Here is a 144,179-nt window from a genome sequence, read left to right as displayed (position 1 = left end):
CGGATGGATAGGCCTAGCTAGTCTGGGCGCTCGTGTCCTTTGCCAGCTATTTGTGAAAGGGTTGGGGTGGAGGAAAGAGGGGGCTGCCTTTGTCACTAAAGGATTTATGACGATGAGGTCAGGTGGGTAAAGTTGCTCAAGGCCTTGTTTATTTCTCTTGTGCCAGTCATCTCTGTCATTACTGGTGCTTTTAATTCCAAGTCGCTGGCTTTCAACATGTTGGGGTTTGGTATCGAGATAAGTGGGAAGTTCTGCTTCTAAAATGGAGGACGTGGACCTGGAATTTTAGTCCAGTCCGACCGAATGTACACAAAGCGAACCTGTAGTGAGCACTGCGAGTATTGCTCCTGCTTCATTACCTGTTAAGCAAATGGCTGATGGGGTGGAGCAGACCTTAGGCAGCAAATGGGCACATAATGTAAATTTACGATAAAAACCGAAAATGCTGGAAATACTCAGCAGGCCAGGCAGCATCTGTGGAGAGAGAAACAAAGTTAACGTTTCAGGTCGATGACCCTTCGTCGGAACTGTAACGTTAACTCTGTTTCTCTATCCACAGATGCTGCATGACATTCTAAGTATTTCCAGCATTTTCAGTTTTTATTTCAGATTTCCAACATTCGCAGTATTTTGCTTATACAAATTTATGACAAATTCTTAAAGTAAGGTGTAATAGCGCTATTAATAACTCATTTTTATACAGAAAAATACTTGTGATGTTTTACGGGGGGGGGGGGGGATATTTTTACAACACGGGAGTGGGGGGGCCTCAAGCAAAAAGGTTGAGAACCCGAGCAGCCGAGGAGTAAAGCGGGCCGGACCGGAGCAGAGGCAAGTAAATAAAGTGCGCGGTCGGAGAGGGGCATGAACTCGCTGCGAGCAGCCGAGGAGGAAAGTGGACCTAACTGGGAACGGAGCAGAGAGGGGAAAAAATCCACGAGTGACATCACAGGACAGCTGGGAACTGATTGGTTGGTAAATGTCACATTTTTTTTTTGCTCTTCAATTTAGGGGCTGGGGTTAAATAGCTTGTATGGGATAAAGCAGGAGCTTGAAGATTAGTAACTGTTAATATATTAACTTGAATTAGGTACATCTTGGTCTTAAGTTTCTGTAAAGTTAGTTAATAGTGGAATAAAGGAAGGCATGGCAGGTCAGCTCAGTCCCGCGGGATGCGCACCTTGTGTCATTTGAAACCTCCAGGACACTTCCCGTGTCCCGGACAACCACGTGTGCAGGAAGTGTCAGCTGGAGGGGCTCGAGCTCTGGGTTTCGGAGCTTGAGCAGCAGCTGGCGTCACTGCAGTGCATCCGCGAGGCTGAGAGCTACGTGGATAGCACGTTTCAGGAGGTGGTCACCGCACAGCTAAGGATGTGCAGACAGAGAGGGAATGGTGACCGCCAGACAGAAGAGGAGGACCAGGCAAGTAGTGCAAGAGTCCCCTGAGTGCATCTCGCTCTCCAACCAGTATTCTGTTCTGAGTACTGGTAAGGGCGATGGTTCCTCTGGGGAGTACAGCCAGAGCCAAGTTCACGGCACCACGGGGGTCTCGGCTCTACAGGGGTGGGGAGGAGGAAGATAGGGAAAGCAATAGTGGTAGGGGATTCAATAGTTAGGGGACCGGCCAGGTGTTTCTGCGGCCGCAGACGTGACTCCAGGATGGTATGTTGCCTCCCTGGTGCCAGGGTTAAAGATGTCACCGAGCGGCTGCAGAACATTCTGAGGGTGGGAGGGTGAACAGCCAGAGGTCGTGGTCCATATCGGTACCAACGACATAGGTAGAAAGAGGGATGAGAACCTGCAGGCAGATTTTAGGGAGCGAGGGAAGAGATTAAAAAGCAGGATCTCAAAAGTAGTAATCTCAGGATTACTCCCGGTGCCATGTGCAAGCGAGTATAGAAATAGGATAGAGCAGATGAATGTGTGGCTGGAGAGATGGTGCAGGAGGCCGGTTCTGGGGGAAGTGGGACCTGTACAGTCCGGACAGGTTGCACCTCAACAGAGCCGGTACCAATATCCTCGTGGGGAGGTTTGCTAGTGCTGTTGGGGAGGGTTTAAACTAAGTTGGTGGGGGATGGGCACCAGGATGTAGCATTAGAAAGGAGAAACAAAGGATTGGGAGAGACTGATGGCACTAAAGTAAGAAATAGCAAGGTATTGGGTGGGGTCAGACTAAGAGTGAACACAGGATGGTCTAAGATAGGTTTACAGTGTATGTCTGTAAACGCATGAAGCTTAGTAAATGAGGTTGGTGAGCTGCAGGCGCAAATAGACACATGGGAATATGATGTCATGGTGATAACTGAGACCTGGCTCAAAAAAGGGCAGGATTTGGTACCAAATATTCCTGGATATAAGGTGTTCAGGAAAGATAGGGAAGAAAAGAAAGGAGGTGGGGTGGTAGTATTGATTAAAGAGAATATTACAGTGCTGGAGAGAGAGGATGTCCTGGAGAGGTCAAGGGCAGAAAGCTAGAGTTAAGAAATAATAGAGGTGCTATTACACTACTAGCTGTATTCTATAGGCCACCAACTAGTGGGAAAAATATGGAGGAGCAACTTTGCATAGAAATTACAGAGAGGTGCAAGAACTATAGAGTAGTGATAATGGGGGACTTCAACTATCCTAATATAGACTGGGATAGTCATAGTGTAAAAGACAGAGAGGGGGAAGAATTTTTGAAGTGTGTTCACAAGAACTTTCTTGATCAGTACGTTTCCGTCCCAACGAGGGAGGAGGCACTGCTGGATCTGGTTCTGGGGAATGAGGGCAGTCAAGTGGAGCAAGTGTCAGTAGGTGAACATTTAGGGAACAGTGATCATAGTATCATAAGGTTTAGATTAGCTATGGAAAAGGACAGGGAGCAATCTAGAGTAAAAATACTTAATTGGAGGAAGAACAATTTCAGTGGGATGAGAACGGATCTGGCTCAGGTAAATTGGAATCACTGATTGGCAGACAAAACTGTAATGGAACAATGGGCTGCCTTTAAAGAGGAAATAGTTCGGGTATAGTCGAGGTACATTGACACTAGGGGGAAAGGCAGGGAAACTAAAATGAGAGCTCCTTGGATGACAAAAGAGATAGAGAGTAAGATAAAGCAGAAAAAGTGTGCGTATGACAGCTGTCAGGTCGAGACTACATCTGAGAATCAGGCTAAATATAGAAAGTTCAGAGGAGAAGTGAAAAAGAAAATGAGGGGCAAAGAGAGGATGTGAGAATAGAATGGCAGCTAACATAAAAGGTAACCCAAAAGTCTTCCATAGGCATATAACTAGTAAACGGGTAGTAAGAGGAGGGTTCGGCCGATTAGGGACCAAAAAGGAGACCTATGCATGGAGGCAGAGGTTATGGCTGAGGCGCTAAATGAGTACTTTGCATCTGTCTTCACCAAGGAAGAAGATGCTACCATAGACATAGTGAAGGAGGAGGTAGAAAAGATACTGGATGGGATAAAAATTGATAAAGAGGAGGTACTAGAAAGGCTGGCTGTACTTAAAGTAGATAAGTCACTAGGACCAGATGGGATGTAAAGGTGGAAATTGCAGAGATACTGGCCATAATCTTCCAATCCTCCTTATAAACGGGGGTGGTGCCAGAGGACTGGAGAATTACAAATGTTACACCCTTGTTCAAAAAAGGGTGTAAAGCTAAACCCAGCAACTACAGGCCAGTCAGTTTAATCTCGGTAGTGGGGAAGCTTTTAGAAACAATAATCAGGAACAAAATTAACAGTCACTTGGACAAGTGTGGATTAATTAAGGAAAGCCAGCACGGATTTGTTAAAGGCAAATCGTGTTTAACTAACTTGATCAAGTTTTTTGATGAGGTAACAGAGAGGGTTGATGAGGGCAATGCGGTTGATGTGGTGTACATGGATTTCCAAAAGGCGTTCGACAAAGTGCCACATAATACGCTTGCTAGCAAAGTTGAAGCCCATGGAATAAAAGGGACAGTGGCAGCATGGATACGAAATTGGCTAAGTGACGGAAACAGAGTGTAGTGGTGAACGGTTATTTTAATGACTGGTGGAAGGTATATAGTGGGGTTCCCCAGGGGGTCAGTCCTAGGACCACTGCTTTTCTTGATATATATTAATGACTTTGTGGGTGTACAGGGCACAATTTCAAAATTTGCGGATGGCACAAAACTTGGAAGTATCGCGAACAGTGAGGAGGCTAGTGATAGACTTCAAGAGGACATAGGTTGGTGGAATGGACGGACATGTGGAAGATGAAATTTAACGCAGAAAAGTGCAAAGTGATACATTTTGGTCGAAAGAATGAGGAGAGGAAATATAAACTAAAGGGTACAATCCTCAACAGGGTGCATGAACAGAGAGACCTAGGGGTATATGTGAACAAATCGTTGATGGTGGCAGGGCAGGTTGAGAAAGCAGTTAAAAAAGCATACGGGATCCTGGGCTTCATGAACAGAGGTATAGAGTACAAAAGCGTGGAAATTATGATGAACCTTTATAAAACACTGGTTCGGCCTCAACTGGAGTATTGTGTCCAATTCTGGGCACCGCACTTTAGGAAGGATGTGAAGGTCTTAGAGAGGGTGCAGAAATGATTTACGAGAATGATTCCAGGAATGAGGGACTTCAGTTACATGGATAGATTAGAGGTGCTGAGGTTGTTCTCCTTAGAACAGAGGAGATTTGATAGAAGTGTTCAAAATCATTATAGGTCTGGACAGAGTAGATAGAAAGAAACTGTTCCCATTGGCAGAAGGGTCGAGAACCAGAGGACACAGATTTAAGGTGATTGGCAGAAGAACCAAAGGCGACATGAGGAAAAACTTTTTTACTCAGCAAGTCGTTAGGACCTGGAATGCAATGCTGGAGGTTGGTGGAGGCAGACACAATTACGGATTTCAAAAGGGTGTTGGATAAGCACCTGAAGGAAAAAAAATTGCAGGGCTATGGGGAAAGGGCGGGGGAATGAGACTAGCTGAAGTGCTCTTGCAGAGAGCTGGCACGGGCTCGACGGGCCGAATGGCCTTCTGCCATGCTGTAACCATTCTATGATTCTAACCTGTCATCTAGATCACTCATCTTTCTAATAAAGCTGGAAGTGTGGACTGGACTTAGCGCTTGAATTTGACTTAACAACAGAAAATGCTGGAAAAACGCAGCAGGCCAGGCAACATCCGTGGAGAGAAATTAGAGTCGACGTTTCGGGTCAAAACTCTTTATCAAGACTAAAGAGGCACAGGGAATTAAATAGATTAAGAGGCTGGGCTGGGCTGGGAGAGAACAAAAGAGAAGAGACATTAAGAGGTATTCAAAACGAGACGAGATGGTGATAGGACTAGTGGAGACAAAAGACAGCTCTAGATTAGGTGTGAAATGCGCTGGCAGAATGGGAGACAGCTGCCATGTGGGAGAGAGGAAAAAAGGAAAGGGGGGGGGGAGGGTAAAACCAAAACAAAGGTGTGGATAAAAAATATAAGTAAAAATGTAATAGGGGCCGAGGTTTTGACCTGAAATTGTTGAACTCGATATTGAGTCCGGAAGGCTGTAAAGTGCCTAATCGGAAGATGAGGTGCTGTTCCTCGAGTTTACATTGAGCTTCCGTGGAACAATGCAAGAGGCCAAGGACGGTGAGGTCCGAGTGGGAATGGAGCGGTGAATTAAAATGACAGGCGACCGGAAGCTCGGGGTCCCCCTTACGGACTGAACGGAGGTGTTCCGCAAAGCGGTCACCCAATCTGCGTTTGGTCTCCCCAATGTAGAGGAGACCGCATCGTGAGCAGCGAATACAGTATTCTAGATTGCAAGAAGTACAAGTAAATCGCTGTTTCACCTGGAAGGGGTGTTTGGGGCCCTGGACAGTGGGAAGGGGGGAGGTATAAGGGCAGGTGTTACATCTCCTGCGCTTGCACGGGAAGGTGCCAGGCGAAGGGGCGCTGGGGGTGATAGAGGAGTGGACCAGGGTGTCTCGGAGGGAGCGGTCCCTACGGAATGCTGAAAGGGGAGGGGAGGGCAAGATGCGTTTGGTGGTGGGATCACTTTGGAGGTGGCGGAAATGGCGGAGGATGATCCGTTGAATGTGGAGGCTGGTGGGGTGAAAGGTAAGGACAAGGGGAACCCTATCGTGGTACCGGGAGGGAGGGGCAGGGGTGAGAGCAGAAGTGCGGGAGATAGAACGGACATGGTCATGGGCCGTGTCAACCACGGTAGAGGGGAATCCTTGGTTGAGGAAAAAGGAAGACATGTCGGAAGCACTGGTGTGGAAGGTGGCATCGTCGGAGCAGATGCGGCGGAGACGGAGAAACTGCGAGAATGGAATAGAGTCCTTACAGGAGGCGGGGTGGGAGGAAGTGTAGTCCAGGTAGCTGTGGGAGTCGGTGGGCTTGTCGTGAATATTGGTCAATAACCTATCCCCAGAGATGGAGACGGAGAAGTCGAGGAAGGGAAGGGAAGAGTCAGAGATGGACCATGTGAAGGTGAGGGAATGGTGGAAATTGGAGGCAAAGTGAATGAAATTGTCTAGTTCAGGACGAGAGCAGGAAACGTCACCGATACAGTCATCAATTTATCGGAAAAAGAGGTGAGGGAGGGGACCTGAGTAGGACTGGAACAAAGAGTGTTCCACATAGCCCACGAAAAGGCAGGCATAGCTAGGACCCATGCGGGTACCCATAGCAACACCTTTGATTTGGAGGAAATGAGTGGAGTTAAAGGAGAAGTTGTTCAATGTGAGACCAAGTTCAGCCAGGCGGAGGATGACTGGTGACCGGAGAATTTGACTGATGGTTCCTGTTTGCCATAATACAAACCATAAGATAGCTTGAAGTTGAATCACGAGAGTTATCGTAAAGTCCTCACCTGAAATTATTGTAAACCACACCTCAGCAAGCATCCCACCAAACATAATCGGTGTGTCATTACTGAATAGTATTCTCACCGTGAGTTAGATGGTGGTGGTGTAGATGTTTGTATGTACAGTGTTAGTGCCATATTGTTCATGTGTTCTAAAAATGCACAGAAAAATCTTAGAATTGAGATGTTGAATGTGTTGATACGGCCATGTTTTTTTCCATTTCCTCGGCGGTAATTTTCTACAACTTCGATTTTTGCCAAGCAAATATGGTATAATGTAATTTTACTGCAGGGTTCAGCTAAAAGTATAGCTGAAGGAAGCAAGAGGAGAAAGGTACCAGTGTCAAAAGTTACATTTCAGTGCGTGGCAATTCTATGTAAAATCAGTGCAGTATTTGTATAATTCATACTACTTAAGTGGAAATTACAAGATATTTACACGTTTTGGAAAGGCAGCTTCTCATTTTGGAAAGTTACACCATTCCCTACCCAAAATAAAGGAAAATTGAATGTCTCACCCAGAGTTTCACTTTCTGATTTGCAGGACACATGAAACGGTATCTCCCTGTGTGCTTCAACAATGTTACTGGAGAAAAACTAGTGAAGCCAAAACGTACAAGTTGTATTGCTGGAGTGTCCATACTGTGGTCTGTGAGCCATGTGCAGGCAACTCATCAAACCCTGGCAACTTGGTAGTTTTGCTCTGTTTGAATAATGTGAGCCTGGAGATTTGGAAAGGACTGTTCTAAGTGCTGTTGCCGCATTTGTGCATAAATCCTAAATTATAACACTTTAGGTTTGTTAGCACCAGCCACACGATACTTGCAAATTAATGGGAACATCCATGATCCGCACCGAAGTGGCTTACAAAGACAGAAAGCTTAAACACTTCTGTCACTGAAGGCAGGGAGTTACTACATGGAAAATATTGTATCTGAAGACTGCAGGGCTGCACCCTGTTTCTTTCTACTCTGACCTTTGCTTAAGTCTGATGTAAACTTCCAAATGACACTTGTAAAGACAATGCATTTATTATTGAAAATGTTAGGAGTGCCTAAGTACCATTATGGAGTTGCAAGCCTTCTCAAGTCTGCCTGTCAAATCTATCCCTTAGAAGTTTTGCCATCTTGGAGTGTGATATTCCCCATATTGTAGCATTTATTTCAAGTGCGCTGTTATGCTTTTTAAAATGTTCTTTGATTAAATTATGCAGCAGCAGGTTTTCAGTTTAAATTGCCATTTGTGCATGTTTTTATTTCAGAGCTTTCCCTGACTTTTTCCTCATTTGAAAATATACATTTGTACTCCTTTTCTATATAAAATAAAAATGAAAGCTGATGTAAAAGCAAAATTCTTTGTGACATAACCCATATACTACACAACAAAGTGTTCAGTATGCTTTTTAATGATCCTGTGAGCTAGGTGCTTAACTTACTACAGTAGCAGATTTTTAAAAAAGTAAAGACTTCAGTATGTAGCATCCTCTGCATTCTCGGTACTCTTAACAATATTTACCAGCTATAAATTGATTTTAGTATGTTCTCAGTCTTTCAAAGAATGATTGTGTAGCAAGCATTGAAGGTGATAAACTGTCTGATTCTTCTGGTTTTCTTTTATAGAACAGATGTACATGAAAAGTTAGTGCCTCTGAAAGAAACTATGATGGAAAAAACATGGAAGTCATGGACATATGCCAGGAGATGGCTGATTGCTTTGATCTCGTGGTCCTGGAGTTTATGCCGAATTTCTTTGCTAGCTTTGATTTTAACCTTTCACCTATATGGGGGCATCCTTTTGCTTCTCTTGATACTTGCATCAGTAGCAGGTATATTGTACAAATTCCAAGATGTACTCCTCTACTTTCCAGAGCAACCACCTTCGTCACGTTTGTACATTCCTGTGCCTACTGGGATCCCACATGAAAACCTCTTTGTTAAAACCAAAGATGGAATCCGACTTAATTTGATTCTGTTGAGGTACACTGGAGATAATGCGCCATATTCACCAACCATTATTTATTTTCATGGAAATGCAGGTAATATTGGTCACAGGATACAAAATGCTCTGTTGATGATGGTCAATCTGAAAGTTAATGTATTACTTGTAGATTATAGAGGTTACGGAAGGAGTGAAGGGGAACCGAGTGAAAATGGCCTTTACTTGGATTCGGAGGCTGTACTGGACTATGTCATGACTAGACCAGATCTTGATAAAACAAAAGTAATTTTATTTGGCCGCTCCTTGGGCGGAGCAGTGGCTATTCATCTGGCCTCGGAGAATCCGCACCGGATTTTTGCAATAGTTATTGAGAACACATTCCTCAGTATCCCACACATGGCCAGCACTTTGTTCTCCTTCTTTCCCATGAGGTATCTTCCACTCTGGTGCTACAAGAACAAATTTCTGTCCTACAACAAGATTGCACAGTGCAGAATGCCTTCTCTTTTCATTTCTGGATTGTCAGACCAGTTAATTCCACCAGTCATGATGAAGCAACTGTGCGAACTGTCTACATCACGGACTAAGAGACTGGTAATTTTTCCAGATGGAACTCACAATGACACTTGGCAATGCCAGGGCTATTTTGCTGCTCTTGAACAATTCATCAAAGAGTTATTAAAAAACAATTCACATGAAGAAATAAAAACCACATCTAATGTAACAATAATATAACTTTTTTTTCTTCTGTACATGATGTAACTTTTAAATGTGTAAGTACACAAAAGTGAACATTAACTTGGAAAGTCCTTATTTGCTACTTTATCCCCAATTGTAGAACATTTTTACCTGTTTCAATGCATGAGAAAAGTATACTGATGTTTCATAAAGAGCTTTGTTGATCTGATCAGCTGAGTTGTTCAAACTGTAACGTAAAATGGTTTCCTTTTGTGAGCACTATATGTAACTAACCATTAATTTAATTATTTCCCCATCCGAATTCATGTTTTTTAATTTTCTGTGTAAGCGATAAATTTTGAAACTGGAAGTCTCATTACATATGTCAGAATTGTCTATACAGCGCATGTATTGTAGCTTTCAGTTTTAGAAAATAATTGCACATGGACCATGAGCTGTTAAATTCAACAGGCCAGTTTATCCTGATTGTTAAAAGTTATTGCATTTCAGGACATTACTTTGCCGAAATAAAAAATTATGCACCATTAGAAAACTTAAAAATATTACAGAAATGATTATGCATTTTGAAATTTTGTTTCCTTAACTATTTCACTAACTTTTATCTTATGAATTAATCTATTGGTCCTGTGCTTTGCACCTCAATCAAAATCTTATCTGGAGTTGTCGTTAAATGTACCTAGCAGATATTAATAGTCTGAAAGTCAATTTCTCTTAAAATTTTGAATAGGCTAAATTGATGTGGATTCTTGTGGAACCAAATCAGGCCACTGTTCCAATTTAAAAAGCATGACCTGTGAGTAACAGTTTATGCGTAAATTCTAATTTTAGCACTAAATGCCATTTTCTGTAATAACTATTGTAAGGCTTATCCACTGTATTAGTGCTTAGAGACAGTTTAATATAGTTTTAATCTATGCATTTGTTTCAACTTTTGAACTTAATCTGACATTTACAGAGTATCACTTTTTTTCTTGTTCCTGATTCCACAAATTTGCTATCTTGAATCATCTAGTTTACTTGTGTAACTTGTCTAAAACCCTACAATGGCCAAAAAGGGCTTCATTACATAGAACCAAAATACTAAGTACTGTACTGTTTTTATTTTTTAAAAAGCTGCATTGAAACTCTCAAACCTCTTTAAAATATTAAATTCACAAACACAAGAGTTGAAAACTACTGCTCCACACACAGATTCCAAGACAGTATTACTTAACCAAATAGCATATTCTGAATGTATCACATCTGGGTCTTTTTTTTAGAAAAGGAAATCTGCCTTCTATTGTGTCTGCCAATTCCAGCAAAATGAAGGCCCCTTGCATGGAAATATTGTAACCTGTAGAGTTTCTCCTAAGAAAAACCAACTTTAGAGTGGGAATATCAGCCAGAGCTTTGATAATACTTGATAATTGTCAAATTTCTCCATTCTCCTCTTTTTCGGGTTGAGGTTCTTGATGTTGCTGTTATCAAGTAAATACTTTGAACCTTGTGTCTTACTCTGGGTAAAGTACTTTAAGTCAAGGTCATAATACAGAGACTCCACAAGCAGTGACGAACTTCCCTGATGAGGGAAGTGGTGATTTGGAATGTGCTTTTGGTGCTGGCTGATGACAGTGACAAACAAGGCACTGCTTCAAATTCATTTTTGTTGGAAAAAATGTGTTCAAAAAGTGCATCACATTTTTCTTGCATCTGCATTTTGTTGAATTAACTCCGTGCAATTGATTGTCATCAACCTTTAAATGATTGGAGATAGAAGCCTTATGAGATACAGCATTTTTAATGAGAGTTAGAAGTTTAACTTCCATTGTGCAATAATGTCCTTCAACTTCTGATCAGTTTAACAGCAGTATTGTGGTCATTGAGGAAAAGTGATTGAAGGCCACTTCACCTATTTATAATGGCTATTCCGATTGAAAATGAGTTGGTACCTTGTTATATGATCACATATTTAGTCACTTACTATACCAGGAGTATTGCTAAATTTAAATGTGATTTCTTATTAATATATACAGTGCTGGATGTAAAAGACAGATTTTGCTTTGAAAACTTCAGAAGCTGTTTTCTGTAGTTCTGCAAAATAGTTTTTTGTCCAGATAGTTGTCTCAACTAATGCTCATAAGCGTTCTGGAAGGCTTTAGGATGCCTGGTTGCAGACTTATCAGGCGTATTCCTCTTTGTCTCAGTTCTTCCAAAAGATTTAATTGAAACTACAATTCCCTAGTCTCTAAAGTGCACAGAAAATTGTTGGTCATGGCAATAACAGATGTTTAGTGTCATATGGAACGGAAACAATGGAATTATTTATGAAGATTAGCAAAGCCTGGTACTGTACTTCTGCTTTTACGTATCTAATTTTTGGTACAGTAAGGCTACATGTGTTCTACAATTTTCTGATCCTGTATATTCATAAAATAAACTTTCTTGCCTTTGCATTTTAGTCTTAAATGATTTTTTTTTTTGTAAAAGTCTTGTTTTATCACTACTGTGATCTTGATGACCAAAACAGCTTTGGTCATCAAGATGTAAAAAATACTCAAGTCTTGAAGGTAATGCAGAGAACAGCCACAAGACTGATTCTGACTGTCAAAGGATTGAATTACGAGGAAAGAGTGCAGAAACTTGGGCTCTTTAATCACATATCTATCTACCTATCTTCTTTATATATAAAAGCGGTCGATCTGTCTGTCTGTCCGGCTATACACTCTAAAGTTATAAAGCGTACCTACACGTGCGTTACATCAAAAGAAAGCTTACGATTCCAGAACGGTCATAAGCATATTTACGTTTCGGCGAGACAAAAATTGCGCCTGCGGCATCCAAAAAACGTTCAAAATTCCGCTCATTATCCGCTCATTAGCATCGAGTGACGTCGAGGTCGACCAATCGTACGGTCGAGCGACCCGACGGTCGACCAATAGCTGCGTCGCGGGGGCGGGTTTGTCGCGTGGGCCCTCCTATAGTCGAGTGACGGGACGATTGGCCAATCCTACGCTTCAGTGACATGACGGTTGACCAATCGGTGTGTGTGTGTGGGCGGGCCTTATCGTTCTGAAATGAGGTGAGTGGCCACCATCTTGATTCCAAACTCTTCATTTCTTTTTCCCGCTTTCTGCGTGTTTCTTTTCAAATATACATTTCCAGCAAAAAAAAAGTTGCTTTTAAAACACACATTGTTTTTTTAAAAAGTTAATTAATTTGTACATCTTTTCTCTAACCTCTATAATTTTCCTACCTTTCACCGTTTTTGTAGGCCTCGAAGCCTGGGCCTCTCCTCCGCACTCACGCCCGAGCTAGGCACCTCCCGTCCCGGTCAACAAGCGGCCCGCGATCGCCGCCATCTTTGTGAAGGCTGGAGGGGCGGGCCTGAGCCGAGCGTCGCCACCGCCGCCATCTTAGTAAAGGCTGGTGCGGCGGTGGCGGCACGGAGCAGGTGCACGGCGGCGTCTCACTCTCTTCACCCCGCCCCAGTCTCTTTCTCTTCCCCGCGCGGCCTGAATGCACGGGGGAAGAGGCCCGGGGCACCGTGGCCGCTTTTGGAGACTTCAACTCCGTGACAGGTGAGGAGGGTGTTTGTTCACGTTGGGCGGCGGGCGGGTTCCTCGGGTGCTGATCCCTGGCGGTGTGGGGCCAGAGCCCGGCTCTTACCTTGGCCCGGAGAGCGGGCGGACGGCGGGGCCTGGAGTAGCAAATCGGGCACCGGCGCCAAGATGATTTCGATACAGAGCCTGAGCGGCCGGCGAGCTCGGAGACAAAAAACGGCAGAAAAACTGAGAGGGGCAGAGGGGAACAGTCAACAGACAGACGGGAGGGAGAGGAGAGGGGGAGGGAGAGTGAGGAGAGGCAGGGAGGGAGGAGGGAGAGGGAAAGGGAGGGAGAGAGTAAAGCAGGGAGGGAGGGGGAGGGAGGGAGTAAAGCAGGGAGAGACGGGGGAGGGAGAGGGTGAGGGAGGGAAAGAGTGAGGGGGTGGGACAGGGAGGGAGAGCTTACCTACCTTCCTTCCTTCGCAGGGGTCCATTGGGCCACCTTCCCCCCCCCCGTCTCTCTCTTCCCCCCCGTCTCTTCCCCCGTCTCTCTCTTCCCCCCGTCTCTCTCTTCCCCCCGTCTCTCTCTTCCCCCCGTCTCTCTCTTCCCCCCCGTCTCTCTCTTCCCCCCCGTCTCTCTCTTCCCCCCGTCTCTCTCTTCCCCCCGTCTCTCTCTTCCCCCCGTCTCTCTCTTCCCCCCGTCTCTCTCTCCCCCCCGTCTCTCTCTTCCCCCCGTCTCTCTCTTCCCCCCGTCTCTCTCTTCCCCCCGTCTCTCTCTTCCCCCCGTCTCTCCCCCCCGTCTCTCTCTTCCCCCCGTCTCTCTCTTCCCCCCGTCTCTCTCTTCCCCCGTCTCTCTCTTCCCCCCGTCTCTCTCTTCCCCCCGTCTCTCTCTTCCCCCGTCTCTCTCTTCCCCCCGTCTCTCTCTTCCCCCCGTCTCTCTCTTCCCCCCCGTCTCTCTCTTCCCCCCGTCTCTCTCTTCCCCCCCGTCTCTCTCTTCCCCCCGTCTCTCTCTTTCCCCCCCCCCAGTCGCTCTCTCTCTTTTCCCCCCCCCCCAGTCGCTCTCTCTCTTTCCCCCCCCCAGTCGCGTTCTCTCTTTCCCCCCCAGTCGCGCTCTCGACGGACCACCCGCCATCAACCTCAGCACTGGCTACGGATAGGGCAACGCCACACCCAGCCCAGTCAATCCTGCAAAGTCCTCCTCACCAACATTTGGGGACTTGTGCCAAAATTGGGAGAGCTGTCCCACAGACTAGTCAAGCAACAGCCTGACATAGTCATACTCACAGAATCCTACCTTTCAGCCAATGTCCCAAGCTCCTCCATCACCATCCTTGGGTATGTCCTGTCCCACCAGCAGGACAGACCCACCAGGGGTGGCGGCACAGTGGTATAGTCGGGAAGGAGTGGCCCTGGGAGTTCTCAACATTGACTCTGGACCCCATGAAGTCTCATTGCTTCAGGTTAAGCATGGGCAAGGAAACCTCCTGCTGATTACCACCTACTGCCCTCCCGCAGCTGATGAATCAGTACTCCTCCATGTTGAACACCACTTGGAAGAAGCACTGAGAGTAGCAAGGGCTCAGAATGTACTCTGGGTGGGGGACTTCAATGTCCATCACCAAGAGTGGCTTGGTAGCACCACTACTGACCGAGCTGGCCAAGTCCTGAAGGACATAACTGCCAGTCTGGGCCTGCGACAGGTGGTGAGAGAACCAACACGAGGGAAAAACCTACTTGACCTCGTCCTCGCCAATCTACCTGTCGCAGATACATCTGTCCATGACAGTATTGGTAGCGGTGACCACCGTACAGTCATTGTGAAGATGAAGTCCGGTCTTCACACTGAGGACACCCTCCATCGTGTTGTGTGGCACTACCACCATGCTAAATGGGATAGATTCAGAACAGATCTAGCAGCTCAAAACTGGGCATCCATGAGGTGCTGTGGGCCATCAGCAGCACCACAATCTGTAACCTCATGGCCCGGCATATCCCTCCATTACCACCAACCCTGGTTCAATAAGGAGTGAAGAAGAGCAAACCGAGAGCAGCACCAGGCGTAACTAAAAATTAGGTGCCAACCTGGGGAAGCTGCAACACAGGACTACAGGCACTTACTCACCAATAACCTGCTCACGGATGCCCAGTTTAGGTTCCACCAAGACCACTCGGCTCCCGACCTCATTACAGCCTTGGTCCAAACATGCACAAAGGAGCTGAATTCCAGAGGTGAGGTGAGAGTGACTGCCCTTGACATCAAGGCAGCATTCGACCAAGTGTGGCATCAAGGAGCCTTAGTAAAACTGAAGTCAATGGGAATCGGGGGAAACGCTCCACTGGCTGGAGTCATACCTAGCACAAAGGAAGATGGTTGTGGTGATTGAAGGTCAAAGGATCAGGATAGTGAAACGGTTTGGGTGGAGATAAGGAATAATAAGGGGGAAAAGTCACTAGTGGGCGTAGTCTATAGGCCTCCTAACAGTTGCAACTCTATTGGTCGGAGTATAAATCAGGAAAGAGTTGGGGCTTGTAATAAGGGAACAGCTATAATCATGGGAGATTTTAACTTTCATATTGACTGGACAAATCAATTTGGGCAGGGCAACCTTGAGGAAGAGTTCATAGAGTGCATTAGGGATGGATTCCTTGAGCAGTATGTTACTGAACCAACCAGGGGGCAGGCAATCTTAGATCTGGTCCTGTGTAATGAGACAGGATTAATAAAAAATGTCTTAGTAAAGGATCCCCTTGGAATGAGTGACCATAACATGGTTGAATTCCAAATTCAGTTGGAGGGTGAGAGAGTTGGATCTCAAACCAGCCTACTAAGCTTAAATAAAGGAGACTATGAAGGTATGAGAGCAGAGTTGACTAAAGTGGACTGGGAAAATAGATTAAGGTGTAAGATGGTACATGAGCAGTGGTGTACATTCAAGGAGATATTTCACAACTTTCAAGAAAAATATATTCCACTGAGGAAAAAGGGACATAAAAGAAAAGACGGCCATCCGTGGCTAAGTAAAGTAATAAAGGATAGTATCTGACTGAAAACAAGGGCATATAAAGTAGCCAAATCTAGTGGGAGGATAGAAGATTGGGAAGCATTTAAAGCCAGCAAAGAATAACTAAAAGATTAATTAAGAAAGGGAAGATAGATTATGAAAGTAAACTAGCAAAAAATATAAAAACATAGCAAAAGTTTCTACAGTTATATAAAAAGAAAAAGGGTGGCTAAAGTGAATGTTGGTCCCTTAGAGGATGAGACCGGGAAATTAGTGGTGGGGAACATGGAGTTGGCAGAAACACTGAACAAATATTTTGTATCAGTCTTTACAGGGGGCTATGGGGGGGAGGAGCTAAACACGATTAAAATCACTAAGGAGATGGTACTCGGTAAGATAATGGGACTTAAGGCGGATAAATCCCCTGGACCTGATGGCTTACATCCTAGGGTCTTGAGAGAAGTAGCGGTAGGGATTGCGGATGCATTGGTGGTAATTTTTCAAAATTCCCTGGATTCAGGAAAGGTCCCAGCAGATTGGAAAACTGCTGATGTAACGCCCTTATTTAAAAAGAGAGGTAGGCAAAAGGCTGGAAACTATAGACCAGTTAGCCTAACATCTGTGGTTGGTAAAATGTTAGAGTCCATTATTAAAGAAGCAGTAACAGGACATTTGGATAAGCATAATTTAATCGGACAGAGTCAGCATGGTTTATGAAGGGGAAGTCATGTTTGACAAATTTGCTCGAATTCTTTGAGGATGTAACAAACAGGGTGGATAAAGGGAAACCAGTGGATGTGGTGTATTTGGACTTCCAAAAGGCATTTGACAAGGTGCCACACAAAAGATTACTGCACAAGATAAAAAATCACAGGATTGGGGGTAATATACTGGCATGGGTGGAAGATTGGCTATCTAACAGAAAACAGAGAGTTGGGATAAATGGTTCATTCTCGGGTTGGCAATCAGTGACTAGTGGTGTTTCGCAGGGGTCAGTGCTGGGACCCCAACTCTTTACAATCTATATTAATGATTTGGAGGAGGGGACCAAGTGCAACATGTCCAAGTTTGCCGACGATACAAAGATGGGAGGGAAAGCAGTGAGTGAGGAGGACATAAAAAACCTGCAAAAGGACATAGACAGGCTAAGTGAGTGGGCAGAAATTTGGCAGATGGAATATAATGTTGGAAAGTGTGAGGTTATGCACTTTGGCAGAAAAAATCAAAGAGCAAGTTATTATCTAAATGGAAAGAAACTGCAAAGTGCTACAGTACAAAGGGATCTGGGGTTCCTGGTACATGAAACACACAAGGTTAGTATGCAGGTACAGCAGGTGATCAGGAAGGCCAATGGAATCTTGGCTTTTATTGCAAAGGGGATGGAGTATAAAAGCAGGGAAATCTTGCTTCAGTTATACAGGGTACTGGTGAGGCCACAACTGGAATATTGCGTACAGTTTTGGTTTCCATATTTAAGAAAAGATATACTTGCTCTCGAGGCAGTTCAGAGAAGGTTCACTCTGTTGATTCCGGAGATGAGGGGGTTGACTTATGAGGAAAGGTTGAGTAGGTTGGGCCTCTATTCATTGGAATTCAGAAGAATGAGAGGCGATCTTATCGAAATATATAAGATTTTGAGGGGGCTTGATCAGGTGGATGCGGGTAGGATGTTTCCACTGATGGGTGAGACTAGAACTAGGGGGCATAATCTTAGAATAAGGGGCTGCCATTTCAAAACTGAGATGAGGAGAAACTTCTTCACTCAGAGGGTAGTAAATCTATGGAATTTGCTACCTCAGAGAGCTGTGGAAGCTGTGACATTAAATAAATTTAAAACGGAGATAGACAGTTTCCTAGCTGATAAGGGAATTAGGGGTTATGGGGAGCGGGCAGGGAAGTGGACGTGAGTCTAGGTTCAGATCATCCATGATCCTATTGAAGGGCGGAGCAGGCCCGAGGGGCCGTATGGCTTACTCCTGCTCCTACTTCTTATGTTCTTATGTAAGGTCAATCATCACAGCCCCAGGACATCGCTGTAGGTCATAGAGTAATACAGCACGGATAGAGGCCCATCGTGTCCGCGCCGGCCATCAAGCCCTGTCTAATCTAATCCCATATTCCAGCATTTGGCCCATAGCCTTGTATGCTATGGCATTTCAAGTGCACATCCAAATGCTTCTTAAATGTTGTGAGGGTTTCTGCCTCCACAACCCTTTCAGGCAGTGAGTTCCAGACTCCAACCACCCTCTGGGTGAAAAAGTTCTTTCTCAAATCCCCTCTAAACCTCCCGCCCTTTACCTTGAATCTATGCCCCCTAGTTATTGACCCCTCTACTAAGGGAAAAAGCTCCTCAGCATCCATCCTATCTATGCCCCTCATAATTTTGTACACCTCAATCATGTCCCCCCTCAGCCTCCTCTGCTCCAAGGAAAACAAACCCAATCTGCCCAGTCTCTCTTCATAGCTGAAGCGCTCCAGCCCTGGTAACATCCTGGTGAACCTCCTCTGCACCCTCTCTAACGCGATCACATCCTTCCTGTAGTGTGGCGACCAGAACTGCACACAGTATTCCAGCTGTGGCCTAACCAGTGTTTTATACAGCTCCATCATAACCTCCTTGCTCTTATATTCAATGCCTCGGCTAATGAAGGCAAGTATCCCATATGCCTTTTTTACCACCTTATCCACCTGTTCCGCCGCCTTCAGGGATCTGTGTACTTGCACACCCAGATCCCTCTGACCCTCCGTCTTGCCTAGGGTCTTTCCATTCATTGTGTATTCCTTTGCCTTGTTAGTCCCCCCAAAGTGCATCACCTCGCACTTTTCCGGGTTAAATTCCATTTGCCACTGTTCCGCCCATCTGACCAACCCATCTATATCGTCCTGCAGACTGAGGCTACCCTCCTCGCTATTTACCACCCTACCAATTTTTGTATCATCCGCGAACTTACTGATCATACCCTTTACATTCATATCCAAGTCATTAATGTAGACCACAAACAGCAAGGGACCCAGCACCGATCCCTGTGGTACCCCACTGGCCACAGGCTTCCAGTCACAAAAACAACCTTCGACCATCACCCTCTGCCTTCTGCCACTAAGCCAGTTTTGTATCCAATGTGCCAAGGCACCCTGGATTCCATGGGCTCTTACCTTCTTGACCAGTCTCCTGTGCGGGACTTTATCGAAGGCCTTACTGAAATCCATGTATACCACATCCACTGCGTTACCCACATCCACTGCGTTACCCTCATCCACACACCTAGTCACCCCCTCAAAAAGTTCAATCAAATTAGTCAGACATGATCTTCCCTTGACAAAGCCATGTTGACTATCCCTGATTAATCCTTGCCTCTCCAAGTGGAGACAAATTTTGTCCCTCAGGATTTTTCCAATAATTTTCCTACCACTGATGTTAGGCTCACTGGCCTGTAGTTCCCCGGTTTTTCCCTACTACCCTTCTTGAATAATGGTACTACATTAGCGGTTCTCCAGTCCTCTGGCACATCCCCTGTGGCCAGAGAGGTCCTGAATATATGTGTTAGAGCCCCCGCAATCTCCTCCTTTGCCTCACACAGCAGCCTGGGATACATTTCATCCGGGCCTGGGGGTTTATCCATTTTTAGGCCAGCTAAAACCGCCAATACCTCCTCCCTCTCGATGTTAATATGTTCGAGCATATCACAGTCCCCCCGCCCTATTTCTATGTCTACATCGTCCTTCTCCATAGTGAAAACAGATGCAAAAAATTCATTTAGAACCCCTCCTACATCTTCCGGCTCCACACACAGATTGCCACTTTTGTCCCTAATGGGCCCTATTTTTTCCCTAGTTATCCTCTTACCCTTAATATACTTATAAAACATCTTCGGATTTTCCTTTATTTTGCTCGCCAGTGTTATTTCATGGCCCCTCCTTGATCTCCTAATTTCTTTTTTAAGTATCCCCCTGCACTTTTTGTACTCCTCTAGGGCTTCCTCCGTCTTCAGCCTTTTGTATCTACCAAAAGCCCTCCTTTTTTTCCTAATCCATTCTCGTATATCCCCTGACATCCAAGGTTCCCTGTGGTTTTTGGAACCACCCTTGACCTTTACGGGAACATGTTGCCATTGTATGATCTCAATCTCCCTTCTGAAAGCCTCCCATTGCTCCGATGCGGATTTTCCTACAAGTAGCTGATCCCAGTCCATTTTGGCCAGATCCTGCCTTATCCTATTAAAATCGGCCTTCCCCAATTTAGAACCTTTATTTCCGGCCCATCCCTGTCCTTTTCCATGACCACCTTAAATCTTACCATATTATGGTCACTATCACCAAAGTGCTCACCTACTAGCACTTTTTCCACTTGGCCGGCCACATTCCCTAGAATTAGGTCCAGTACCGCCCCCTCTCTTGTAGGACTTTCGACATGCTGGCTCAAAAAGCTCTCCTGGATGCACTTTAAGAATTCTACACCCTCTGAGCCTTTCACACTCTGACTATCCCAGTTAATATTGGGGAAGTTGAAATCCCCCATTATTATTACCCTATTATTTGCACATTTCTCTGAGATTTGCCTACATATCTGTTCCTCTATCTCCCCCTGACTGTTTGGAGGCCTATAGTACACTCCCAGCAAAGTGCTTGCCCCCTTTTTGTTTTTAAGCTCCACCCATATGGCCTCATTAGAGGAACCTGCTAATATATCATCCCTCCTTTCTGCAGTAATTGACTCCTTAATTAATATTGCGACACCCCCTCCTCTTATACCTCCCCCTCTGTCTCGCCTGAAGATTCTGTACCCCGGAATATTGAGCTGCCAGTCTTGCCCTTCCCTCAACCATGTCTCTGTGATAGCAACAATATCATACTCCCATGTGTTTATCAACACCTTCAGTTCATCCACCTTATTTGCAAGACTCCTTGCATTAAAATAGATGCCATCCAGCCTTGCCCTTATATATTTGCCCTGTCTACCAAGCTGACTTGTTTTTTTCTCTATAATTGGCAGCACATCCCCCCCTATTTCAGCTCCCCTCTGTATCCCATCCCCCTGCCAAGTTAGTTTAAACCCCCCCCAACAGTGCTAGCAAACCTCCCCGCAAGGATATTTGTCCCGCTCTGGTTCAGGTGCAACCCGTCCGACTTGTACAAGTCCCACCTTTCCCAGAAGCAGGCCCAGTGATCCAGGAAAGTAAAACCCTCCCCCCTACACCAACTCTTTAGCCACGCATTCATCTGCTCTATCCTCCCATTCCTATACTTACTAGCATGTGGCACTGGGAGTAATCCAGAGATTACAACCTTTGAGGTCCTGCTCTTTAATCTGTTACCTAGCTCCCTAAATTCTTGATGCAGGACCTCATCCCTCTTTTTACCTATGTCGTTGGTACCAATGTGGACCACGACCACTGGCTGTTCACCCTCCCCCTCCAGAATGCCCTGCAGCCGCTCAGTGACATCCTTGACCCTGGCACCAGGGAGGCAACAAACCATCCTGGATTCACGCCTATGGCCACAGAAACGCCTATCTGTTCCCCTTACTATAGAACCCCCTACCACTATTGCTCTCCCACTCTTTTTCCCCCTTTCCTGGGCAGCAGGAGCACCCCCAGTGCCAGGAAGTTGGCTGCTGCTGCCTTCCCCTGGTGAGTCATCCCCCCCAACAGTATCCAAAGCGGTATACTTGTTTGAAAGGGGGATGTCCGCAGGGGTTCCTTGCACTACCTGCCTGCCTTTGTTGCTCCACCTGATGGTCACCCCCTGTGCTGCCCTACCCTGAGGCGTGAACAACTCGCTAAACGTGCTATCCACGAGCCTCTCAGCATCGCGCATGCTCCAAAATTCATCCACCCGCAGCTCGAGCGCCGCAATGCGGTCTGCAAGTAGCTGCAGCTGGATGCATTTCCCGCACACATGGTCGTCAGGGACACTGGCAGCGTCCCTGATTTCCCACATGGAGCAAGAGGAGCAGAACACGGGTCTGAGCTCTCCTGCCATGACTTACTCCTTTAATTAATTAAAACATTTATTCAATACCCCAGTTACAGGTATACTCTAGGGCGCTTTATTTACCAACTGTCCCCACTACACCAGAGACCCTAGAAATTTAACACCACAGAAGCCAAGCTTGTATTGAAGAGAGAGAAATACTCACCAACCAATCACTTACCTGCTCCCTGGTGACGTCACACACTGATTACTTTTTACCTCTCTCCTCTGCTGTTGATTTGGTGTGCCTCTGCCTTCGCGCCGGTTTTTAAGCCGGGCTCCTCCTCCGCTGCTGCTCTCCCCCGAACTGGTCGGGCCTCTGCCTTCGCGCCGGTTTTTAAGCCGGGCTCCTCCTCCGCTGCTGCTCTCCCCCGAACTGGTCGGGCCTCTGCCTTCGCGCCGGTTTTTAAGCCGGGCTCCTCCTCCGCTGCTGCTCTCCCCCGAACTGGTCGGGCCTCTGCCTTCGCGCCGGTTTTTAAGCCGGGCTCCTCCTCCGCTGCTGCTCTCCCCCGAACTGGTCGGGCCTCTGCCTTCGCGCCGGTTTTTAAGCCGGGCTCCTCCTCCGCTGCTGCTCTCCCCCGAACTGGTCGGGCCTCTGCCTTCGCGCCGGTTTTTAAGCCGGGCTCCTCCTCCGCTGCTGCTCTCCCCCGAACTGGTCGGGCCTCTGCCTTCGCGCCGGTTTTTAAGCCGGGCTCCTCCTCCGCTGCTGCTCTCCCCCAAACTGGTCGGGCCTCTGCCTTCGCGCCGGTTTTTAAGCCGGGCTCCTCCTCCGCTGCTGCTCTCCCCCGGTGCCCTAGGCCCAACCATCTTCGGCTGCTTCATCAATGACCTTCCCTCCAACATAAGGTCGGAAATGGGGATGTTCGCTGATGACTGCACAGTGTTCAGCGCCACTCACAACTCATCAGATAATGAAGCAGTCCATGCCAGCATGCAACAAGACCTGGACGACATTCAGGCTTGGGCTGATAAGTGGCAGGTAACATTTGCGCCACAGAAGTGCCAGGCAATGACTATCTCCAACAAGCGAGAATCTAACCACCTCCCCTTGACATTCAACGGCATTACCATCGCTGAAGCCCCCACCATCAACATCCTGGTGGGTCACCATTGACCAGAAACTTAACTGGACCAGCCACATAAATACTGTGGCCACAAGAGCAGGTCAGAGGCTAGGTATTCTGCGGCGAGTGTCTCACCGCCTGACTCCCCAAAGCCTTTCCACCATCTACAAGGTGTAGCAGCTCCCAAACCTGTGACCTCTTCCACCTAGAAGGACAAGGGCAGCAGGTGCATGGGAACACCGCCACCTCCAAATTCCCCTCCAAATCACACACCATCCTGACTTAGAAGTAGATCATTCATCGTTGCTGGGTCAAAATTCTGGAACTCCCTCCCTGACAGCACTGTGGGCGAACCTTCACCACAAGGACTGCAGTGGTTCAAGAAGGCGGCTCACCACCACCTTCTCAAGGGCAATTAGGGATGGGCAATAAATGCTGGCCTTGCCAGCGATGCCCAGATCCCATAAGCGAATAAAAAAGTGCTGGTGGTCTCCTAGCATCACTTCTGTTGTTGCTGGGCTGCTTACCTTGGTTGGGAGGGGTGTAAGTTGCCAATGTGGAATTTTAAAATTTTCTATAAAATGCCTGTCCTTGTGGTAGACAAAGCTGCCCTTTAAGGTTTAAATCCTGCCATATCAGCACACTGAACACGACGTGCACCGACATTCCTAGCACAAATGACAGGAAATGCTTCTTATGATGAATTTTCCGTCATTTGCGTCTTATATGTATGGTCGCTATCACTGCCAGCAAAAAAAAATCACAAAGGTGGCAGTGGAACAGCATCCGCACGATTTTCTTTCCCCATTCTACAGTTTTGCTGGGGAACTGGTGTAGTCTCAGAGGAAAATGTGCTCTCATTTTTAACCTCCATCTGCAGTCAACCAGCCCAATTCATCTTCGATAAGAGCACAAATGTGTTTTTGACACTACTATAGGGAAGTGCTAAAACTGTGGGAGGGTGGGGGAGACATAATTTTCTACATATCAGGTAAAACCACACAGCATTCCAAACAACCTGAAGTGCAGGTAGAGGAACGGGAGTTCTGGTCAGACAGTACCAAAAGATCTCTGAAATTAGGGAGTGCTGAATAACCTGTTCCCTTCAAACTTAGAAAGATACAGCAATATATCAAGGCAAAGTAGTATAAGGATGGAAACTAGCCTAGAAACCTCCTGTGCAAGCAAAAGTAAAATCAAGCTTTTGCAAAATCCAGTGGCAATCCTTCTGACATCAAAATAGAGCTTGCTAACTACTACACCTCGCCCCTTTACACCTCAGAGGTATGGGCCTCAGCTAGACACAAACCATTACCTAGCTGACTTCTCAGAGCAGATATCTTAGGCATTGCATGCACCTATCTCGGCCAGTGCAATTAAAATGACCAATAAAGACCTGCAATCTGGTAAAGCCGCTGGACCTCACAGATTGCCCACAAATTTTAACAGCTGTACTTCTGTGAACCAAACCCTGTACTGACTTTTTAATCACTTAGACTGGATGTAAGAGCTCTTCCAGATTTCAAGTCATCCACTCGCACTCATACACAATAAAAGTCAAAAACTCCAATCTCTTAGACAGTACTTTAACACTGAGACCCTCATCTACCAAAAGCAAATCGACTCCACAAAAGAAAGTTTCTTGGGGGCCCCTGTTGAACATGGTACATCACGATAACAGCACATATACACCTGTTGTGGCACAATCACTGGATGCAGGAAACATTTTAAACCGGGTAGAGTGGAATTTCCTACTTCCTGTGCTGAAACAAATGGGCTTTACTGATAGATTCAGTGAAAGGATCAAAATCCTCTACTCCTATCCCTCACTCTCGATAAGCACTAACTATATCTCTGCCTCACTTCTCCACGGAGGACCCAGACAGGGATGCCCCTTACGTTAACCCTGATGACTGAATATGTTGCAACAGTTAAAAGAGTAAACCCACTATGTGCAGGCTGGAGTAGTGGAGTACAGAATATCACCCAACACGGATGGTAATTCTTGTCACTAACATACCTCTCCAATATTTTCCTCTCAGGCTCAAGGTCACCAAAATGAAGGGCATAGCTCTTTTCCAGGGCACACTGAAGTAAAGACAAGAAAGGCTATCACTTGGCATGGATAAAGGCCGGTGTAAAATGGTCAAGAAAAAAAAGGATTTGAGAGGTGCATGAGTGAGAAGGACCCAGGGCAGCAGAGAATCTATGTCCTTTTGGTGTTAATATACTACAAGCCAAATGTATGTTGAATGTTTAAATGTCTTAATCCAAATGTACACTCTCGGGAGCCGCAAGCCTACATTTCGTTGTACTGCACTTGTGCACTAACAATGACAATAAAAGTTGATTTGATTTGATTTGATTTACATTATTTTAAATATATATATGTATATTTAGGGATGTGGTGTCTGAAGGGGAGGAGTACTTCAAAGGAGGTGGAGTCTACTCATTAAAGTTAGCATTTGGAAGTAGGTTTCTCTACACAAAGAGACCTATCATACAAACACAATGTTTAGTTTTAGTTTCAGAGTGTGAAGTGTTATATACTCCAAGTATGCCATAGTTGAAAAAAAATTCTGAGAAAGTACAGCTCATGCAAACAACAGCTGACAGGAAATAGTATGCACAATTGACAATCTTGTTCTGGATGGGTTATTGTACCAGCGTGGCTGAAAAGTGGAATTTGGGACGAAGATGAGAATGTTACAACAAAGGGAGAGTTTCAATACACAACACAAATGTTTGATCTACTCAGCCTTCATCCTCGCTTTAACAGCTCTTGTGTCGGCTTATGTAGCAGCAGTTGCTCTGCACCATGTTCTTGTACTGAAAGCAGAAATCTCATCCATGAAACAGGAGTTGGGGACATACAAATTCCAACTGGATCACTTGGAAGCATTGACCAAAGGCCTGTCAACCAACTGGAGCAGTTCAGTAAATCAGGTACTCTCCTGGCAATTAAATCCAATAGAATTGCAGTTGCTCAGATCAAATTACTTTCCAGCAAGTGCAGAGTGCTGAACTTGCTTTTTTTTTAAATTCCATATTTTTTTTCATCAGGTTAGTGACTTTCTCAAGAAAAGCCTCCACAGTGAGGAGAAACCGAGAAAAGAAAAAACAAAATTTAGAGGAGGCAGGTCACTTCCTGAACAAGGTTTGTGCATGTCTGTGTGAGATACAGCTTTTGATTTCTCTAGATTATGTATAGTTTGCATTATGTATAGTTTGTGTCGTAACGCATTACTGCCTGAAAATTTAGGGGATTAAATAAGTTTCTAAATGTTGCTTGTTTGCATATGTCTTTTTAGGCTATATTTATAACCTGACCCAACTCCAGACCCCAGCAGTATGAGACCACTTGAGGTGGTTTCTAACTCCTTGGGTTTGACACCACATGAAGTACAATATACACTGCCAAATTTTAGTTTAAAATGTCCTCAAGGTTCCCCTGAGCACTTTTTAAATTTAACTGAAGTTAGTTAAATGTTTGGAGAGTGTGAATGCTCCTGCCAGTGCTCTCAAAACATTTAAATTGTAATTGCATGGTAGACAGCAGAGTATCACAGAATCACAGAAACCCCACAGTGCAGGTAGAGGCCATTTCGGCCCATCGAGCCTGCACCGACACATATCCCACCCGATCCCCGTAACCCCACGTATTTAATCCCCCTAACACTAAGGGTCAATTTATCATAGCCAATCAACCTAACCCACACATCTTTATACAGTCCTGATCAGGCAGTATAAGCCGGGTACTGCTTATCTGGAATTGATAGTGCTGCCACTGTTGCCAGATTTGGCACCTGTAGGAGAAATGCACCATTAAACTGAAAAATATATGTAACTAGTAATCTGAAAATTTATACACAGTTTTAAAATGTTGGAAATTTTCTCTGCAGTATAATAAAATGAATTGGTTTATAGGTCTGAAGGTTATTCTTAATTTATATTTTAAAAAAGCTAGTAGATGCTCAGCTTGTTTCACTAGTGAGAAAGATTTTATAACTCAAACTATACTCAACAGAGTGGAATATTCTGTTTAGTGAGAATTTTAAAAAATTTGTTGGAATTTTTTTTTACAAGCACATGAAGTTTAATGCTCCCTATTGTGGGAGTTAAAGGCTTTTTCCCCTCAGTGTGACTCAACAAAAACTTAAAAATCCCCTTGGGGAGTGAGGTAGTTTTGGCTTGAAATACAACTGTACTTACTTTGTGAGTCATGGAATTACTCTCTAGCTACTGTGATGTAGCAATCCAAAAAAACATTAACCATTTGTTTTATTTGCAAAAGTGTGGGAAGAATTCATAGTAGTAATCAAAACACAGAAAAACAAGTTCCTGTCACCATCATGATAAAAGTTTAATTATTCCGGAATGTAGTTACTTTAAAAAAAATGTAACCTTATTTTTCAAAACCCCTGTTGATAAGATTGTTTTCCATATCAGATTAGCTCATTTATTTACTCTGAAAGAAACAAGACAAATTTCTGTTTGGATGAAACATTATAATCTGCAATAAATGTTCCAAAAGGGTTTGGTTTAATAGAAAATGAAACTTTTTTTCTTTAATAAAGCTAAGGTGATATTAGCAATTACAAAGGTTTTGGAGCTATAAGGCTCTCACTGCCATCTAAAATATGGTTTATCTATGGTGCCTTACATGTAGCACTCCTATTTACACAGATCGTAGAACTCATGGTGTTTGCCTGTTTCAGATTCTTAACACGTCAATATACAACCTACTCTTGATATTTTAAGTTTTTTGCAAATAAAGAAATTGAATTATCAAATGATTTAAATTAAGCAATGTAAATAACACAGTAATTAAAAAATTGAATGAACAAATAATTTGAATTGAGCAACTTTGAATTAAGAATCTCTGATTCAGTCATTTTTAGATCCATAATTAATGCACATCTACTTTAATACAAGCCTGATACAATAACTATTCAATGACTGGCAAATAGACTTGCAGTTAGCTTGAAGCAATGTTGCAACATGTTTCATTCATTGGGCCAGATCTTGCTGTCACGGGGCATCTCGCGGTGTTTGGCGTTAGTTAGACTTTTTCCTGTGCCCTTCAACTCAATTTTTTTGCACCGCAACTTGCTGGAAGTGCAAGCTGTTAATGGCATGATGAAGGCAACAGGGCATCTGGGACCTGGGTGAACAGTGTATATCCTTAACCAATGAGATTGAAGGATTGAGAACGAAACAGAGCAATGACAGAGAAGGATGATGAATTAGAGTCAAATCAGGTACAGAAGAAAAATAAAGAGATAGAAAGATTGGATTAAGAGAAAGAGGAAAAAAAGAGACCGAAAGAAAAAGTAAACAAAAATGTAAATTTACATTAAAAAAATGTCTAGCAGCAATTTACTGCATGCAGGAATGAGATTGAACAGTTTAAATTGTTCCCTTTCTGGATGAGAGAGGTTGATTGGCATTGCATTAACAATTATCACGTTAAAAATTACTTACCCTGTTAAGTTCCAGCCCTAACTTTCTGCGACATATTTATAAAAGGTAAGAAAGAAAGATTTGCATTTATATAGCGCCTTTCACGACCATCAGACGTCCCAAAGCGCTTTACAGCCAATGACGTGTAGTCACTGTTGTTACGTAGAAAACGCGGCAGCCAATTTGCACACAGCAAGCTCCTACAAACAGCAATGTGATAATGACTAGATAATCTGTTTTAGTGATGTTGGTTGAGGGATAAATATTGGCTAGGACATCGGGGATAACTCCCCTGCTCTTCAAAATAGTGCCATGAGATCTTTTACATCCCACTGAGAGCAGACAGGGCCTCGGTTTAATGTCTCATCCGAAAGACGGCATCTCCGACATTGCAGCACTCCCTCAGTACTGCACTGGAGTGTCAGCCTGGATTTTTCTGCTCAAGTCTCTGGAGTGGGAATTGAACCCACAATCTTCTGACTCAGAGGCGAGGGTGCTAACAACTGAGCCACAGCTGACACAATGGGAAATTAATGTGCAAAACCAAGAAGTTCTTAAAATTAATAACGGGAAGGCTAAGGGCAAGATGTTGTTTGTGCAAAACAAATGGTGGAGCGGCGTAAATCAACCAGCAAGTTCTGGAGATTCGCAACTCGCAGCGTATCTCTTAATTCCCTGAATTTGCTGCCCAATCTGCGCATTACTAATGGTGTGAGACATTAATAAGCCTTTATTTTTCCAGCAAGATTTGGCCCATTGTTTCTAGCTGTCTCAATTCATATTGCAGTTTCACTGCAGGTAACCCAATTCGAAACCCTACATGTATAGTACTTTTCAAACTAATTTTATTTAAATATCAAGTAAAACCAAAGATGAAGAATAACTGCCAAGTTGCATTTTTAAGGTAACGGCCTGGATTATGCAGTTAGCGGTGAAGAAACGGTGCTTGCCGCTGACCTCGAAAAAAGCTGCCCACAAAGATTTAGCGGGCTCTAGAGCATAGATTTCCTCTATTCCGACATCACTTTGAATTTGGCGCCAGCAACAGGCAGGCTGATCAGCTAATCAGGTTAAAGAATTCTCACAGACAACAAAGCAGGAAGTAAAAAGCATGGAATATAATTCATATTTACAGAAAGCAAAATAAAGATTGCGACATATACATGGGATTAAGAGAGAAGCTGAAATACCATTAAAAAAACTTTTTTTTAAATTTTATTATTTAAAAATAATGCAATTTTTAAATGTTCTTCTGAGTGAATGAGACTCCACACTTGTAAAATTGTTTTTCAGGACCAGAGAGGTTGTTCAGCAGTAATTGTGACTTAGTACGCCATTAAAAACTCAATTACTCCTGATTGAACAAGGCTTAACATTTTCATTGGTTTTTACAGCAAGAAAAGTGCGTAAAAAGTTGAATCTCACGTCAAATCAGTGGTTCTGTATTGATTGCATCTGCGAAGACTGCAACAGCACACGCTGTGGAGGAGCAGGGTATCACAGCAACTTCTGGATTTCCGCGTTTAACTGCGCATGTGCGGACTCCAGAAGTTGCTGTCAGTTTTACACAGTAATTTCAGTGAGCGCTGACAGTTTCACCGTCCTTACAACCACAAGTTCTGGACCTACATTTTTAGGTATTTCACTTGTGCCCAACACCAATGGCCACTTTCAAATGCAAATCCTCACTCCCTGCAAACCGCAGTGTTCGAGGATAGATGTTCTTACCTATACGTTACTCATCAAAATAATCGGGTTCATAGCATTACAGGTAGACATTCAGGTTTATTAAGCATAAAATTGCCTCAGAGGGGGTGAACAAAGGTTCACTAGATTGATTCCTGGGATGAGAGGGCTTTCCTTTGAGGAGAGATTGAGTAGATTGGTCCTATATTCTCTGGAGTTCAGAAGAATGAGAGGTGATCTCATTGAAATGTATAAAATTCTTAGAGGGCTTGACAGGGTAGATGCTGAGAGGCTGTTTCCCCTGGCTGGGGAGTCCAGATCTAGGAGTCATAGTCTCAGGATAAAGGGTCAGCCATTTAGGACTGAGATGAGGAGAAATTTCTTCACAATTTAATCTATGGAATCCCCTACCCCAAAGGGCTGTGGATGCTCAATCGATGAGTATATTGATTTTTGGGCACTAATGGAATCAAGGGATATGGGGATAGGGCGGGAAAGTGGTTGATGTAGAAGTTCAGTTATGATCTTATTGAATGGCAGAGCCGGCTCAATGGGCTGTATGGCTTACTCCTGCTCCTATTTCTTATGTTCTTATATAATAACTATTATTGACAATAATTAAACATACACTTAACAGCAGCGCTTATGGCAAAACCTTGCGAGTTTACCGGCGAATCCACACATGTTAACAGCAAAGTTGTAGGCGGATCACGCCTCATCGAATTCTGAGCTGTCTCTCCCAGCAATTACCCTTATATTGTAGGTATTGTCGTATACCTATCCAATAACGGAGGTCGACTCGGAAGAACAACAAACAGGTTTTTAATGTTGGATTAGATGAAATACAGCAGACAACGTGGATAGATGCAGGAGAGCTGTGGAACAGGTCTTTCCCCAGCGGGGACGCCACAAGGACTGACTCGGCAGTCCCGTGGATTGCGTGATGACGTCATCGCATTTTCCCGCGCTTGGGCAGTCACATGAATGGCGCGATGACATCATCACATTCTCCCGGCACCCGACGCTGCAGCAGGCCGTTGCGGCCGAAGTCGCGGGAGCGGGAGGCTGATCTGAGCTGGCGATTGCCACGGGAGCGGGAGGCCGAGCTAGGCCGGCGATTGTCGCGGGAGCGGGAGGTTGAGCTGGGCCGGCTCGCGTTTAGGTGAGCCACGTGATGCGCGATGTGACGTCATCGCATTAGCCTGCGTTTGGGTGAGTCACGTGATGCGCAACGTGACGTCATTGCGTTAGGTCGCGTTCTTAAAGGGGCAACGCCCCGTACATGCAAACTGTATATAAACATAGTTAAAGTTAAATGGAATTATGTATAATAAGTAAGGGACACTCGCCCCCCCAGAATTCGCTTTAATGAACGACAAAAGGTGAGGTAGTCTGACGAGCCTGTCCGAACGACTCCTGCAGTCTCGAGACGGAGACTGTTGGATGGCTGGTGGTCAGGCGGACGATCGTAACTGGTGTGCTGTAACGACGATGGGTGATCGGTGGTCTCGGCGGTCGTGCTGTCTGGACTTGGCGGGCAAGGTCGAAAGGTGCTGGTCGTGAGCGGATCCTTGCGTGAGTCGTGGCGAATAATATGTATCCAGCCGTGCGAAGGACCGTGGCATCATGGCGAATAAAACGTATTCAGCCATGCGAAGGACCGTGGAGACGCGTGACCTCTGCAGCCCGTGGTTCGAAGTGGGCGCCGGGGCGAAACAGCAGGCCGCGTCATAGTGACGGGCAGGTTGGGCAAACGTGGACCATGGCTCTGTTGATGTTGGAAAAAGTCCCCAGTCTGATGAAATCTGCAGGAACGCCGAACGGGCGATCCAGGAGGACTTGGCGGGCGAGATCGGTGAACTCGCCGACAGGTGAGCGAACTCTTCGGCAGCCTGGAATGCACGGAACAGTGCGTGCCGTAGTGCTATGACGGAAACACAAAAGAGAGTGAACCATTGCTGCGTTGATCAGTGATCGGTGAAGACAGCAACTTTCACGTGGCCGATCGCAGCCGCGGGATGCCTGTTGGACCCGTCGTCGATGTTTGCAGCGTCAGCAGACGCTCGCTTTTGTTGAGGGGAACACTGTAGAGAGGGCGGCAACGCTTCTAGTTATCGTTTTAGGGGGAAAACTGCCGGGAGGGCGGCAACGCTTCTCTTTCGCGCTGAAAAGCACGGTAGAAAACACAACCAGCAGGCTGACGGGCTGGTGCGTCGTCGGCGGGGAATGAGTCTTCGTGTTTCACGAGGGATGGGTCCTCGTGGTTCACGAGGGATGGGTCCTCGTTGTTCACGAGGGATGGGTCCTCGTGGTTCGTGAGGAGCGAGCCCTCGTGATTCGCGAGGAGTGCGCCCTCGTGATTCGCGAGGAGTGCGTCCTCATGGTTTGCGGGGGTGAGTCCTCGTGGTATCTCCGCGGGGGCGCGCTCCGACCTTGTGGGCCCGAACGTGCTGTACCCGCGCTGTAAGGGGTTTATACTTGCTGTTCCTTGAAGGGTGTCGAGGAGGCGGACGACCTGAGCGGTGGTAGAGGAGTCGAGTACGGAGACCTCGTTGGTCTGCGCCGCATCGATGTTCTTGGCGAACGGGGCTTCTACCAGTACTAAGCACGAGGGCGATTGTTGCTCCCAGTGTTGCGGTAGCTGAGCGAAACGGCTTCAGCTTCCATGCGTGCTTCTTTTGTGAAAATCGTTCACAAAACTCGGGGTCCGGCAGCGCTGCTTTCATGAAAAACGTGCATGAAAAACGGGGTCACCAATTGATGAGCTCCCGTCCTCACGTCGTCTGGTCACCAATGTAGGAATTGGTGGTCGTCGGTTGTTGTTCGCCGGTTGTTGTTCGTCGGATGTTGTTCGCCGTGCTCTTCTTCTGTGAAAGCGTTCACACGAATTCGGCTGTGCACGTCGGTCATCTTCTGTGAAGACAAGGTTCAGGCTGTGCGCTTATTCCGTGAAAAACGTTCACGGAGGCGGGGTCACCAATGTAGGTATTGTCGTATACCTATCCAATAACGGATGTCGACTCGGAAGAACAACAAACAGGTTTTTAATGTTGGATTAGATGAAATACAGCAGACAACGTGGATAGATGCAGGAGAGCTGTGGAACAGGTCTTTCCCCAGCGGGGACGCCACGAGGACTGACTCGGCAGTCCCGTGGATTGCGTGATGACGTCATCACGTTTTCCCGCGCTTGGGCAATCACGTGAATGGCGCAATGACGTCATCGTGTTCTCTCGACACCCGGCGCTGCAGCGCGCCGTTGCGGCCGAAGTCGCGGGAGCGGGAGGCCGATCTGAGCCAGCGATTGCCGCGGGAGCGGGAGGCTGAGCTAGGCCGGCGATTGTCACGGGAGCGGGAGGCCGAGCTGGGCCGGCTCGCATTTAGGTGAGTCACGTGATGCGTGACATGACGTCATTGCGTTAGCCCGTGTTTGGGTGAGTCACGTGATGCGCGACGTGACGTCATTGCATTAGGCTGTGTTCTTAAAGGGGCAACGCCCTGTACATGCAAACTGTATATAAACATAGTTAAAGTTAAATGGAATTATGTATAATAAGTAAGGGACACTCGGTGGTACCACTACAATATCAGGTTTTTTTCCCAATCCTGTTATGTTTCAGCATTACCTAATCTTCCTTTCATGTCCCCATCAATGATTTCAGTTTTACACATCCTGATTGACCTGTCAATCAAATCCTTAGGTTGAAGTCAGTTACAGAAATTCATGAACTATCAAAGGCCATCTAACACTCCTATGTGGGTGTTATTTTTCCATCACCCTAAGCCTTATGCCTTTTGACAGATGTCATCTTCCAAGGTGGCCTTCGCATACAGCCATTTATGTCTCATCAATACAACCACCATCAACTTTACAGACACCTAACCATCATAAAATTTTCACCCCTCTCCTACGTCCCTGTGAAGTTAAAAGGCAAATAATCTACAAAATGCCATTCCGTCTACACACCCACACAGGTCTTCACACTCACAGGGTCTTGTTACAGGATCTGTCCATATTAAAGGAATAATTTAACTGCAATTGAAATCAGTTCCAATTGAAAAGTTACTGGACAGAGTTAACATAAAGAAATTAAAGATTAAAAAAATCAACAGCAGTCCCTTTTGATTAGCCCTTCATTAAGAGCAGTGTGACTTTATACGCACAATGCCTACTAATGTGGGATTGCCCAGGATCCAGCAGAAACTCTTGTGTTTTTTTTTGTTTCAGTAATATACTTTATTCATAAAAGTTTGTTCAAATACATTACAATACAGTCCACATCTGGTACAATACAAATTAACTGCGGTACATGACAGTCAATTTACAGAGACGTGTTACAATACATTTTCATTACGCATTTTATAAGTCACACAGCCTGAGGGGTCAAGATACATTCCAATACTTGTCAAAATATATTCCACTACAGAAACTCTTGTTCTTGTAATTGGCTCACTGAATTGACACAAGCCCTCACGGGTACTGCTAGGTCGGAATTGTAATTTGTAGTCAGGTAGGGAGCGGGGGTCGGGTGGGGAGGCTGGAAAGCAGTCAGGAAACTTAGGAGAACGGGTTTCCCGCAGGCCCTGCCGAATTTAATTAGCATTTCAAAGCACTGACTCTCGCCCGCCTGGCTGGCTGGCTGTCGGGCAGGTAGGCCTGCAGCACCAGGCCACAGAGAGGAGGGAAGGAAGGCTGGAGTGGGGGCTGCTCGGAGGCCGAAGGAGGATCGGGGCCAGAGGAGGATCGAGACTGGAGGGGGCGGTCGGAGGAAGATCGGAGGCCCAGGGGAGGGGAGGGGTCTGGAGGGGGGATTGGAGGCTGAGGATCAAATGCCAGCGAGGGGATCAGAGGCCTTGTGGGTGGGGGGATTGGAGGTCGAGGGAGATTAGAAGGGTTGGGGGCAGGTCAGAGGCCTTGGGGGACAGATCAGAGGCGGGGGGTTGGGGGGAGTGTTGGCGAGGCAGGGACGCTGGATCCAGCAGGTAACTGGAAAGGCACTTATCTTAGATCCAGCAGTCCTTGTCTCCATTTAGCTGGCGGGTTCCCCGAGGCCTGGGAAACCCAACCAGCCACAGTTAAATTTGAAATGATGGATCACCATGAGGCACAGAGTCACATTATAATATTTAAATAGACGACCCACCTCCTTGGAGCGGGTTGGCTGCTGACACCTATTAAATATATAATAAATTATATGTTAAAGTAGTACGTATTACATTTTTTAGCAGCAATTGTGGAAATTCAAAATGCAGTAATAGTTGTACTGCTTGAAATGCAGGGAGAAAACTTGATTGCAGACAAATGACTGAAACCAATGCTTACAGAACTGATTCTTGAGTACAGCACCACCGATCGAATAGCCCACAAGGCTGCTGCTTGTAAGTGCCAAGAAGACTTCCTTCCCTTTTTTTCCCCAATTTTGAAGGAAGTGCTCCCAAAGAGCATACATGCCTATCTAGAAAACTAGCAAATGCTGACCATCAGCTTTAAAACAGTTGACAACTCAAGAGCAACCCTGCTTATAAGCCTGAAACATGTGAAAACAAGTAACTACTTAAGCTGTACGTATTTCCTTCATTTGTATTGGAAAAAAAAATACATGAAAGCTCAGAGGGAGAAATCCAAGACACAAAATTGATGGTGCATTTCTACCCTGGTTCAAAGAAATTGGCTGGGATCAACAAGTCTAGCTGGTCCTGTGATGCCACCCAGGGAACAAATACTTCTCAGAACATTTGGGCCTAGAAATTCAGTGGGCCTTGCGCCCACTTAGCGACTAAAGAGGTCTTTTGCGCCGGCGGGGTGGTAGCGCGGAAATTGAGTGCAGTGGTATTGGCGGCGGTAGCCGTTAGCGCTGCGCCAGGACCGATGACGTCATCGGTGTGCGCGGTGGCCCGTAACGCCCCGAAACCGCGCCGATCCCCATATTTATTTGCACCCGCCTCCTCCGAAGCGGGCGCAAACAGCGAACAGAAAACGGGGCCGTCCTGCTGCCATAGTGGGGCGCTTTAAAGCTGAAGGTGCGGCCGGCCGCTTTTTCGGCAGCCGCCTGCCCGCATCTCCTTCCCCGGCCTCCTCCACCCCCCCCCCGCGGCATTGCCGGCTGGTTTCCGTGGAGCCCGGCACTTCTCTGTTGTGCCGGGCTCTTTTGCCGGCACTCGCGATCGGGGCTCCGGCCGTTGCAGGCACCTCCCCCTTAAGAGAAGGAGGAGGCCTGCAGTACCGCAGCCTGCCGCACCGGATCGGGTGGCGCTGCGGCAACTAGCGCGCCGATATTCAGTTGCAGCGCCCCAAACGGAGGCGGGCACACCCTGGTATAGCGCCCGCTTCCGAATTGGGGCGCAGAAGACGAATATACGGCGTGCGCTAATGCCTCCCCGCCCAGCGCTAACTTTTGGGCGCGAGCGAGCTGCCCGCGCCCAAGTGAATTTCTAGGCCCAATCTTTATACTATCGTATTTGCATTATGATTTCTTGAGAATCATGCATGCTGGAAGCAAAAGTGTATTGCAATTGGAAAGCTTAAATTCTGAATACAGCTAACTTTAGGAACAGTGAATTTTTCAAATAGTTTTGTTGTGGTGCGTACACGTGACAATATAGGTTACATTCCACGCAGGATTTACGTGACCGTATGTGGCAATAAAGGCAGTGGATTACGCAGCATTGCACCTGTGCTTTGTGCCTCTCAGTGGTCAACCCCTCTCGGATGGGGAACAGGACAAACAAGAGCTGCGAGCATAAGCCAAAAGATAATAGAATCTCTATGAGGCAGAGGGCATTACAGGCCCAAATGTTTCTCATGGGTCTAACAAAGAGCAATGTATACAGAGATTGATGGTCTCTAGTGTAGATTGGGGGAAGGGATCATGTGTCTAATGTCACTGCTCTTCTCACTACAGTTTCCTCCACTGTAAATGCAATTTTGTGTTCTGCAAAACAAGGGTCCCTCTTTTTTTGGCACCATATTTTTCAAACAGCACGAAAGCTTTAGCGCCCACCTGCTGTGTTACAGAGGTGAAGTACCCCATTTCCTTCTTATGATCCTAAACCTTATGATCTGTGCATTGATGTGTGTCTCAACTAACCACAGGAAGTAAGATATTATTTGTCAGAAACTGCAGCCTTCCTGCTTAGGTAGTAAGGAAAGACATTTACTGCCTAACTAAAGAACTTTAGCACCAAGAATCTGAATTTTACAGCACAGAAAGAGACCATTCAGCCTATTGTGCATGTGGCAGGCTTCTGAAAAGCTGTCTGCTTAGTATCACCCCCTGCCCTTTCTCATATCCTTTAGTTTAAAAAAATATATTTATCCATTTTTTTTTTAAAGCTATTATGGATTCGGCTTTCATTGCTGTTTCTCGTAGGATATTCCTTATTCGGCTCACAAAGGGAACTCAAGTCTGAGAAATATTCTTTTCAACAATGTAATTGCGCCAATGTAAATTTTAAGAAATTGGAGGTCCCACAATGCCAGTAAAGAAGGGGAATTCTATTATTCTTACTGTTGGCTTTCTTGCAAGAACGGGGAGATTCCAGTCTGGTTTGGATCGAAGGCAGCTAAAGAAGTTTCTCTGAAAGTAGAAGTTCAGAATGTCATATAATTTAGGCAGTGCACCCAGGAAATTGGCTGAGTGCCATAGACCACAAAGATGTGTACTGTTATGTGGCTAAACACCCACATCATCAAAAATACTTGGTTCCGTGTAAAGGCAAAGAATTGTCATCAACAGATTTTTTTTCCCATTGGCTTCAAGTCTGCCCCTCATCATCACAATTCGCCTGTCCCAGTTGCAATTTCCTTAAGATGATAGCACTATTTAAAAATAGATTGTATTGTCATAGTTGCATTCCAAGAAGCTGCAAGACTACTGCCCAGTGAATTCTCAATGTTTTTAGATATCTGAATTTGTACATATCTAGGAATTATCTTTGATAGCTTGACTCAAACGGTAATGACAACTTGACTCAGTCATTACTAATCTCACTTCTGAGTGTGAAGCTGGCAGGTTCAAGTTCCACTCTGAGACCCAAACACATAATCTATGAAGAGGTATCAGTACAGTATTAAGAGTGTTCTGCATTGTTAAAAATGCAAACCTTCGAATTAGACGTCAAACTGAGACTCTGTTCCAATGGTTTTGGTAGATTCCAAGAAGCTTCTTGAAGAAGCACAGGGAATCTCCTGGGTGTCCTGGGCAACATGTATCCCTTAACTACAGCTACAAAAGCAGATTACCTTGCTGTGTGTGTAATGGTTGCCACTTTTGCCTATATAACAATAGTGACTACACTTCAAAGTAATTCATTATTATTTGAAGCACTTTGGGACATTTCTGAGAGATATGACAAAGTGCAATATATATATGCAAGTTCTTTTCTCCTTTCTGTTTACATACACTTTTGTAACCATCTAATAGTTGCCATTCCTGACTCAGGCCAGATAATTTCAGTAGAAAAAAACCCATCACTCAAGGATCATCCTGGAGAGCAAAGATAACCCCGAGCTTCTTTTCTCCATTACCAACTGTCTCCTTAAATCCTAACCCCCTGTACACTCCACCCTCAACTCCAACAAGTGCAAGGAGCTCATGGACTTCTTTGTCACTAAAGTTGAGACCACCCATTCAGCTGCCTCTGCTGCTTCCCCCTTCCTACCAAGCCAAACCTCCCCATAGCCTCCCCCTGTACTAGCCCTGAACTTGCATAGTTTCTCTCTCATCTCATCTCATCTCGTGCTCTCTCCAAACTCATTGCGTGCATGAGACCCACCTCCTGCTCCCTGGACTTCCTTCCTACTAAACTGCTAACCATCTAACTTCTCTTCCTGGCCCTCAAACTAGCTGACATTGTAAATGGTTTCCTCTTTTCAGGTACTATCCCCCTCCCTTTTCATAAGCCACCATTATCACTGCCCTCTTCAAAAAATCCCTCCACGACCCCTGTATCATTGCAAACTGTCACCCTACCTCCAATCTTCCTTTCCTCTCCAAAGCCCTTCAACATGCCGACACCTCCCAAATCCGTGCCTATTCTGCAACTCCATGTCTGACACACTTCAATTAGGTTTCCACCCCTGTCACAGTACCAAAATGGAAGTCACAAATGACATCCTCTGTGACTGTGGTGCATTTTCCCTTCCCGACTTCCTCAATCTCTTTGTAGCCTTTGACATGGTTAACCACGTCATCCTCTTCCAATGCTTCACCTTTGTTGTGCTGCCCTTGCTTTGTTCCACTCTTGCCTATCAAATCAAAAGAAAGCATCTTTTCCCACCCCTGCACCATTACCTCCAAAGTTGTCCAAGGATCTACATTTGGCCCTCTTCTCTTCCTCATCTACATGCTTCCCCTTGGCGACATCATCTGCAGACATGGGGTCAGCTTCCACATGTATGTTAAGATCTACCTCTCAACCACCTGTCTAGACCCTTCCATTGCCTCTGTGCCATCAGATTGCTTGTCTGACATCCAGTCTTGGATGAGGAACAATTTCCTCTGGATAAAAATTGGTAAAAACTGAAGTCATTCTCTTTGCCCCCGCCGCAAACTTTGTACCCTTGCCACCAATTCCATCCCTAAACCCAGCCACTGTCTCAGACCAAACTAGACTGTTTGCAAACTCATTGTCCTGTTCGACCCTGAGCTGAGCTTCCAACTCTTTAATTCACTCTGTCACAAAGACCACCTACTCTTGCCTCCATAACACCGCCCGCCTTCCATCCAACCTCAGCCCATCTGCCGCTGAAACACTCAGCCATGACTCTGTCACCGCCAGACTCTATTATTCCAATATTATCCTGGCTGACTTCCCACCCTGTAGACTCTGTAAACTTCAGCTCATCCAAAACTCTGCTGCCTGTATCTTATCCCACACCACCTCTCGTTCAACGATCAGCCCTGTCCTCGCTGACCTACATTGACTCCCGGCCGCCAACACCTGAAATTTAAAATTCTCATTCTTCGGTTTAAATTCCTTCATGGCCTAGCCCCTCCTTATCTCTGTAACCTCTTCCAATGATAGAGCCACCACCACCCCCCCCCCCCCCCCGCCCCCCACAACTCTCTGTTCCTCTGACTCCAGCCTTTTGAGCATCCTTCTCTCCCTTCGCCCCACCATGGGCAACCATATCTTCAGCTGCCTAGGGCCCATGCTCTGGAATTCCCCCCAAAACCTCTTTGCCTTTTTACCTCCCTCTCCTTCTTTAAGACCTTCCTTACAACCCATCTCTTTGATCAAGCTTTTTGTCACCTCTCCCAATATCATCTTCTTGGCTCAGCATCCACTTTTGTTTTACACCTCTGTGAAGCACCATGGGGCATTTTTCTATCTCAAAGGTGCTAAATAAAGTTATTGGCCGTGAAATTCAGCCCCTTAGCGCCAGCTATTAGAGTCGGTTTTGGTGAAAACATGGCGGCTGCCTCGCTTCCGCCAACTTCCGGTGGGTCCCGCAACGGACGCTATTTTGGGCAGGTCGGCAGTGCTGCCGTTGCTTGCGCTCGCTGCAGAAATAGTAATGAGGCAGATCGTGATGGCAATCAGTGTGCAACACTGATTTGATGCATGAATTTCCATTTCCGATGTTGCCGTTCCATTCAACCCCCTCTCCAAATCACAAACAGCTGAACATGTGTTCAGCAGCAGGAAGAACCCCCCACCAGTGCTCCTGAAATGCTCCTGCAAAGGCTACCACACACTTAAGGTGCAGTTGGTGTGCGACCACGTCCAGCACATGATGATGGCAAATGCCCGGTATCCTGACAGCAGTCATGAGGTCCTCAACCTGTGCCAGTCCGGCATGCTAGCAATCTTCCAGACACCATGTCAAACCCGAGGGTGGATGCTCGGAGACAAGGGCTATCGCCTCTATACCTGGCTGATGACTCCCCTCCGCAACCCCACCACTCGAAGCAAGCACTCATGTAATGAGAACCACGCTGCCATGAGGAACCTCATCGAGCAGACCATCATGGTGCTGAAGCAATGGTTCTGCTGCCTTGACCGCTCGGGAGAAGCCCTCCAGTACATGCCGGAGTGGGTGTCCCATTTCATGGTGGTCTGCTGCATCCTCCACAACTTGACCATCATGAGGGCACAGCCCTTGCCAACATGGGTTCCGAGACCACATCAGGGGGAGGATTAAGAGGAGGAGGAGGAGGAAGGAAGGAGGCAGGCAGCAGATCCCCGTTCTGGACGGGCTGTCCGTGAGCGCTTCATCAGACTCTGGTTCCAATGAATGAAACCCCAGATCTCCGTTGCTCACCACTTCCGCACCTTACCATCCCTCTGTCATGGAATAGTGTCCTCCTGGGCACAAAACAAACATTCCAAACATAATTTATAAATTTATCAACTCCAATTCAACGAAATGTCAACTAATCACTCTCATGTATTCTCTTAGTGTCTGTCTTTTGCGTTCCTTTTCCTACTCTAGTGTTCCAACGCAATGCTACCCCAGTGGCTGCAGCATGGCTGGTGGAAGGCTGCTGACTCTCAGTGGGGGAGACTGCAGATGGCCTTGCACGACGACCTCGACCAGCTGTGAACCTAGATTGCACCACCTCTGCATGGGCGGCAGCAGTCTGGGCTGGCTGGCTGGCTGACAGGCACCAGCAAGGGCATAGGCGGAATAGCACTGGTGAGAGTAGGAATGCTGTCATCCTGAGAGAGGACAATAATCAAGGAAAAAATTAACGGGCACTTGGAGAGGTTTAAGCTAATTAAGGAGCGCCAACATTGATTTTTAAAAGGCAGATCATGTTTGACTAATCTAATTGAATTTTTTGATGAAGTAACAGGGAGGATTGATGAAGGGAATGCAATTGGATGTTGCCTACATGCATTTTTGGAAGGCGTTTGACAAAGTACCACATAGAAGGCTGGTTAACAAAATTGAGACTCATGGAATAGGTGGGTCAGTGGCAGCTTGGATAAGGAATTGGCTTAAGGACAGAAAACAGCGAGTTGTGGTAAATGGCTGTTTTTCAGACTGGAGGATGGTAGACAATGGTGTTCCCCAAGGGTCAGTGCTGGGACCATTGTTTTTTTTGATATATAAATGACCTGGATATTGGAATACAGAGTAGAATTTCTAAATTTGCCGATGACACTAAACTTGGAGGTGTGGCAAACAGTGAGGAGGATACCAATCGACTGCAACAGGACATAGAAAGGCTAGCAGAATGGGCAGACAAGTGGCAGATGGAATTTAATACAGGGAAGTGTGAGGTGATGCATATTGGCAGAAGGAACAGGGAGAGGCAATATACACTTAATGGTACAGTTTAAAGAGTGTGCAGGGACAGAGGGACATGGGAATTAATGTGAATAGGTCCCTGAAGGTGGCAGGACATACTGAGAGAGTGGTTAGCAAAGTATATGGGATCTTGGGCTTCATACATAGCGGTATTGTGTACAAAAGTAGAGAAGCTATGCTGAACCTTTATAAAGTGCTGATTAGGCCACAACTGGAGTATTGCATCCAGTTCTGGTCACCACACTTTAGGAAGGATGTGAAGGCACTTGAGAGGGTGCAGAGGAGATTTACCAGAATGGTTCCGGGATGGGGGATCTTAGTTACAAGGACAGGTTGGAGAAGCTGGATTTATTTTCATTAGAGCAAAGGAGGCTGAGGGGTGATTTGATAGAGGTGTACAAGATTATGACGGGTTTGGGTAGGCTAGAGGGGAATGGCTGTTCCCACTAGTTGATGGTACAAGGACTAGGGGACACAGATTTAAGGTTTTGGGCAAGAGATACAGGGCGGATGTGAGGAAAAACTTTTTAACGCAGCGAGTGGTGAGGACCTGGAACTCGCTGCCGACGGAAGTGGACACACTCAATGTTTTCAAGGGGAGGCTGGACAGGCACTTGAGGGAAATAAACTTGCAGGGCTACGGGGATAGAGTGGGGGAATGGGACTGACTGGATTGCTCTACAGAGAGCCAGCATGGACTCGATGGGCTGAATGGCCTCCTTCTGTGCAGTTATGATTCTATGACTCTCTGGGCTCGATTTTGCCAGGCATGAGGAGATGGGATTGGAGGTGTGTGAGGCGGTTAAATCACAAAAAATGACGTGCGGACCCGATCCTGCCTCCATCCCACCTCCGAGCAATTTTCCCAGAATCGGGGTTTCAGACCCCGTTTCCATCCTGTCTCCAAGAGGCGGGATAGGCCCTTAAGGCCCTTAACAATCACTTAATTGCCTCTATAATCCAGTTTTGAGAGGCCTTTCTGATTTTTAGACATTTCCCCCATCCTTCACACCTCCTCTGGAACACGCTAGGTAATCCTGGTAGCCTCACAATTGGATTGCTTACTAACAGCTGCAGCTCCACCATTAAAAAGGAGTTTTCAGCAATCTTCATTTGCAGCTGGCAGAACTTTGTTGTCTCAGGTCTGGGGGAACTTTTAGCAGGCCTACTCATTGTTGTGGAAGTTTGGAGCCCGACACCCATCTCCAGTGTGACCTCCTTGGAAACCCCTCTCCCCACCTTGACTAAGCGCTTCTTCAACTGAGGCATATACCAGAAGCATGGCGACCATTTAATTCCTTTCCTCCTGGACATCAGTGCAATTTTCTTAGCTGGTGCCTGGGAGTGTCAGATCGAGTGACGGTGCCTCTTCTTCTCCTTCACTCACCTCCTCCATAACTTTGGGGACAGGCTGGGCTGATGGGACTTCTTGGGTATCTGAAAGGAGAAAGGCACAAGGATCGGGTTGTGGTGAGGGGAGTGGGGGAGGGAAGCAAGATATCCATGTATACACCATCAGCAACTTGTAAGTGAGAAGAGATTGTGAGATGAGGGGGTAGTGGGATGTGAGAAGAAGGATTAGGTATGAGCATACTGCCATCATCAGCAGTGCTTTCAGCTTCGCCACTCACCACGTACTCAGTGACGGCCCCTTCAATTATCTCCAGCACTGTTTCCTCCAGCTCCGGACTTTCCCTCTCCTTGTTTGCTGCTGGTCCTGGCGGTTATGAGCCACCTTTGCCTGCAGGAGAAAGAGAAGTGTGTCAGTGAGTGTGGTGCAATGTGTTTGGGTGATATTCCTGCCATGGTTGAATAGCTGACAGTGTGTGCAAGGTGTGAGATGTGAGTGTGAGTCTTGCAGCAGTGGTAAGTGTGTGAGGGTGAGGTGAAGCTATGATTGTGAAGTATGAGTGGTGATTGCTAGAGATTGTTGGTAGGTGAGTGATAGTGGTATGGTTCATTGAGCCGTGTGTGAGGCTTGTGGTACAGTTGGTGGGATATGGCATTTGAAGATGCATTCACTGACCTTAACCACTCGTGTGAGGTCATTAAACGCTCATGGCACTGACAGCTTCAGCTATTTCCTCCCACATCCTTCTGGCATTCTGCCTGGAAGGCCTCCTGCCCCACTGCAGGTAGAGGAACTAACGTCGTCTGTGAACCCCAGGAGCAAGGCCTCCAGTGCCGCAGCCAAAAATCTCCACACCCTCTCTCTTGCCTGTTGGGCCATGACTTCATCCAGATTGACAAAGCGGATCTTTTGCAACAAAGCACCTCCCCTTTATGTAGTGCAGAGAGCCTAGGCCGATTTTTATTGGTCAGTAAACTGCACCCAATATTGGCCCCCTCTTCAGCGCTAAGCCAAGCAGCAGTACGTTTAGCACTGCAATCAGCACTCCAATCATTATAATGAGCAGGCAGTATGAATTTTGCATGCTGCCTGCACCACTTTGAATGGGCGCAGGCACATCATTCTTCACGCTGCCCGCACACATTTGAGAGCCTAACCGAATCCCCCCCGCCCCCTTTGTGTCACAATGTCAAAAAAAACTTAAGAGTCTTCCTAATTGTATTTTTTTCTTGTTGGGCTGGTAGTAACTCTATGTTATGAGGAGGATGGCTTAATCTGAATAATAAAGATCTTCCCGAGGTGGGTCATGTTATTTTTGTATGTAGGGCTTATAAGCAATTCGTCCTACTTCATTTTAAGCTTCACACACCTTAAGGAATGTTATCTTACGAGGCAGAGTTAGGATGACTGAGCCTTTTATTCCATTTGTTCCGAGTGTTGTTTTGTGAGTATACATTTGTCCTTCGATACTGTTTCTTCCATCACTGGCATCAGTATTGCACTCTTGTTATTCTCTAGGAAAGGTATTGTGCACACTTACTGAACTAACTGTTACTTCTAGTAATAGTCACAATGTTTAGAGGTTCCTCTGCATCTTCCTTAAATTGAGTGTTAGTGTAATTGCAGTATTAGAGTGTTTTCTGTTAAAACATCACAACACCACTTTAATACTTTGATGAAGTTAATGTACATCTTGTAACAGAAGCCTTTCAGTTACCAAAACTCACAAGCTATATTCAGTTTTTTCACACCAGGTGAAATTTTGAAGGAGTTGAAAGTTGTGTCATCCTCTCCAGTCAGCTATAGTGAGAACAGTTCCAGCTCTGTAAGATTACCCTTGAAGGCAGTGTGGTTCCACACAGCTTGTACATGCTGGGATGTGAACCTTTCAGAATTGGGTTCCCAAGCTAAATCTTTGATCAAAATCACAAACATTCCACATTAGGAACTGATCTATCCAACAGATGAAAAGGCATCTTTGGACTTCACTGTTTAAGCCGTTTTGCTCAACCATTTCAAGGGCAGGTATGTTCATAATGTAGCAGTCTCTTACAGCCTCTTGTGTTCAGGCCTGAACTTGATATATGGAAAGCCAGTTTGATACCATATAGTATCATATTGGTCCAGAAGTCTTCTAAATATTGTGCAAGCATCATAGAATCATACATAGAATCATAGAAATTTACGGCACAGAAGGAGGCCATTTCAATTTCAATTTCAATTTCAATTTTATTTGTCACATAACCAAATACAACAAGTGAAATCCAGTCAGTGAAATGCTTTTTTCTTAACGAGCCGAGCGCACCAAGCAGCAAAGGACACTTAGCTGCCTGGTACGCACGGAGCCCGCAAGGACGGCAGCCATCTTCATTGTGTCTGCGCCAGCCGAAATAGAATCACCTTGGCCACATTTGAAAACTAGTAGTAGTACTATTTACAGGATTTACTGCAGCAACTCCCCAAGGCTTCTTTGGCAGTACCTTCCAAATCCGTAACCTCCACCACTTAGCAGGACACGGGAAGCAAGTGCATAGGAACAACATCACCTCCAAGCCACACACCATCCTGACTTGGACATATCCTTCACTGTCGCTTGGTCAAAGTCCTGGAACTTCTTACAGCCTGTGGGAGTGAGGTTGTGGAGTTTGCAAGGCATTGTGGGCAATTAAAAGGGCTATGAATTAAGGGGGCAAGGCATTCAGAACTAATAAAAATTACAAAGCACTAATGCAAATGGCTCAGCAAGCCAGGAGGCACCCAGGATCTCGCACACAGCACTCCAGCTTTGTCAACACTGCAAGAGTGGCCCTCTACCCACAGGGGCCAGAAAACCCTCCCGAAAGAACGTTGTGGGACTACATCACCGAGGCCGTCACTGCCAGCCGTGTCGCCCCCACCACCTGGCTCCAGTGCCCAAAAAAGCTTCATGACCTCAGACCACTGGTCAAGGACACTGAATGCCTCTTGAAAAGCCGCCTCCTACCAACTGAATCAAACTGAATCACTAGCCTCACACACTGCTCAATGCACAATTCCACCCACCCCCACCCCTGAAAAACCTGACCTACCAACAATCTGTACCAATCATGAGGCACACCTCCCATTCCTAGTCTCAAATCACCCCCTTGAAGGTGCAGGCCATTCTTGGCCGGGGCATGACTGAGCCCTTGGCCAGCGGCGTTGCTGAAAGGATACAAGACCCTGGTATCCTCATACATTATCCTCCTTCTGGAATGCACCTCTTGTTTTCCCGCCCTCCCCTCACCACAACTCCATCCTTGTGCCTTCCTCATTTCACACACGCAAGAAATGCAGCTTGCCCAGCCAGTGGTTGACTAAGAGGGTGAGGAGAGTGAAGAAGAAGAAGATGACGACTGATTTGACACTCCCAGCCACCACCTCCTCAAGGTCGACCAGCAAGGCCATTTGCAGTTTCCCCCACTGAAAGTCAGCAGCCTTCCACCAGCCATGCTGCAGCCACTGGGGTAGCACTGCGTGACATCACTAGGATAGGTGTAGGGGGTGCCGTGCACCCAGTCAGCTTCACCTCTGACTGTCTCTGAGCGGTTCGAATCGCTCCCACACCCCTGGGTTCTAGACACCGGACTTAGGTACAGGTGGCGATACAGAAAATCGAGTAGACAAGTGGTTTGGTGCAAGAGAACCAAAATGTTATTAAAGGCAGAATAAACACAATCTTACTGAGAATTATTGATATAGTTACAGGCATAAACATCGAGGGAAACAAATACATGAAAAATCCCCTTATCCTTACCCCACCCCCTAATACCTAACTAGATTAAGCTACGAGGGGCCAGGAATTCATGCTCACCAATTTGAAACCTGTTGCTTTAACTGGTTGGGTTTTGAGGTTCACTCTTTCTGTCCTTTGGGGTTCGTCGTCGTCAGTGGTCACAGGGCACGGCACTGAAGTTGTTTGTGCAAAACACCCTCCTTTTCCTCTGTCAACGTCTTCGTTGGGTACTTCGTCGCGATGGGCCTTCTTCTTCTTCAGGCGGTCGCTGACGGTATTGCTGCGGTTGGGGTTCGGTTGGCGGTCTTTACCGTTAAGATTTTCCTACCCAAGCTTCGAACACCAGCTTATTCTTAACTGGGCTATTATTGTCCATGTGTCAAACGCCAGCTTATAACTAGGCCGTTTGTCTTGATTTCGCTACCCATGCTTTGAACGCCAACTTATTCTTAAATTGGGGTTTTACTGTCCATGCATACAACGCCAACTTATTCATCAAACGCCAGCTTATAACTAGGCCATTTGTCCCCCAACGCGTCTTCCCACTGCCCTTCTCTGCTTTTACCGGTTTTACCACTCTCCTCATCTCGTCTCGTCTGATTGTGGCCCCGTGTGTCCTGTGCGTTTTCGATTCAGGTTCTCGTTCTCCTCCCGCGTTTGGCCCCGGTGTAATGGGCGTCCTTGGTGTTGAGCGGCACGGGGAAGGAGAAGAGGGCCCGCCACGAGGCACGAGAGCAAGAATCAGGAGCCCGGAGCAGGAGGCGAGTGGCAAGAGCTGAGAGATAAGAGAAAGAGACCAATCACTACCGATGGGCCTACAATTATACCCGTTCTTCACCCCCTTATCTGCGCGCCAAATCAGGTCAGTCCTTTGTCTAACTTTTGGCGGGCTCGTTTAAAATGATTACAGCCATTTACTTTAACGACTTCTGGCTTCGATATCCTGGCTGTTTGTCATTTATGAAACTTAATCGGGTTTCCTGGCTCGGCAGCTACCTGTGAGCTGTTACCGATTATTTATGCGAGGAGTAGATGGCTTTCAGATTAGAGCCATCCTGGCTTGATCTGTTCCAAGGTGAAGAATGCATATTCTGTGTTTACTTAGCTGTCTGGCTTTACAAAGTCTTTCCGCAGATTCCTGCATGTTAGGTTTCATTTCAGGGCCTGCCTTTTTGCAGAGCCTTGCTTTTAAAATCCTGTTGGTTTTGGTCACAAGGTTACAGAAGCCATTTTGGGCACCCTTTTTAATAACTTGTCCATACAGGGTCCCTTTATCCATAACTTTTGGGGAATGTGGGAATTTTGAGAACCCTACATAGGCAAAGGCACACACAAGACAACCACTAAAAGAATCCATAAGGGTGATGAGTTGATTTCTTGATGTCATATTGGATGGATAGATGTATGAAGTTAGATTAGAAAGTTTGTCTTGTGGTGGCTTTTATTTCAGCATTGTGGCCAAGAGGACACTGTGATGGTCAGTAGCAGAGGGAAGGTAAGGTGTGAGACTAATGCTGAAAGGGGAATTGGGACTGTGGTCACTGGGGACGCAGGCGGATGATGTAGGGGTTGGCGTGTGGTGGTGTTTGGCACGTACGCCCAGTCAGTTATGCCTCTGACTGTTTATGAGCGGTTCGAATCGCTCCCACGCCCCTGGGTTCTAGACACCGGACTTAGGTACAAGGCGGCGGTACAGAGTCAGAGTCCTGTCTGGTTCCAAAATACAAAGTCTCTCTTCACAGAAACCTGCAGCTTGGGTTTCGATCCACAAGCTGTCTGTGTTGCAGAGTCCATTTTAAAATCCCACAGGCTTTCTGCCACGAAGCATGGACGCCATCTTGGGTATGTGGTAAACCACTGTTTGTATTCCACTGTGTACATGCCTGGACATGCCTCGGCTGACTCCTCCCACAAGTCCTAGTATAAAGGTGACTGCTCCCCAGCCCTTTGTATTTCTGGACCGGTCGACCACTCGAGGCAGACCTTCATTCTTTTGTTAATAAAAGCCTTTAGTTACTCTCTTAACTCTCAGGCCTAGAAATTGAGTTTGCCTCCGCCAGGGCTGTAGCGCCCGAAATTTAGCGCCAGCGTTAATTGCCGCTGCGCCCGCCAAAAATTCAGCTGCGCGCGCCCAGACGGCTGCAGGCGCTAATGGAGGGTGTCAGCGCCTCGCAATGGGCGCTGAATGCAGGATTGTGGCGCTAATCCCCCGCTGCGGCACCCGATGCGGTGCGGCAGGCTGGGGTACTGCAGGCCTCCTCCTTCTGTTAAGGAGGAGCTGCCTGCAGCCGACCGCTGGCCGGTGGAATTGCACGAAAAATGAGCCCGGCACCTCGGAGAAGTGCCGGGCTCGAGGCCCACACACATCTGTGCCACGGGGGGGTGGTGGAGGAGTCTGGGGAGGGAGGTGCGGGCAGGCGGCCGCCGGGAAAGCGGCCGGCCGCCGCGCCACCTTAATGCGCCGGCGCTAAGTCCAGCAAGAAACTTTTGAAAAATCGTTGGTTGCGGCTGCCACGGGCGAGGCGGCCGCAACTGAATTTTGGCATCCGGCCGCGTTACCACGGCAACCGGGACGCTGCGCACACCGATGACGTCATCGGTGCCGGCGCAGCGCTACCGGCTAACGCCGATGGTAGGGCCCAAATCAATTTCCGAAGCGGCTATAATTCCGGCACAAGGCCCTCTAGCGCCTCTAATCGGGCGCTAACCCCACTCAATTTCTAGGCCTCAGTCTTTTATGAGTAATTGATAGCGCATCAATTTTATTAACAAAATTTTTATAATGGAGAAGATCCTCACACCAGCATGCCTGGACTTAGATCATCGGGAGGCGGACTCATCCAACAAGTTTACTCACTGGCTTAAGTGTTTCGAAAAATTCCTGACCGCCTCCGCAGCAATCAAATCAGACGAGGACAAACTGGATGTCCTGACCTCCAAAGTGAACCACCGAGTGTACTCGGTCATCCAAGACGCGACCTCGTACGCGGACGCTATCAAGCTCCTCAAGGACCAGTACACGCGCCCAGTGAACGAAGTGTACGCCAGGCACCTTCTGGGGAGTCGTAAACAACAACCTGGGGAATCGACCGTGGAATACCTTCAGGCACTGTCTGTGCTTGGCCGGGCCTGTGGTTGTAAGGATGTAAAGGCTGCCGTGTACACAGAGGAACTTATCTGGGACGCTTTTGTAGCGGGCCACAGATCCAATTACACCCGACAGCGACTGTTGGAGCAGAGTGACCGCGACCTCAACAAGGCCTCTGAACTCGCACTATCATTGGATGCAGCCTACCGGGGCATGGATGCCTACTCCTCTGCACCGTGGACGCCGCGGGGAATGACAGCCTGGGACACGGTAGGACCGCCTCATAGCGCCGTGCCACCCCAGCCACACCCCAGCAACGGCCCAACTACTGCAGCAGTGTCCCAAGGCCAGACAGCAGTGCCCCAAGGCCAGAAATGCTACTTCTGTGGCCAGGCAAAACACCCCAGAGCGCGCTGCCCGGCGAAAAACGCGATCTGCTCGGGCTGCGGGAAGAAGGGACACTACGCTAACGTCTGCAGGGCCAAAGCCACCCCGAACGCCAGCAGCGCCGCGTGTGGGCCATGCGGGCCGCCATCTTGGGCCTCCCCGGCCATGTGTGAACCACCGGTACAGCAGCCATTTTGGACGCCTCCAGCCACATGGGGATCATGGACGCCGCCATCTTGGACGACAGCCGGAACGCAGCAGGCCCCCAACACCGCCTCATCTGATACCCGCAGCGACACACCGACCCCTACGCTGGCATCCGTTACACTGGACCAAGCGAGACCGCACCAGCTGGCCAGTTCCACAATGGACATTAAGGTAAATGGCCATGATAAAATCTGCCTTTTTGACTCTGGGAGCACGGAGAGCTTCATCCACCCCGACACGGTGCGGCGTTGCTCTCTCCCAGTCCTGCCTGTGCACCAGCGGATTTCTATGGCCTCCGAGTCCCAGTCGGCGGACATCGGCGGCTACTGCGTAGTGACACTCGTAGTAGACGGGACCGTGTACGATCATTTTAAACTTCTGGTCCTGCCCGACCTCTGCGCTGCCGTCCTGCTGGGGTTAGATTTTCAGTGCCACCTTAAAAGTGTTACGATGGCGTACGGTGGACCCCTACCCCCACTCACAGTCCGCAGCCAGCAGCTCCCAAATTGCCCGCCGCGCACCAGGTGCAACCTCTCCACGCTCAGAGTCACCCCCCCCCCCACTGTTTGCTAACCTCACCCCCGACTGTAAGCCCATCGCCACAAAGAGCAGGCAACACAGTGCCGGGGACAGGGTTTTCATTAAAACCGAAGTGGAGCGGCTCCTGAAGGAAGGGATTATTGAGGGCAGCACCAGCCCCTGGCGAGCCCAGGTTGTGGTCGTTAAGACCGGCGAGAAGCAGCGCCTGGTCATCGACTACAGCCAGACAATAAATCGCTACACCCTGCTGGACGCCTACCCACTCCCCCGCATAGCTGATATGGTCAACCAGATCGCGCAGTACCGCGTCTTCTCGACCATTGACCTGAAATCAGCGTACCACCAGCTCCCTATCCGCCCTGAGGACCGCCAGTATACTGCCTTTGAGGCAAACGGCCGCCTCTATCACTTCCTTAGGGTTCCCTTTGGCGTCACCAACGGGGTCTCCGTCTTCCAAAGAGAGATGGACCGGATGGTAGATCAAAATGCGTTGCAGGCCACTTTCCCATATCTGGACAATGTGACCATCTGCGGCCGTGACTTGCAGGACCATGACGCAAACCTCGAAAAATTCCTCCGCACCGCCCAACTCCTGAACCTGACATATAACAAGGAGAAGTGCATATTCCGCACAAACCGCCTCGCCATCCTTGGCTGTGTTGTGGAACACGGAGTCATCGGCCCCGACCCCGACCGGATGCGTCCCCTTATGGAACTCCCACTGCCCCACTGCCTCAAGGCCCTGAAGAGGTGCCTAGGGTTTTTCTCCTATTATGCCCAGTGGGTCCCCTACTATGCGGACAAGGCCCATCCGCTGATCAAGTCCACCTCTTTTCCCTTGACGGCAGAGGCCCGCTTAGCCTTCCACCGTATCAAGGAAGACATTGCCAAAGCCACCATGCACGCAGTGGACGAATCCATCCCCTTCCAGGTGGAAAGAGACGCGTCCGACTTTGCCCTGGCCGCTACCCTCAATCAGGCGGGGAGACCCGTGGCCTTCTTTTCACGAACCCTCCAAGGCCCGGAGACCAGACACTCCGCTGTTGAGAAGGAGGCCCAGGCGATTGTGGAGGCTGTGCATCATTGGAGGCACTACCTGGCCGGAAAACGATTTACCCTGCTCACTGACCAACGTTCAGTTGCTTTCATGTTTATCAACAAGCAGAGGGGCAAAATCAAAAATGACAAGATCTTGAGGTGGAGAATCGAACTTTCCACCTACAATTACGAGATCTTGTGCCAGCCCGGGAAGCTCAATGAACCCCCGGATGCGCTATCGCGTGGCACCTGCGCCAGCGCGCAGATCGAAAGACTGCGGGCCCTCCACAATGACCTCTGCCACCCGGGGGTCACCAGGTTCTTCCACTTCATCAAGGCCTGCAACCTGCCTTACTCTATTGAGGAGGTCAGGACCATGACCAGGAACTGCCAAGTCTGCGCTGAGTGCAAACCGCACTTTTATAGACCAGACAGGGCCCACCTGATAAAAGCCACTCGCCCCTTCGAGCGCCTGAGCGTCGATTTTAAAGGGCCTCTCCCCTCCTCCGACCGCAATGTGTACTTCCTCAATATTATTGATGAGTACTCCCGTTTCCCGTTCGCCATCCCCTGCCCGGACATGACCAGTGCCACGGTCATTAAATGTCTGAACGGCCTCTTCACCCTGTTCGGTTTCCCCAGCTATATCCATAGCGACCGGGGCTCATCGTTTATTAGCAATGAACTCCGTCAGTACCTGCTAACTAGGGGTATTGCCACAAGCAGGACCACCAGTTACAACCCCCGGGGGAACGGACAGGTGGAAAGAGAAAATGCGACAGTTTGGAAGGCCGCCCTGCTAGCCTTAAAGTCTAGGGGCCTTCCAACCTCCCGCTGGCAGGATGTGCTCCCCGATGCGCTCCACTCTATTCGGTCACTGCTCTGCACTGCCACTAACGCCACCCCTCATGAGAAAATGTTTGTCTTCCCAAGGAAGTCCACATCGGGGACATCGCTACCGCCATGGCTGACGTCCCCAGGGCCGGTCCTACTGAGAAGGCACGTGAGGACCCATAAAACGGACCCCCTGGTCGAGAGGGTCGACCTCCTCCACGCCAACCCCCAGTATGCTTACATTGCATACCCGGACGGGCGGGAGGACACAGTCTCCATAAGAGACCTTGCACCCTCGGGGGCCGCAGTAACCCACTACTCACTACCACCCCCCACCCACGATCCGATATCCAGCCCCAGCAGACAGCAGGCCTGGGCCCCGCGACCCACTCGACATCTACGAGGACGACACGCCTGTGCCACAGCCCACGCAGGACTCGACGCCGGAAGCTCCACTACCCCTGCCGTCGCCACACCGATCACAGCGGCAGACAAGACCTCCGGAGAGACTCCAATACACTAACTTTTAATACACTTCACCCCGCCGGACTCAATTTTAAACAAGGGGTGAATGTGGTAAACCACTGTTTGTATTCCACTGTGTACATGCCTGGACATGCCTCGGCTGACTCCTCCCACAAGTCCTAGTATAAAGGTGGCTGCTCCCCAGCCCTTTGTATTTCTGGACCGGTCGACCACTCGAGGCAGACCTTCATTCTTTTGTTAATAAAAGCCTTTAGTTACTCTCTTAACTCTCAGTCTTTTATGAGTAATTGATAGCGCATCAGGGTACCCCTTTTGATTTAAAATGTTCATGTGGGGTCCCGTTTATTAATAACAGCCTTCGGGGAAATGTAGAAACTTTGCAAATCTTACAATGATTCCATCCCGGATATCCCAGCCACAAAGGGTCTGTCTGGGATGCATCCTTCCATCTGCTTCCTCCTCTTCTGCTTCTTCCTCCTTTGTGTCTTCTGCTTCCCTCTGCAAGTGGATGCTGTAAATCTGAAATGAGTGCATAAAATTCTGGAAATACTCAGTAGGTCAGGCAGCATCTCGACCTGAGACATGAACTCTGTTTCTCTCTCCACGGATGTTGCCTGATCTGTTGAGTATTTGCAGTATTTTCTGTTGTCTCGGAGGCCTTCCTTTACCATCCAAGGCCTTGCAAGGGTCCAGCAGCACTCCCTACACACTTAAAAAAGATTAACGTCTATTGCAGCAAGCCACTACTTCAATAAAATCTGAAAAACAGTCCAAAAGCTTAAATGCAAACTTACCTGAAAGATGTGTGTGTCCCTTAAAGAGGTGCTGACAGTGCCCCTGTCAGTCTCTTTGCATGCTGGGTTTCCCTAGCGTAGCTATGACCCAGCGCTGAACTCAGCGCTAGGGTCGAAGTTGGCTGTGGTAACTTCACCAATCTGCCATTTGTCTTTGTAGGGTGTCAATATTTATCGGCAGCGCTACGGGGACGATGAAAATGGAGGATGCTGCAGGCTGCTGCTCTTTCGCCATTTTTTGACGGCAATGGGTGGTGTAAAGCCCCTGAATTTTTTGCCCTTAGCTTCTTCAGATCTCCACCTAGTAATGGCATTAGCTTCAGCTTTGTCAGTGTCACACCAGGCCCATCAGCATTGGCATCTGTGAGGCCACTGTGTATTTTCTCATCAATCAGTTTTAGTTGCCACACTCAGGTTCTGAGGTATTTTATGATTCTGATATCTCCTGGACTTGTGGATTGAGATCAAGGGCAATAAAGGCAAAAATATTATGAAACCGAGATTCATCCTGTTCCAGATTAAGGAATTTGACCTGATTCCACAGTGAGTACAGGGAGCATGAGTCAGAAAATCACAGCTCCACAGCTGGTGATTTTCCAACGGTTAATTTTAACGGATAGCCAGTCATGGGCTGCAGAACCCGTGATTTCTCAACCTGCCCTCCCTGCAAAAAATTGGTTTAAATTTCCAAGAAGCAGTCCACAACCGCAGATGGGGCCTATTTATTTTGCCTGGAAAAGATCTTACAGCGGCAACTAATCAACCAGAGCTTTGTATGAGAAACCATCCCCTATTTGGAAGAGAATCTTTTTCTGTATATCACAGAACAGATTACCGCAAAACACTCTGGCAAAATCTTTACCTTCTTCAGGTTCAACTACCTTCTTTCCGGAGCAATAAGTGTACCATAAGCATAAGGTCTTGGGGTTCTCACCTTTTTGTTGTTTGGTTATAACTGCATCATCCACAGTGTAGAATCTACTATACCTCTGTTTCATTGGCTCATACAGTTCCTATTAAGTCAGCCATTTACCATTGCTTCTATCCACATCTGAATGGCAGGCATCAGTATGAGAATTAGCAATCAGGCCAGGTCACGTTCTGATATGGTACTTAATAAAATCTAGTTGTGAGTGTATAGCAATTAAACATTCAGAAATAGGGATCCCTGGATTTAGTGGGCCAAGTTTGCCTGTACAGAAAACATCTTTGAGCAGGATTTTATTTTTCAATCTTGGGGAAATAGGTACTCCATGAGTTGGGAGTGCTGGGTACTCCCCTCCCCTCCCCTCCCACCATTGAAGTTCCTAGTAAGCTGAGTAACATAGCAACTAGGGGCCATAAAAGGCTGTCCCTTTTGTGGCATAGGCCTATTTGGGTGATCCCCTCTTGCGATTGTCAGGGTCCCTATAGTCATCCTTCTGGCTCTCAACTGTTAATATTTTAACTCTTTCCTCTGAGATGGGTAGATTTCTCCAGCTTTGACTTGCTAACAATATGACTTCTTCTAGGACAAGTGAACCGCATTTTGCAAGGAAGGTTCCATTCAAGTTATTATTTGACTTTGTAACTTGTCCTTGGGGGATATTTCTGAGAAGCTATAGATTTCTTTTGCCATCATGAGGGCACAGCCCTTGCCATCAGACATACGGTGTCCAGCTGAGGAGGAGGAGGAGGAGGAAGCAGAAGAGGAAGAAGCGGAAGGGAGGAAGCAACCCAGACAGCCCCTTTCTGCCAGGGCTGTCCGTGATTGACTCATCTGACTGGTACCAGTGACCACAACCCCAATCCCCCATTCAACAATAGTCCCACACCTTACCTTTCCTCTGTTACTGACCATCACAGCGTCCACTTGGGCACAATGCTGAAATAAAAGCCACCACAAAAGAAACATTTCAATCGAACTTTATACATCAATCCATCCAATATTACAAAACAAAGTCAACTAATCACCCTTGTGCATTCCCTTAGTGCCTGTTTTCAGTGTGTCTTTGCCTGTCCTAGTGGCCCTATGAAATGCTACCCCAGTGGCTGCAGCATTGTTGGTGGAAGGTTGCTAACTTTCAGTGGGGGAGCCTGCAGATGGCCTTGGAGGACGATGTCAAGTACCTCTGGGCCTAAAAGGCCCGGCTGTGGACTGCACCACCTCAGCATGGGCGACAGCAGTCTGGACTGGCTGGCTGAAAGGCAACAGCAAGGGCACTGGCGGAGTGGCAGTGCTGGGAGGACAAATGCTGTCATCCTGAGAGAGGACGCAGGTTCTAGCTCCACAGAGCCTCTGCCACTCCACTAGGGTGGCACCTCAGCAATCCTAGTAATCTGTTGGAGGACAGATTGCTGAACTACTGTGACATCCTGCAAGCCCCTTTCCACACTGGTAAACATAGGCTCGATGGCAGCAGTCTGAAGTTTCGTGTCAGAGTTGTTCTCCTGCAGTCCGTGTATTATTTATACTCGGACACTACATGTATCTTAACCCACATGAAGTCCCGCTCACCCATCTCACTGACCTACATTGGCTCCCAGTACACCAAAGCCACGATTTTAAAATTCTCATCCTTGTGCTCAAATTCCTTCAAGGACTTGTCTTTCCCTATTTCTGTAACCACCTGCAGCCCAATAACCCTCCATAGAGCTCTGTGTTCCTCCACAAAGGCTTTAGAGCAGATACAGAAGAGATTAACTAGAATGGTTCCAGGGATGAAGAATTACCGTTGCATAGATGTACTGGAGAAGCTGGGGTTGTTCTCCTTTGAGCAGAGAAGGCTAAGAGGAGATTTGATAGAGGTGTTTAAAATCATGAAGTGTGTAGGGGGTTTCTCTTGCTTGCTCTGGTCTCCTGCCAGGCTTCTTGCAATAATTACCTGTGAGTGGTTCGACCCACTCGCCCCTACGGTTCTAGACCTTGGACTTAGGTGCAGGGAGTTGTAGTGCAGAGAAAACTCAATAGACCAGGTCGAATAGCACGAAATGGATGCCTTTATTGAACAGTTTGCAGCATTATAAAATACATGTCATATGCACAGATTAAAGCAACTACAAGCATGCACACATCTATAAGCTTAACTCTATAGAAATGGAGAACACACGGCACATCGTGAAAGGGGTAACACATTACAATTACCCTTAACCCCCTCCCCTAAACCTAACTAAGTTTCGATTTGAGGGACTCGGGATCATGCTCACCACTTTAAGAATTGCGAAAAAGGCATTGCAGCCTTTCGACACAGCTTTCCGTCATCACGTGGGTTTGGAAGCTTCTGGGCCTTGGGCTGGTGTGGCCCCTTCTACCTTCAGCTATGGCCCGGGGATGGTCGATGATCTCCTGATGGTCTTCCCCGGGGCGGGACGCTGGTTCCGAAATGACTCTTTATACAGTCAAAATTGTCCTTCTGATTTCTCCAACGGTGGAGCAGAACTGGAGTACCTGTGCCCCGAGTGTCTTCTTCTCCAGCCTGGGTCGTCGATGATCTCCCGACAAAAGTACCCGGGCCTCCCTCGTCGTCTTCCCGTCGTTTTCTCGTCGTGGCCGGGCCTTGCCTGGCCGAACACCGACCACGTTCCGAACCGAAATTGTTCCGAAGGTCCGAACCGAAGTGCTGCTTAGTTCCGATGGAGTCTGTCCCGAAGCGTACCAATGGAGAACTCACCAGTGGACTTTACTCAATCCACAGTTATACCTTTTTGGAACATTCTTATCTCCCGCCAAATCATAGTCCTGTCTTTGTAATAATTTTGGCGGGCAGAACTCTCTGCAGGGGTGTTTTGTCTTCATAACGGGAGTCGGTGATAGCTTAACTGGCCTTCCTGGGCTGATAATGTCTTTGCTTTGTCACCGTAACTCGGCTTGTATATTGATCGGTCTGGAGATTGCCCTGGATGGCTGTTAAATGGCTTCTCTTTGTACAGTGTAATGGGTTTAAGTGTTCGTTCAATTGTCCGCCCAGTTCTTGATGGGTCTCATCCTGTCACCCAAATCTGTCCTGTACTTATAATCTAATCAATATGTATACTCAGTTCCATGAGTTTCGGCTTCCCGAAACTGGTTTTCGCGGGCTTTTAATGCCCTCAATCCACAAGCCTGTCTGGCTTGCAGTAACAGAAATTCAAATGGTCCCAGAAGCTGGTCACGAGGTCTGGCGGCCATTTTGTGTGCCTTTTATCAAAGGTTTCTCTGTAAAAGCTTCTTTTGGTCAATAAAGCTGTTTTATTAACCCTATTTTCCTACGTGATTATTTAATGAAAATTTCACGAATCTTACAGTCCCTCCTGTGATACTGATAGCTTGCTTAAAGTATCAATAACCCTTGGTGAGCAAATTTTGCCTGATTCCCCACATCCAAACATTCCTGGTAATTAACTATCTATGACCCCCACGACACATGCAGTTCCCATTTCAGAAAAATTACATTGTGTACAGTTGGACAACCATAGGCAGTACTACCTCAAACTATAACACATTCGTCTTTCAGATGTGAAGGGGCCGATACCCCTTATACCACCTGCATACACATTTTTTTAATCAAGAATAGAAAACCGATCAACGGTTATAACACAACAGTATTCATACACTTAAATCATATAGTAACCAAAACCAAGAGTGGAGGGACGCTTTATCCTTTAATACATAGCAGCCTAAGCGGGGGTCTCTTCACCCACTCGTACATAGCGTTCTCTCCATTCTCCTGTGTTCTCGTGCCTCTGGAGGCGTTTGCCTCTCTTGCAATGCACGAACAGTAAATATATTATGATCAAAACCTGACACACTACTAGGATGTGGGATGCTATTCTAATCCAGGGCGGGATCTCTATATTAGTGAACAGGTCCCACCATGGTGGGGTGACTATGTCTAATATGTCTTTCCCTATCTCCAATGTCTTCTGCTCTAGTGTGTAAAAATGCTTCTGTGAGACTATTACGGCTTTTAAAATCTTGGTGAGGTGTTCGGGGAGAGGGGGAATGACATAACCAAAATGCGCACGAATCGCTGCAAATCCGTGAAATTCTCTTTTACAGTGAGGTGAACAGTGGAAGGTACAGGAATGGGGACAATTCGCTGTTGTGCCACTTGAACTTCAGCCCTGGGTTTGAAACAGAAACTGCTGTCACTGACCGGACACCACCCGTGCTGTCCGTGGTGGTAGTGAGGCGCTGCAGTGGTAACACAGTATGTTCCACCTCCGATATATGCCACCTGCAGGGGCACATGGTCTTTTGCCATTGCCTCCATGGTGCAATTTACCGGCTTTGCGCTAGCAGCTCTGAACCCGCACTGTGGTTTTAAAAAGGCATTCAAGTGCTGGGGACACAGGATGATGTGTGCTCCCCGGCTTCGACACCCCGAGAGGTCGGTGCCTGTCATCGTACGCTCCCATCCGATGACATAAGGCGGGACCACTGCGTAACGAATGTGCGCACCCCCCTGAATGACTCCAATGTTCTCCACCCTGTATACCGGGGCGGGTTTTGCTGTGGGACCCAACACCGGCATCCTCACCACTATTCCCATGATAGTGTGATTCGAGCGTCCACAGTCCACTGGGACTGGGTACGCCTCTGCAGCTAGTCTGAGCTGGCACGGACTTAATGCGTTCTCAAAAGGGTGGAGCGCTTGCAAGTGCTTATTGCTGATCCAGGACGGGACCAAACCTTGTTTTAAATCCTCCAGATTACTGCGGCCCTCGCCCAGTAACCACGCCCCGTATAGCACACAAGCCTCATTCTGTGCAGCCTGATCGGACGCATTCCGATCCTCCCTAATGAGTGCATTTACCGTTCTAGCGTGTTTCTCCAGCTCAGCGATTATTTCTTTTAAGTGTAGTGTCATGGCCTGGTCCTCATGTAGCTCAGAACCCACTACCTTATTTTCGTTTGTCAGTATGTTCCTTAGCTGGGCCTTTAGACCATTAATCTGTGTCTGCAGCTCCATGTTGTCTAGAGCGTTGATAACAGATGTCCCGGTACTAAAAGCAGTGAAGATGTCATTTACAGTACCCCTTCTTTGCCTCCCTACCCGATCCAAAACTTCCTGTGGTGTGGTGTACAATTTGGCTTTGTCGATGTCGGCAAAGTCAAACTCATAAAATTGTCTGAACATCCTGGTTAACAGGACCTGGTACAATTGCTCCGTTTCCTTGGGACACCACTCCGGCAATCGTACCTCAGTGAGGTTTAAAATCACTGAGGCCACCGCATAGTGTACCCCTTGGTACATCATCTGACCGGTGGGTACCAATACTAAACTGTTCCCGGGTCCCTTTGTGGTGGTGGAGCACCCTTCCTTCTGGGCTAGTGCTACCGGAATCGTGGGCAGGGGCTTGCGTGGGCGGGTGATGAGTTCAGTGGCGTTTACCGGAATCGGGGAGAATGGGACTCCGCACGCCCAGGTGCTGACGTCCCACCTCATCCCTTTCCCTTCATCCTGCCACTGCCTCTGGAAAAAGATGGATATGCCTTTGGGGCAAACGTACTTCGAACCCCACATGCAGACATATATCCCTTCATCTGGTTCCCACCACTTGTCCCAACACACACGTAATTGTCCGTGAGTCCCCGTAATTGTCCGATGGGTATTGTTACCCAGTCGCTCCCACTCGATTGTAGAGTTCTTCATATTCTTTCCCAGCTTTCGAAGCCACCACCATCTACTTAGTGGTACGTTCCCATTACACGCCAAACAGATCCTCTTTCCCACGGTAACGCTGACTCTGGGTGCAATGATCCTCACCCGAGGGCACAGTAACGAAGTCTCTTGGTAGGCAAACCCGGATTTGCTGGAGTATTCTGTAGAATTCGACCCCAGCCATCCTGGCCATCTCCCTTGGTGGAAGTAGGTGGCGGTTTCCTCAACCTCTCACTTCCCTGTCCCATCCGTCGCGATGGGGGCTGTGTCCCCGGAGCATCCGAACATGACGACGTCCTTGGTGCGGCCTCGGTAGGCCAGCCCGCACCCGATCGCCGCGAGCACCACGAGAATCCTCTCCATTGTATTCCTGGTTTCTGTAACCGATAAGATGATGTAGCCAGGCTCCCAATAGGCGCTGGCCTAATTAAACGGACGCTCGGGTCCCCTGACCCTGCTTCCAAACAAACACACATACTGGGCAGACTTCGAAAACTACCTTTTAAAACATCCCCATCATCTTAAACTTTACATGCCTTAAACTAACATTAAAATTACTTAACTTAACTTATCATTACCTAAACTTAACGGCCTAGAAATTCAGTTGCGTTTGCGCCCACTTATTGGCTAAAGAGTGGTTTGCGCCGGAAGTTTTTTAGCGCCCGAAATTCAGTTGGTCCCTAACATCGGCATTAGCCGGTAGCGCTGCGCCGGCACCGATGACGTCATCGGTGTGCGCAGCGCCCCGGCTCCAATGCGATTCCGTGCCAACCGCCAAATTCAGTTGCGGCCGCCTCGCCCGTGGCGGCCGCAAACAGCGTTTGAAAAACGGTGCCTTGCAGCTCCGAGAGGCCGGCGCATAAAGGTGGACGGGCGGTCGGCCGCTTTCCCGGTGGCCGCCTGGCCGCACCTCCCTCCCCGGACTCCTGCACCACCCCCCCGCGGCATTGGTGTCTGACTCCCGCGAGCCCGGCACTTCTCCGTGGTGCCGGGCTCATTTGCCGGGGGAATCCAGCGGCGATCTCACGGCTGCAGGCAGCTCCTCCTTAAGAGAAGGAGGAGGCCTGCAGTACCCCAGCCTGCCGCACCGCATCGGGTGCCGCAGCGGCAGCTGGACGCCTGCAATTGACTTTCATCGCCCCAAGCGAGGCGGCCAAACCCTGCAATAGCGCCCGCCTCCGTCTTGGGGCGCCGCAACTGAATTTCAGGCGGGCGCTACGGGAATCCGGGCGAGCGCTAAATTTCGGGCGCTAAAGACCTGCCGGGGCCTTACTGAATTTCTAGGCCAACATACCTAAACTTATGTACAGCGCCGCCCTCCTTCGGGCGGCCTACCTAATTCCTGTGAGGGCTGCAGCGTGCCGCTCCCTGTGGCGGGGCTGCACTGACCTTCGGCTTTGATCACCCGCAGCCTGTCGCTGCTGAACGGGAATCGTGTCTTTCCTGGGCTACCCTGGATCGGTGTTGGGGGAAGTAAGGAGGATCTGACCAAAACTTTCTGGGCTGAGGCGTCCGAGCCGACCTACGAGGGGGCACCTTGGGCGAGGCTCCCAGGGCTAACGGACCGGGGATCGGGACCTTCACCGTCGCAGCCTGTGGTCCCACCACAGCTGCCGGATCCGGCTCCCTTCCCTCAGGCTCCGCCCCCCTGGGGCTGGGATCCGTGGCATCCGACTCCACCCCACCTGTCCCCACAGGTGGTGAGTCTCCGCCCCCAATCCCTACCTCCCCCAAGCTCGAGTCGGGGGCGAGACCTTTGTCCTCCTCCTCCTCCTCCTCCGTGATCGGGTCAGGGGCGGGGTCGAGCTGTTCCGGCTCTTCCTCGTCCGAATCCCAAACTAACGGGGAGACCTCCCACTCCGATGGGATGACTCCTCCCCTCACGCAGGCTACAGTTCCAGCCTGTGTGGTCTGTGACCCTGTCTCAGGCTGAGGATTTCTGTCCTCAGGCCTGGCCCCTGTTGTTGGCCCTTGTGCACCCGACTTAAACAGTTTACACTGGTTAATGTGAAACCATTTAGTACGTCGGGGCACCTTCACTGCGTACACCATGGGGCTGGCCTTGTCTACAATGCTGTAGGGCCCCATGTACAGTGGTTCTAGACTCCCTACTCGGGCATAGTTCCTAACCATGACCTGGTCTCCGACTTCCCACTCTTGCTTCTTACGGGGTTCCAGCAAGTCGATTGCCTTGATGCTGTCTCCCCATGTTCCCAGCCGCTTGCTCATAAACCTGTTTCAGGCGCTCCAAAAGGGTTTGGACGAACTTGTCCCGATTCACCTCTTGGAGCTGGCCCTCAGTGAGCACCGGGGCTAGTACATGGGTGGGTGTTCGCATGATCCTCCCAGTCATTAACTCGTGCGGGGAGTGCCCCGTACTTTTGGACTGGCTGGCCCAGATCCCCATGAGGACTAGAGGCAGGATCTCCGCCCACTTCTGGGGCGAGCCCATAGCCTCTTTCCTCAGCTTTTCCTTGAGGGTCCGGTTCATGCGTTCAACAATCCCGGATGACTGGGGATTGTGCGCTACGTGCCACTTCCCTTCAATGCCCAAGAGCATGAGGGTGTTCTGCATCACTTGGCCGGTGAAATGACTCCCTCGGTCGGACTCAACAAACCGGGGGAGCCCCCACCGTGAGAACACTTCCCGGACCAAGATCTTGGCAGTACCCAGCGCCGTAGCTGTTCTACACGGGAAGGCTTTTACCCACTTGGTAAACACATCCACCAGGACCAGGCAGTACTTATAGCCTCCCTGGGCGGTGGGCAGGGGCACTATGTAGTCGACCTGTATCGACTGCCATGGTCCCTCTACCCTCCTGATGTGCCCCATGGGCACCTTCCTTTTCTGGGGGTCTGGGTTGTTTGCAGCGCACACAAGACAGCTTGCACAGAACTCGCGGACATCGTCTCGAAGTCCCGGCCACCATCCCGCCTGCTCTACCTGTTGCCAGGTAACCTCAGGCCCGGGGTGTCCTGCCCCTGGACCCTCATGGGCCAGTTGAAGGAATTCCCTCCGGTGCTGCTGCGGCACAACCCACTGTTCCTCCCGGAACAACATGCCTTCCTTGACGGAGAGGGCTGCCGTACTGTACGGACCCTCTACCTGCTTGCCCTCAGCAATAGCATTGAGGACTGTTTTCAGGGCGGGATCCAGGGTTTGGACGGTCTTTAGGTCTAGGGGCGGTGTCACCCCTGTGTTCCCTGGAGTCCCCTCCCTGCCTCGGATCGCTGCCACGGGTCCGGGTCCATAGGGGTCCCAGAAAATGCCATTGCGGGCACCCTCCCTGGCTAGCGCATCCGCCTGCTGGTTACCCTGACTGCGGGGTTCTGTGGTGGAATGAGCCTTCACCTTGTGGATGAACACCTCCCCTTCCTCCCCCACTGCTGCCAGGATCTTTTCCAGCAAGGGCTTAACTGTTAAAGGTCGTCCGTCCGCGGAGGTATATCCGCGACGAGACCAAATGGCCAGGTATTCCGTACACGAATTGCATGTGAACATGCTGTCCGAGCAAATCATGTATGGGGTTGGGAAGATCTCGGGGTGGGTAACCACGTACGCCACCACGGACAGTTCAGCCTGCTGTGCGCTCATAGTGCTGGGGAGCCTAATCGCCAGGGCAATGTTTGCCGCGTGGTCATAAACTCCACACCCTGTGAGTCGTTCGCCAACAGATACCGTGCTGGAACCGTCTACGTAGATCTCGCGGCCTGTGGGGTGTATCCCAGCCCGTAAACCTATGTTGACCTCCCATACCCCTTCGACGGAACACCGATGGGCTGTTCCGGGATATACCATGTTGGCTGCGAGCTTCGGCTCGCAAAGACCTTTAACCTTGAGATCCATCTGGGAAAGGAGGAGGGTCCAGCGCGCAATCCGAGCGCTGCTTACGGTCCCATCCTTAATCCTTCCATCCAGAAGCATCTTTGTGGGTGTGTGGTGGGTGAGGAGAGTGATAGGAGAGGTTCCTGTGAAGATCGCTGATCTGTTCACAGCCCAATGCGTGGCCAGGAGATGCCGTTCGCAATTGGAAAAACTCCTCTCCACATCCGTAAGCACCCTGGAGGAGTAGACCACCGGCCTCAGCTTGCCGTGTCGCTCCTGGAGCAGCACGGCACTCAGGCTGTCTCCACTGGCGGCTACTTCCAGGAAAAACTCCTCTCCCCCATCTATGGCCCCTAGGGCTGGCACGGTCTGCAGGTCCCTTTTCAACTTCTCGAATGCTGCCTGACAACCCTCGTCCCAAGACCACGCGACTCCCTTGTGTAAGAGTTGGAGTAGCGGGGCTGCTGGGGCTGCATAGTCCTCGATGAAGTCTCTGCAGTACCCGGTCAGTCCCAGAAAGGGCCTCACACCCGTTACTGTGTTAGGAATCGGCAAATCTTGCACCGATTCCCGCCTAGCCTTATCTATGGCTCTTTCCCCAGCGCGGATGGCCAGAGCCAGGAATTTCACCTCCTGCTGGCCGATCCGTGCTTGCTTTGGGTTTACTTTAAAACCCTTCCTTTCCAGTAGCTCCAATAATTCGGCTAATAGTGGGCCGTGCTCCTCCCTTGAATCAGTGAACAGGAGCAAGTCGTCCACATACTGCACTATCTGATTGGGCTGGGTAAATTCCTTTAAACTTCCTGCCATGCACTGATGGAAAATGCTGGGGCTGTTGTGGAAACCCTGTGGCAAGCAGTTCCAAGTGTACTGTTGCCCTTTAAAAGTAAAGGCAAACTTGTACTGATCCTCCCGCCGCAACGGAATGGACCAAAAACCGTTCGAGATATCCAGCACCGTGAACGTGGTCGCGGATGCTGGAATACTCCCTATTAGGTCGGCAACTGCTGCTACTGTGGGCGCGCAGGCTGGGATGTTACTGTTGAGGACTCTGTAGTCCACCGTGGCCCTCCATGAATTGTCCGGCTGTTTTACCGGCCACAATGGGGAGTTCACGTGAGTGGCTATCGGCCTCAACACGCCCTGCTGCACCAATGAAGATATTGCTGTCTCCATGTCGGGTTCTGCTTCCTTGGGGAAGTTATACTGCTTTTGGGGTCGGATCATGGGGTCCCCGTCTACACTGACCTCAAACCCGGTGACCCTCCCACAGTCGTGCTTGTGGGTGGCAAATGCGGTCAGATTGTCCGACACAAACGCTTGTAAGTCCGTTGGGATGTCCGCGACCATAAGCTCGAGGTCGTAACCTCCTGACGGCTTCATGGTGCACAGGGTCCCCTTTCCTCCCTTCTCTGGGATCACGACTACCTTGCCTAATCCATTCTCGGCTCCCCAGAGACAATGATTTCTAAGGTCCACGAGGATCCTGTGTTCCACCAAGAAGTCAGACCCGAGGATGCCTTTACCACCCCCCTCGTTCCACTTCATCAGGATACACGTCCATGTGGTGTGGAGTGCTCCCAAATGAATGGAGAGCGGGATGGAGAACGCGCCAGCCTATTCTTTGCCTGTGAAATCCGCTAATGAGAATGGAGCCTGGGTAGACAGAGGTGAGGCAAAAGGTTTAGCTGTGTGGATCACGGTACATGATGCCCCCGTATCCAACAGGTAACTACCCTTTTCCTTCTCTACCTCCATCTCCACAAGGGGTCTTCTCCACGCGTCATATCGGAGCGGACACAGGTCGACGGGCTGCGCGAGCTTTAGTCATTGGGGCGCTGTGGCTGTGGCTGGGGGAGCAACAGGGCCGTTGGCGACTGCCACCTTCCCCTGCGAGGTCATTAGAGACCACATTGCCTCTAAAACTGACTCGATCGCATCGGGATGGATCGACACATTGCCTTCTTTCTCCCGGATGGGCGTTTGGGCTGGGGCTGAGGGAGCTTTTCCCTTTAAATCCTTCCAGGGATTTTTACAGTCCCGGCGCCAGTGACCTTCCTTCCCACACCCGTAACAACTATTCTTGGCTTGGGGAGGGCGATTCCCCCCCTGATGCCATTCCTTTTTAACAGGAGCTGCAGGCCTCACCTCATGCACCTTTCCCTTCGGGGGAGGCACTTCCTTACTCCTGCTGTTCCTGTAACCTATCGTGAGCTGATCAAGTACTATCTCCTCCGTGGAGCGGGGGTTATTGGGGTCAAACCATGTTTTGGCCTGCTCCCTCACCTGTGGCAAGCAATTGGTGACCAGGCACCGGAGCCAATGAGCCCTTTGACCAGCGTCCAGCCCGTCCCGGGCCGGCCCGCCCGGGCAGCTGCGCCGATACACTGGCCACAACCTTCCGGCGAAAACCCGTGGGGGCTCTCCCTCTAGCTGTACCGTCCTACCCAATCGGAGGAACGGACTTCCGTCATCTTCCCCCATAACCTCCATGACCTCGTCCCGTAAATCCTCATACTCCTTTTGCCCTCTCTTGCTTTCGTCAGAGAGACACTGGAGGATCGAGCCGTCCAGGGAGAACAGTAGCATTCTGGACTGCTCTCTCCCGTCGCAGTCATTAACTGCTGCGGTCTGCTCCACGTCCCTAAAATGGACGGAGGGATCTCCTGACACGGTGAGTTTTGGGATGTGGCTTATCATTGCCCTTAGCTGTTGTGCGCTGTGGGGCATTACGATCTGATTCATGAGGGGTCCGTCATCGCCATTGTCGTTGTCCGGACCGAGCCTCCGGTGTCGAGCGGGACACATCGGTGCCGGCTTCGATCCTACTACCTGGGGTTGCTCTACCTCAGGAATCTCTTCGACTAACTCCACCGTTTCCTCCCCCGCAACCCAAGACTCATCATAGCTGGGAGGTGCCGAGGGCTCGGTGGTTGGTACCCCAACTGCCTCTCGCGGAATCGGTCTTTTGGATTCCCTGGCTAACTGTAGATGGCTCGCTGGTGGGTTTATGAGACACACCAAGCCGTTTGCCTTCGCTAGGGCCATTCTCAGGTCCTCTAGCTCCCTTTGGCAAGCGCTATGGTCAGCGTTCTCAGACCTATCCTCGATGGCCATCTTGTACGCTGCTCTAGCTCCTAGAATACTCTCTTCCTGTGCCTTTACCTGCTGAGCTAGGCGGACACACCTGTCTCTTATTCTTCCTTCACTGGTCTTGGCCTCAGTGACCTGACACTCCAAATAATCTATCTTGGTCTCATGGCGAGTGGTTACGGAGTGGCGTTCCTGATTCAGCGCGTTGAGCGATGCAATCAGTCTCTTTCCTCCCGCAACCTTTTGTAGTGTATGTAACTGTTCTACCTTTAAGAGAACTATTGTATGTAACCGTCCACCTTTAAGAGAACTATTTTAGGTGTGGCACTACTTTATCCTGGCTGCTGTATACTGTAATACCGATGGTCAGGATTTATTGGGCAGATTCGCCCTGACCTTCGAACAGTAAAGTCCTGTTAAAGTTACTCTTGTAGTCTGTGTATTAATTCGCCATAATACCTACAGACTTTACAGTGGCGACGAGTTCGATCTTACCCTGCGGCAACAATACTTCCGAAGCAGTTAACGAGCGTTGAGAAGAGGCACCCGCCCTCGTCGTTCTGCTGAGAGAAAACTCGAGTCTGCAGAGCAAGGAAGAAGGAAGAATTCAGACATGAAGGCTTCCATCAGCAACAGGCACTGATTGTCCCTTCTGCCACGGTGGTGAGTGAGCCGATCAGCACGAGAAGCAAGTCGGCCACGGTGACTGTGAGTAAAGGGAAAATAAAAAAAATAAACGGAGGATAAGGGCGGTGAACTCGACCATGGTCGGGGGAAAGGAGCCGGACAGAAGTCGGGCCCAGAGGCGCTGAGACTGGGGCAGCGTGGAGCACGGAAGCCGCGGTACAAGCGGGCTGGGAGACGCAACGGCGTCATGAGACAGCTAGACCGAGACCGGCGAAAAAGGCCGGGCAGCTACCGAGGCCACGAGGCGCTGCGACCGGGATCGTAAGGCGCGGGAAGATATAAAAATAAATAAACCGCGGTGAACTCAGCCGCAGCCGGGGAGGAAAGCACCGGACTGCGAGAGGGCTGGGAGGCGCGATTGGAGTGAAAAAGGCCGGGCAGCGACCGAGGCCACGAAGCACTGCGACCGGGATCGTAAGGCGCGGGAAGATATAAAAATAAATAAATCGCGGAGAACTCAGCCGCAGCCGGGGAGGAAAGCACCGGACTGCGAGAGGGCTGGGAGGCGCGATTGGAAGCCGCTGAGGGAGAGACAGAGCCCGAGCGAGGGAGACTGAGTGAGATCCAGCCCAGCGGCTGAAACTGTTCGCCGTCAACGGGTTGTACCCAGCGCCGGTTGCCCTGCCGAGAAAAGGGAACAAGGAACGCACTGAAGCCGACGCGCAGGCTGCGAACCCCGAAAGCCAGCGGTCGTCGCCCGAGGGAAAAGCTTACCCCTCCCACCAGGGGAAGAAACGCGGGAAGCCGCCAGTAGGCGGGGAAGAAGACAGAAGCGGGAAACCGCCATTTTGAAAGTGGGCGGGGAAAGAAGGCAAGCACGGGAAACCGCCATTTTGAAAAAAAAAAGTTAAAGAAATATTTCGTTGTTGTTTCTCAGGAAGAGTGTGAAGATGCCTAAGCGTAGTAACATCAACGGTTTCGATTCCGATGTGGAAGATTGGGCCACGTATGTAGAACGCATCGAGATATATTGTAAGGTCAATAAGATAGCAAATTATGACAAAGCTCTAACCTTACTAAACTCAATGGGTGCGAAGACATACGGGTTATTGAAGCATCTTCTATCACCAGCTAAACCGACGGATCAGTCTTTCGCTAATATTGTTGCTGTCCTGAAGGATCATTTTAACCCCGCACCGCTGATGTTAGCGGAACGATCAAAATTTTACGTGAGAACGCAACGAAAAGAGGAAAGCAACGCGGAGTACCTGGTTGAACTGCGTAGGCTAGCAAAATACTGTCAGTTTGGGGTAAATCTGACAGAGGCACTGAGAGACAAGTTCATGTGCGGGATGTCGAAGGAAGGAACACAAAAACGACTGCTCGAAGAGAACGATCTTACACTTGATAAGGCTGTCCTTATTGCAGCATCGCACGAAGCCGCAGCGAGAGGCACGGCGGAAATGCAGCGGAAGACAGCGGTACTCATTGTGGATCAAATGACTTTGGGTACAACGAAATGTTATCGTTGTGGGAAGACAACACACGACCAGAACCAATGCTGGTTTAAAAACCAGGAATGTAGAAAATGTGGCAAGCTTGGTCACATAGCTAAGGTATGCCGGTCAGGAAAGAAGACCAGCAATAATAAGTCACCGCAGAAGAAGTACAGAAAGGTACATAAGGTGACTGGGAAGAGTCCAGATGAACAGAATTCGGACTCAGACTCCAACAGCAAGGAACTGGGTAGTCTGAGGATTCACAATGTGAGTAAAGAAGCTGACCGACAAACTATCTGGGTCACACTACAGATTGCAAAAGTCCAAGTGAAGATGGAAGTGGACACCGGATCGGCGTTGACGGTCATGAATAAGCAAGATTACAAAAAGTTATTCAAACATATTCCCCTACGGGATACGGAGATAGTATTGCAGACATACACGAGGCACAAAGTATACCCCATCGGAAAGATAAAAGTCAAGGTGAGATACAAGGACAAAGATCACCAAGGGATGGACATGTATGTGCTGCCCAAGGGAGGTCCACCACTTCTGGGACGGGAGTGGATCAGGAAAATAAAGATAGACTGGCATTCACTAAACACAATGACGGTAGATTCCGGAAAGGAAGATGTCAAACCTGAACGGTTGTCCAGAATATTGGACGAAGCTAAAGAGGTATTCCAGCAAGGACTGGGAACACTGAGAGGAATTAAAGCAAAAATCAAGATTGCAGAACATGCAAGCCCAAAATTTTTCAAAGCCAGATCGGTACCTTACGCGATACGACCTGCTGTGGAGGCAGAACTGGAAGAGCTTGAACGTTCAGGGGTACTGTCTAAGGTGGACTGGAGTGAGTGGGCCACGCCCATTGTTCCCGTCATGAAGTCTTCATCAAGTAACAAGCCAGGGGGACCGGGAAAGGTCCGCATCTGCGGAGACTTCAAGATCACAGTTAATCCGGTGCTTCACATGGTACAATACCCGCTTCCGCGGATTGAGGATATCTTTGCTTCATTGTCTGGCGGGAAACACTTCACCAAGATAGACCTGGCACAAGCATACTTACAAATGGAAGTCGAGGAAGAGTCGCGCCAGTATCTCACAATCAACACGCACAGAGGCTTGTATCGTTATAATAGACTGGTTTTTGGAGTAGCTTCGGCTCCAGCAATTTGGCAGAGGGCCATGGAGCAGGTCTTACAGGGTATTCCAAGCACGCAGTGTTACTTGGACGATATCCTGATTACGGGAGAAGACGAGGAGGAACACCTCACAAATTTGAAACTGGTGCTCACCAGGTTGAAGGAATATGGCCTTTGAGTTAATCGCCAGAAATGTGAGTTCTTCCAGAAACGGATCTCGTACTGCGGTCATGTCATTGACCAAGAGGGGCTGCACAAGTCACCTGACAAGATAGAAGCTGTCGTGAAGGCCCCCGCTCCGGAAAATGTATCACAGTTGAGATCGTTTCTGGGGTTGATTAATTATTACCACAAGTTTCTGCCAAATCTATCCACGGTGCTGCATCCGCTGAATGCTCTGTTGCGGAAAGAAGTACCATGGAAGTGGAGCTAGGACTGTAAGAAGGCCTTTCGCAGGAGCAAGGCGTTGATTACCTCTGAGGAAGTGTTGGCTCATTTCAACCCAACGTTACCTCTTCGTCTAGCTTGTGATGCTTCCCCTTATGGAATTGGAGCAGTACTTTCACACAAGTTACCAAATGGCTCGGAAAGGCCAGTCGCATTTGCGTCCCGATCATTGACCTCCGCTGAGCGAAATTATGCTCAGATAGATAGGGAGGCCCTCAGCCTTGTGTGGGGAGTAAAGAAATTCAATCATTACCTGCAGGGCAAGAAGTTCACATTACTGACAGACCACCAGCCGTTGGTGTCCATATTCAACCCTAACAAGGCCGTTTCCACTATGACAGCGCAAAGGCTACAGAGGTGGTCCGTGTTACTTGGGGCACACCAATATGACATCGAATACAAAAGGTCCAAACAGCATGGAAATGCTGATGGGTTATCGCGCCTACCGTTGCCAGTAGTAGAAGAGGCGGCTACAGTGGACCCGGTAGAGATGTTCCACTCATCCATAGTGGAATGTCTACCAGTAACAAATTCGATGATCGAAAATGAAACAAGAAATGACCCGACTCTCTCATGAGTCTACGATTTAACAGTGGAGGGATGGCCAGCACATGGCGAACCAACGCTGCCCGCATTTTCGCAAAGAAAAGAACAGCTGTCAGTGTGCCGAGGAACCTTGATGTGTGGATCTAGAGTGGTGATTCCACCCAAACTTCAGCATAAGGTGCTAAAGGAGCTTCACGAGGGGCATCTGGGTGGAGTAAAAATGAAGAACCTAGCAAGAGCGTTTGTGTGGTGGCCAGGTATTGATGGAGACATCGAAGAAATAACCAAGAGCTGTCTAGGATGCCAGAAGGTCCAAAACGCGCCACCACAAGCTCCTCTGCATCCATGGGAGTGGCCCTCATCTCCTTGGCAAAGGGTACACGTCGACTTTGCTGGTCCATTTATGGACTCAATGTTTCTAATCGCGGTGGATGCACACTCCAAGTGGCTGGAGGTAATAAAGATGTCCTCCACCACCACGGAAAAAACCATCACAGTATTAAGGACCATATTTGCCAGGAATGGGCTGCCGGAACAGATCTGTTCTGATAATGGACCGCAATTTGTGTCCGAAGAATTCAGGAAGTACTTAAAAAGGAATGGGGTCAAGCACTACACGTCAGCCCCATACCATCCCGCCACCAATGGATTAGCTGAAAGGTTTGTCCAGACCTTCAAGAAGGCCATGGGTAATGAAGACATCAACCTACAACATAAGGTAGATAACTTCTTGTTGGCGTACTGGAATGCAACACATGCGGTCACAAACCAAACTCCCGCCATGATGTTTTTCAATGGAAGACTAAGATGCCGGCTGGATTTGATTAAGCCAAACGTCAGAAGGGACGTAGAGAACCGGCAATTTCAGGGCATGAATGAAAGGCCAACTAGATCCTTTCAGATAGGTCAACAAGTTTTGGCCCGGGACTACCGTACTGAGAAATGGCAGCCTGGAACTATTGGGAAAAGGCTAGGGCCGCTGATGTATACCGTGGACATTGGTGACAGCATAATAAGGCGCCATGTTGACCAGATCATAGGGTCATCCACAAAGGACCAACCTACTCCACAACCTTACATGGCTAATGTTGAAGCAGAGATACCCAGAGCACCTACCTCCGATCTGGTAATACTGGAATCAGATGAACCTGACACTGTCCTTCAAGCTGAATCGACCTTGCCAGAAGAACCTACTACCCCGCCGAAAACTACTACACCACCGAGGCGTTATCCGGACAGAGTCAGGAAGCCTCCAGAGAGACTGAATCTGTGAACTGTTTTGCATAAGTTGTATATATGTTATGATGTTATGTTAATGGGGAATAAGTATGTTGTAAGCTAAAAAGGGAGGATTGTAGTGTATGTAACTGTTCTACCTTTAAGAGAACTATTGTATGTAACCGTCCGCCTTTAAGAGAACTATTTTAGGTGTGGCACTACTTTATCCTGGCTGCTGTATACTGTAATACCGACGGTGACCACACCGGTATATAAGTGCTGTGTCAGGATTTATTGGGCAGATTCGCCCTGACCTTCGAATAGTAAAGTCCAGTTAAAGTTACTCTTGTAGTCTGTGTATTAATTCGCCATAATACCTACAGACTTTACACCTTTTCCTCTACTTCTGCTAGTAACCCTTTGATCTGGGCTGTCTGTGCTACAACGACTTGGTCCAAAAGCTGGACTTGCTTCTTGTAGCAGATCAGCCAGATCGCTTTTTCTACAGATCTTTTGTGCTCTTTGCTTTCTGTCCACTTGATGGCTGTGTCTAGCGGGCGCCTATCTCTTAATAGGTCGGATATCCACTGTTTTGTAAGGTTTACCTTCCCAAAAACATAATCCGCTATTCTCTCATCCATCACATTTCGTTTATTCAGACCTTGATCTAAAACACTACATTCCTGCTGCCAAGGTCCTGCCGCGGTCGCCATCTCTGTAGGGGGTTTCTCTTGCTTGCTCTGGTCTCCTGCCAGGCTTCTTGCAATAATTACCCGTGAGTGGTTTGACCCACTCGCCCCTACGGTTCTAGACCTTGGACTTAGGTGCAGCGAGCTGTAGTGCAGAGAAAACTCAATAGACCAGGTCGAATAGCACGAAATGGATGCCTTTATTGAACACTTTGCAGCATTATAAAATACATGTCATATGCACAGATTAAAGCAACTACAAGCATGCACACATCTATAAACTTAACTCCATAGAAATGGGGAACACACGGCACATCGTGAAAGGGGTAACACATTACAATTACCCTTAACCCCCTCCCCTAAACCTAACTAAGTTTCGATTTGAGGGACTCGGGATCATGCTCACCACTTTAAGAATTGCGAAAAAGGCTTTGCAGCCTTTCGACACAGCTTTCCGTCGTCACGTGGGTTTGGAAGCTTCTGGGCCTTGGGCTGGTGTGGCCCCTTCTACCTTCAGCTACGGCCCGGGGATGGTCGATGATCTCCCGATGGTCTTCCCCGGGGCGGGATGCTGGTTCCGAAATGACTCTTTATACAGTCAAAATTGTCCTTCTGATTTCTCCAACGGTGGAGCAGAACTGGAGTACCTGGGCCCTGAGTGTCTTCTTCTCCGGCCTGGGTCGTCGATGATCTCCCGACAAAAGTACCCGGGCCTCCCTCGTCGTCTTCCCATCGTTTTCTCGTCGTGGCCGGGCCTTGCCTGGCCGAACACCGAACACGTTCCGAACCGAAATTGTTCCGAAGGTCTGAACTGAAGTGCTGCTTAGTTCCGATGGAGTCTGTCCCGAAGCGTACCGATGGAGAACTCACCGGTGGACTTTACTCAATCCACAGTTATACCTTTTTGGAACATTCTTATCTCCCGCCAAATCATAGTCCTGTCTTTGTAATAATTTTGGCGGGCAGAACTCTCTGCAGGGGTGTTTTGTCTTCATAACGGGAGTCGGTGATAGCTGAACTGGCCTTCCTGGGCCGATAATGTCTTTGCTTTGTTACCGTAACTTGGTTTGTATATTGATCGGTCTGGAGATTGCCCTGGATGGCTGTTAAACGGCTTCTCTTTGTACAGTGTAATGGGTTTAAGCGTTCGTTCAATTGTCCGCCCATTTCTTGATGGGTCTCATCCTGCCACGCAAATCTGTCCTGTACTTATAATCTAATCAATTATGTATGCTCAGTTCCATGAGTTTCGGCTTCCCGAAACTGGTTTTCGCGGGCATTTAATGCCCTCAATCCACAAGCCTGTCTGGCTTGCAGTAACAGAAATTCAAATGGTCCCAGAAGCTGGTCACGAGGTCTGGCGGCCATTTTGTGTGCCCTTTTATCAAAGGTTTCTCTGTAAAAGCTTCTTTTGGTCAATAAAGCTGTTTTATTAACCCTATTTTCTTACGTGATTATTTAATGAAAATTTCGCGAATCTTACAAGTGTTTATAGAGTAAATAAAGAGAAACTGTTTTCAATGGCTGAAGGGTTGATAACCAGAGGACACAGATTTAAAGTGATTGGTAAAAGAACCAGAGGCGACATAAGGAAAAACTTTTTTATGCAACAAGTGGTTACAATTTGGAATGCACTGCCTGATAAGGTAGTGGAAACAGATTCAATAGTAGCTTTCAAAAGGGAATTGGATAAACACTTGAAAGAGAAAAAATTGCAGGGATATAGGGAAAGAGCCGGGAAGTGGGACTAACTGGATTACTCTTTAAAAGAGCCGATGCAGACTCGATGGGCTGAATAGCCTCCTTCTGTGTTGTATTAGTCTATGATCCTATGATTAATGGAATTGAGAGTTATACAGATAAAAATAATACTGCCCGACTTTTTTTTGAGGGGATGTAGTGGAAGTTTCTCAAAGCAGGAGAGTAACAGTTGGTGCTGGAACAGGAAGCTCATAACAGAGTAGAATCATGAATACATTTTGGAAGGAGTGGTTTGATAGGTTGAATGACCATAATTCTATAATTTAAAGGATAAAGAGGCATACATGCAAACTATGAACTGGTAGGTTTAACATCTGTTGCAGGGAAAGCTTTTGAAGTGACTTTGAGAAATCTAATGACTGTATGGGCACACTATTGGATCTGGGATTAATGTGCCAATGTCAGATTACCCTAATAAACGAATGCACAATCTAAGAATTCCATCAATTGATCGTTTATGCAAACATCGCAGCAGGGACTTTCAACCAATGGAATTATCCAATTTTCAGAAGCAGTTGAGGAGATTTGAAAAAATTCCAAATCTTTGAGTTACAGGTATCACCAATCATTTTCTCTCTTGGAAAGAAATGTTCCTTTATTTATTCCCTCTGATTCAGAGAATTCTACAGATAAGTTAGGCATGTCTTACTTTACTTACCAATGTTGCTTGACCAGATTTTATATGCAGATCGTTTCTGCCCTCCATCGCTTTGTGGATGGTAAATATATAGGGAAACATCCCTTGGTTTCAAGGTTCACCAAAGATGGTTGGAAAATCAAAAAATGCTGGAAACACTCATAGAAACATAGAAGATAGGAGCAGGAGTTGGCCATTCGGCCCCTTGAGCCTGCTCCGCCATTCAATGAGATCATGGCTGATCATCCAAATTCAGTACCCTGTCCCTGCTTTCTCCCCATATCCCTTGATCCCTTTAGCCTTAAGAAATATATCCAACTCCTTCTTGATTATATTTAATGAATTGGCCTCTATTGCCTTCTGTGGTAGAGAATTCCACAGGTTCACCACTCTCTGGGTGAAAAAATTCCTTCTCATCTCTGTCCTAAATGGCTTACCCCTTATCCTTAGACTGTGACCCCTGGTTCTGGACTACCCGACCATCGGGAACATCCTTCCTGCATCTAGTCTGTCTAGTCCTGTTAGAATTTTAAGAGTTTCAATGAGATCCCCTCTCATTCTTCTAAACTCCAGAGAATATAAGCCCAATCGACCCAATCTCTCCTCATACGTCATTCCTGCCATCCCAGGTATCAGCCTGGTGAATCTTCGTTGCACTCCCTCCATGTCAAGAACGTCCTTCCTCAGATAAGGCCACCAAAACTGCACACAATACTCAAGATGTGGTCTCACCAAGGCCCTGTACAACTGGAGCAAGACAGCCTTGTTCCTGTACTCGAACCCTCTAGCTATGAAGGCCAACATACCATTTGCCTTCTTAACCAACTGCTGCACCTGCATGCTTACCTTCAGCGACTGGTGCACAAGGACACCCAGGTCTCGTTGCACTTCCTCTTCTCCCAATCTATTGCCATTCAGATAGTAATCTGCCTTCCTGTTTTTGACACCAAAGTGGATAACCTTGCATTTATCCACATTATACTGCATCTGCCATGCTTCTGCCCAATCACCCAACCTGTCCAAATCATACTGGAGTTTCTCGGCATCCTCCTCACTGCACACACGCCCACCCAGCTTTGTGTCATCTGCAAACTTGGAGATATTACATCTAGTTCCCTCGTCTAGATCATTAATATATATTGTGAATAGCTGGGGTCCAAGGACCGATCCGCAGATCAGGCAAATGTTGGTGCTGGAGAGACAGAGTGCTGTGAGTGTAATGTATATACCTTTAAGGGGGGGACTACATTTTACAGCTCATGTATACTGCAGTACCGGCAGTAACCACACCTGTATATAGCACTGAGTAGTAATCTGTACAGTTCAGTTCCAGAGTGAGCCACGTTGAGTAAACACCTGTTGTACCGTTCTCCTGCAGTCTTGTGTCTTACTACTGACGGACACAACAGTGAGGTGCCATCTTGCTCTGAGCCAGTGCTAGTGCTGGCTGACTCAGCAGATCAGGCTATGATCCATAGACCAGGTACAATTTACACTGTCATGTATTTATCCCACTTACTCAGCATACTTGGGTCTCTAATGTATTATGCCCATAAGAATAATGATGAAGGGGTCAATTTTTCAATCCTGGCACTAAAGCAACAGGCCTGACCACAGTATGATTAATGTCTGACCAAGGCGCACTGAATGAACCTGGCAGCATTTTCTGAAGTCAGCCAAATTAATTAGTCAAGGCAATCTGCCAGCCCATATTAACAAGTGAGGCATATGCTGTGCATGCCTAACCAGACCAGCTTGATCCTATGGCAGTGGGCCATTTCCATATGCATCTATACCCTGTGCCACAGTTCAGGACACAAGCTGGTAATCTGCCTGCCATTTTCGGGTAGTTTACAGGATGAAATGACAAGAAAACCGTAAAAAAATAAGCAACTCCACTGGGAGATATCTGACTATCAGAAGGCAGAATTGTCAGCCGCTCATAATCTGAGATAGAACCATCAGCCACTCCACATCCGAGACTCAACTTCAACTTCTGCACACGAAGTCTAGGTAAGGCAGTGCCTTTTACCTGATGAGCCATACTCTGGCAGAGCACACATTCAAGCTGCAACTTACAAAAGAAAGCTGCGGCACACTTCCATCTTCAAAGGGCTTCACAGATAAAATCAATGTAACACAGCCTAGCTGCGTGAGGCATGGTCATTTACTGACACATGGTGGGTTGTAGGCTGTGCACATGACTGTCACTGTGTATGTGTATTCCAACTTGCAACATCTATGCATGCATGGCAAAGTAGTAAAGAATACAAGGGAATAGACCCAAATCAGAGATGGGCTCAGAAATTACAAGCTTCACATTCTTTCAGAAAGACCACCCTGGACATTTTTGCAGAGAAGCGTATGGAAAGCATAGGGAAGGTGAAGCTGTGGGCATTCCCCATTCTCATATCTATTACCATCTAGTTCTTCTGTCTGGTTATTCTTATTCATTCCCAGACAGGCATACACAGAACAACACAAACATAAAATGTGGTACCTTGCAATGCAAGATCTGTTGGAAATTGTGCCCTGGCACCAACATTCTAATATTTGTTCCTTTTTTCTGTCATTGGTAGGCTTGGAACAAGAGTCTGCCAGTACTAGCACTGGTTCAGAGCAAGATGGCACCTCACAGCACCCTGTCTCTCTCTCACCAACATTTGCAAACACCAGCATAGCTACACAAGAACCAAAGGATGCAGCTAGTATGCATGACGAAGTTGCATCAGGTGAGTCACAGTGCACATGTGAAGAGCAACTAGAACCTATGCATCAGTCACCTGTTTGATAAGTACATGACCTGCATAAATTGTGTGCTACAATTTACATATATGTAGGAATTATTTATTATATTGAAGTTTGCACACAAAATGTACGAGCAATCTATGTGGATCTATGTAGACTACGGCGAGCTATTTCACCTTCTCCAGAACAATAGAACCAGAGGACACGGCTTGTGCTTAAAGGGGAGTAAATTCAAAAATAATGAGCAGAAACAATGGCCCGAAATTTACAGGGAGTGGGAGAACACAGTTATGGGGTGTGGGGGAACCCGGAAAACCCTGGAATGAAGGACCTGCCGAATTAAACAGCACGACCTCATTATCACTTTTTTATTCCATTTCCCACCAGGCAGCCAGCCAGATTGACAGGCTGGTCGGCTGCTGGGTGGGAAAGCCAGTGGTAGAAGGCCACAGCCAGGGACCTTTTGGGACGCTCCCCAGCAATTGGAAAAGATTGGAGCACGGTGGTGGGGGCTCAGAGCACAGCAATCGGGAGGGAGTCAAACATCGAGACATGGTGGAGGGACTCAGAGCACAGCAATCGGGAGGGAGTCAAACATCGAGACATGGTGGAGGGACTCAGAGCGCAGCAACCTGGAGGGAGTCAAACATCGAGACATGGTGGGGGGACTCAGAGCGCAGCAACCTGGAGGGAGTCAAACATCGAGACATGGTGGGGGGACTCAGAGCGCAGCAACCTGGAGGGAGTCAAACATCGAGACATGGTGGGGGGACTCAGAGCGCAGCAACCTGGAGGGAGTCAAACATCGAGACATGGTGGGGGGACTCAGAGCGCAGCAACCAGGTGGGAGACAAACATCGAGACATGGTGGGGGGACTCAGAGCGCAGCAACCTGGAGAGAGTCAAACATCGAGACATGGTGGGGGGACTCAGAGCGCAGCAACCAGGTGGGAGACAAACATCGAGACATGGTGGGGGGACTCAGAGCGCAGCAACCTGGAGAGAGTCAAACATCGAGACATGGTGGGGGGACTCAGAGCGCAGCAACCAGGTGGGAGACAAACATCGAGACATGGTGGGGGGACTCAGAGCACTGCAATCGGGAGAGAGTCAAACATCGAGACATGGTGGAGGGACTCAGAGCGCAGCAACCTGGAGGGAGTCAAACATCGAGACATGGTGGGGGGACTCAGAGCGCAGCAAGCGGGAGAGAGTCAAACGTCGAGACATGGTGGGGGGACTCAGAGCGCAGCAATCGGGTGGGAGACAAACATCGAGACATGGTGGGGGGACTCAGAGCGCAGCAAGCGGGAGAGAGTCAAACGTCGAGACATGGTGGGAGGACTCAGAGCACAGCAATCAGGAGGGAGTCAAACATCGAGACATGGTGGGGGGATTCAGAGCGCAGCAATCGGGAGTCAAACATCGAGACATGGTGGGAGGACTCAGAGCACAGCAATCGTGAGAGAGTCAAACGTCGAGACATGGTGGGGGGACTCAGAGCGCAGCAATCGGGTGGGAGACAAACATCGAGACATGGTGGGGAGCGCCGGGTCGGGTCTGCCAATTATCCTAGTGAGGAGAGGACACGATTGGCAGAAGGTTTGCTTGAAGGACTGGGGGAAGCAGTCCTGCTCTTCCTGGATCACAAGCAGTGCTCTAAAAAGCACTTACCTGCTTGATCCAGCTGCTCCCATTTTCATTTAGCTGCCGGGTTTCCCAAGCCCTGGGAAACCCCGTCGGCCAGCGTTAAATTTAAATCAGGCTCCCAACTGCACTGTGGGAACCTGATTTAAATATTATAATGAAGTGCCCCACCTCTTGAGAGTGGGACACAGACACGCCACACAACCCGCTGCTGTAACAATGGCGGCAGTCATGTATGTGGCGGGTTGGGGTTGCGGTTCATGACTTTTCATTTCCCGCCCTCTCATGGAAGAAGTAATTTGAGACATGACATGATAAGTGTAGCAAGCTTGCGATGAAAAAGGTGACTTTGGACCTATGTTTCCAAAATTCTCCACCACTGGGGTTTCCCTTGTATCATTTTTAGGTATGTTGTAGGCTAATTCATAGATTGATTGCCATGATTAATCAACAATTCCGTCATCAATATATGATGCTACCAACAGGATGGTAGAAGGTGAACTAGACCATCGTCTTTTTCATCTAGCAATTCCTATGTTCACAATCCATCGCATGGGCTTAATATCTGCATTACAGCACAGACTGGGTGGGGTTGCTCACCACCAAATATCCTGGTCCCAGGTCACCCAAGCCACACTGCAGGGAGGATCTGGCTGGCTAGAAAATTTAAACCCTACATAGTTCTAGGCAACTGGTCATTTCTTATTGAATTAAAATATCAGGAACATTTTTACAGACAGCAGGTGCTGGTAATGGTTCTGCTGTAACAATTTATATATCCTCTGGACCCATCTTTGTTTCTTTACTTGTTCCATTACCAACCCCTTTTGCCTTGCACCATCATCCCTTTTGTCATTTAATCACTCCTGTCTTCCACCCTATCACAGACCTTCCCTTTTGTTCTTTCCCCCTCTCCCCCTTTCCCTGCCTCTGTACTTGCTTAAAACCTGTTACATCTCTAACTTTTTCTAGTTCTGACAAAAAGTCATCGACCTGAAACATTAACTCTGTTTCTCTCTCCTCAGATACTGCCTGACCTGCTGAGTATTTGCAACATTTTCTCAATTAAGTTACACCCCTTTTCTAACTAAAACAGCAGAAGCAGTAGGCCATTTGACCCCTCGAGCCTGCTCTGACATTCAATAAGATCACTGGGGAGACCAAACGTAGATTGGGTGACCGCTTTGTGGAACACCTCCATTCAGTCCGTAAGGGGGACCCTGAGCTCCCGGTGGCCTGTCACTTTAATTCACCGCTCCATTGCCACTCAGACCTCACCGTCCTCGGCCTCTTGCATTGTTCCATGGAAGCTCAGCGTAAGCTTGAGGAACAGCACCTCATCTTCCGATTAGGCACTTTACAGCCCTCTGGACTCAACATAGAGTTCAACAATTTCAGATCATAACCTCGGCCTATATCACATATATGTATTTTCTTTTTTTTTATCCACACTTTTTGTTTGGCCTTTTTTTCTTCCCTCCCACATGGCAGCTGTCCTTCATTCTGCCAGCACAATTCACACTTCATTTAGAGCCATCCTTTATTCCTTAACCTGTCCCATTACCACCTCCTGTTGCCTTGACTATCTCTTACTGCCTCTCAATGTCTCTTAATCTCTCCTGCTTTCTATCCTATCACTGACCTTCCCTTTTGTTCTTTCATTCCCTCCCCCTTTTCCCAGCCCCTAAACTTGCTTTCCATTTCCTGCTTTTTTCCAGTTCTGACAAAAGGTCTTTGACCTAAAACATTAACTCGGTTTCTCTCTCCACGGATGCTGCCTGGCCTGCTGAGTTTTTCCAGCATTTTCTGTTGTTATTTCAATAAGATCATGGTTGATCTGATCTTGGCCTCAACTCCACTTTCCCACCTGCTCTCTTGACTCCCCTGTAGCTCAAATACCTGCCTATCTCTGGCTTGAATATATTCAATGACTCAGCCTCCGCAGCTCTCTGGGGTCGAGAATTCCAAAGATTCACAGCCCACTGAGAGAAGAAATTCCTCCTCATCTCAGTTTAAAATGGGCGACCCCTTATTCTGAAACTATGCCCCCTAGTTCTAGATTCCCCCACGAGGGGAAACTTCCTCCCTGCATCCACCCTGTCAAGCCCCCTCAGAATCTTATATATTTCAATAAGATCATCTCTCATTCTTCTAAACTCCAATGAGTATAGGCCCAACCTGCTCAACCTTTCTTCATAAGACAACCCTTTCATCTCAGGAATCAACCTAGTGAACCTTCTCTGAACTGCCTCTAATGCAAGTATTTCCCTCCTTAAATAAGGAGACCAAAACTGCACACAGTACTCCAGATGTGGTCTCACCAATACCCTGTACAGTTGTAGCAAGATTTCCCTACTTTTATACTCCATCCCCCTTGCAATAAAGGCCAACACTCCATTTGCCTTCCTAATTGCTTGCTGTACCTGCATGTTAACTTTTGTGTTTCATGTACGAGGACCCCCAGATCCCTCTGTACCGCAGCATTTTGTAGTCTCTCTCCATTTAAATAATAATTTGCTTTTTTATTCTTCCTACCAAAGTGGATAACCTCACATTTTCCCACATTATACTCCATCTGGCAAATGTTTGCCCACTCACAACCTATCTATATCCCTTTGCAGACTCTTTGTGTCCTCCTCACAACTTGCTTTCCTACCTATCTTTGTATCATCAGCAAATTTGGCTACAATACACTCGGACCCTTCATCCAAGTCATTAATAAAGATTGTAAATAGTTGAGGCCCCAGCACTGATCCCTGTGTCACTCCACTAGTTACAGTTTGCCAACTGGAAAATGGCCCATTTATCCCGACTCTCTGTTTCTGTTAGGGGACTTGTCAACCTTTAGTCCCATTAGTTTGCCTAGTGCTTTTTCTCTAGTGATAGTGATTGTTTTAAGATCCTCCCTCCCTATAGCCCCTTAATTATCAATTATTATTGGGATGCTTTTAATATCTTCTACCATGAAGGCCGATATAAAATATTTGTTCAAAGTCTCTGCTATTTCCCTGTTTCCCATTATTAATTCCCCAGTCTCTTCCTCTAAGGGACCAACATTTACTTTAGCTACTCTCTTCCTTCTTATATACCTGTAGAAGCTCTTACTGTCTGTTTTTATATTTTTTGCTAGTTTACTCTCATAATCTATCTTTTCCCTCTTTATTATTTATTTAGTCATCCTTTGCTGGTTTCTAAAAATTTCCCAATCCTCTGGCCTACCACTAATCTTCGCAACATTGTATGCCTTTTCTTTCAATTTGATACCATCCTTAACTTCCTTTGTTAGCCACAGATGGCTCATCCTTCTCTTAGAGTCTTTCTTTCTCACTGGAATAAACCTTTGCTGAGAGTTATGAAATATCTCCTTAAATATCTGCCACTGCTTATCTGCCATCTTACCCTTTAATCTATTTTCCCAGTCCACTTTAGCCAACTCAGTCTTCATACCTTTGTAATTGCCTTTATTTAAGTTTAGGGCACTAGTTTCAGACCCAAGTTTCTCACCCTCAAACTGAATTTGAAATTCAATCATGCTATGATCTTCCAAGCCAATATCATTTCTCACCACTGCACTGATCTCATCCTTTATTAACAGAGCTACCCCACCTTCTTTTCCTTTCTGCCTATCCTTCCAAAATGTTAAATAACCCTGAATATTCAGTTCCCAGCCTTGGTCACCTTGCAACCACGTCTCTGTAATACCAATCAGATCACACCCATTATTTCTATTTGTGCTGTCAACTCATCTATCTTGTTACGAATGCTGTGTGCATTCAGATAAAGAGCCTTTAATTTTGTCTTTTTAACATTTTTCTCTACTCTGACTCTATTTGCTGGTGCACTCTTATGTTTGTACGCTCTATCCCTTCCTGTCACACTCTGGTTATCATTACCCCTATCGCTACACTGCACTATTGCCTTCACCTTTCTCTTTAACTTTCTAAATTCCCCTTCACCTGAACCCTCCCCCCCACTATTTAGTTTAAAGCCCTATCTACAGCCCTAGTTATTACAATTCCTTTTATGTTGTCGCATGGTTAGAAGTTTACATTGCAATTTTTTTTGAGTAAAAATACAAATTGTACTTCCTTTTCAGAAACAGCTCGCAGGAGGCGGGTTGGCATTTAAAATATTATAATGAGGCTTTGTGCCTCATTTTGAAGCTCCATTTTAAATTTAACTGTGTGTGGGCGGGTTTCCCAGACAACTAAAGGCGAGGACTGCTGGTTCCAAGAGGTAAGTGCCTTTCCACTTACCTGCTGGATCCAGTGTTGCTGCCTCATCAAACCCCCGCGTTCAGACAGCCCCCCGACCCTTCCGATCTCCCCCAACCTCTTCCGCAAGGCCTTGCCCCCCCCCCACAATGCCTCCAGCCTCCGATCCTTCCCTCCGGCCTTCGATCTCCGGCTCCCCCTCCAACCTTCCGAGCTCGCCACGATCTCCACCCTTCGACACCTCCATGATCCCCAACTTCGGAGCACTCCACGATCTCCATTATTCGACCCCCTCCACGATCTTCATCCTTTGACCTCCTCCACAATCTCAATCTTCCGAGCTCTCCACGATCTCCATCATTCGACCCCTCCACGATCTCCACCTTCCGAGCCATCTACTATCTCCATCTTTCGACCTCTCCACATCTCCAACATTTGACCCCATCCCTCCTCTCTGTGACCTGGTGCCGCAGGCCTACCCACCCGACAGGCTGCCAGCCTCTCCTTCTGGCTGGCTGTGGGCGGGAAACTGACAAGCTAACTGGTAATCAGGCCCTGTCGTTAAATTTGTCAAGGCCTGAGGGAATCCCGGAAACCCGTTTTCCCGTGTTTCCCGACATGCATTCAAGCACCCCCAGCTCCCTACCTGCCTCCCTGCAAAGGAAAACATTATTTGGCACATTTTAAACACAGGAAATACTACTGTACAGGTAAGTTTAATCATTTTCTTATACTTTATTAATGTCTTTATTATGTTACAAACCTTATTTCCCCTAGTACGTGCTCAACTTTGAGAAACCTAGGTGATAGCTGAAATGATTTAAAATATATATTTAGTGCAATACCATTGGCTCTCCTTTTAGTAGAGTTTACTGACTGTGCATGCTTAATCTATTGTGTTCATATGTCCTTAGTAGTTCTTCTTTGACACCGCATTCCTCATGTTTGATTTTTACATTTCCTACCTATTTATTTATGATTTTTTTACTGTTCCTGTGAGCACCAAATTTGAGCAATTAATCATAAGCGTGATACATTAATTTTGCATATTATACAGCTGTGATGCTGAAATGTGCTACCTGATCATGACAGACGAAATGCATGCTAGACAGAAGAAAATATTTTATTACCAATTCTCTTGTGATGATGCTCACGGTACGTTAGATAACATACTGTTTATATTGATGGGAATATTATCATGTAATGCACAATGTATTATTCTGGTGGTAAGGTCTGTCCTTTTGAGGCTAAAAGGTCTAATTGCTAAGTAAAGAAATCCGCAGGTAAATCAGGTTTTAATTGTTTGGTGAAGGAACTGTGCAGGATGAAGTCAATCAGACAGCAAGTTACAGCCCAGTGAAGTGTATGGCTTTCATTCTTTTTAAGTGTGCTGATTGCTTATTTGTAATCCATAGGTGCCAGACATTCTACCCCTCCTAGTTTAATATTACCGACAAGTGTGACCAATTTGGAATGAGTTTCTGAATCCAAGGCCACGATTTTGCCATCGGAGGTGGGAAAGGTCGCTGGCAGGTCCCAGTTTCGTTCCCAGCTCCAGCTGCTCTGTGAAAAGGATTTTCCCTGATTGGACTTGTTAAGCCTGTCCTGCGAGGTTCCCGGCCAATGAAAAGGAAGTGGGTCTGATGACATCATTTGATGATGCGTCATCAGCCGGTTTCCTTAAATGGACCACGGCCACATTCATTTTGACAGTTGTGCTGTCAGTGTTCTACAGCATTGAGGTGCTGCAAACACTGACAAGCACTGCACATAGGTGCACAGCTGCACCCAGACTTTCCCATGACTCCCTCCATATGCTTATGGAGAGAGTCACAGCACACAGGGAGTTTCTCTTCCCTTTCCAAGGGTGGAAGAGACCTCCCCAGGAGACCAACGCAGCCTGGTTGCACATTGCAGAGGAGGGCACAAGCAGGGATGTTGTCAGGAGATTCAATGCAGTGGCACAAACCTTTCAATGATCTCAGTAGATCACAAAACGTTACTGCAAATCCACACCCAACCTCATCCTGCTGTGCCACTCATCACATCCCCATCACTCTCCCTCCCCTACAGTATTCCTGCACATCCTTACTCACACAAACTTACCTTCCACCCATCCCTCTCTATCTACATTGTCACTTCACCATCTCAGTAGCCACCTCTCACACTCACCCTCATCCTAGTCCAATCATACCAACTAACAACATACAAGGGTAGGCGTTTTATGCAATGTTCATGTAAATTTTCTGTTAATGTGTTGTCAAACATTGAAATCTATATTTTAAACACTTTACCTTATTGGACAGATCTGTGCTCACCTTTGGAAGTGTCTTAGTGAGTTCCAGTGAATGTTGAGACATAACTCCCCCCCAGTTGTGATGAGTGTGAAAGGAATGGCTTGGAAATTGTAGGGATGCTTTATGGTGCTGGTGTGGGGTGGTGTCAACCTGGTGCATCATGTGGCAGCCATATGGGTGTACAGCGTCAAGTGAGGTAAATCTGGCCATGGTGAGGCCATCCCTGGCCTCCTGGGCAGCAATGTTGTCGGGTGCTGATGCCCTGTGTCCTGTGCAGCATCAGTTGATTGCGGAGAAGGTTGGTGTTGTTGTTGGTGATGTTGGTGTGCCTGGTGATGTTGGTGTTAGGGATGATTGTGGAGGGATTCAGAGGAGCAAGGTGAGATTTTTTCAAGGGCACCAATGTTGCTGGCAGCTGAAGTTGAGATCACAGAACCGATCTGTCAATGGTGAGAGAGCTTGCTCCAAGGAGGTGACAGTGGATAGAGAGTTTACTACAAACACTACCAAGTTGCATGCAGCTCAAAAGTGTCTTCCAAGTCCTGAAGGCTCAAGCTACTGACATTGGAAAGTGAACAGTTGTGAAATGGTAGCTTTCATACTACTTTTGCAGCTGTCACCTATTCACAGCAATGGGGAGACATAGAGAACCGGCCTACTTGCCTGACGTGATCTCCGAATGATGTAAACTTCATTAAATAAGTGGTAAAATAGAAATAGGCTGGCAAAATAGTAGTTAACAAGTGTTTAACAAGCAATTAACTATCTTAAATGCTTCCCCCGCCGCTTAGTATCGAGTCTGTTCTGAAATCGCAGGCCTGACACTTTGGAAACTTACATGGAGGTGGGTTCGGAGCGGGCTCCCAACCCACTGTCAATCATTTCGATTTTGACAGTGGACCCGCCTCCAAACCCGCACTCTGAGCGCCGGCAAAATTCAGCCCTAAGTCATTAATGTAAATTTGAAACAGTAAGGATTGCAACAGCAATCCCTGGGGCAACCCACTTAGCACTCTCCCCCAGTCCTGATATAACTCCTCCAGCAAGTATTCACTCATAGGCAGCCATTAAGAGCAGACACTTAACTCTTGTGAATTTTTCCTTCCTCTTCCCCACAGGCCAATCTCAGCATCCCTAATGTTGTCCTGGCTGTGATCAACTCACTCAGAACAGACTGGAGATCAAACACTGGGACTTGCTAACCTGATCATTTAGTTAGGATAGTGTTGGAAGCCATTTTTGCTGACCTTTTATCTATTGAGTCATGTTGCTGCCTGATGGGGCTAAGGTCTCAAAGTACAGTATTGCCAACTCTCGTGAATCCATCGCGAGAGACGCAATTTTTGAGTGAAATAAAGCATCGCTCTCAATGAAACTCCTAAATCTCAGGATTTTTTGGGGGATTCGTACAGAATCCCTGATGATGTTAATTCACCGATTTGTGCATGCGCGAAAAAACTCCAATTTACACATGCGCAAGAAATTCGCTACCATCATCGAAAGGCAGCACCGGCTCCTGGGAGGCAACTGAAATGATCGATTCCAACTGCCTATCCATTCATGCAAGAGCTTCAGGATTGCATAAGGGAGACTTTTGCCTTCTCTGGGGTGCTTAGAAGCTGGTCAATCAACATAATTGATTACCTAAATTGACCTCTAAAAGGGTATCTATTGAATGGTCCCTTGGCTGAATGCTGAGATTTTTTAGGAAGCAATGCATTGCACCGAGACCACCTTCAAGATCAAATACGTTTGTTACTCATTGCTGGCTACAATCGGATTTCCCAGTAAGTTACCAATTCTACTTAACATGGGTGGAGCGGGGGGTGGGGGGGGGGGGAGAGGGTGGGTGATGGTGTTTAACTCATGGAACATAAAAACAGCGACAGGATCAGACAAAGTCAACATGGATTTACGAAATCATGCTTGACTAATCTACTGGAAATTTTTGAGGATGTGACTGGTAGAATAGATAAGGGAGAACCAGTGGATGTGGTGTATTTGAACTTTCAGAAGGCTTTCGATAAGGTCCTGCATAAGAGATTAGTGTGCAAAGTTAAAGCACATGGGATTGGGGGTAAGGTACTGACTTGGGTAGAGAACTGGTTGGCAGACAGGAAGCAATGAGTTGGAATAAACGGGTCTTTTTCCGAGTGGCAGGCAGTGACTGGTGGGGTACCGCAGGGATCGGTGCTGGGACCCCAGCTATTCACAATATATATTGATGATCTAGACGAGGGAACTAGATGTAATATTTCCAAATTTGCAGATGACACAAAGCTGGGTGGGCGTGTGTGCTGTGAGGAGGATGCAGAGAAACTCCAGTATGATTTGGACAGGTTGGGTGATTGGGCAGATGCATGGCAGATTCAGTATAATGTGGATAAATGCGAGGTTATCCACTTTGGTGGCAAAAACAGGAAGGTAGATTATTATCTGAACGGCAATAGATTGGGAAAAGGGGAAGTGCAACGAGACCTGGGTGTCCTTGTGCACCAGTCGCTGAAGGTAAGCATGCAGGTGCAGCAGGCGGTTAAGAAGGCAAATGGTATGTTGGCCTTCATAGCGAGAGGATTCGAGTACAGGAGCAAGGATGTCTTGCTGCATTTGTACAGGGCCTTGGTGAGACCACACCTTGAGTATTGTGTGCCGTTTTGGTCACCTTATCTGAGGAAGGATGTTCTTGTCATGGTGGGATTGCAGCGAAGATTCACCAGACTGATAGCTGGGATGGCAAGAATGACGTATGAAGAGAGATTGGGTCGATTGTGCTTGTATTTGCTAGAGTTTAGAAGAATGAGAGGGGATCTCATTGAAACTTATAAAATTCTAACAGGACTAGACAGACTAGATGCAGGAAAGCTGTTCCAGATGGCGGGGGAGTCCAGAACCAGGGGTCACAGTCTAAGGATAAGGGGTAAGCCATTTAGGACTGAGATGAGGAGGAATTTCTTCACCCAGAGAGTGGTGAACCTGTGGAATTCTCTACCACAGAAGGCAGTTGAGACCAATTCATTAAATATATTCAAGAAGGAGTTAGATATATTTATAAGGCTAAGGGGATCAAGGGATATGGGGAGAAAGCAGGGACAGGGTACTGAATTTGGATGATCAGCCATGATCTCATTAAATGGTGGGACAGGCTCGAGGGGCCGAATGGCCTACTCCTGCTCCTTTCTTCTATGTTTCTATCCCCCATCAGATCACGCTGCCCCATGTTGGGGCTGGGTGTGTGCGCCCACGTGCGATTGTCTTCACAGAGAACACTAGTGTGGTTTGAGCACCAGGGCATGTGGTAGCCTGGCAACGAGGACCAGAAGTTGATAACAGCAACAAGAACAACTTGCATTTATATAGCGCCTTTAAAGTAGTAAAATGTCCAAAGCGCTTCACAGGAGTGATTATCAAACAAAATATGACACCAAACCACATAAGGAGATATTTGGGCAGGTGACCAAAAGCTCGGTTAAAGAGGTAGGTTTTAAAGAGCATCTTAAAGGAGGAGAGGCGGAGAGGATTAGGGAGGGAATTCCAGACCTTAGGGCCTAGGCAGCTGATGGCATGGCCGCCAATGATGGAATGATTAAAATCGTGAATGCGCAAAATGCCCGAATTGGAGGAGCGCAGAGATCTCAGAGGGTTGTAGAGCTGGCTGAGGTTATGTTCCGGAAACAATAATGGTCAAAAGCAGAGCGAGGTCGGCCTGCGAGTGACGTGACAGTGAGGCCACCGATCCACCAACTCCTGCTCCTATTTCTTATGCTCTTACGTTCTTATGTCAGTAATCGGTTAGTGACAGTCGAATGCACTTCCTGTCTGGTAGCGAAGGTTGCAGAATGCGCTTCCTGTCCAGGAACAAGGTCGCAGAATGCACTTTATCTCCTCGGCCTCAGTACTTGGCCTCCTCAAGGTTGTCATGAGCCACGTCTTCAGTGGCTAGCCCTTGTCTCCAAGCAGCCAGCCAGAAAGTCTGTTCGGAGGAACGAAGAGCTGAGGGAGGGTGGACTGGTGCAGGACAAAAGAATCATGTCAGCTGCCTGGGAATTTGGCGCACACATGCACATGATCTTCCTATGGTTGCAGACGGGCTGTACATTGAGGGAGTGGAAGCCCTTGCGGTTCACAAAGACTCTTGGGTGATGACGCTTGTGGGCTGCCGACTGTGAGATGCTGCAAATGTCTGCTGCAGATCCCTGGAAGGAGCCTGAGGTGAAGAAGTTGAGGGCGTTGGTGACTTTGACAGCCACTGGTAAAGCATGTCCACCTGCTACTCTGGGCAGCAGGTCTTGCTCCAACAATGTGCAAATGTCTCCGATGACCTGGTGCGATAGCCTGAGCCTCCTTTGGTACTGCTGCTCAGTCACATTGAGGAAGCTCATCCATTGCCTGTATACCCTGTGTTAGGGCTATTGGCTCCGGCATGGTGCAGCCCTGCGCTGATGCCATCTATCCTGTGCAGCATCAGGTTGGTGAGGAGAAGGTTGGTGTGTCTTGTTGTTGTGGTCACCGTGGTCTGATTCGGAGGACCAAGGTGAGACAGTATAATTGGCACCCATGTTTACGTAATAGATGGCAGATCAAGTAGAGATGACAGAAGCAATCTGTCAGTGGTGTGATAGGTTGAACCAATGAGGTGACAGTGGATCCCGAATTTGTTGAAAATACTTGCAACCTCTAGAAACCTAAATCTGTGATGACAATGCACTCAGCAATGTAAGGGGTGGCGTGTGTGTCAGCTTCACCACTGACTCCTTTGAGCGGTTCGAATCGCTCCCACTCCCTTGGCTCTAGACCTGGACTTATTTGGGGGTTGTAATTGCAACAGACAACTGAGTTGGTGAAAAGAACTTGGATTCTATCTGAGACAAGAAAATATACACAACACAATAAATCTTATCACTCTAAAAGGGGGAACACTTCGGAATATGCGAGGGAGAATGACAATAGACAAAAATACCTTACCCCTCCCAATCCCACTATACTAACTAGGTTGAATTCCAGAGGACCAGGAAATGCTCACCAAACGCAGGAATAGTTTGTAGAGTGGGAAAACTTGCAGATCTTCAGTTTCTTCCAGGTTGGTTTCTTGTTGGTTGTGGTGGCCCAATATTACCTAGTTGTTGGTAATATTGTTGGTTGTTTGTTTCGTGGGGCCCTTGGTTGCTGCGATTCCTTCCGTTCTCCTTCTGTTGTTCCGAGGCTGATGTCTTTCGAATGAGCTGTGCCCTTTTCTGTGTCTGTCCGAACTGTACTGATCGAACCCATCGAACGAACTGATTTCTTGTGGAGACAGGTCTTTCGTTTATACTAAAACGAAACCTGCTAATCTTGTTAGATTTTTGGCTGGCTCGTTAAGGGCCACTTGATTGGTCCCATTTAGTTAACTGGTTTCGGGATAGCTTCCTGAGTAGTTCAAGAAGGTGTGAAGTGGTTTTGAATGTCTCAAACAGTCTTTAAATCTTAGATTTCCTGTAAGGCCTTCAAATTCTGTGCAGGTTCTTTTATGCATGGGTTTTAATGGGCTTTGGGCTTTAGGTGAGGCTGGGGTTTTCATTGATTTATTGATTGAATGCAAATTCCCAGATAGGGGCTGAGTTTCGTTTATTGTTCCTCCCAGACAGTCTGGCTACTTTCGAATACACAAACTGTTCCTCTGCAGAGGTCAATCCCATATCCCTGTCGCAGCCTTTTCCTACAAGTCTGAACATGTCTTTTTAAGTCATAACAGGTCCCGGCAGACTGGAAAACTGCTAATGTAACGCCCTTATTTAAAAAGGGCAGTAGACAGAAGGCTGGAAACTATAGACCGGTTAGCCTAACATCTGTGGTAGGTAAAATATTGGAGTCCATTATTAAGGAGACAGTAACAGGACATTTAGATAATCATCATTTAATAGGACAAAGTCAGCATGGTTTTATGAAGGGGAAGTCATGTTTGACAAATTTGCTGGAGTTCTTTGAGGAAGTAACATATAGGGTGGATAAAGGGGAACCAGTGGACGTAGTGTATTTAGACTTCCAAAAGGCATTTGACAAGGTGCCACACAGAAGATTATTGCTTAAGATAAAAAATCACGGGATTGGGGGTAATATTCTGGCATGGATAGAGGATTGGCTATCTAACAGAAGGCAGAGAGTTGGGATAAATGGTTCATTCTCAGACTGGCAATCAGTAACTAGTGGTGTTCCACAGGGGTCAGTGCTGGGTCCCCAACTCTTTACAATCTATATTAACGATTTGGAGGAGGGGACCGAGTGTAACATATCAAAGTTTGCAGATGATACTAAGATAGGAGGGAAAGTAGTGAGTGAGGAGGACATAAAAAACCTGCAAGGGGACATAGACAGGCTAAGTAAGTGGGCAGAGATTTGGCAGATGGAATACAATACTGGAAAGTGTGAGGTTATGCACTTTGGCAGGAAAAATCATAGAGCAAGTTATTATCTTAATGGCAAGAAACTGGAAAGTACTGAAGTACAAAGGGATCTGGGGGTCCTGGTGCACGAAACTCAAAAGGTTAGTATGCAGGTGCAGCAAGTGATTAAGAAGGCCAATGGAATGTTGGCTTTCATTGCTAGGGGGATAGAATATAAAAATAGGGAGGTATTGCTTCAGTTGTACAAGGTATTGGTGAGACCGCACCTGGAATACTGCGTACAGTTTTGGTGTCCATACTTAAGAAAGGACATACTTGCTCTCGAGTCAGTACAAAGAAGGTTCACTCGGTTAATCCCGGGGATGAGGGGATGGACATATGAGGAGAGGTTGAGTAGATTGGGACTCTACTCATTGGCGTTCAGAAGAATGAGAGGCAATCTTATTGAAACATATAAGATTGTGAAGGGGTTGGATCGGGTGGATGCTGGGAGGATGTTCCCGATGATGGGTGAAACTAGAACTAGGGGGCATAGTCTTAGAATAAGTGGCTGCTCTTTCAAGACTGAGATGAGGAGGAACTACTTCACTCAGAGGGTGGTAGGTCCATGGAATATGCTGCCCCAAAAAGCTGTAGAAGCTACATCATTACATAAATTTAAAACAGAAATAGACAGTTTCCTAGAAGTAAAGGGAATTAAGGGTTATGGGGAGCGGGCAGGAATTTGGACATGAGTCTAGGTTCGGATCGGTCATGGCCCTGTGGGTAGCGGAGCGGGCCCAGGGGCCGTGTAGCCTGCTCCTGCTCCTATTTCGTGTGTCTAATTCTGTTAGATTCAGGAGATGGTTCTGTGATAGTGGATTGGCGGTTAGGATCAGATCAGCCATGATCTTATTGAATGGAGGAGCAGGCTCGAGGGGCCGATTGGCCTACTCCTGCTCCTATTTCTTATGTTTTAATGTTCTTATGTTCTTAAACCAGCCAAATCTTCCTGGGATTTTGATTTAAATCCTTTTTGCCCAATAACTCTGAAACCAGTCCAAAAATCTCTTCCTTAAATTAAAGTCTTTGAAATCCTTCTGTTTGGCCCAACCACACTGTTGTCCCTTTTACAGATTTCTTTTGTAATGTTCCAAAATCACTTTAAAATGACCTTTCCTTCTGTTCTGGGGTTTGGCAGAAATTTTTGAACCTTACACACCCCCCTGTGATACTTTATAACACTACAGTATCATGCAGGTTTGAGCAAAATTTCTGATCCTCGGGAGCCAACCTTCCCCTGTATTACCTAAACTAATGATACCCAAACAAAACACTCACACATTCTTTAAAAATGCAGTGTACATAAGTATACATAGGCAAAATACAATTATTTACTTACATCCAAGCATGGAGGGGGTCCAACACCCCTGCACCACTTGGTACTCATACATCTTTATTAAAAATAACGAATCAAAGTCTTTATTGAAAAATAACAAAAACACAAAAAAACAACAATCTTTATTCAGAAATACAAAATAAAAAGATTCAAACAGGTGTATCTCCCTCCACTTTAACATGATGCTCCTTCCAAGTCCTTTGGTTTTGGAATTCTAGTATTTTGCCTTTTCCCTTGCACTGAGTGCACAACAGATACAATAATATTCCCAGCTGGCAAACCACGAGGATGTGGGAAGCCATTCTAACCCACGAAGGGACCTCTATGTTTTCAAAAATGTCCCACCAGGGTGGAACTACAATGTCCAATATCTTGGCCCCTATCTCTACTGTCTTCGGCTCCAGAGTGTAGAAATGTTTTTGTGAGACGATTAGAGAACAGTTCTGTTTTGTCTACATCGGCAAAATCGAACTCGTAAAACTTTCTAAACATGTCCTTTAACAGGGCCTGGTATAGCTGCTCTGTCTCTTTGGAGCACCACTCCGGTAAGTGTACCTCGGTGAGATTTAAAATCACGGAGGCTACCGCATAGTGTACCCCCTGGTATAGTACCTGATCCGTAGGCACTAGTACCAGCCCATTCCCTGGTCCCTTGGTGGTGGCAGGGCACCCCTCTCTGTGTGTCGTTGCTGCCTGAGTCGCGGGCAGGGGCTTCCGGGCACGTGCCACTAGCTCAGTGGCTTTGACTGGGGCTAGGTACCGTGGGACTATGCAAGTGTATAGGTGGGAATCCCATTCCACCCCCTTCCCCTTATCCTGCCATGATGCAGAGAAGATGATGGATATGCCTGTGGGGCAGGCCTTTTGTGACCCCCACGTGCAGACATAAATTCCCTGTTCCGACTCCCACCACTTATCCCAGCACACTCTAGTCCCCCCCTCGGGTCCCTGTGACCGTCCGGTAGGTATCGTTCCCCAGTCATTCCCAGTCAGCTGTACGGTCCCCCATGTCTCTGCTCAGCTTTCTGACCCACCACCACCCTCCCAGGGGAATCTGTCCTCTGCAATTCAGGCACACGCGTTTCCCCTCAGTGAACCCGGCCCGTGTGGCCACAACCTGTATGCTGGGGCAGGGGAGGGAGGCCTCCCCGTAGGTGAACCCGGTCTCGCTGGAGTACCGGGTGGAGTTAGATCCCAGCCACCCTGGCCATCTTCCCTCATGGGAATAGATGGCGAGCTCCTCCACGCCTCGTTCGCCGCCCCCAGCAGTCACAACTGGTGCTCTCTCTCCTGAGCACTCATAGATGTGGGAGTCCTCCACATCACCTCACTTCCCAGTGCTCACTCCTATCAGGGCGAGTAGGAGTATGCCCCCCTTCATTTCGAAATCCCTTCTGTAAAGAGACACAAGAGCCTATAGCCAGGTCCCGAGAAGATTCTCTGGTTTGGGTAAAGCATAGTCGAGTCTTGCGACCTCGACTCAATACAAATACTCTTAAAACAATATCATTTAAATTACCAATCACCTTATTTAAATTAAACTAAAACACCCAAATTATATTTAAACTAAAATTACATTATAGAAGCTATGTACATCCGCCGCCCGTCTCCGAGCAGCCAGGCTAATCTCTGTTCGGGCTGTGGCACACCACTCCCTTCGGTGAGGCCACACTGTCCTGTACTTTCGGTCCCTCGCAGCCTGCGGCTGCTGGCTGGGGACCTCAGTCCTTAGACTTACCCCTGATTCAGGAGGCTGTCCCATTAAAATGGGGAGCCGGTGACCACGGTTTCCTTGGCCGTGGCGTTCGTGAGAACCTTCTAGGGACTTTGGCTGGTGGGGGTTTTCCGGCTGGTGGGTCTTTAACAAGAGCCACTGCCCCCTCCTGTGCGGTCTGTGAACTTTCCACTGCCGCCGGCTGGGGATTTTCATCCTCAGGCTTTTCCTCTCCTGAACCGGTGCTAGGGGCAGGCAACTCTATGCAGCCTGATGCTGCAGGCTGCGGGTCCTCACCCTCAGGTCCCAAATCTAGGTCCGGGGCGGGGTCTTCACCCTCGGGTCCCTCCTCCTCTAAACCTGGGTCAGGGGCGGGGTCTTCGCCCTCGGGTCCCACCTCACCCGAATCCCAGAAGAGTGGGGGAGTGTCCCAAGCGGTGGGTGGGATGGCCCCTCCCCTTAAACAAGCCACAGCGCCTGCCTGTGCAGTCTGTGAACATGCTCCCGCTGCAGGCTGCGGGTTTCTATCCTCAGACCTTGCCCCAACTGGCTGTTCTCTTTTCTCGGGCTTAAACAATTTGCATTGGTTAATGTAACTAGCAGCCTGCCTTAAAGTCTCGTCTGCTGCCCTGGACAGGCCTTCTATGGACTCCCCATTCTTTCTCCCTACCGGGACGGCCTTAAGGATGGGATCTTGGGCTTGGACCTGCTTTAGGTCCGGGGCCAAAGCTACCCCCGTGTGCCTCCCTTGTCCTGGATTGCGGCCACCGAACCTGTCCGATAAGGGTCCCAAGATTCTCCTTCCCTAGCCCTCTGCTTGGCCACCTCATTGGTCTTTTGGTTACCCTCCCACATGGTATGGAGGGATCCTAAATCTATGGCCAAAGATTTGGCCATTTCCCCAGCCTGCTCATTCCCTGTGAATCCCATTAGGCTAAATGGGACCTTGTTAGACATGGGTGAATTGGTGGGGTCTTCCGAATGGACCACCGTGCTGGAAGCTCCAGCGTCCACCATATATCTCCCCTGCACCGTCTCCACCCCCATCTTAACATAGGGCCTGCTCCCCTCAGCATTTTCAAGGGGGCACAGGTCGACAGGCTGCGCTGGTTCTAGTCAGGGCTGTGGATTGAATGGGGCTGACGGGGTCAGAGCTCCGGTAGCGGCTGCTGCTCTCCCTTGGCCAGTCAATAGGGACCTCATGGCGTCCAACAATGACTCGACCGCAGCGGGAGGGATTCCTGTCTCTGCCTTTTGGGCTGGAGCTGTGGAATTCTTTCCCTTGTTATCCTTCCAAGGGTTTTTGCACTCCTTCCTCCAGTGTCCATCCTTCCGACACCCGTAACAATTGAGCTTTGTGCTAGAAGGTTACTCCCTTCCTGATGCCACTCCTTCCTACCCTGTCCGGGTTTTACCTCATGCACCTTCCCCTTGGGTGGGTGTGCATCGGTTCCCCTACCATTCTTATAGGCTAGGGTCAGCTGTCTGATCACCGTACGTTCGGTGGTCTGGGGATTCTTAGGGTCGAACCAGACTTCCGCCTTGGCCCGGACCTGTGGCAAGCTGTTTGCCACCAGGCAACGGAGCCAGTGGGCCAGCTGATCCCAGTCCAGGAATGCCCGGTTAGGTGCCCCAGGACAGGCGCTCCTATACACCGGCCATAACCTATCCGCGAAAGCCTGTGGGGTTTCCCCTGCGAGTTGCACTGTCTTCTCCACATGGGAGAAAGGTCTTCCCTCATTCATCCCCATGGCCTGCAGAACTTCATCCCTGAGCTCCTCATACCTGCACTGCCCCTTCTTACACTCGCCAGAGAGGGATTGGAGGAGCCTACTCTACAGGGAGAATAGCAGCATTTTGGCCTGCTCAGCGCCATCGCAGTCATTGATGCTGGCTACCTGCTCTACTTCCCTGAAGTGGATCGAGGGGTCCCCCTTTTCGGAGAGCTTTGGGATATGGCTCACCATAGCCCTAAGCTGTTGGGTGCCGTAGAGCAATACGAACTGGTTTTGGAGGGGTCCCTCATCCTCGTCATTAACGGGTGGGCCAAACCTCTGATGCCGGGCTGGGCACATTGGCCCTGGTTCCAGCCTCTCTTGCGGGGGTTGTTGCACCTCCACTTCTACCCCTGACTTCACCCCCCTTGCTGCCAGACCTCATTAAAACCTGGCGCTACGGGTGGTGGTCGTGAGATCTCCTGTTCCTCAACCGGGTTATCCCTTGGCACTACCTGTGGTGTCTGAACCATTCTCCCCAGGTTCCCTGTAAAGTCGGCCCGGGCTGCCTTCGGGCTTATGAGGCACACCATGCCCTTTGCCTTCCTTAGGGCAAGGCTCAGATTCTCTATCTGTTCCTTGCAGGGGCCATGATCTGCATCTTCAAACCCCTGTTTGCTCGCTAACTTATAGGCTGCCTTTACGCCTTTTACTTTCTCCTCCTGCGCTCTTACTTGTCTTGCTAGGCGGGCATTCTTTTCCCGCAACCTCAGCTCATTGTTCTTGGCCTCGGTGACTTGACAACGAAAATATTCCTGTTTGTTCCTATGTTTCTCTACTACCTGTAGTCTTTCCTGATTTTGGGTGTTTAATTCCTCCAATAATCGTTCCCCTGCTAGAGTCCTTGCTTGAGACAGTTTGGCTGCCTCCTGCAGCTCTGCTGTCAACGCTTTAATGTGCTGATCTAAAAGCTGGATCTGTCGTAGGGCACAGACCAACCAGATGGCCTGCTCTACCGACTTCTTATGATCCTTGCTCTCAGTCCATTTGGCTGCAGCGTCCATGGGACGCTCAGTGCGCAACAGACTAGTCACCCACTTCTTGGTGATATTCACCTTCTCAAAAACGTAAGAGGAAATCCTCTCTTCCATCTTCGTTCTGTCCTCAAAAACAGTGGCTACTGCATTACATCACTTTTGCCAAGCTCGTGCCACGGTCGCCATTCTGTAGGGGGTGGCGTGTGTGTCAGCTTCACCTCTGACTCCTTTGAGCGGTTCGAATCGCTCCCACTCCCTTGGTTCTAGACCTGGACTCACTTGGGGGTTGTAATGAAATTGCAACAGACAAGTGAGTTGGTGAAAAGAACTTGGATTTTATTTGAGACAAGAAAATATACACAACATAATAAATCTTATCACTCTAAAAGGGGGAACACTTCGGAATATGCGAGGGAGAATGACAATAGACAAAAATACCTTATCCCTCCCAATCCCACTATACTAACTAGGTTGAATTCCAGAGGACCAGGAAATGCTCACCAAATGCAGGAATAGTTTGTAGAGTGGGAAAAACTTGCAGATCTTCGGTTTCTTCCAGGTTGGTTTCTTGTTGGTTGTGGTGCCCCAATATTACCTAGTTGTTGGTAATATTGTTGGTTGTTTGTTTCGTGGGGCCCTTGGTTGCTGCGATTCCTTCCGTTCTCCTTCTGTTGTCCCGAGGCTGATGTCTTTCGAATGAGCTGTGCCTTTTCCTGTGTCTGTCCCAACTGTACTGATCGAACCCATTGAACGAACTGATTTCTTGTGGAGACAGGTCTTTAGTTTATACTAAAACGAAACCTGCTAATCTTGTTAGATTTTTGGCTGGCTCGTTAAGGGCCACTTGATTGGTCCCATTTAGTTAATTGGTTTCGGGATAGCTTCCTGAGTAGTTCAAGAAGGTGTGAAGTGGTTTTGAATGTCTCAAACAGTCTTTAAATCTTAGATTTCCTGTAAGGCCTTCAAATTCTGTGCAGGTTCTTTTATGCATGGGTTTTAATGGGCTTTGGGCTTTAGGTGAGGCTGGGGTTTTCATTGATTTATTGATTGAATGCAAATTCCCAGATAGGGGCTGAGTTTCGTTTATTGTTCCTCCCAGACAGTCTGGCTACTTTCGAATACACAAACTGTTCCTCTGCAGAGGTGAATCCCACATTCCTGTCGCAGCCTTTTCCTACAAGTCTGAACATGTCTTTTTAAATGTAAGAAATCACACAACACCAGGTTATAGTCCAACAGCTTTATTTGAAATCACAAGCTTTCGGAGCGCTGCTCCTTCGTCAGGTGAAGTGGAGAGATGCATAAAAACACAACTTATATAGTCAGAGAATAATGTCAGATGTTTACAGGTAATCTTTCTAACTGCCATTTATCACACCTCGGCAGAGAGATAATCACAGCAATCAAAGGTGTAAATGGTGTCCAAACAGGTCAGTCAGGAAAACATTACATTAAAGAACAATGAGGTGGGGTCACAAGGGGTCAAATGTTGCAGATGCGGGGGTCTGTATGAAAAACAAAAAAACAGACAATAAACATTTTTTTTGCTGGAAATCACAGCAGGTCCGGCCGCATCTGTGTGGAGAGAACAAGCGAATGAGAACTCGAGCCTGGATGACCCTACGACAGGTGGGGTTACATGTAGCGTGACATGAACCCAAGATCCCGGTTGAGGCCGTCCTCATGGGTGCGGAACTTGGCTATCAGTTTCTGCTCGACGATTTTGCGTTGTCATGTGTCTCGAAGACCACCTTGGAGAATGCTTACCCGAAGATCGGAGGCTGAATGTCCTTGACTGCTGAAGTGTTCCCTGATTGGGAGGGAACACTCCTGCCTGGCGATTGTTGCGCGGTGTCCGTTCATCCGTTGTCGCAGTGTCTGCATGGTCTCGCCGATGTACCATGCTCCGGGGCATCCTTTCCTGAAACGTATGAGGTAGACAACATTGGCCGAGTCACATGAGTATGTACCATGTACCTGGTGGGTGGTGTCCTGACGTGTGATGATGGTATCTGTGTTAATGATCTGGCATGTCTTGCAGAGGTTGCTGTGGCAGGGTTGTGTGGTGTCGTGGTCGCTGTTCTCCTGAAAGCTGGGTAATTTGCTGCGAACGATGGTCTGTTTGAGGTTAGGTGGCTGTTTGAAGGCGAGTAGTGGAGGCGTGGGGATGGCCTTAGCGAGGTGTTCATCGTCATCGATGACATGTTGAAGGCTGCGAAGAACATGGCGTAGTTTCTCCACTCCAGGGAAGTACTGGACGACGAACGGTACTCTGTTGGTTGTGTCCCGTGTTTGTCTTCTGAGGAGGTCTATGCAATTTTTCGCTGTGGCCCGTCGGAACTGTCGATCGACAAGTCGAGCATCATATCCCGTTCTTACGAGGGCGTCTTTCAGCGTCTGTAGATGTCCATCGCTTTCCTCCTCGTCTGAGCAGATCCTGTGTATTCGCAGGGCCTGTCCATAGGGGATGGCTTCTTTAATGTGGTTAGGGTGGAAGCTGGAGAAGTGGAGCATCCTGAGGTTGTCCGTGGGCTTGTGGTAGAGTGAAGTGCTGAGGTGTCCGTCTTTGATGGAGATTTGTGTGTCCAAGAATGAAACCGATTCTGAGGAGTAGTCCATGGTGAGTTTGATGGTGGGATGGAACTTGTTGATGTTATCGTGTAGTCTTTTCAGTGATTCTTCGCCGTGGATCCATAGGAAGAAAATGTCGTCGATGTATCTGGTGTATAGCGTTGGTTGGAGGTCCTGTGCAGCGAAGAAGTCTTGCTTGAACTTGTGCATGCAGATGTTGGCGTATTGGGGTGCGAATTTGGTCCCCATGGCTGTTCCGTGTGTTTGGGTAAAGAACTGGTTGTCGAAGGTGAAGATATTGTGGTCAAGGATGAAGCGGATGAGTTGTAGGATGGCATCTGGAGATTGGTGTTGTTGGTGTTGGGTACTGAGGCTGTCGCAGCGATGCCGTCATTGTGGGGTATATTGGTGTAGAGTGCCGAGACGTCCATCATGGCGAGGAGTGTTCCTGGTTCAACTGGTCCATGGGTGCTGAGTTTCTGTAAGAAGTCTGTAGTGTCACGACAGAAGCTGGGGGTTCCCTGTACGACGGGTTTCAGGATGCCCTCGACATATCCAGAGAAGTTCTCACACAGGGTTCCGTTGCCTGATACGATAGGATGTCCGGGTGTGTTGGCTTTGTGTATCTTTGGGAGGCAGTAGAAGTCTCCCACGCGGGGTGTACGTGAGATGAGAGCGTGTAGGATGCTTTGAAGGTATGGATCGAAGGTCTTGATCAGTCTGTTGAGTTGGCGGGTGTGTTCTTTGGTCGGATCTGCGGGTAACTGTCTGTAGTGTTCCTGGTTGTCCAGTTGTCGGTATGCTTCTTTGCAATAGTCCGTTCTGTTCTGTATGACGATGGCTCCTCCTTTGTCTACTGGTTTGATGACAATGTTGCGGTTGGTCTTGAGAGCGTGGATGGCGTTGCATTGTGCTCGGGTGACATTCAGGACTGTCTTGTGAGTGCGGCTGATGAATCTGGCGTTGATGCATCTCCTGACAGCTTGAGCATACATGTCAAGCTTAGGGCAGCGACCCTCCGGAGGGGTCCAATTTGACTCTTTCTTCTTCAGTTGCTGCACTGCGGATCCCTCTGTCTGCTGGTCCGGATCATTGATTGTCTCATTGGGTTTGCTGCTGACATCTTGGGATTTGTGGAAGAATTCCCGGAGCCTCATTCTCCTGATGAATTCCTCTGTGTCTGCCGTGAGACCGATGGGGTCCATTTTGGTGGTGGGGCAGAAATTGAGCCCTCGGCTGAGAACTTCAATTTCGTCTGGTTGAAGGGTGTGGTCGGACAGGTTGACGATGGACTTCCCTGTGGTTTCAACCGTGGTACCGGGGGAGGCTTAGTTGCTGCTGCTGGTGATGCCGAGTTTCTCAGGCTTCCTGTTCTTGGTGTGCATGTAGGCAGCATAGTTCCGTTGCCTCGTCTGTTTGGCGGTGTCTCGTAGCTGGTCTGCTGTGTCCTGAGCACAGGCTGAGAACATGGACTCCATCTCAGTTTCGAGGTTGCGGCGTCTGCTGTAGAGCTGGTGTACGAGATGGTTGAGGTGTGTGCGAGAGGTACGACGGCAGAGTCTCTCAGCGTAGTCTGTGTTGTAGGTCGACTTGAGTGGGTTCGTGATCTGTAGTCCTTTCAGGATCTTGTCTGCTTTCTTGCATCTCTGTAGAAACTTGATGTCTGTGTCAATATGCGCGATCTTCTTGGAGATCCTCTCCACTTTGTGCCGGCAGTTTGAGGTGTCGATAGTAGCCATGGTGTGGAGATGCCGGTGTTGGATTGGGGTGGACAAATGTAAGGAATCACACAACACCAGGTTATAGTCCCAATGCAAACCCAATGAGACAATCAATGATCCGGACCAGCAGACAGAGGGATCCGCAGTGCAGCAACTGAAGAAGAAAGAGTCAAATTGGACCCCTCCGGAGGGTCGCTGCCCTAAGCTTGACATGTATGCTCAAGCTGTCAGGAGATGCATCAACGCCAGATTCATCAGCCGCACTCACAAGACAGTCCTGAATGTCACCCGAGCACAATGCAACGCCATCCACGCTCTCAAGACCAACCGCAACATCGTCATCAAACCAGTAGACAAAGGAGGAGCCATCGTCATACAGAACAGAACGGACTATTGCAAAGAAGCATACCAACAACTGGACAACCAGGAACACTACAGACAGTTACCCACAGATCCGACCAAAGAACACACCTGCCAACTCAACAGACTGATCAAGACCTTCGATCCAGACCTTCAAAGCATCCTACGCGCTTTCATCCCACGTACTCCCTGCGTGGGAGACTTCTACTGCCTCCCAAAGATACACAAAGCCAACACACCCGGACGTCCTATCATATCAGGCAATGGAACCCTGTGTGAGAACCTCTCTGGATACGTCGAGGGCATTCTGAAACCCATCGTACAGGGAACCCCCAGCTTCTGTCATGAAACTACAGACTTCTTACAGAAACTCAGCACCCATGGACCAGTTGAACCAGGAACACTCCTCGCCACGATGGACGTCTCGGCACTCTACACCAGTATCCCCCATGATGACGGCATCGCTGTGACAGCCTCAGTACTCAACACCAACAACAGCCAATCTCCAGGTGCCATCTGTTAGATCCGTGTATCTTGATGTTGTGTGTCCTTCAATAATTAGACAAGAGACTGCAAGGAACAATCAACAGGTGTTTACCGGATGAGGGTTACTCTAAAACTAACTGTACAGATCCCTACTCAGGGTTTATATACAGGTGTGGTCACTGCCGGTACTACAGTATACAGGAGCTGTAAAAGTAGTTCTCCTCTTAAAGGTACATACACTACAATTCCTCCCCTTTTAGATTAACAGTACCATAACATTCATTTAACAATTAAATATCAACTAATGACAATTAACACTTTTAACATGCAACATTAACTGAAAATAGTCTATTTATAAATTCAGTCTTGGGGCGGCTTCCTGATCCTTTCTGGACAGTGCCTTTCCTGAGTGTCTTGCTCTTGGTGCGGAGGCAATTCTGCCCCCCTGTCGTCCGTTGGTTCATCAGCTTCCGATGCTACTGTTTCTGGGGTAGATGCTACCTGTATGTTGGGTTCATCACCAGGTATGCGAGACATGGGGTTGACTCGTTCCTGTGACTCAAGGATCTGGTCAACATGGCATCTCACAATGTTCTCCCCAACATCCACTGTGTACATTAGTGGCCCCTGCCGTGTGCATATCGTTCCTGGTTGCCATTTCTCTGTTCGGTAGTCGTGGGCCAAGACTGGGTGCCCTACATTGAAGCTCCTTGTCGGCTTCTCATTGTTGTGCTGGAATTGCTTATTCTCAACATCTCTTCGTACATTTGGTCTGAGCAAATCCAGACGAGATCTCAACCTTCGGTTAAAGAACATCATGGCCGGGGTTTGGTTGGTGACTGCATGTGTCGCATTTCTGTAGGCTAACAGGAACTTGTCCACCTTATGCTGCAGTGGAATGTCGTCATCGCACATGGCCCTTACTGCTTTTTTAAAGGTTTGTATGAACCTCTCAGCCAATCCATTTGTGGCTGGATGATACGGGGTGGATGTGTAATGCCTTATCCCATTCCTTTTCATAAATCTTCGAAACTCTTCGGGCACAAACTGTGGTCCGTTATCAGAGCAAATCTGCTCTGGCAAGCCGTTCCTGGCAAATATGGTCCGTAGGACTGCAATAGTTTTCTCCGTGGTGGTGGAGGACATTTTGATCACCTCAGGCCATTTCAAGTGTGCATCCACAGCTATTAAAAACATTGAGTCCATGAATGGACCAGCAAAATCAATATGCACCCGTTGCCATGGAGATGAGGGCCACTCCCATGGGTGTAGAGGGGCATGTGGTGGTGCATTTTGGACCTTCTGGCATCCTGAGCAGCTCTTTGTCAGGTCCTCGATTTGCTGATCGATCCCCGGCCACCACACATAAGCCCTAGCAAGGCTTTTCATTTTCACCCCTCCCAGATGGCCTTCGTGAAGTTCATTGAGCACTCTCTCCCTTAACTTGGGTAGAATTACCACTCGGGATCCACACATGAAGGTCCCCTGGCATACTGACAGCTGTTCTCTTCTGAATGAGAATGCTGGCAACAGTGAGTCGCCATGTGTTGGCCATCCCTTCACCGTCAAGTCATATACCCGAGACAGTGTCGGGTCATTTTGGGTCTCCTCTATATCAGCGTTAGTTACTGGCAAGCGTTCAATTATAGTCGAATAAAATATTTCGACAGGGTCCACTGCTGGTGCTTCCTCCACAGTAGGCAGTGGCAGGCGTGATAGCCCATCAGCGTTTCCATGCTGTTTCGTGCCCTTATACTCGATTTTATATTGGTTCGCCCCTAGAAAAAAGGACCATCTTTGTAGCCGTTGCGCAGTCATCACCGGAACGCCCTTCTTTGGATTAAAGATGGAGACAAGTGGTTGGTGGTCAGTCAGCAAGGTGAACTTCTGCCCGTGCAGATAGTGGTTGAACTTTTTCACTCCCCACACTAGGCTGAGGGCCTCCCTGTCAATCTGGGCGTAGTTACGCTCGGCTGAGGTTCGTGACCGAGACGCAAAGGCTACTGGCCTCTCCGAGCCGTCCGGGAATTTGTGCGACAGCACCGCTCCAATGCCATAGGGTGATGCATCACACGCCAGCCGAATTGGTAGTGCCGGGTTGAAATGAGCCAACACCTCTTTTGATGTGATCAATTCTTTGCACTTCTGGAAAGCTCGTTTACATTCGTCATTCCACTTCCATGGTACCCCCGTTTGCAGTAGGGTGTTCAGTGGGTGTAGTACTGTAGACAAATTCGGCAAGAACTTATGGTAATAGTTCGCCAGCCCGAGGAACGACATCAGTTGTGACACATTTTCCGGTGCTGGAGCCTTGACTACTGCCTCAATCTTTTCAGGGGACTTATGTAACCCCTCTTCATCAATAACATGGCCACAATACGAGACCTGCTTCTGGAAAAACTCGCATTTGTGGCGATTAGCTCGGAGCCCATATTCCTTCAATCTAGTGAGCACCTGCTCCAGGTTGGCGAGGTGATCACTGTCATTTTCGCCCGTGACAAGGATTTCGTCCAAATAACCCTGGGTCCCTGGAATCCCTTGCAGGACTTGATCCATTGCCCTTTGCCAAATAGCCAGAGCTGATGCTACCCCTAACACCAGCTGGTTGTATTGGTAGAGACCTTTATGAGTGTTAATCGTGAGGTACTGTTTCGAGGCTTCTTCTACCTCCATTTGCAGGTACGCCTGGGCCAGATCAACCTTAGTGAAGCGTTTCCCTCCAGATAGCGAGGCAAAAATATCTTCAATCCGTGGAAGCGGATATTGTACAGTGTGAAGGACTGGGTTCACTGTTACCTTAAAGTCCCCACAGATGCGGACCTTCTTTGGTTCCCCAGGCGTATTACTCAACAACCTCTTCATTACAGGAATGATGGGTGTAGCCCACTCACTCCAGTCCAGTTTGGACAGTACTCCTGAACATTCCAAACCTTCCAGCTCTGTTTCGACGGCTGGGCGGATCGCATAAGGTACTGGTCTGGCCTTAAAAAACTTTGGGCTTGCATTTTCCTCTATTTTGATCGTCGCTGTTATGCCTTTTAGTGTTCCGAGTCCCTTCTGGAACACTTCTTGTGCATCAGTTAGCATTTTTGACAGTCGTCCAGGTGTGACGTCGTCATCCTTTTTGGCATCTACAGTCAGTGCTTGTGTGGAATGCCAATCTAGCTGTATCTTCCAGATCCATTCACGTCCTAGTAGTGGTGGTCCTCCATCTGGCAATACATATAGGTCCATTTTTGGTGTTTCCTTGCCGTTATATATAACGTTCACCCTTATTTTTCCTTTGGGGTAGACTTTTTGCCTCATGTATGTCTTCAAGACAATCTCTGTATCTCTCAAGTGTATATGAGAGAATAGCCGCTTGTACTCCCTTCGGTTTATGACTGTTAGGGCTGATCCTGTGTCCAATTCCATTTTCACTTGGACTCCGGCTATGTTGAGCGTGACCCAGATAGTTTGGTGATCCTCCGTTTTGATCACATTATGTAGTTTCAGACAACCCAGCTCCTTGTTTCCAGAGTCTGTATCACTTTTCTGTTCGTCTGCACTACTCTCCATCACCTTATGTACCTTCTTGTACTTCTCCTGTGGGGATTTCTTGCTGCTGGTTTTCTTTTCCGACCTGCAGACTCTTGCTATGTGTCCTACTTTTCCACACTGTCTGCACACTTGGTCCTTGAACCAGCAATCCTTATGGTCGTGTGTTGTTCTGCCGCAGCGATAGCACTTCACTGTTCCGTATGACATTTCATTTGTGCCATATTCTTGCGGTCTCCATTGTATCTCTGCCATGCCCCGTGCTGCTGCTTCGTGTGATACTGCCATGCTGAAAGCCTTGTCCAGCGTAAGATCCTTTTCTGATAGAAGCCGTTTCTGTGTTCCTTCACTTTGAAGCCCACACACAAACTTGTCCCTTAAAGTATCTGCTAGTCCCGTTCCAAACTGGCAGTGTTTCGATAGCTTGCGTCGGTCCGTTAAAAACTCAGCATTACTTTCATCTTTATGCTGGTTCCTTTTGTGAAACTTAAATCTTTCCGCTATCAGCAGCGGTGTGGGGTCTAAGTGGTCCTGTAGGATTGACACTATGTTTTGAAAATCCTTTTCCACTGGCTTCTCTGGGGTTACTAGGTTTCGCAGTAAGCCATACATTTTTGCACCCATTGAATTCAACAATACCAGCGTTTTCCTGTCATCTGGCACTTCATTCGCCTTGCAGTACACTTCTATGCGTTCGACATATGTCGTCCAATCTTCGACTTCATTGTCGAACGCTGTGACACTGCCACTCTTCGGCATCCCTGGGTGTGGTTAGACTGGCTCAAAATGGCATCTCCCGCGCTCTCCCTTCTTCCCCGCTGTGGTTTAAAATGGTGTCTCCCGCGCTTTCCTTTCTTCCCCGCTGACGCTGCTCGGCCCTTGAACACTGGCTGTGTTCTGCGCGTTTTCCTGCACGTCTCTCTCTCTTGTTGATGCTGCTCGGCCCTTGAACACCGGCTACGCTCTGCTCTCTGTCGTTGACGCCGCTCGGTCCTGAACACCGGCTGCACCTTGTGCGCTCTACCCTCTCTCTTCTCCCGTCGACGCTGCTCGGCCTTTTTCTGTGCCATCGGTCGGCTCTAGCTGCCGCTGTCCGGGAAGGGTCTGCGCTGTACCTGTTGCCAGCCCGTTTCGCTGGACCACCGTGACTGGAGAACCACGCCCAGCTCTCAACAGCCTCCCCTGCGATGCTCAAGTCTCCGCTGGATGGTCGACGCCCGTGCTTCTGGACTCGGCCTTCTTCTTTCACTGTTCTCCAGGAGCGAATCCCTGGGAGGTGATGCAGAGTTGCAGGTAGGTTTGAATATTCTCGTCGCCAATGTTAGATCCGTGTATCTTGATGTTGTGTGTCCTTCAATAATTAGACAAGAGACTGCAGGGAACAATCAACAGGTGCTGACTGGATGAGGGTTACTCTAAAACTAACTGTACAGATCCCTACTCAGGGTTTATATACAGGTGTGGTCACTGCCGGTACTACAGTATACAGGAGCTGTAAAAAGTAGTTCTCCCCTTAAAGGTACATACACTACACCATCCTACAACTCATCCACTTCATCCTTCACCTTCGACAACCAGTTCTTTACCCAAACACACGGAACAGCCATGGGGACCAAATTCGCACCCCAATACGCCAACGTCTTCATGCACAAGTTCGAGCAAGACTTCTTCGCTGCACAGGACCTCCAACCAACGCTATATACCAGATACATCGACGACATTTTCTTCCTATGGATCCACGGCGAAGAATCACTGAAAAGACTACACGATAACATCAACAAGTTCCATCCCACCATCAAACTCACCATGGACTACTCCTCAGAATCGGTTTCATTCTTGGACACACGAATCTCCATCAAAGACGGACACCTCAGCACTTCACTCTACCGCAAGCCCACGGACAACCTCAGGATGCTCCACTTCTCCAGCTTCCACCCTAACCACGTTAAAGAAGCCATCCCCTTTGGACAAGCCCTGCGAATACACAGGATCTGCTCAGACGAGGAGGAACGCGATGGACACCTACAGCCACTGAAAGACGCCCTCGTAAGAACGGAATATGACGCTTGACTTGTCGATCGACAGCTCCGACGGGCCACAGCGAAAAATTGCATAGACCTCCTCAGAAGACAAACACGGGACACAACCAATAGAGTACCCTTCATCGTCCAGTACTTCCCCGGAGCGGAGAAACTACGCCATGTTCTTCGCAGCCTTCAACATGTCATCGATGATGACGAACACCTTGCTAAGGCCATCCCCACACCTCCACCACTCACCTTCAAACAGCCACCTAACCTCAAACAGACCATCGTTCACAGAAAATTACCCAGCTTTCAGGAGAACAGCGACCACGACACCACACAACCCTGCCACAGCAACCTCTGCAAGACATGCCAGATCATCAACACAGATACCATCATCACACATGAGGTCACCACCCACCAGGTACATGGTACATACTCATGTGACTCAGCCAACGTTGTCTACCTCATACGTTGCAGGAAAGGATGCCCCGGAGCATGGTACATTGGCGAGGCTGGACCTGCTGTGATTTCCAGCAAAAAAAATGTTTTTTGTCTGTTTTTTTGTTTTTCATACAGACCCCAGCATCTGCAACATTTGACCCCTTGTGACCCCACCTTATTGTTCTTTGATGTAATGTTTTCCTGACTGACCTGTTGGGACACCATTTACACCTTTGATTGCTGTGATTATCTCTCTGCCGAGGTGTGATAAATGGCAGTTAGAAAGATTACCTGTAAACATCTGACATTATTCTCTGACTATATAAGCTGTGTTTTTATGCATCTCTCCACTTCACCTGATGAAGGAGCAGCGCTCCGAAAGCTTGTGATTTCAAATAAAGCTGTTGGACTATAACCTGGTGTTGTGTGATTTCTTACATTTGTCCACCCCAGTCCAACACCAACATCTCCACACCATGGGCTGGATTTTGCTACGGGGGCGGGTTGGAGGTGGGAAACCCACATTCGGGCTTGTTGTCCCGCCTCCATGGAGATGTGGCCAACTCACTGGATTTTCCTCTGATTGACCTTGTTGAGCCCGCCCTGTGGGCTCAGCAGGCCAATTAAGGGCCACCCGGCAACAGGTGATGTCAGAGATTGACATTTCATTTGTCAAAAGCTTTTGGCAGATGAAATATCAGTGTTTAACAGCTGTTTGAAGCTGTCAAGCACTGAGAAACTGCTAATTCAGCCTCAGTCCTTTCTCAGGATAACTTTAAAATCATTTTGCTGCAGAAACCAAGAAGCTGATTTTTTTTTTAAATCGGAGCTTCTGTGGTTCTTGCAGCCGACTCCCGACACCGGAATGCAGGACTCCTGTAAAGGTAAGTAAAAGTAAGTTAAACTTATTTAAACACTTTAAACACTTGCAAAACACTTACCTTTGCACTCCTGCACCCCTCACTCACCTGAACACTGGGCATCTCGACCACTCCAAGACCTCAGACCCACGTCCCGCCTCAAAAACTTTTCGTGGTTTGGAGCTGTCGGGAAGCCCACAAACCAGCAATAAAAATCGCGAATAGGCAAAAAACTACCTGTTAACTACCTGTTAACAGGCAGTTTAATTGCCTTTAATCCCTTCCCGCCTCTGGGAGTCGGGTTCCAGCACTTGTCGGCAACCCGACTCCTATGAAATTGACATGGAGGTGGGTTGGAGGCGGGATGGGGTCGGGACCCCCGGATCTCCGATTTTTATCGCCTGCACACCTCCAACCTGACTCCAGGGGCTTAGGAAAATCCAAGCCAAATCTTCCTGGGATTTTGATTTAAATCCTTTTTGCCCAGTAACTCTGAAATCAGTCCAAAAATCTCTTCTTTAAATTAAACTCTTTGAAATCCTTCTGTTTGGCCCAACCACACTGTTGTCCCTTTTACAGATTTCTTCTGTGATGTTCCAAAATCACTTTAAAAATGACATTTCCTTCTGTTCTGGGGTTTGGCAGAAATTTTCGAACCTTACAGCAACAGCATCTGCCTTAGCAAAGTAACCAGGAGTCAGGTGGGAGTTTTATTGTGCTTTCCACTCTGTGCATTGATGAGCTGGATCAATGGCCACTGAACTTCTGCCTCATTCACAGACGTGGTTCCCGAGCTGTGTGATTCCTGTGCTCATCCAGGGAAATGTGAAAGGTCGGGTTAAAAAGATCCTTAAGGGTCTGACAAGTACCGATTAATCATCTAAATTAGCTTGGCCGCTTCTGCTGTTCGGATCATTGCCACGCTGGCAAAGGCGCCCAAGGGAAAGGCTCGTGGGGGCGGTATGACATTGGGTTCCCAACCCGCTCCAAGTTATTGCAAATTTCCCTCCCGACCTGCCTCTAATCCTTCCCGCATGGATGCCAGAAAATTTCGGCCCAAGAATTTGTCTCCTGATTTATGAGGTGGTGGGTTTGGCAATACTGCATAGTATCTATTTCTAGAACATCAAAATTTTACACTTGATTGCTTATATCTCCATTGAACCATCAGCTGAACTTTTTGATCTCCAATCACCAGAATAGGTACATTTTATTTCCTCAACTATCTGCTCCAAAGATATCCTCTGTTTTATCAAGTATTTCAATATCATTTAAACAGAATTGGAGCAATTTCACATGATGTAACCTTGTGGATTACCCAACATAGCCCCTCAAGAATTCACACTGTTAATTTTATAACATTTGGAGCCAATTTAAGAACAAATTTATCTTCCTTTTAAAAAAAAATTGGTGTACTTTAAATAAAATGCATCTCAAGGTTCAGTGGTATATGTAAAATAATCCACTCGCGTCATGGTCGGCATACCATATTCATATCTGCATGATCATGAGTTATGTGACTGACCCTGCTTTGTAGTCTGTAACCCATCCATTTCCAGTTTTAACAAAGGTAGGATGGAGGGTGGGCGACCAATCCGCCCTCAGGAAATGGGATGGTCGTTGAAAGCTTTTAAGGAGGCTGCGAGCCTACATCCTAATAAGATTTCTCTTTTTAACCCATTTTGGCTGGGTTTCCTGGGCCTTGGGAAATGTGGCAGGTAAAAGGAGGCGAGAACGGCTGGCTCCATCAGGTAAGGGCATTTATAGAACCGCTTGCGGGCCAGGAGGAGCCGGCATGTTTCCTTCAGGCCCAACATGCAAACCCTGTAAACCCCTACTCCTCCCACCTCCACAATCACCTCCCAACACTCCCACCCCATCACCGGCCTCTACCCCTGCCGCGATCACTGACCCCCCACCTCCCCCACGATCTCTGACTCTCCCCGATCTCCCATCATTCCATCCCAATCTCCAACCCCACTCTGATCTCTCCCTGACCCTCCGTGATCTTTGCCTCCCTCACAACCACCCCCGACCCTCCTGACCACGCTCTACCCACCCCCGCGATCTCTACTCCCAAGAACCACTAAAACTACCTGCTCCTGGGCCGTGGCATTCTGCCGCAGGATTTCCCCGCCATACAGGCAAACCTATCAATCAGGCTGGCTTCCGGGCAGGGAAACTGTTTAGAAAAAAAACACATGTGGAGTCTGGGAAACCTGGACTTCTGCATTTCCCCCTTGCTCTGAAACCCAGCCCCAGTGAATATCGGGGCCATAATGTTCTAAATTATTAGTTGAAATTTAAAGCTGCATTTAATGCTCAAAATGTTGATCAGAGTGAAATGCGCTTCAATGCAGCTTCTGAATTTCATACTTAACAGGGAACTGTTAGTTTGTCATAACTGATTAATGTGTTAATTGAATAAAAATAAAGTGTCATTAAAAATCACTGCAAATTGATGTCTGATCGTTGGTACCTGATTTCAATAGAGACTTTGCAGAGGGGACACAGTTAGAATGTATTACTCACCTCTGCAGCATGGAGTTAGAAAAGGCAGCAACATTAACTAGATAATGATTCAGACAACTGTTACTTTAGTTAAAGGTTTATTTTGAACGGTCTAGTCACATATTAAAGTATCTCAATATATTAAAAGCTACTCGCAGTATCTGCAGTAAGTACATATAAGAAAGCTATTATGGTCCACTTCACAAACATTTCTATCTCTTCAGTTCACAGGGAGGACATATCTTGCTTTCTTATAATGTCAGCACAATTATCTTCTGTTAGATTTTGCATTTTTAAATCCAAGTAGAGCTATATCTAATCAATACAGATGTTGTTTTTGAAACAGAATGCAAATCCAGAGCAACTGCATCAACCATTGAACAAATTCTGTTTGGTCTCCATTGCTAGGATCACTTCAGTCTGCATATGTAATGAAGTCAATGAAGGTCGGTGTATTTATTTGACTTTTTTTTCTTCTATTTTAGTGCAGCAGTCCTGTGTGCAATTGATTGCCACACGTGACCGAAGACCACTTGTAAAAGGTAATATTACTTAATAAATGCTAATGATAGAATTGTTTCTTATATTTTAACTTATCTCTCTCTCTATGAATTCACCACTCTGTCATATTTATTGATTGTTAGCGAATGATTGTCTGAAGTGTATGCCCGGAAGGCCAGAGTCAACCTGTCGAGTTGAACGAAGATCTGTTTCAAATCAAAATGGTAAACGTAAGTATATAAATTGAATTAGTAATATTTAAGGTTTTGATAATCAGTAATATTACTTGCACAACTGTATAATCTACTTTTGGAGAGCGTATCCAGCATTTTACGATTTTTATCGAGAAATGCTAACCATTAGACTGTCCTTGTAGCCATAATTTTGTATATTTTCTTTGATGTTACTGCATGATAGGGTAGTGATAGAATTCAGACACTTAAACCATGCAATTAAACATTTTGAATATGTATAGAATGAAGACAGATATTGGCCCGGGTTTTCTGGGGCCTATGACTTCATACGCAGTCGTAAGTGCCCCGCAAATTCCAGGTTTCCGCATGTGATGCGCATGCGTGAAAACCTGAAACTTGCCTTCTTTTACCAGCGTAAGGGTGAAAATAAATATTAAAAATATCATTTAAACACTCAATCATTTAAAATGAGTTTAGGTTATTTTTGGCCCCTTTAAAAATGTTTACATTTATTTTTCAAAAAATTAAATTTTTGTTTTAAATGTTTAATTAAATTGTATTTCTATTCATTTTAAACCTGTGATGATTTATTTTTATTTAGATTGTGTGAAAATGTATTTTTTATGTGATTTCTATTATGCTTACGGGATTCCATACTTAAATGGAATCTCCATAAGCATAATGGGAATCCACCTTTTTGATTGGTTGGGCCGGCCTACGTGATCCCAGGGACGTTGGAGGAGGCTCAGTCTTTGCCCTTGTCCAACAGGTATGAGGTTCTTGCTGCCTGTGTGGATGAGGGAAAAGCCTGCAGGATGGATGAGCAGGCTGACCAAGGCACCATGGTGCAGGAGGCCATTCAAGTGGGGGGAGTGAAAGGGAATGTAGTTGTGGTAGGGGACAGTATAGTCAGGGGGATAGATACTGTTCTCTGCAGCCGCGACCGGGAGTTCCGAAGGTTGTGTTGTCTGCGTGGTGCCAGGGTTAAAGACATCTCGCGGCTGGAGGAAAATATGGAGTGGGAGGGGAAGGATCCAGCTGTCGTGGTCCACGTAGGAACCAACGACATAGGTAGAACTAGGAATGAGGGAGTTTGAGGAGCTAGGATCCAAATTAAAAAGCAGAACCTCAAAGGTAATAATCTCTGGATTGTTACCTGAGCCACACGCAAATTGGCATAGGGACAAACAGATTAGAGGTTTAAATGCATGGCTCAAAGAGTAGTGTAGGAGGAAGGGGTTTTGGTTCATGTGGCACTGGCACCAGTACTGGGGAAAGAGGTTGCTGTTCCATTGGGACAGGCTCCACTTAAACCGGGCTGGGACCAGTGTCCTGGCGAACTGAATAACTAGGGCAATACACAGGGCTTTAAACTAACGAAGTGGGGGTGGGAGGATTCAGGAAAGAGTAAATTTAAAAGCAGAGAGAGAAATGTCAGGGCTCTAAGAAAGAAAGACTTACATTTATATAGCGCCTTTCATGACCACCAGACGTCTCAAAGTGCTTTACAGCCAATGAAGTACTTTTGGAGTGGAGTCACTGTTGTAATGTGGGAAACGCAGCAGCGAATTTGCGCACAGCAAGGTCCCACAAACAGCAATGTGATAATGACCAGATAATCTGTTTTTGTTATGTTGGTTGAGGGAGATATATTGCCCAGGTCACCGGGGATAACTCCCCTGCTCTAGAGCAGAGTAGAGTTTTGGGTAAAAATAAGCAGAGTGGGTCAGGAAAGGACAGAGAGAGTAACAAAGGTAATAAGGCATCAGTGACTAAGGTGACATCAGGGCAAAAGTGAAATAAAGCAAAGCTAAAGGCACTATATCTGAATGCGCGAAGCATTCACAACAAAATAAATGAATTAATAGCGCAGATAGAAATTAACAGGTTTGATCCAATAGCCATAACGGAGACGTGGTTGCAAAGTGGCCAAGGTTAGAAACTAAATATTCCAGGATACATAACTTCATGAAGGAATAGGCAAAATGGAAAAGGAGAAGGGGCAGCCCTGATAATAAAGGATGGGATAAAGACAGTAGAGAAAAAGTATCTTAGCTCCTAAAAGCAAGAAGTAGAATAAGTTTGGGTGGAGCTAAGAAAGAGCAAGGGGCAGAAAACATTGGTGGGAGTTGTTTATACGCCCCCAAACAATAGTTGTAATGTAGGGCAGAGTATAAATCAGGAAATTAGAGGCGCATGTAACAAGGGTAATACAGTAATCATGGGGGACTTTAATCTACATATAGACTGGGCAAACCAAATTTGCAGTAATAATGTGGAGGACGAATTCATGGAATGTGTGCAAGATGGTTTTCTAGATCAGTATGTTGAGGAACCAACTGGGGAACAGGCTATTTTAGATCTAGTATTGTGCAACGAGAAAGGGTTAATTAATAACCTTGTAGTAAAGGGGCCTTTTGGTAAGAGTGACCATAATATGATAGAATTTTATATTCAGTTTGAAAGTGACTAAGTTAAATCTGAAACTACGGTCTTAAATCTAAACAAAGCAAACTACGTAGGTATGAGGGGTGAGTTGGCAAAGGTAGATTGGGAAACTACATTAAAAGGTATGACAGTGGATGAGCAATGGCTAGCATTTAAAGAATTAATACATAATTTACAACAAATGTACATTCCATTAAGGCACAAAAACCCCACAGGAAAAGTGGTCCAACCGTGGCTAACAAGAGAAGTTAAAGATAGTATTAGATCAAAGGAAGAAGCTTATAATGTTACCAATAAAGAATAGTAAGCCTGAGGATTGGGAGGATTTTAGAATTCAGCAAAAGAGGACCAAGAAATTGATAAAGAAAGTAAATGTGGGTCCCTTACACGCTGAGACAGGAGAAATTATAATGGGGAATAAGGAAATGGCAGAGAAATTAAATAAATACTTTGGGCTGGATTTTCATTGAGGAGGTGGGTAGAAGGTGGGACTACAACTTTTGGGGTTGTAGTCCCGCCTCCATCGAGTTGTAGCCAACCCACGCGATTTTGACTTGATTGACCTTGTTGAGCCTGCCCAGCGGGCTCAGCAGGCCAATTAAGGACCACCCAGTAACAGGTGACGTCACAGATTGATATTTCATCTGTCGAGGCCTTTTGACAGATGAAATATCAGCGTTTCACAGCTGTTTGAAGCTGTCAAACACTGACAATCTGTACTCCAGGTTAATTCCTTCCTCTCAGGATGATTTAGAGATCTCCCCGGAACAGAAAGCTGAATGCTGCAGTTTTTGACAGATCGCGACCATTCTGCTTTCTGTGCCGGTGAGATGAGGGACTCCCGAGACCTGAAGGAAGGAAGGCTGTAAAGGTAAGTACATGTAAGTAAAACTTATTTAAACACTTTACACACCAAACACACTTACCTTTGCACTCATGCACCCATCACTCACCTGAATACCAGACATCTCGACCCCTCCAAGCCCTTCATCCCAACGGCCCGCCTCGCTACTTGGCATGGTTTGGAGCCATTGGGAATCCCACATTTCACCAATGAAAATAGGGATTAGACTAAAAACTGCCTGTTAACTACCTGTTAACAGGCAGTTAATTGGCACTAATCCCCTTCCCGCCTCGGGGAGGCGGGTCCCAGTGTGGGTCGGGTACCCGCCTCCTTTGAAACTGGCATGGAGGCGGGTTGGGGGGTGGGATGGGTTCGTGCACCCCAATTTCGGGATTTTAACCCCCCACACGCCTCCAATCCCGCCTCCATGGCCCAATGAAAATCCTGCCCTTTTTGTCTGTCTTCATGGAAGAAGACGCAAAAAACTTCCCGGAAATAGTGGACAACAAAGGGTCTAACGAGAATGAGGAACTGAAAGAAATTAGTATTAGTAAAAATGTAGTACTGGAGAAATTAATGGGACTGAAAGCCATTAAATCCCCTGGGCCTGATGGCCTACATCCTAGGGTTTTGAAAGAGTTGGTTATAGAGATAGCGGATGCATTAGTTGTCACTTTCCAAAATTCCATAGATTCTAGAACGATTCCCACAGATTTAAAGGTAGCAAATGTAACCCCACTATTTAAGAAAGGAGGGAGAGAGAAAATGGGGAACTACAGACCAGTTAGCCTGACATCAGTAGTAGGGAAAATGCTAGAATCTATTATTAAGGACATGATAACAGGGCACTTAGAAAATAATAATAGGATTGGGCAGAGTCAAAACACATTTATGAAAGGGAAATTATGTTTGACAAATCTGTTATACAGTTTTTTGAGGTTGTAAGGCGGAGATTGACAGACATTTGAACTACAAGGGATCGAGGGGTATGGGGAGAGAGCGGGAAAGTGGTGTTGAGGCCAAGATTGGATCAGCCATGATCTTATTGAATGGTGAAGCAGGCTTGAGGGGCCGATTGGCCGACTCCTGCTCCTGTTTCTTATGTTCTTATGTTTTAACTAGCAGAATATATAAGGGGGAACCAGTGGATGTGGTGTATTTGGAATTTCAGAATGCATTCGATAAGGTGCCTCACAAGAGGTTATTAAACAAAATTAGGGCTCATGGGATTGGGGGTAATATAGTAGCATGGATTGAGGATTGGTTAACAGACAGTAAACAGAGAGTTGGAATAAACGGGTCATTTTCGGGTTGGCAGGCTGTAACTAGTGGGGCACCACAAGGATCAGTGCTCAGGCCTCAGCTATTCACAATCTACATCAATGATTTGGATGAGGGGACCAAATGTAATATATCCAAGTTTGCTGATGATACAAAGCTGGGTGGGAATATAAGTTGTGAGGAGGATGCAAGGAGGCTTCAAGGGGATAGAGACAGGCTAAGTGAGTGGGCAAGAACATGGCAAATGGAATATAATGTGGAGAAATGTGAAGTTATCCACTTTGGTCAGAAAAATAGAAAAGCAGAGTATTTTTTAAATGGTGAGAGATTGGGAAATGTTGGTGTACAGAGAGGCCTGGGTGTCCTTGTACACGAATCACTAGAAGTTAACATGCAGGTACAGCAAGCAATTAGGAAAGCAAATGGAATGTTGGCCTTTATTACAAGAGGATTTGAGTACAAGAGTAAAGATGTCTTACTGCAATTATATAGGGCCCTGGTAAGACCACACCTGGAGTATTGTGTACAGTTTTGGTCTTCTTTCCTAGGGAAGTATATACTCGTCGTAGAGGGAGTGCAACGAAGGTTCACCAGACTGGTTCCTGGGATGGGGGGATTGTCCTATGAGGAGAGATTGAGTAGACTAGGCCTATATTCTCGAAAATTTAGAAGAATCAGAGGTGATCTCATTGAATCATACAAAATTCTTACAGGGCTTGACAGGGTAGATGCAGGGAGGATGTTTCCCCTGGCTGGGGTGTCCAGAACGAGGGGTAACAGTCTCAGAATAAGGGGTCGGCCATTTAGGACTGAGATGAGGAGAAATTTCTTCACTTAGAGTGTGGTGAATCTTTAGAATTCCCTACCACAGAGGGCTGTGGAGGCTCAGTCGTTGAGTATATTCAAGACAGAGATCGATAGATTTTTGGATATTAAGGGAATCAAGGGATATGGGGATAGTGCAGGAAAGTGGAGATGAAGTAGAAGATCAGCCATGACCTTATTGATTGGTGGAGCAGGCTCGAAGTGCCAAATGGCCTACTCCTGCTCCTATTTCTTATGTTCTTATGTTTGCGAACCGCATGTGTCCCTGGGATATGTGGGCCTTTATGCAGGCCCTCGCCTGCAGGCCCAGGAGTGTGAGTTTCGTAGGTCCGTGGCTATCAGTTAAGTGTGGATTTTACTTGTGGTTCGGAGGCACTTGCCTACGGGAAGCCTCCGACTGCAATTTCATGTTAAATATGTCACCAGTTGGAAATTGGGTTCAAAGCTATTGACGAGATGAAATTAAGCCACACTCAAAATAACATTTTAAATGACTTATTTACTATATGTAAGCCTTTCTCTTACTACTGTTCGGACCTCGAGAATTACGAATAAATGGAACAATGGCAGACACAAGTATGTGATCAATAAAATTGGTCTTTAATCATGCTACAGTTCAAAGTTCAAGCATACATTGCAATCAATATGCACCCGATTTACCTGTACATAAAAGTACCCCCAGCAATTCCAACGCTACCTCCCAAGTCAACCGTACATAAAAGTACCCTTTAACAATATCTATGCTCTATGTCCGACTTTCATACATACTCCTTTATCTCTGGGTGATTGGTCCAGGGAGAGTTGTATGTCGAAACGTAGGCTGGCCCGCTTTCTTTGATCATCTGTTCTTCCGTTCTGTCGTCTTTGTTCTTCAGTGTTCTGGATTTCCCGCCTCTGGGTCACTTCTGTTATAGGGCCTTTCTGCCAGCCCCACTTGTATAGCCCTGTCTGCCTCCCTCTGATAGGTCAATTTCACTCCAAACCTTCCCTAATTGGAGTTCATGTTCCTGTGGGGGCAGGACTTCCTTGTCAGTCATGTTTCTTCTTCCTGTCCATGTGGCCTCACAAACAAAGGACCATATGCTGACCACCAGGCAAGGGACCCCCTGCTGACTTCCTCCATTTTGTGTCTTCACGAACAAAAAACACTTGCTGACCTCCTACATTTTGAACCATTTCACAATTCTGAACTTCGATCTCCACATGGTAGCAGCAGTTATATTACAGTTTCAAGAAACTTACATATACCATTTGTGTTGATGTGAAGTAGTTTCAAATTCACATTGATGCAACCTGTATAGTTGCATCAATGTGAAGTCTCTTTTTTAAACTTAAACTCTGTAGTTTATAGTTACTAGGGTCTTTTCTGGTGTAGCAGGGACTGTTGGTAGACTATACAAGCGCCTTAGAGATATCTTTAATTGGGGATAGTAAATTAATTTAAATTAAGTAAAGGGAAGGTCATGCCAGGTGAGCCCAGCCCCGTGATATGCTCCTCTTGCTCTATGTGGGAATTCAGGGACCCCGGTGCCCCTGATGACCATGTGTGCCAGAGATGCATCCATCTGCAGCTACTAGCAGACCGCATTGAGGCACTGGAGCTGCGGGTGGATGGGTTGTTGAGCATTCACGATGCTGAGAGGTTCGTGGATAACACGTTTAGTGAGTTGGTCACACCACAGGGTAGGGCTGCACAGGAAGATAGGAAATGGGTGACCACCAGGCGGAGCAATAGAAGCAGGCAGGTAGTGCAGGAGACCCCTGTGACCATTCCCCTCTCAAACAGGTATACCGCTTTGGATACTGTTGAGGGGGATGACTCACCAGGGGAAGGCAGCAGCAGCCAACTTCCTGGCACTGGGGGTGCTCCTGCTGCCCAGGAAGGGGGGAAAAAGAGTGGGAGAGCAATAGTGGTAGGGGATTCTATAGTAAGGGGAACAGATAGGCGTTTCTGTGGCCGTAGACGTGAATCCAGGATGGTTTGTTGCCTCCCTGGTGCCAGGGTCAAGGATATCACTGAGCGGCTGCAGGGCATTCTGGAGGGGGAGGGTGAACAGCCAGAGGTCGTGGTCCACATTGGGACCAACGACATAGGTAAAAAGAGGGATGAGGTCCTGCAGCAAGAATTTAGGGAGCTAGGTGAAGGATTAAAGAGCAGGACCTCAAAGGTTGTAATCTCTGGATTACTCCCGGTGCCACGTGCTAGTGAGTATAGGAATGGGAAGATAGAACAGATGAATGCGTGGCTAAAGGGATGGTGCAGGGGGGAGGGCTTTAGTTTCCTGGATCACTGGGTCTGCTTCTGGGAAAGGTGGGACTTGTACAAGTCGGACAGTTTACACCTGAACCAGAGGGGAACCAATATCCTTGCGGGGAGGTTTGCTAGCACTGCTGGGGGGGGTTTAAACTAACTTGGCAGGGGGATGGGGTACAGAGTGGAGCTATAGCAGGGGGTGATTTACAGCCAAATACAGAGGAAAAAACAAGGCAGAGCAAATATGTGAAGGCAAAAGGGAATATGGCAGGGCTGGAAGGCATTTATTTTAATGCAAGGAGTCTTGCAAATAAGGTGGATGAACTGAAGTTGTTGTTGAACACATGGGAGTACGATATTGTTGCTATCACGGAGACATGGTTGAGGGAGGGTCAGGACTGGCAGCTCAATATTCCGGGGTATAGAATCTTCAGGCAAGACAGAGGGGGGTGTAAAAGGGGAGGGGGTGTTGCAATATTAATTAAGGAATCAATTACTGCTGTAAGGAGGGATGATATATTAGCGGGTTCCTCTAATGAGGCCATATGGGTAGAACTTAAAAACAAAAAGGGGGCAAGCACTTTGCTGGGAGTGTACTATAGGCCCCCAAACAGTCAGGGGGAGATAGAGGAACAGATATGTAGGCAAATCTCAGAAAAGTGCGAAAATAATAGGGTAATAATAGTGGGGGATTTCAACTTCCCCAATATTAATTGGGATAGTCAGAGTGTGAAAGGCTTAGAGGGTGCAGAATTCTTAAAGTGCATCCAGGAGAGCTTTTTGAGCCAACATGTAGAAAGTCCTACAAGAGAGGGGGCGATACTGGACCTAATTCTGGGGAATGTAGCCGGGCAAGTGGTGGAAGTGTCAGTAGGAGAGCATTTTGGCGACAGTGACCATAATTCGGTGAGATTTAAGGTGGTCATGGAAAAAGACAAAGACGGCCCGGAAATAAGGGTTCTAAATTGGGGGAAGGCCGATTTTAATACGATAAGGCAGGATCTGGCCAAAGTGGACTGGGAGCAGCTACTTATAGGAAAATCCACATCAAAACAGTGGGAGACTTTCAGAAGGGAAATAGAGAGAGTACAACGCCAACATGTTCCTGTAAAAGTCAAGGGGGGGACCAACAAGCAAAGGGAACCTTGGATGACAAGGGATATACAAAAATGCATTTGAAATAAAAGGGGGGCTTTTGGCAGTTACAAAAGACTAAAGACGGAAGAAGCCCTAGAGGAGTATAAAAAGTGCAGGGGCATACTTAAAAAAGAAATTAGGAGGGAGAGGAGGGGCCATGAAATAACACTGGCGAGCAAAATAAAGGAAAATCCTAAGATGTTTTATAAGCATATTAAGGGCAAGAGGATAACCAGGGAAAGGGTAGGGCCCATTAGGGACCAAAGTGGCAATCTGTGTGTAGAGCCAGATGATGTAGGCGGGGTTTTAAATGAATTTTTTGCATCTGTGTTCACTATGGAGAGAGACGATGCAGACATAGAAATCGGGCAAGGGGACTATGACATACTTGAACATATTAGCATCGAGAGGGAGGAGGTGCTAGCAGTTTTAGCAGGCCAAAAAGTGGATAAATCCCCAGGCCCGGACAAGATGTATCCCAGGCTGCTGTGGGAGGCAAAGGAGGAGATTGCAGGGGCTCTGACACAAATTTTCAGAACCTCTCTGGCCACAGGGGATGTACCAGAGGACTGGAGAACAGCTAATGTAGTACCATTATACAAGAAGGGTAGCAGGGATAAACCAGGGAATTACAGGCCAGTGAGCCTAACATCTGTGGTAGGGAAATTATTGGAAAAAATTCTGAGGGACAAAATTAGTCTCCACTTGGAGAGGCAAGCATTAATCGGGGATAGTCAGCATGGCTTTGTCGAGGGTAAATCATGTCTGACAAATCCGATTGAATTTTTCGAGGGGGTGACTGGGGGGGTGGATGAGGGAAATGCTGTGGATGTGGTTTACATGGACTTCAGTAAAGTTTTTGAAAAAGTCCCGCATAGGAGACTGGTCAAGAAGGTAAGAGCCCATGGGATCCAGGGTGCCTTGGCGCGTTGGATCCTAAACTGGCTGAGTGGCAGGAGGCAGAGGGTGATGGTCGAAGGTTGCTTTTGTGACTGGAAGCCTGTGTCCAGTGGGGTACCTCAGGGATCGGTGCTGGGTCCCTTGTTGTTTGTGATCTACATAAATGATTTGGATGAGAATGTGAAAGGTATGATCAGTAAGTTCGCAGATGACACGAAAATTGGTGGGGTGGTAAATTGCGAGGAGGAAAGCCTCAGGCTACAGGACGATATAAACGGGTTGGTCAGATGGGCGGAAAAGTGGCAAATGGAATTTAACCCTGAAAAGTGCGAGGTGATGCATTTTGGACGGACAAATAAGGCAAGGGAATACACAATGAGTGGTAGGACCCTAGGAAGTACAGAGGGTCAGAGGAACCTTGGTGTACATGTACATAGATCCCTGAAGGCAGCGGAACAGGTAGATAAGGTGGTTAAAAAGGCATATGGGATACTTGCCTTCATTAGCCGAGGCATAGAATATAAGAGCAGGGAGGTTATGATGGAGCTGTACAAAACGCTGGTGAGGCCACAGCTGGAGTACTGTGTGCAGTTCTGGTCGCCTCACTATAGGAAGGATGTGATTGCTTTGGAGAGGGTGCAGAGAAGATTCACCAGGATGTTACCTGGGATGGAGCGCCTCAGCTATGAAGAAAGACTGAACAGGCTGGGGTTGTTTTCCTTGGAGCAAAGATGGCTGAGGGGGGACCTGATTGAGGTGTACAAAATGATTAGGGGCATAGATAGGGTAGATAAAGAGGAACTTTTCCCCTTAGTAGGGGGGTCAATAACAAGGGGGCATAGATTCAGGGTAAGGGGCAGGAGATTTAGAGGGGATTTGAGGAGGAACTTTTTCACCCAGAGGGTGGTTGGAATCTGGAACTCACTGCCTGAAAGGGTGGTAGAGGCAGGAACCCTCACAACATTCAAGAAGCATTTGGATGAGCACTTGAAATGCCATTGCATACAAGGCTATGGACCAAATGCTGGAAAATGGGATTAGACTGGACAGGGATGGATGGGCGGCGCAGACACGATGGGCCGAAGGGCCTCTTTCTGTGCTGTAAAACTCTATGGCCTAGAAATTCGGTAGGCTTAGCGACGCTTTTGAGGCGCTAGAGGGCCTAGCGCCGGAGTTATGGCCAGTTTGGAAATTGAGTGGGTCCCTAAATCGGCGTTAGGTCGTTAGCGCTGCGCCGGCACCGATGACGTCATCGGTGTGCGCAGTGTCCCGGTTGCCATGGTAACCCGCCCGAACTCCGAAATTGACTTGCGGCCGCCTCGCCCGTGGCAGCCGCAAGCAACGTTCTGGCAGAGGTGCCTTACTGGACTTTGCGCCGGCGCATTAAAGGCCCCGCGGCGGCCGGCCGCTTGGCCGCCTGGCCGCAGCTCCCTCCCCGGACTTCTCCCCCCCCCCCCCCCCCCCCGGGACAGATGCAAGCCCCGCACTTGTCCGAGGTGCCAGGCTCATTTTTACAATGATTTTCGCGGGCCGCGGCCGGGTGCAGGCAGCTCCTCCTTAAGGGAAGGAGGAGGCCTGCACTTCCCGAACCTGCCGCACCGCAGCGGGCGCCGCAGCGCCGGAATAGCGCCGCAATTCAGCGCGTAGCGCCAGTTTTCAGGCGCAAACAGCTTTCAGCAGCGCCGGCAGCCGTTTGGGCGCAGAACTAATGAATTTTTGGCACGCCCAGCGCGACTTAGCTCCGGCACTAACTTCCGGCGCTAAAGCCGTCGCTGCGCCAAAACCAAATTTCTAGGCCTATGACTCTCTATAGTGTTATTTGGGTATGATGTCACCTTATGCAATTCAGACAAATGATGTGAGACCACATTCAGAAGCTAGTCTTGCAGCTTTTCAATTTCATGCCATCTACAGACAGTGCAAAGGAAAGTTTAAAAAGTTTCTAACTGTACCATTGTACTGCTGTAAACTTTTTAAACTTAATTTTAATTCTCGCTAACGTTGGGATATTCAGCCGTCTGCTAACATTAAATTTCACTGGCACTTGAATGCTAGTGAAAGGCTTTCCCTATTTACACAAGCATGCTTGTATATAACTCTCTTTTTTCTGGCTATGGAACAGTCTGAAATTGTCAGGTTAACTTGGGTACTAACTCGCTATCGGTATCAAAATTGGTAGTAATGTAATGAGGCCTTAATCATGGATTGGCAACCAGTCTTACTGGAAAAAACACTAATTGAATTCCTTACCATTACTGTAAAGAGGATATTACTGATGTTTATTGTGATGAAATATTCCATTCATCACTCATCAGTATTTCTCTGCCTGTGACTGTGGTTGGTTTCAGTTTCATTTCCATTGTATTGTACTGTGTGTAGGGCTCCGCCCATACCTGGCTCCTATGTAAGCTGGCCCAGCCTGCAGCACATCCAGTACGGCAGACCTCTGGATGGAAGATACATTCTCCTCTGTGTGTTACCTTCTAAGTCAATAAAAGCCTTGTTTTGTTTCGCTAACATCGAGTCTCGGATTTATTGAGGCACATCATTTATGGCTGTTATTAAATAACTGCATATTGGAGCAATAGTGCTGCATGTTGACTTTCCTAGTGACTGGTTGCAGAGAAGCATTGGCATGGAGATGGTAGCAGGTGATGGAAGCACCTGCTCTTGTAATCATAGAACCATACCAGTTTACAGCACAGAAGGAGGCCATTTGAACCACCATGCCTGTGCCAGCTCCTTGTTGAACCATCCAAAACTAACCCCACAGATCTCTATCTTCCTCAGCTTCAAATGTTCCATATATTCTTCCTTAAAAGATTCAGTGGCCTCTGCCTCAATTACTTCCTGTGGCAAAGCATTCCATGCTCCAATAACGCTCTGCGTAAAGACATTTCTTCCAAACTCTTACTTCACTGTTAGTGACAATTTTAAATGGATGTCCCCTTGTCACTAATTCCACAGGAATGATGTAGAAACAGATGTGGCCTTGACTAACATCTTTATTGTTTTACTGAGGAAATAGTAAACATACAAGGATCCCAGCAGGTCCCAATAGATGTGATTATCTTAAGACCAAATGGTTATGAAAAATAACTACCTTTCATAATAACTATTATGAGGTTTCCTTTTCTTTTAAGCTGGTAACAGTTATACATTGTCACCTACAGACATGTTTACTTTCACAAGTTCAACAACTATAGCCAACTTTCATTACTGGAAAATATTATCAATGTACAAGTGATTGAGACATAGAAGATAGAAGCAGGAGTAGGCCATTTGGCCCCTCGAGCCTGTTCCGCCATTTAATGAGATCGTGGTTGATCATCCAAATTCAGTACCCTGTCCCTGCTTTGTCCCCATATTCCTTGATCCATTTAGCCTTAAGAAATATATCTAACTCCTTCTTGAATATATTTAATAAGATGGCCTCAACTGCCTTCTGTGGTAGAGAATTCCACAGGTTCACCACTCTCTGGGTGAAGAAATTCCTCCTCATCTCAGTCCTAAATGGCTTACCCCTTATCCTTAGACTGTGACCCCTGGTCCTGGACTCCCCCGCCATCGGGAACATCCTTCCTGAATCTAGTCTGTCTAGTCCTGTTAGAATTTTATAAGTTTCAATGAGATCCCCTCTCATTCTTCTAAACTCCAGCGAGTATAAGCCCAATCGTCCCAATCTCTCCTCATACGTCATTCCTGCCATCCCAGCTATCAGTCTGGTGGATCTTCACTGCACTCTCCATGGCAAGAACATCCTTCCTCAGATAAGGTGACCAAAACTGCACACAATACTCAAGGTGTGGTCTCACCAAGGCCCCGTACAACTGCAGCAAGACATCCTTGTTCCTGTACTCGAATCCTCTCGCTACGAAGGCCAACACACCATTTGCCTTCTTAACCGCCTGCTGCACCTGCATGCTTACCTTCAGCGACTGCTGCACAAGGACACCCAGGTCTCGTTGCACTTCCCCTTTTCCCAATCTATTGCCGGAGACGAGGTAAGAGTGACCAAGAAACAATGTGAAATAGAGTATACTTGTCCGCAGTCCACTAACATGCCAGCAGCATATTGAGATTGCATTTGTAAAGGTGTCTTATGCAGGATTTTTAATTGGTTTCCTTTTAGACTGCAAATTGAGACTGAGTGTGTTGTGGTCCATATCAGCTCCTGCCAGTTTTAGATTATAGCATACTGTGCTTACCGTGCAATTAAAATATCTGGGGGCACCTTTGAATAAATGGGTTATATTTAGCTCAAAACCATCACTATTTAGCTACCAATACATTTACATTTATGTAGGCAGAAACAGATCTACCCTTTTGTTCTTTGGTCCCCCCGTTCTTTCACTGCCTCTGTACTTGCTCAGAAACTGTTACATCTCCAACTTCTCCAGTTCTGACGGAAGGTCATCGACCTGAAATGTTACTCTGTTTCTATCTCCACAGATGCTGCCTGAGCTGCTGAGTATTTCCAGCATTTTCTGTTTTTATTTCAGATTTCCAGCACCGCAGTATTGTCCTTTTGTTTTAATGAAAATTCCTTGTTTTGTTTTTCAAGGTTAGCGTTCTTAAACAAAGTCTTCCAGTTTTCTCCCTACCTCTCCAAAGGAACTGACTCTTACCAGATTATGGTTCATAGAGCACTAGAGACCTTATAGTACCATACCCAGGTGGCTATTTTTCATGTGAGCCTATATAGTGAATGTCAGCAGCCGATTCAACTGTAGTGGAGGGAGGGGTGCGGGGGAGGAATAGGCCAGTCAAGTCTGATGCTGAACTCACCCAGCATCTACATGTGCACTTTCCAGCAAGAATCACAGGTTGTGATCCGGGGTGGGAACCCTGACTGATTTTTCCCTCCACTACAGCTCGGGGAGCACTGAGATCAATCACAGCTCCCCCCCCCACCCCCACCCCCCCAAGATATCTGTGCTCCTCTAATTCTGCACTCTTGAGCATCCCTGATTATAATTGCTCAACCATTGGTGGCCGTGCCTTCTGTTGCCTAGGCCCTTAGCTCTGGAATTCCCTGCCTAAACCTCTCCGCCTCATTACCTCTCTTTCCTCCTTTAAGATGCTCCTTAAAACCTACTGCTTTGACCAAGCTTTTGGTCACCTGCCCTAATTTCTCCTTATGTGGCATGGTGTCAAATTTTTTGTCTTGTAATACTCCGGTGAAGCGTCTTGGAATGTTTTACCACGTTAAAGGTGGTATATAAATAAAAGTTGTTGTTGAGATGGCTGCCAATGAAATGCAATGGGCGTTCACTCTCTCTTTCACACACACACTTTGCAGCCCCTTTCCTCCCTCATATCCACCTTCCAGATCACTTTAATGCATTTCTGTTGCGTTTCTTATCCTTTCACCCCGATCCTTTTTGCAAACTACACGTTGTGTTTTTTATCTACTTATTTTTTTTAAATCGTCCCTCCTCTTTTGTTTGGCTGTACGATCCCTTCCCGGTTATAGTATTAATTTGGATGTGCAAATAAAAAGGAGCTCGGATGGCAGGAGGGAGACTCACTTTGCGAAACTTACCTCCTAGAGACACATCCACCATCCAGAGCTTCACTCCATCTTGACCATTCTTTTCCACCCTATTTTTTTCCCGCGCATGCGCAAATCACGGGAATTTTTCCTGCACGTGCGCAAATTGTGGGGGTTTTCCCCCAAGAATCCTGAGATTCCGTCGTGAGATCGCACACGAGTGACGGTTTGTTTTTCTCAGCAGTTATGCAATCCTGCGGGAATCAAACCTGCCATCTTCCTCAGTTTCTTTATTTATTTTGAATCTTTAAAAAAAAATACAATTCTTTGTCTAAAACGCTCACCGATGAGCTTCATTTGATATTGTATTATAGAGGAGACAACTGTCCCATGGATTCTGAGTTTGAAAAAGGGAAGTGCTCTCGACAAAAAGGATAACAAGATCTCGGTCAAAGAGGCTGGCTACTTCTTAGTGTACAGTCAGGTAAGCTGTTTTCTTTTATCCCGAGACCTGTATTGAAATGATCGGCAGAGTCACGGATTTACTATGTTCTTGCACTTATAGGTGTGGTATAAAGACAATACTTTTACAATGGGACATTTTATCCAGAGAAAAAAGGCCAGCAGTGTTGGCAATGAGCCACGTATTGTAATCCTATTTCGGTGCATCCAAAACATGTCCGCCTGCTGCCCAAATAATTCTTGCTTTACTGCTGGTAAGGATTTATTTTAGTGTTCGGGTTGGCTTGTTTAAACATTGTTTGTTTCTGTCACAATGTCTGATCAACTATTTCTTTTCAATCAGGTATTGCAAAACTTGAAGTGGGAGATGAGCTTGAACTTGTAATACCCCGAATTCAAGCACAAATTGCATTAAACGGTGATGGGACATTTTTTGGTGCAATAAAACTACTCTAACTGTTGGCTAAGGCAGTCGAGGCAAAGTGGTATCTGTCATTTAAAGAAAAAGAGAGAGGAATTTAAAGAAGAACCCTGTCAGTATCAACTTCCTTTTTGGTTTGGTGTGATGGACATATGGTTGTAAACCATTTCTATTTCAGAAAATCAAATCGAGTTTCTTTCTCTCTGTGCAAGCAAGAAATCAAAAGGAACAACTGAAAATAGAATTGCTAAAATGTTTTTCATAATTTTTTGGATGCGTATGATGCCTTATGATTTTAACTGTGATGCCTCAACAATTGTTTCCTTTTTTAAGATAGTTTCACACAATAAGCAAAACAGATGATAAGAACTGGAGGAAAAAAAGAAGTGGCTTCTGTGTAATGGTACGGTACTTCTTTTAGTTATGGTGAACACCACTGACCTTCAGCATTGGTCACAGGATTGCTTATACCTGTTTAATGAAGTATACAGTCTGTAAATAAGACCAGCCACACTTATGTTCACAAAGTCAATAATGACACGCAACACCTTAACACGGATGTCTGAAAATGCAGTTGAGATGTGGCATGGTGCTGCGGAGTGTCAGAGCTCAACGACGCGTGGATTGGGACAAACATTAAATTTAGTCCCTAACCTAAGCTCCTGATCTGAAGGTGTTGATTGGGAGATTACAGTGTCTCCCGGGGCAGGGAGAATGAAAACCAGAGTGAAGAATCACACCTGGACAGCACTTAATGCCTCCTGATGTCAGGCTATGGGAGGGCTTTGGCAGAAGTCTGGGAGTAGGCTGCATGCTTGCCCTTTCAGCAGTAGAGGCATCAAGAACAAATAAACCAGCAGAATAAAATAATAATAAATCACTTTTAAAAAGTCCAGATTTTCTAAATTTGGGGATGATTTTTTGGTCAAGAAGATGCTTGTTCTAGAACTGAAGATGAAGTTTGTGTTTTTTTTATTCATTCATGTGGGATGTGGGCATCATTGGCAAGGCCAGCATTTATTGTCCATCCCTAATTGCCCTTAACTGAGTGGTTTGCTCGGCCATTTCAGAGGGCAGTTAAGAGTCAACCACATTGCTGTGTGTCTGAAGTCACATATAGGCCAGACCGGGTAAGGACGGCAGATTTCCTTCCCTAAAGGACATTAGTGAACCAGATGGGTTTTTGCGACAATCTGATAGTTTCATGGTCACCATTACTGATACTAGCTTTTTATTCCAGATTTATTTAATTAACTGAATTTAAATTCCCCAGCTGCCGTGATAGGATTTAGAACTCACATCTCTGGATCATTAGTCCAGGCCTCTGAATTACTAGTCCAGTAACATAACCACTATGCGACTGTACTGTAATTGTTTTACAAAAGGCAATCAATGTGCACTTAATTTCATCAGATTGTGCAATAGTTTTGCATACTTTAAGCAACTGGTCTTTTATTAATTGTTAACGTTTTAGCATCTAGTAATATTACTACATCAAAATAATATAGTTTATTCTCTGGACTCTAAATTAGGAAATATTCCATAGTTCTGTAAATCATTCTAATTTGATTGAATAATTAGCATTAGCAATGTCTAGAACTCAATTTAAAGGTGTTTTAGAACAGAATGCATATGTGTTTTGAAACTGAAAAAAAATATTGATAGGCTTAATTCAGTTGATCCACTTTATAATGTTGTCCTTAAAATGTGTTAAGAGAAGTACAGTGTTGCAGAAACATACAAGACAAACAATGTTATTTAAAATGATATAAAAGTAGAACTAAATGGACAATGCAAGGGATCATAAATGCTGGCCTTGCCAGCTTCGCCCACATCCCATAAATGAATTTTAAAAAATGTTGAATGTGTATTGTGTCCACGATGTATAAACACGTTCAACAAAAACTCGACTCCCCAGTATTTACTGTTCTACCTGTGTTCTATTGCACTGTGGGAGATAATGTATAATCCAATTTTAGAATTGATACATTGTTAGGGATTTAGGAAGTGGCATTGATTTTGAAGGTCCTGTGCTGTGAATAGGTTATACTTACTGTAGTGTGTGTACCCGTCTACCTTTAAGGGAACTATTGAATGTAACCGTTCACCTTTAAGGGAACTACTTTTGGTGTGGCACTATTTGTTTGGCTTCTGTATACTGTAATACCGATAGTGACCACACCAGTATATAAGTGTTGTAGCAGGATTGCTGGGGCAGATTCGCCCGGACCTTCGAATAGTAAAGACCTGTTTTGTTTGTTACTTCTGAAGTCTGTGTATTTATTAACTGCACAACCCACAGACTTTACACTTACTAATTGTAGTTTTGGAAGTTTCTGTTTTTATTTGTGCTTTATAGGATTTTGGTAGTTTTCTCTTTTCTACAGGCTCTTTGGATTTCCTGCCTTTTAGTTTTATCCTACAGAGGTGTCTGGAATATTATTATTTGATATATATCTTCATTGAGTAATCTAGGAACTCCTTTTCTGTAACAGATCTATAACAGAGCTTTAGTGCATAAACTAGGCTGGCACTCCAGTGCAGTACTGAGGAACTGCTGCACTAAAAAATGTTGTCTTTCAGATGAGCCAATGCTCCTCCCCAAATACTACTTAGAATCAAATTGACTGGTCATTCAGCTCAGTGCCGGTTGTGTGATGATGTTGGCACAGAATGAATGTTGTGTTTTCTTACATGACAACAGTTACTGCACTCTAAAAGAAATTTGTTGTGTGAGATGCTTTGAGTTATTTTGATATAACAAGGATATCAATGCAATTATTTATTTCAATCCCTCAGCAGAGTTCGTGGTCTCATGAGAGTCACAACTCAGCTTGCTAAAATACAATAATAGGGATTTTGAGAAATAGTTGTATATGCTGAAAAGTACAGGGTGCAGCATACACAGAGGGAACTGCACAGAGTTACCTTGCTACCTATTCGATCTATTGGAGTAGTTCATGACCAGATATGGTAAATCTGTTGCCTGGCACGTTAGGTCTCAACCTGAGATTTTTCAGTTCCTCAATTAATAATGTAAGCATCTGAAGAAACACTGCTCCCATAAAATAACAAATAGGGAAGATTGTGTGACATGTAACTTCATTCAGTGGATGACTACTATCCCGTTTGGCTATGAGCCAGACGGTTGTAGGTTCAAGTCCCACTCCTGAACCTGAACACATAATCTAGGCTGGCACTTCAGTGCAGTACCTTTATTGTTAGAGGTGCTGTCTATCATTAAACCGATGTACGGTTTGCCTGTTCAGTTTGCTATTATGAGATGCCAGGGTGCTATTTGAAGGAGAAGCAGGAAATTTGCCTGGTGTTCTGGCTAATATTCTCCTTCAAGCAAACACCACCAAAAAACAGATTAAATGCTCATTTATTTCACTAGCTACTTATGGGACCTTACTATATGCAAAACAACTGCCACATTTGCCCACATAAATACAATGACTACACTTCAATAAATAATTCAGTGGCTGCATAGCATTTTGGAACATCTTAAGATAAGATACAATCTCAATGCAGGTCCTTTTATTGCCTTTCTCACCGCTTAAGTTGAGTAATATGACATTTCTTCATTGATGCAGTGGAAGCTCTTGCACAGTAATATTTCACACCTGCCGGTCTCTTGCGATGACCCCGACAATTCACAACATAGAGAAGAAGCTTCCTAAACCTCAGCTGAACCAGAAAACCTAGTCCTGTTTTGAATTAATTATAATTTCAAGAAGTCCAGCCAATATTCTAATAGAAGCACTAAGATCTGATTCTCAGTGGGGTTCAAATGACTGCATCTGAGTCCTAGGCTCAGCATAAAAATCATTTGAACCTCCTCCACTCCCCGTATTGAGTCAATGTCATTACCTCCTTCACCACAGGCCAGGCAGCTAAAGTGAGATGCACATTGAGATTTATGAGCAAATAGAAGAGCCTCACCATCTGTGCTTGGGTAAATACTTCAGACATACTAAAGTTATGAAGTAGAAAACTCATTCTTATTGCTATGTGATAAGTTTTGAGAACATTACCCTGCTAACTGCTGCTGAGGTTGTGGCACAGAGAGATGAGATTTGAATGCTGGAGGTTTTCTAGTTGTCCTCCACTCTGCCCCTAGTGTGGTAAATTAAGTACTTTATTATATCTTGCCACTATCTTGCTAGAATGTGATGAATTGCTAACTCTTCAGTATTACATTACAGTGAGATTATACAATGGAATGTCCAGGGAAAATAGATACATATAAAAGGGCAATTTATTCAAAACCTATTTTTGCCTCTTGATGATAATCACATAAAATCATTTTCAGCAAACTGATCTTGTGTATATCCTGGATTGTAGTTTTGCTAATATATGTGACAGAAACATACTGAAATGTTTTAAGTTTTTACCACATGAACTCCAGTCACTGTGAATGTTCCACAGTGACAAATCAAAAAGACTTAAGGGGGCGATTTTCATCGAATACTTTAGGCGCTAAAGAGGTAAAGACTGTGGCCTAGAAATTCAGTATAGCCACTTTTGGGGCGGTAAAGTCGGGCGGGCGCTAAAGTTTGCGCCCGCCGGAAAGTGGAGGCCACTTCGCCGATATTCAGTAGCTTTGGCCAAGGAGTTTGCTCGAGCGCTAAAACTGGCGTTGCACCCCTATCTTTAGGCGCTAAGCCGGCGGTGCAGACTGATACCGCCGAGACCAGGCGCAGCGCAGGTGCGGTCATGTTTTGATTGACAGCAGACACCCTGGCGCCGGCCAGCTCTTAAAGGGGGAAGGGTCGACTTGGTCTGCTGCCACGCCCTGGATACTGCAGCCCTCCAGCTAGGCCTAAACACTGCTGCTGGAGAGAAATAGCGCCAGCAAGGATGCAGAGGGCCCGTGAACGAGCGCAGCGCTTCTCTGCCCATGATTTGAAGGTGCTGGTTAGGGCTTTGGAGAAGAGAAGAGATATCTTGTTCCCGGACAGTGGCAAGAAGGCTCCCAAGAGGCTGTACAGGAGAGCCTGGAGGGAAATCGGCCAGAGGGTCACAGCCAACAGCGATGTCCCCAGGACTGGTGACCAATGCCGGAAAAAGTTTAACGACCTCACTCGGTTGGTCAGGGTGAGTACCCTTTCCATTGTCCTCCTCATCCTTGCATGTGCACCTCACATTATGGGCAAAGGGACCTCAAAGGCCTAATGGCCAGCCCTCCTCCAGCAGCTATGGCACTAGCATGAACATCAATAGCACTTTCTGCACTTTACACACTGGCCAAGCTATTCGACCATGGGAGGCAGTGCACACAACAACAGGGCACCACACTGGCCAAGCTATTCGACCATGGGAGGCAGTGCACACAACAACAGGGCACCACACTGGCCAAGCTATTCGACCATGGGAGGCAGTGCACACAACAACAGGGCACCACACTGTACTTAGAAGCCGTCCTTTCTCTTGCAGGCCAAGCTGGCCGAGAATCTGGAGAGCCGGACTGTCACTGGGGGAGGCCGTGCCCAGTTCCAGGAGCTCAGTGACCTGGAGGAGCGCGTGGGTCGACTCATGGGTGCCCGGGTGATTGGCCCCGTTGCAATTGGAGATGCCGACCCTGTGCTGGGCCCCAATGGTAAGGACATGACCGTTTGGACCTCTCTCGTTCCCCTTGCGCTTCAGATCTACATCCTTTGCCACTGTCCGACCAATGCGCATAATGCCACCACTCATGCCTCCCTCGCTGACGCCCTGTCCTCACTCTAAAGCTACTCTTGTGCCTTCCTGCTTTCAGCTGGTGAGGAGGAGGTCCCTGAAGCTGCGAGTGTCAGTCCCTCGGAAGAGGAGGATGACGAGGAGCAAGAGGAAGGCGGCACATCAGGGGAACCCTCATCCGCGCCAGGGGATGGCAATGGAGGGGACACGTCTTGCCTGGAGGAGAGCCAGGGGGAAGTGTTGCAGGGGGGTGTAGCTCCTGTGCCCAGTGGCGTCCAGCCACGCGGGAAGGGTCGGGCAGCACGGCTGCCTTCTCCCCAGAGGGGGGAAGTGTTGCAGGGGAGTGTAGCTCCTGTGCCCAGTGGCATCCTGCCACGCGGGAAGGGTCGGACAGCTCGGCGGCCTTCTCCCCAGAGGGGGGGAAGTGTTGCAGGGGAGTGCAGTTGCTGGGCCCAGTGGCGTCCAGCCACGCGGGAAGGGTCGGGCAGCTCAGCGGCCTTCTCCCCAGAGGGAGAGTCCGGCCTCCAGTCCGGAGACGGTCCTCGCCCAGGAGGTGCGCCTCCTTGATCAAATGTCCGCGGACTCGGATCGTCGCCACACCGAGTTCATGGGGGTTGTGGCATGGTTGCCTGAGGCCATTGAGTCCCTGGCTCATAGTGTGGCCGATTTCGGGGCCTCACAGGCCAGGGGTTTCGAACAACTCGCGGCAGCACAGGCCAGGGGTCTCGAACAATTCGGGGCATCACAGGACGCGAGTCGGGCAGAATTCAGGGCATCACAGGACGCGAGTCGGTCCGAATTCAGGGCAGCACAGGCAGCGAGTGGAGAGTTGACGAGTGGTGCCGTGCAGTCACTGGCTGGTCTGATGCGGGCACAGACCAGGGCAGTACGGGCACTCACTGCTGCCACACTCGCTGTGTCACGCGTGCATCGCCAGGGCACCCGCCGCGCTGCTGCAGCACAGCGGTCTGGCCTTCACCAGATTGCTGCGCTTGCTGCAGTGCCAGCCCGGCCGACTGCCAGTGTCTCTGGCGACCAGCGAGCGCCTGGCATCAGCCAGCTAGCCCCCATTGCTGCAGCCGCCACTGCCACTCCCCCAGCAAAGCTGCGACGAGCTGCTGGAGAGACTGATGCTGCCCAGCCACAGCTGCAGCAGTCAGCAGCCGGCCCCTCCAGGGCCGGAGCTCGTCTAGGCCGACCCCCAAGGGCATCTGCTGTCACGCATTGTGCCCATCAGGAGCCTTCCCCCAGCCTTGCAACACCCACAGGGCCCAGGTTGAGGCGGAGCAGCAGGTCGGCCAGGGGCCGGAAAAGCCTGGACAAGGACTCGCCCTCTCGGCACACAAAGTAGAGTGTGTTGCCAAATGTTTTTTTATATGGGGGTGTTTGTGTTCTGTATGGGGGGGGTTTATTTTGGTAAGGCCGAAGAAGAAGGCAAATGTTTTTTTTATATGGGGGTGTTTGTGTTCTGTATGGGGGGGTTTGTCTTGGTAAGGCCGAGGATGAAGGCCATTTGGATGGACAAGTTTTGTTATTCCTCCCCAGGTTGTGGGAGTGAGATATGTTTTTGACTTTTTTGGGGGTCTTGTCTGTTTTTGGGTTTCATGTGGGAAGGGCCCTGAGTTTGTTCAATAAAGCTTTTTATTTATTCAGCTTGTCCATGTGTGACGTTTCAAGTGGTTGTTGCGTTAACCGGCTGAGGGCTTGCGGAGCGGCTGCATTCATGTGCCTTCATTGCCGCAAGCCATTCCCTGACAGGGGGCCTAGAAGTGTCGTTCAATAAGCCGCCGACGGACGGCCCTTGGACCTTGTGGCTCCCTCCTGGGCTGGTACTCCTCCTCCTCCTCCTCATGGTCCTCCTGCTCGTCCTCCTGAGGTGGTGGTCCAACGTGAGGTGGCAGTGCCTGAGTCCTGCGGATAGCCAGGTTGTGCAGCATGCAGCAAACGACGACGAACTGGGAGACTCTATCCGGCGAATACTGTAGAGGTCCGCCGGAACGATCCAGGTAGCGGAACCGTTGCTTGAGGATGCCAATCGTTTGCTCTATGATGTTCCTTGTGGCTTGATGGCTTTCGTTGTATGCCTCCTCCGCAGGGGTCCTGGGCGCGCGGAGCGGGGTCATGAGTCATGTACACAAAGGATAGCCTTTGTCCCCGATAAGCCATCCTCTTGGGGGAGGCTGTGCCTGGAACATGTCAGCCACAGTAGTCTGGCGCAGGATAAATGCATCGTGGCTGCTGCCTGGAAAGCGGGCATTGACAGCTAGGATGTGCTGCCTGTGGTCACACACCAGCTGTACATTGAGGGAATGGTAGCCCTTCCGGTTGTGGTAATCCTCGGCATTGTCAATAGGTGCCCGCATAGCCACATGCGTGCAGTCAATGGCGCCCTGCACCATGGGGAAGTCGGCGATCCTCGCAAATCCGACTGCACGCTGCTCCTGCCTCTCTAGGGTCATGGGGAAGGAGATGAATTGGTGTCTCCTTGCGAAAAGGGCATCGGTGACCTGCCGGATGCAGCGATGCATGGCGAACTGGGAGATGTTCGCTATGTCCCCAGCAGCGGCTTGGAAGGAGCCGCTTGCATAAAATTTCAGAGCCACCGTGACCTTCACTTCCACCGAGAGAGACGTCCTGCACATCAGCTGTGGACGCAGATCTCTGTGAAGCAGCTGGCAGATCTCTGCAACCACCTCCCTTCTGAAGCGCAGCCTCTTAACACAATGCGCGGCAGTCATGGTGAGATAGGACACCTGCTGGCGGTATTCCCTGAGTGGGTAAGGCCTACGTTGCCGACACCTGATGGCCCCTCTGCGTCTAGGCATGGCTGCCCCTCTCACACAGCGTCTGCGAGCCCTTCGCACATAATGCTGGAACTGAGGGTTGGAACCCCATGCAGCCCCCATAATATACTTGCAAACAGTGAAATCACAATGAGTCAAATTTCCAAGCTCTGGCCAGAAGCCAAAAATACCTCTCCTATGTTGGCCCAAATCAGTAAGGTCTCTTCCTTGGTCTCTGTCCAGAAATCCGTAGCACTAAAGTCATTGCAGCAAAATGGCTGGCCTTTATAGTTCAGTCTAAGTGCCCTTTAATTAGCGCTCCCCGAGGCCCGCAGGGCCTCTGCTGCGTTCCACTTCACAGTTCTTAAGAGCGCAACGCCCACATTGGGCGGGCGCCACTGAAGTTCCGGTTTGGGGCGCACAAACGGCGTTGCACGACGAAATGACGTCATAAGCTGCACGCGCAGCTGAGCGCGCGCAAACACTTTGCACCGGCGCTAAATGTCAACTGAAGTTGGGCGTAGGCGCAGATCGGTCTGCGCCCGGGCGCTAAGTGCCTAGCGCTCGAGATCTACTCCTCTTATGGCGCTAACGGCTGGCGAACGCAACTGAATTTCTAGGCCGGGGTCTTAAGCTGAAGTGTCGGTTTAGCCTGCGTTTAGCGCAAAATGCATCTTGATAAAGGAGTTGAAGCCATCGCTAGGAATGGCCGCCTGGAGGCTTGTTAAACAGCTGATTGCCACTTAAAATGCCTGTGAGCGCTCATTAAAGAGGCTGCACGGCATTTTGGTGGGTAGTGCTTCAACTAACGTCCTACTCAAACAGCAACTAACTGTTTGGGAGTAAACACAGCGTTGATGTCGATTTCAAATGCTATTTAAAGGGATACTCACCATTTCATGATCATTGCTGCTGGAGCTGTGAAGAGGACCTCTGAAATACATTGGGAGACTTTCTGAGACACTTTGCCAAGACTTCACCAACACTCGAGCAACATTTATTCCAGAAATTCTCTGAGAATTTCACCGAAAAAGAGTACGTGCTGTGCTACTCCCCCTTATTGGACATCATTTAGGAGTCATCAGGAGAAAGGGAGTGTTTGGTCATGGACCTCTTGCTAGGGGCCCCCCTTGGTCTGCAGGAGGAATGGGAGGAGGACATGAGGCCAGGCAGAGCACACCAGCTGCTGCAGGAGAGACGGACAGTGGGGAGAGGTGGCGTCCTTCCCCCCCACCTATGGGTACTGGATATACCTCCTCCACCAGGACCTCCAGCGCTGCGTCCGAGAACCTGTGCGCCCTCTTCCTTGGTCTCTGAGCCATCCTGCAACGTGCTGCTGTGTGCCAGCCAGAACACACTACACCTTCAGTGGAAGTAGGTGCAAGGAGCCCACATGTCCTGCTCCACGAAAATTGTGTCTAATCAGCACTTGAGTGCTAAACCTGCAGGCAAGTTCAAATTATGGTAATCAGCAGTTAGGACCAAAATTGTGAACTAAACCTAGACTTTCAAGCAGTCTAATCTTATTAGCACTGCACCCATGTAGCGCCTATTTTCACCCTTTGGCCAAAATAACCCCCGACAACTCAATTTTTGCACTATTAATCACATTGGTTAATGAATATATGCACAAAACAGCATTGCTTATGGTACTCAACTAGAAATCCAGAGGCTGTGAGTTCAAATCCCATGATGGCAAACTGTGAAATTGAATCCAATAAAGCTTGTTATTTATGGGATGGCACCAGGAAAAATGACCTTGATAGTTGCTGGATTGTAATAAAGACCAACTGGTTCCTGTAATTACACTAATGTTCTCACCATAGCCTCTTAGAGTGAATAATAATTGCACAGGTAGACCCTTGGTTACCTGTATTGACAGGATTAAAGGTTTTCACTTGATTTTCAGCCTGGGAGGACCAGAAAAGCTATGGAACTTTATCTCTGCAGTCTGGAATCAAGTGAATTGACTTTTTATATAAATATATTATAAAAGTAGGCTTTAACATTTCACTATCAAAAATAAGTTATCAGTGTGTTCATTCTGAACTAGAGGAAAGTGCAAAATCATTGGCTGGAATTTTATGGGGTCCGTGTGGGCGGGAATGAAGGCGGGTCGGGTGGGAAATTTGAAAAAAGTGAGAATGGGTCGGAAACCTGCCGTCATCCCACTCCCATGCGCCTTTCACTCGGGTGCATTTGCTGGAGCAGCAGCAGCCCAACCAGCAGAGGCAGACAACCTAATTCAAATCATTATAACCTTGTTTATAGAAACTTAAGAGCCCTTTTCCCCCCTACATTTTAAATTCACCTGGATGGCTACGGGAACCACGCTGCTCGGGAGCCACGTCTGTCAACCTGAGGCGGGAGTTGAGTGGCCATTGCTCCAGCTGATTAGTTGACAGCATGAAATGTAGTATAAAAGCTCCCACCTGACAGCTGATCACTTTCCTCAGGCAGAAGCTGTTGCTCAGTCTATTCAGAGCACAGATTCTGCAGGCTGCAAGTCTTTCCACCAAAGCCTCCACCCAGTGTCACCTCATTGGAAGAACCTCTTTCACCATTAACAGAATGCTTCTGTCATCTCTACTTCACCTGCCATCTATTCCATCAACATTGGTGTTGTTTATACTGTCTCACCTTGGTCCTCAGAATTGGACCACGATGAGCCCCAACACCAGCAGCACCAGGCACACCAGCAGCACCAACAACAAAACCACCAACCTTCTCCGCAATCACCTGATGCTTCACAGGACAGAGGGCATCAGCACTCGAGCACATTGCTGCATGGGTGGCCAGGGATGGCCTCATCATGGCCAGATTTACTTAACTTGATGCTCTACACCCATATGGCTGCCAAATGATGCACCACTCCACAGCAACACCATAAAGCATCCCAGCAATGACCAAGCCATTCCTTTCACACCAGCATTTTGGAGGCACTGTTATGTCTCACCATTCACTGCAACTCACTAAGCCACTTACAAAGGTACACACAAATGTGTCCAAGATGAGAAAGTGGCAAAAATAAAGATTTTTATGTTTGACAGCACATTAACGGAAAATTTACATAAACATTGGATAAAATACCCAAGTGGCTACCCTTGTGAATCTACCTGTGTGGCATCTTTCTCTTCCACATGCTTCTACGAGGTGCTAGCCCTGTGGCTTCAGCAGAGGTAGAGGCAGCCTGCTCACTTCCCTGCTGCCAAGGAGCTGGAAAGCACCTTGCTGCACATCAGTGGGGCCATGAGGACCCACGTCTACACTGACATCCCTCCTAGAGAGGAGATCTATGAGCCTCTGCCATCTATCCTCCATACATAGCCACCTGTCTGCCATAGAAAGCCATCTATTCTCCATAGAGACCATATGCTTCTATGAGTAGTGCATTAGCTGCTCCATGTAGGTGGCCATCCTATCCATGGAGGAGCCTACAGTCGCCAGTGCCTGCGACATGGTGGTGCTCATGTTGGAGGTGGACTGCTCCATTCTCTCAACATTTGCAGACATCTCTCTCACAAAACCTGTCACAGCTATCTGCACTTCTTGCTGCACCTCCAGGATCGCCCTCTTTCTGGATGGCCCCGAGGCTCAGCGTCTGCATGCAGCTGAGCAGAGCTGGGAGCGTCCTGTTCCCACCGGCGAGGACTCTCCACTGCTGTCCCTGTCTCCACCATCTGCTCTTGCTCACTTGTGAATTGTGAGAGATCAGGTGACAACTCTACTCAATGCACTTCTTGCTGCCCGCGAGATGTTAAGGGCTGGTCCTTCATGATTGTGTGTGTATCTGCGCTGGTGCTGGGTGCGCCCTCAGGGATTGGAGGCTCCTCTGAGGAGTCCTCTTCCTCTTCCTCCTGGATAGTGGCTGGGGGGGCGGTGGTGGGGGCCTTTTGATGGACCTGCAGAGATGAGGTAGGTCATATGAAGAATGGGTACAGATACCATTATGCACATGATGACCATATGAGTGACTGATGTATGCCATGTAGCTGTATGATGTTCCCCTCACTCCGTCTCCCACCTCCAGCTGCTCGACAACTTCAGATATTTCTAAAGCAGCCTTCTCTGCTGTTGTAAGGTTTGCAAATGATGGAGGGCCACTGCCGGTTCTCCCCCTCTCACACTTATTTTGGGCTGTATTTTCCTGCAAGGCGGGAAAGAAGAGAAGGTTGAGTGAGAGTGATGGAATGAGTGTAAGGAATGGATATGTTAGATCTTTAGATGGAGTGGGGTGCCAAGGCCAAGTGACCTTGTGTGTTGTTAGTTGGTATGATTGCACTGGTGTGGG

At 47.5% G+C, this 144,179-nt stretch overlaps 2 protein-coding genes across 2 annotated transcripts in view; both read left to right on the top strand.

The window, feature by feature from the left end:
* abhd13 (abhydrolase domain containing 13) overlaps positions 1–11,896 on the top strand; it is a 90,173-nt gene extending 78,277 nt beyond the window's left edge. Inside the window, exon 2 of the mRNA XM_085998635.1 lies at positions 8,449–11,896. Within this exon, the coding sequence (XP_085854761.1) occupies positions 8,489–9,502 (1,014 nt within the window). The 5' untranslated portion in view covers positions 8,449–8,488 and the 3' untranslated portion in view covers positions 9,503–11,896. The remainder of the gene's footprint in view (positions 1–8,448) is intronic.
* Positions 11,897–25,705: 13,809 nt separating this feature from the next.
* On the top strand, positions 25,706–133,679 carry LOC147111562 (uncharacterized). Its single transcript, XM_085999914.1, has 7 exons — positions 25,706–25,969; positions 26,087–26,180; positions 115,148–115,204; positions 115,307–115,393; positions 130,915–131,024; positions 131,106–131,256; positions 131,346–133,679. The coding sequence occupies exons 1-7, from the start codon at positions 25,721–25,723 to the stop codon at positions 131,456–131,458; spliced, it is 861 nt and encodes a 286-aa protein (XP_085856040.1). The 5' UTR covers positions 25,706–25,720; the 3' UTR covers positions 131,459–133,679.
* The last annotated feature ends 10,500 nt before the right edge of the window (positions 133,680–144,179 follow it).

This window comes from Somniosus microcephalus, chromosome 10 (genome assembly GCF_052327205.1).
Source record: "Somniosus microcephalus isolate GS21.2 chromosome 10, FLI_Smic_1.0, whole genome shotgun sequence".
In the NCBI taxonomy this organism is placed as follows: domain Eukaryota; kingdom Metazoa; phylum Chordata; class Chondrichthyes; order Squaliformes; family Somniosidae; genus Somniosus; species Somniosus microcephalus.
The sequence above is the reverse complement of the archived record's forward strand: the minus strand, read 5'-3'. Positions and strand labels throughout refer to the sequence as shown.

What these genes read in the sequence shown, in the direction of transcription:
- LOC147111562 (XM_085999914.1), top strand. Translation starts at nt 25,721, where the DNA reads ATGAGAATGTTACAACAAAGGGAGAGTTTCAATACACAACACAAATGT. An exon ending in GGAGCAGTTCAGTAAATCAG is followed by an intron (nt 25,970 to 26,086) that starts GTACTCTCCTGG and finishes TTTTTTCATCAG; the next exon opens with GTTAGTGACTTTCTCAAGAA. An exon ending in ACTTCTTAGTGTACAGTCAG is followed by an intron (nt 131,025 to 131,105) that starts GTAAGCTGTTTT and finishes TTGCACTTATAG; the next exon opens with GTGTGGTATAAAGACAATAC.